Below are 144179 nucleotides of genomic sequence, written 5' to 3' on the forward strand. Positions count from 1 at the left end.
TAAAGAACAATGGTGTTAAGCATTACACATCTGCCCCATATCATCCAGCCACTAATGGATTGGCCGAGAGGTTTGTCCAAACATTCAAGAAGGCTATCAAGGCAATGTGTAATGAAGATATACCCCTACAACACAAGGTGGACAACTTCTTGTTTGCCTACCGGAATGCGACACATGCGGTTACCAACCAAACTCCAGCCATGATGTTCATCAATCGAAGACTACGATGCCGCTTGGATTTGGTTAAGCCAAACGTCCGAAGAGATGTGGAGAACAGGCAGTTTCAGAATATGAATGAAAGGCCGACCAGGAGTTTTAAGATAGGTCAACCAGTTTTGGCCCGGGACTACCGCACTGAGAAATGGCAGCCAGGAACGATTTGTACACGACAAGGACCTCTCATGTATACCGTGGACGTTGGGGAGAGCATTGTAAGACGCCATGCTGACCAGATTCTAGAGCCACTGGAAAGCGTCAACTCCACACCACGATCTGATAAACCTGGTAATGAAATCGACGTTCCAATTGCAGCTACCGCAGAACCGGTAATATTGGAAGCAGATGAACCAAACAACGACATTGATTCCGACTCAACATTGCCAGAAGAACCTGATACTCCAAAGAGGCGTTATCCAGACAGAATCAGGAAGCCTCCTCAAAGACTGAACTTATAATTGCTTAAACTTAACCAATGTATCTAGCAACAGTAATTGTGATTGTAATTCGTTATCATTAGTTGTTAAATGAATGTTATGTACTGTTTATCTAAAAGGGGAGGAATTGTTGTGTATGTACCTTTAAGAGAATAACTGGTCTCAGACTGCAGTACCGGCAGTGACCACCCCTATATAAAAGGCGCTAGAGAGCCTCTGTTGGTTAGTTTCGTTTATGCCTTTCACCAGTAAAGTTCTGTTTGTTTTCTCTCCTGCTAGTCTGTGTCTCAATCATTCACGGACTTAACACAGTGCCACTGTCATCAAGTGTCTCTGTAATCTATTCTGCATGTTTGGCATGCCGAACTACATACACAGCGATAGGGGGACGTCATTCATGAGTGATGAGCTGCGCCAGTTCTTGCTCTCGAAGGGGATAGCCACTAGCAGAACCACTAGCTACAACCCCCGGGGTAATGGGCAAGTGGAAAGGGAGAATGCTACTGTTTGGAAGGCTGTCACGTTAGCCTTAAAGTCAAAAGGCCTTCCGACCTTCCGCTGGCAGGAAGTCCTCCCAGACGTGCTCCACTCCATAAGGTCTCTGTTATGTACTGCCACTAACGCTACCCCTCACGAAAAGATGTTCGTTTTCCCCCGGAAATCCACCTCGGGCATATCTCTACCCGCGTGGCTGATGTCTCCGGGGACAGTACTATTGCGGAAGCACGTGAGAGGCCATAAAACGGACCCCCTTGTGGAAAAGGTACAGCTCCTCCATGCAAACCCTCAGTATGCCTATATCGAATACTCTGACGGGCGAGAGGACACTGTTTCCATAAAAGACCTCGCTCCCTCGGGGAGCGGAGAGAACAATGGGAGACTACCCGATGAAGACCTACACTACAAAGAGACAGGACGCCCAGAGGTATCAATACCCAACTTTAACCTGGAGGACACTGCAGATAACCTGGAAGACACTGCGGAGGCCCGGACAGTGGAGGAACCAGAATCCACTCCCCTAGAGGCACCCCAACCGGCTTTGCGCCGATCACTGAGAACTGCAAAACCTCCTGACAGACTCACTTATACCAACTTTTAAGAAACATCACCCCGATGGACTAAATCTATAGAAGAGGCGAATGTAATGAAATCTGTTTGTCTTGATCCTGTATTCGTTTTGCACTCATGTATATTACCCTCCCCCACTGTGTATAGTTTCACTTCCTCTTTCCCGACTAACCTGGGAGGTTCCAGGTCTTGGCTCTTGGCTCCGCCCCTGACTTCTCTTACATAAAGATCCCAGGATCTGTATGACTCATTCCTGTGAACCAGTCGGCGTGTTGAGATGTTAGCTCTGATCTTAGTGATTAAAAGCCAACTTGTTTAAGTCTATAACTTCTAGTTTTGTGGTTATTGAAGGTCCATCAGTGGTACAGCCCTGCATCTGGCTGTCTGCTGACCCAGGTCCTGCTTAGCCAATTCCTTAATGCCATTGCCAGGTTGGCGGGTACATCTGGATAGGAAGGCACTGGCAACTGGGTGCAGTCAGTCCAACATGATGGAAGGTATCATCGACAGTGCTATTGTGGCGGAGCCACTAAGGGACTCCAATCAATTGTATATAATTCCCTTTAATAATATGTTAGCTACAGCCTGAGTCTGTATCTTTGTTTTCACTGCTTATATGTACAGAGCGCGATCACTTTAATAGCGCGGGTAAACGCGATGACGTCACGCCGTTCATCACGTGATCCCCCACCGGCGGGAAAAACGTGATGACGTCATGACATCAGCTACGGGACCACCCAAGCAGTCCTCGTGGAGCCTCCGAACTGACTAGACCTATATTCGATGTTCTCCTGTAGTTATCCGTTAAACTCTGTTAGTTTTCATTAAACCTCGTTTATTTGATCGCCTGAGTGGACCTCAGTCTTTTGGATAGGAACTAGACATTCCTACACTATCAAGCGGCACTTACTCACCAATAACCTGCTCACTGATGCTCAGTTTGGGTTCCGCCAGGACCACTTGGCTCCAGACCTCATTACAGCCTTGGTCCAAACATGGACAAAAGAGCTGAATTCCAGAGGTGAGGTGAGAGTGACTGCCCTTGACATCAAGGCAGCGTTTGACCAGGAGTGGCATCAAGGAGCCCTAGTAAAATTGATGTCAATGGGAATCGGGGGGAAAACTCTCCACTGGCTGGAGTCTTACCTAGCACAAAGGAAGATGGTTGTGGTTGTTGGAGGTCAATCATCTCAGCCCCAGGACATCGCTGCAGGAGTTCCTCAGGGCAGTGTCCTACGCCCAACCATCTTCAGCCGCTTCATTAACGACCTTCCCTCGATCATAAGGTCAGAAGTGGGGATGTTTGCTAATGACTGCACAGTGTTCAGTGCCATTCGCAAATCCCCAGATAATGAAGCAGTCCATGCCCGAATGCAGCAGCACCTGGATGACATTCAGGCTTGGGCGGATAAGTTGCAAGTAACATTCGTGCCACAAAAGTGCCAGGCTTTGACTATCTTCAACAAGCAAGGGTCTAACCACCGCCCCTTGACATTCAGCGGCATTACCACCGTCGAATCCCCCACCATCAATATCCTGGAGGTCACTATTGACTAGAATCTTAACTGGAGCAGCCACAGAAATACTGTGGCTACAAGAGCAGGTCAGAGGCTGGGTATTCTGCGGTGAGTGTCTCACCCCCTGACTCCCCAAAGCCTTTCCACCATCTACAAGGCACAAGTAAGGAGTGTGATGGAATACTCTCCACTTGCCTGGATGAGTGCAACTCCAACAACACTCAAGAAGCTCGACACCATCCAGGACAAAGCAGCCCGCTTGATTGGCACCCCATCCACCACCTTAAACATTCACGCCCTCCACCTCTGTCGCATCGTGGCTGCAGTGTGTACCATCTACAAGATGCACTGCAGCAACTCGCCAAGGCTTCTTCGGCAGCACCTCCCAAACCCACAACCTCTTCCACCTAGAAGGACAAGGGCAGCAGGCACCTGGGAACACCACCACCTCCAAGTTCCCCTCCAAGTTACACACCATCCTAACTTGGAAACATATCGCCATTCCTTCATCGTCGCTGGGTCAGATTCCTGGAACTCCCTCCCTAACAGCACTGTGGGAGTACCTTCACCACACGGACTGCAGTGGTTCAAGAAGGTGGCTCACCACCACCTTCTTAAGGGCAATAAATGTTGGCCTTGTCAGCAACGACCACATCCCAGAAACGAATATTTAAAAAAAAGTCTGCCTCTAGAGCAGCCTGACCTATCTGGTATCCCCCCATTGCTTCTCTTGTTACAAAAAATGTACGTAAAGTGGAATTCTTACCGGGAAAGCCATTTTTCCAATATTGTGGATGTACCAAAAAATTCAGCTAAACCAAAACACTTGGCAAAATGTCTCCCTGATCAGCTAAGTAGAAACAGGAAAGAAACAAATATAAAAGCAAGAAGAAAACATTCAGAAGTACCCCAATTCTTTTCAAGAGAGGTTACATTCCCCTGGTAATCACAGAATCACAGAAACCCCACAGTGCAGATAGAGGCCATTTCGGCCCATCGAGCCTGCACCGACACATATCCCACCCGATCCCCGTAACCCCTACACCAACACATATTCCACCCTATCTCCGTAACCCCACATATTTTAATCCCCCTAACACTAAGGGTCAATTTATCATAGCCAACCAACTTAACCCGCACATCTTTGGACTGTGGGAGGAAACCGGAGCACCCGGAGGAAACCCACGCAAACACAGGGAGAATGTGCAAACTCCACACAGAGAGTCACCCGAGGCCGGATTCGAGCCCGGGTCCCTGGCGCTGTGAGGCAACAGTGCTAACCACTATGCCACCATGTTACTTAATTTATTGTCTGGTCTCACGTTTTTTTTTGTCAATGGTACAAAATGCACACTCTTTTTCCAACTACCATTTAGTTTTACATACACATACTGCCTGTAACTGAGAAGCAGGGTAGGCGGTCATCATTAATGTTGTCACAGCATGGGGAAGTTTCATACTAATGGGGAAAAATTCGGTATCGCTCATTTTGGGGCTCTAATATCGGCCGTGTTTAAATTTTAGTGCCTGGTGCAAATTACAGACGGCGGCCGCAAAATTCGTCTCCAGCGCCCCGGAGATGATTGGAGCACTAAATCAAGCGCTACACCCCTCTCTTAAGGTGGGGAATGGGGCGCTACTTCAGAGCGCTACTCAAGCTCAGGCGATGTCAATTACCTACTACTCAGACAGACTGGCGTCTTCCAGTTCTTAAAGGGGAGGGTCCATCATGCTGCACAGCCACACCCTGATCATTGCTGAGTTTGACCTCAGCCTGCAAGGAGGTGTAAATCTTGACCAAAGGTTATCATGGCCGTTCAGAGGCCCAGGGAGAGAACTCGCCGGTTTAGTGATCAGGCATTGGTGGCTCTGGTGGGCGCTGTGGAACGCCGACAGGCAGTGCTGTTCCCAGACACTGGCAGGAAGCCATTGCCCCGGGAGTTTACAAGGGTGTGGAGGGAGGCTGCCCAGTACATTTCGTCCAGGTGCCTGGTCCAAAGGACTCACACCCAGTGCCGCAAGAAGTTCAATGACCTCACTCGGGTGGTCAGGGTGAGTAGTGCATGAAAAACCACTACATCGCATCATCTCAACCTCACTCTGCGCACAGACGGTATAAAGTGCCAAATCCCCAACACTCACCCAACAACCATGTTCATCTAATAAAAGTCACATCCACATCCCACACCTTGCAGACATTAACGGCTATTCAACTATGGTAGGAAATTCTGCCAAACACATGGCTGCACACTCACTCACACCCTGTCCTTTTTCTTGCAGGCCAAGATTCCACATAACCTGAGGGAGCAACAACGCACGAGAGGAGGACAGGCGGAGCTGCACCCCCTCACACAGCTGGAGGAGCGAGTTCACAGACTCATCGCCAGTCATTTCGTGGGCACTGTGGCAGTTGGAGAGATCGACCCCCTTGGGGACAGCAACGGTATGTTCATCAGCTTTCTCTCCTCTCTTATACCGCTTCCCCCTCACAACACCAGCCTATTACACTTTCCATCTAACTATACTGTCTCCATTCCTTGCTCCTTCCTGTCCCCCTGCCCTCACGTTAAAGCCACTCTTGTACCTTCCTGCTTTCAGATGGTGAACCATCAGCTGACCAGCCTGTCCCTCAGCCTCCCAGTGGCAGCGGTGAGGGAGAGGAGGAATACGAAGCCCGCGCCTCAACGCCTGCGTCTCCCGAGGGCGAGACATCCGATACTGGGGCCACGCGTTCACTGGAGGGGAGATGGGGATTTGGCTCCGATGTGGGTGAAGCTCCCAGCGGGCTGCAGCAACACCATGGGGGAAGGGAAGCTTGGGGGCCATCTCCCCGGAGGGAGGGTGTGCGCACGAGTTCTGCTGCACAGGACGCAGATGAGGACCTCAATATAGCGGCGATGAATACTCAGGCTCTGAGCATGCATACGGAGCTCATGGGTGCAATGGCAAGGGTGCCCGACTGCATGGATGCACTGGCTAGGGGCGTGGAGGAGTCCGCCACCAGCACAGCTGTCATTTATGCACAAAGCCTCGAACCCATCCTTGCCTCGTTGCAGAGGATGGTTGAATTGCAGAGAGACCGTGGGTACCCAGACCCCATGCCAAGTGTAATGGGTGAGGTGGCAGAAACATAGAAACATAGAAGATAGGAGCAGGAGTAGGCCATTCGGCCCCTCAAGCCTGCTCCGTCATTCAATGCGATCATGGCTGATCATCCAAGTTCAGTACCAAGTACCTGCTTTCTCCCCATACCCCTTGATCCCTTTAGCCTTAAGAAATATATCCAACTCCTTCTTGAATATATTTAATGAATTGGCCTCTACTGCCTTCTGTGGTAGATAATTCCACAGGTTCACCACTCTCTGGGTGAAGAAATTCTCCTCATTTCTGTCCTAAAAGGCCTACCCCTTATCCTTAGACTGTGACCCCTGGTTCTGGATTCCCCGACCATCGGGAACATCCTCCCTGCTTCTAGTCTGTCCAGTCCTGTCAGAATTTTATAAGTTTCAATGAGATCCCCTCTCATTCTTCTAAACTCCAGCGAGTACAAGCCCAATCGATCCAATCTCTACTCATACGTCATTCCTGCCATCCCAGGTATCAGCCTGGTGAATCTTCGCTGAACTCCTTCCATGGCAAGAATATCCTTCCTCAGATAAGGCGACCAAAACTGCACACAATACTCAAGATGTGGTCTCACCAAGGCCCTGTACAACTGTAGCAAGACATCCTTGTTCCTGTACTCAAACCCTCTCACTATGAAGGCCAACATACCATTTGCCTTCTTAACCGCCTGCTGCACCTGCATGCTTACCTTCAGCGACTGGTGCACAAGGACACCCAGGTCTCGTTGCACTTCCCCTTCTCCCAATCTATTGCCATTCAGATAATAATCTGCCTTCCTGTTTTTGACACCAAAGTGGATAACCTCACATTTATCCACGATATATTGCATCTGCCATGCTTCTGCCCAATCACCCAACCTGTCCAAATCATCCTGTAGTTTCTTGGCATCCTCCTCACAGCACACACGTCCACCCAGCTTTATGTCATCTGCAAATTTGGAGATATTGGCCCAGTAATTCGGGTCCCAACGCGTGAGTACGGATGGGGTACTCACGCGTGGGCCCGTTGGAAGTGCCGGATTTCAGCATGCACAGCGCATGCGCAGAAAACCGGCATTTCCTCTCCTCTGAACCAAGGGGTTAAGAGGCGGTTCCTGTGCGACGTTTCAGGCAGCGCGTACGCGTTGAACTTCGTTTTTTTTGACAGGTTTGTCCGTGCGTGAAGGCCTCCACTTTTTACGAATGAAAAAAGCAGACGTAAGGACTTAGTTTTAAAAGGTAAGTGGTCTAATAATTAAAGTTAGAAATTTTTTTCCACAGGTTTATTATTTTTAAAGAATTTACAGTAAGGTAAGTGTATTTTTGGACCTGATTTCTTGAAAAAAAAATTTTGGCAGAAATTTGAATAATTGTTTAAAATAGTTTTTTACAGTTCTTAATAGTTCATTTAATTAGTGGGATTTTTTTAAAACTTTTATTTAAAGTTTAAGTAGTGTTTTGGGCGCCCGGACTTTTCATGAGTTTGACAGGTCTTATGTCTAACTCATGAATGGACTTTTGCAAACTCCCAATGGTTGCCCAGTGTTCACGTGATCCCAGCCGGCTCATCGCATTAAGTACGCCGCTGGATCATGCACGCACAGCGCGCCGGAAGCTGAACCGGGCCACAGACCGGAAATCCAAGCAGGCTCAGTCTTCAAATGTCAGCGCGATATGTAAGTGTAGGTGGGGGGTTTGCACCCGCGGGAAGCCCCCGACCCGAATTTCTGGGCCATTACATCTAGTTCCCTTGTCTAGATCATTAATATATATTGTGAATAGCTGGGGTCCAAGGACTGATCCCTGCGATATCCCACTAGTCACTGCCTGCCACTTAGAAAAAGACCCGTTTATTCCAACTCTTTGCTTTCTATCTGCAAACCAGTTCTCTATCCAAGTCAATACCTTGCCCCCAATCCCATGTGCCTTAACTTTACACGCTAACCTCTTATGTGGGACCTTATCGAAAGCCTTCTGAAAGTCCAAATACACCACATCCACTGGTTCTCCCTTATCTATTTTACTAGTTACATCCTCAAAAAATTCCAGTAGATTAGTCAAGCACGATTTACCTTTTGTAAATCCATGTTGACTTTGTCTGATCCGGTCACTGTTTTCCAAGTGATCTGCTATTACATCTTTTATAATGGACTCTAGCATTTTCCCCACTACTCAGGCTTACCGGTCTGTACTTCCCCGTTTTCTCTCTACCACCTTTTTTGAATAGTGGGGTAACATTAGCTACCCTCTAATCCATGGGTGCTGCTCCAGATTCCATTGAATGTTGGAAGATGATCAGCAATGCATCTATTATTTCTAGGGCCACTTCCTTAAGTACCCTAGGATGTAGATTATCAGGCCCTGGGGATTTATCGGCCTTCAATCCCGTCAATTTCCCTAACACCATTTCACTACAAATACTGATTTCTTTCAGTTCTGCCCTTTCATCAGACCCTATGTTCCTCGACATTTCTGGGAGGTTATTTGTGTCCTCCTTTGTGAAGACAGAACCAAAATATATATTTAATTGGTCTGCCATTTCTTTGTTCCCCATTATAAATTCCCCTGATTCTGAATGCACGGGACCTACGCTTGACTTCACCGATCTTTTTCTCTTCACATATCTATAAAAGCTTTTACAGTCAGTTTTTATGTTCCCTGAAAGCTTACTCTCATATTCTATTTTCCCTTTCTTAATTAATCCCTTTGTCCTCCTTTGTTGAATCCTAAACTGCAGCATCTATTGCAGCACAGGCTGAGGCAACACAATGGCTTAGTGCTGGAATTGAATCATTGGTTGATGCCATCCAATGTCAGACTGCTCTCATGCAGTCTCAGATTGATGTCACGCAAGCACTGACTGCTGCCATCGTGACTGGGTCACCCACTGTCCACCGGGGGTCTGACGGTGCCGCAGCAGGCCAGCAATCTGTGCTCGAGCAGATTGCTCTGGATGCTGAGGTACTGACGCGGGGGAATGGCAGTGTGTTGGTCGAGCAGGAAGGTGCTGTCCTCTCTTAGGATGACAGCATTCCTGCTGCCACCACTGCCGCTCCACCATTGCACTTACCACAGCTTGTAACCCAACCATCCCAGACTGCTGCCACCCATGCAGAGTTGGTGCAGTCTGCAGCCAGGCCCTCCAGGCCCAGAGCTGGTCGAGGGCATCCTTCAAGGCCATCTGCAGTCTCTGGATCCAACAGTCAGCAGCCTTCCGCCAGCCTTGCTGCAGTCACTGGGGCCACATTACGGAGGAGCAGTAGGGTGGGAAGGGGGTAAGTGCGCCGGGGAGGGAGATCATTTTCAAAGGTCGAATAACTAAAAATTCTCCAACAAATGGGGGGTGTAAGGCTCGCAAAGTTATACAGATTCCCCCAAAGTAAGAAAAGAAGAGATATTGGACTGTTTGAAATAATATTGGGCCAAAGGGGACCTAAAATCAAAACCCCAGGAAGATTTGGCTAGTTTAAAAGGCATGTTTAGGCCTGTGGAAAAGCTGCAACAAAAGGAATGGGTTGGACACTGTGGGACAGACAGTTTGAGTGTTGGAAAAGGGGCCAAATTGTCTGAGAATGTTCTGGGCCATCCCAGTCAATCTACATAAAGACAATAAGCCCACGGAAAAGACTTCCTGCCGAAACTTACAGGGCCACCAAGAACATGAATAAAACAATACATGCCACTAGTCAACAAAAGAGACCCTGGCCCCCAGCAGGAGAAAACAATCAAACAACAGTTTAAAACCACTCAGAAAGATTTCCAAAAACACTTTGCACATTTAAACTGATTTCGAAGCAATCCCGAAACCAGTTAAAGGCCAATTAAAAATAGATGGGACCAGCCCTGAAACTCGATGAGAATTTAAACCTATTAAAATTAACGAGCCCACCAAAATTAACAAAGGACCAGAGGAGATTTGGTGATCAGATAAGCCAGGCCTCAGAACAGTATAATTGAGGCCTGCTTGTTCAGACAGACAGTTGAAACAGACAGTTCGAGTTGAGAGAGTCAGTTGAGGACACAGCTCAAGAAGGTCCAAGTTCAGTACAGGAAAGAGAAAGTACGGTTCAGAAAAGGTATCATCATCACCGTACTTAGTCGGAGGATCGGAGACTTGAGGAAAGAAGAATGAAACAGAAGGAAAAGGAAATTGCGGCAACCAAAGGCCTCAAGAAACCAACAACTAACAATATTACCACCAATTAGGTAATATTGGGCCACCGCAACCAACAAGAAACCAACCAACAAGAAGTCGAAAATTCGCAAGTTTGTTTCCACTCTACAAGCTAGCCTGACTTACCTCTGGGTAAGATTTGACACAAAAGACTCTAAAACTATACCTAACCAAAGGAAATTGGGTACTTACCCGATAAATCCAACTACGTATCCAACCGCATCAGCGGACAGGCGAAGACTGAAAACCCAACGCAGGTGCAGTCTTCCACCACGTCCGGGGTACGGCAGGCCCCAACCACCACAACTAAAGAGAACCTCGAAATCGTGAACCTCTACAATCTGACAAGAAAGTCGTTTGGTGAGCATTTCCTGGTCCTCTGGAATTCGACCTAGTTAGGATAGTGGGATTGGGAGGGTAAGGTATTTTTGTCTATTGTCATTCTCCCTTGCAGATTCCGAAGTCTTCCCCCTTTTAGAGTATAAGTTTTATTGTATTGTATATTTTCCTGTCTCAAAATAAAAATCTCAATTCTTTTGACCAACTCAGGTGTCTGTTGCAATTTCATTACAACCCCCAAATAAGTCCAAAGTCTAGAACCAAGGGAGTGGGAACAATTCAAACCGCTCAGGGAGTCAGAGATGAAGCTGACCACACACACCACCCCTTACAGGGGAATGTTTGTCCCAAAGTTGGATGTTTATGTTAATATATTGTTCACTCTGTTAACGCTTATCTTGATATGGTAAGAACCAGTTTTGTTTGTTAATGAATTGTTGTGTTTGTTTGTTATTGGTTGTGCTGAATAAATTAGACACAGTTTGTCAGATAAATAACATTTTTTATTGAAACATGACAGCTTTGCTCATTTTACTCATTGGCGCTTTGCCCGGTAATAGGGGCTGTGGGATGGCTGCAATGACATGCTTGTTGATCCTAAAAGCCATCTTCTCTGTCATTAATCAGAAGCGGTGTCTTATAAGGCATTCACGAACAGCCCTTGCAGAGGCAACATTGAGCGCCTCCCTCCCACGTTGTTGCTGCTCATCTTCTTCTTCATCCTCCTCCTCCGCCTCCTCCTCTCCCTCTTCCTCCTCCTGAGGTGGTGCTCCAATCCCTGGTGGCAATGGCTGGGTCCTCAGAATTGCGAGATTGTGAAGCATGCAGCACACAACTATGAAAACCGATACTCGATCGGAGGAGTAGTGCAGGGCTCCTCCAGAGTGGTCAAGACATCGGAACTGTTGCTTCAACACGCCAATCTTCTGCTCAATGAGGTTCCTGGTGGCGCTATGGCTCTCATTGTGTGCAAGCTCAGCAGGAGTGTTGGGGTTACGGAGCAGTGTCATCAGCCAGGTGCAGAGTGGATAACCCTTGTCCCTGAGGAGCCAGCCACGAGTTTGATGCAATGGTTGGAACACGTCTGAAACACCAGTCTGGGGCAGGATAAATGCATCGTGGTTGCTGCCAGGATAGCGGGCATTGACGGCGAGGATGCGCTGTCTGTGGTTGCAAACCAACTGGACGTTGAGAGAGTGGAAGCCTTTGCGGTTGCGGAAAACCTCTGCATTTTCATGAGGTGCCCGCAATGCCACATGCATGCACTCAATGGCGCCCTGAACCATCAGGAAGCCCACTATCCTAGCGAAGCCACATGCGCGTTCACGCTGTTTGTCTCGGGTCATGGGGAATGAGATGTACTCCCTTCTCCTTTTGTAGAGAGCATTTGTGACCTCCCGGATGCAACAATGGACAGCGACCTGGGAGATGTTCGCAATAGCCCCAGTTGGAGCCTGGAAGGAGCCGCTGGTGTAGAAACTGAGAACCACCGTCACCTTCACTGCCACCAACAGAGACGTCCTGGTCCTGAGCTGAGGCTGGAGCTCTGGTTGCAGGAGGTGGCAGAGCTCAGTGACCACCTCCTTGCTGAAGTGGAGCCTTCTAAAAAACTTCTCCTCAGACAAATGAATGTAGGAGAATTGCTCCCTGAATACCCTGGGAGGGTAAGCGCTCCTGTGCAGAGGCCTGTTGGCCCTCCTCCCTCTCGCCACGGTTGCCATTCTCTCTCTGCTGCTTCCGCAGGTGAAGCTGGAGGACGACCCCCGTGATAGTACAACCCCCATTTCATCTTCTAAATATGGTAGTAATAAAGCTGACAAGAAATGGGAACCTGAAAAGTCTTGCTGAGGAACAAAACTCCTTGTATGACAGCGTTAAATGTCTCCAGACGCCTCTCTCCCTCTCTCAACCTGAGTATGCAGAATATTTTGCCGACAGGAAAAAGCAGGAAGCGCTGCCTTTAAATAGCGCTCCCCCAGCTCCCAGCTGACGGCAAAATGTCCCCCTCTACCTGTTGTTTCTAGTGGCAGGTGCTAAGGCAGGGAGCGAGAATCAATTTCCTGTCCGGGGCGCTATCGGGGCATTGCGCGCTTCGATGAAATCACGATCTCCGGGCGCAGGAGATCATGGCGGTAGTGTTTAGCGCCACCGCAAACTATCAGGTCAATTTTGTGGGCGCGCTAAAATCGCCGCACTCGTGTGGTAAATCGTTAGTGCCCCGTTAGCGCCCCCCCCCCCAGGTAGAATGGATGGCTGAGTAACAATAGTAAGTAAATATCTGCCTTTGTTTGCACTTAGCAACTGGGGATCAACTCACTGGAGGACAGACCCCTTAATTGACTATCCTCCAGGGTTTCTTCTCATAACTTATCTTATCCAGTAATACATTTCTGCTGGTGTGATTCTGGCTACTTGTGTGCTAGTCAGGTCAGGTATTGTCCAGATAGCTGGTTTTAGGAGTAGTAGCAAGCCAATCATTGCAGGCGCATGGAAACACCATCACCTCCAAGTTCCCCTCCACGTCACACACCAACCCGACTTGGACATATATCGCCATTCCTTCTTTGTCGCTGGTTCAAAATCCTGGAACTCCCAACCTAACAGCACTGTGGAAGTACCTTTGCCACACGGACAGCAGAGGTTCAAGAAGAAGGCTCGCCACCAATGTTCCCTATAATTTGTTTTTGGTGCACGGCCCCTCTAACGGGCTGCATGGCCCATTCAAAATTTCGCACATGCGCGGTTTCTCCCATGTAAAAGCCGGTGAGTGGCCTGTGCGGGACCTCCAGAATGTTGCGTTGGAACGTGGCCTTGCCAGCAACACCCATATCTTGAGAATTAATTTTAAAAACCTGATAAACTGCATCTGTGATTGATTGCACACCTGCGGTTACCAAGCCACATGCCATTAATAAGGAACCTTTTGGAAATTCATGTTTTGTCATAAAAATTCAAGTAGTGTTTCAGTCTGTGAGGAAAATGATCCTCCATCTCCACTAATTTATTGATAAGGACTATTTTTCCAGCTTAGCTTCCTGTGTTTCAATATTTCCCGCATCGTTACTGCTGGTGTCCCCAAGGATCTATCCTTGGCCCCCTCCTGTTTCTCATCTACATGTTGCCCCTCGGCGACATCATCTGAAAACACAGCGTCAGTTTCCACATGTACACTGACAACACCCAGTTCTACCTCACTACCACTTCTCTCGACCCCTCCACGGTCTCTAAATTGTCAGGCTGCTTGTCCGATATCCAGTACTGGATGAGCAGAACTTTCCTCCAACTAAATATTGAAGGATCGAAGCCATTGTTTTTGGGCCATGCCACAAACTCTGTTCCCTAGCCACTGACTCCATCCCTCTCCCTAGCATCTGTCTGAGGCTGAACCAGACTGTTCGCAACCTTGGTGTCATATCTGACCCTGAAATGAGCTTCCGACCACATATTTGCACCATGACTAAGACCGCTTACTTCCACCTCCGTAACATCGCCCATCTCCGCCCCTGCCTCAGCTCATCTGCTGCTGAAACCCTCATCCATGCCTTTATACCTCTAGACTTGACTATCCCAATGCACTCCTGGCTGGCCTCTCACATTCCACCCTACGTAAACTTGAGGTCATCCAAAACTCGGCTGCCCGTGTCCTAACTCACACCAAGTCCCGTTCACCCATCACCCCACTGCTCGCTGACCTACAGTGGTTCCCAGTTAAGCAACGCCTTGATTTTAAAATTCTCATCCTTGTTTTCAAATCCCTCCATGGCCTCGCCCCTCCCGATCTCTAATCTCCTCCAGCACCACAACCCACCGAGATAGCTGCGCTCCTCTAATTCTGGCCTCTTGAGCATCCCTGATTTTAATTACTCAACCATTGGTGGTCGTGCCTTCAGCTGCCAAGGCCCTCAGCTCTGGAATTCCCTGCCTAAATCTCTGCATCTCTCTACCCCTCTACCTCTCTTTCCTCCTTTAAGACGCTCCTTAAAACCTACCTCTTTGACCAAGCTTTTGGTCATCTGCCCTAATTTCTCCTTGTGGTTTAGTGTCAAAATTAGATTTCTAACACTCCTGTGAAGCATGTTTACTACGTTAAAGGTGCTATATAAAGAAGTTGTTGTTGTAGTACATTTACAAGGAGTACCTGCTTGTACATTATGTATGAAATAAGTTGTTAACAAAAAATCAATCACAAATGCTAAAATACTCAAGTAAGAAATAATAATAAAAATGAGTTACAAATTACACTTATAAAAAGGAGAAACGTAACAGAAACATTAAAATAAAATTTGCATTTAGTTTCTGTGGCTATGGCCGCAAATTTATTAATGGAGGCAGGTGGGTGCAGGTCAGCTGGTTTCTGGCTTCCAGTTCCGCCCCAGCTGCTTCCGCTCCACAGATGTCATTTTGCCTTGATTGACCTTGCTAAGCCCCCCTCTGCAGGCTTGCCGGCCAATTAACAGGAAGCGGGTCAGATGACGTCATTTGATGACGCATCATCTGCCGGTTTCCTTAAAGGGACCACGCACAACTTTATTTTGACAGTTGATTTCTCAGTGTTTGACAGCATTGAGGTGCTGAAAACACTGACAATCACTGCACAAAGGTGACCTCTTGCACCCAGGCTCTCCAATGACTCCCTCCATAGGCGGGAATAGATGGCAGCTGCAGGTGAGGTGACAGAACCCAATGAGGTGGCACTGGACATGGATTTAAAAACTTGTAAGCTAAAGAAATCTGTAACTGTAATAAAAATGCAGTACCCAACATTTTCTTTCCTCTGAGACTCACCATGTGCTACATTAGATCCTTCACACCACTTCTGCAGCTGTCATCAATCCAGAAACATTACAGCAGACTCACAACATGCCACACTTCCGGATGTCGGGAAACCTGAGCCAGAAGTGGCAAAATCCAAAAATAGGCTGACAACTATTTGCAAGTACCTGTTAATATACAGGTAATTGCCTTTAATCTGCTTCCCGCTGCTAGGTGTTGGGTCCATTCGCAAATCGGGGACCCAACACTTGGAAAGCTGTTTGGAGGCGGGTTGACGGCGGGATCAGAACCCGCCATCAATCAAAATAAATTTAACCTATGACCCACCTCCAAACCCACCCTCTGAGCGTCGGCAAAATTGTGGCCTATGGCGCCGGATACTTAGGCCAGAATTTTCCGGGGTGATAGCGGGCGTGCTCAGTGGCGGGTCGGGTGGGAAAGTAGTTATTTTTGACAACGGGTCAGGAAACCACTGTCATGTTGCTCCCACGCACCTTTCCCCCCAGGCGCGTCTGTCATCGCAGAGCCGACCCGACCGGCAGCGGCGGGAGACCCAATTGAAATGATTATCAGATAGTTTACAGGCACTTAAGAGCCTTTTTTCACTTATGTTTTAAATTTCTCTGCATGGCCACGGGATTCACGCAGCCCGGGAACCATGTCTGTCAACCTGAGGCGGGAGTTCCGTGGCCATTGCTCCAGCTGATTACTTGACAACATCAAATGTACAGTAAAAGTTCCCACCTGACAGATGATCACTTTCCTCAGGCAGAAGCTATTGCTCAGTCCATTTCCAGCACTGCAGGCTGCAAGTGTTTCCAGCAAAGTCTCCATTCAGTGTCACCTCATTGGAAGAACTCCCTGACCATTGACAGAATGCTTCTGTCATCTGTACTTCACCTGTCATCTATTCCATCAACATGGGTGCTGTTTATACTGTCTCACCTTGGTCCTCAGAATCCCACCACAATGAGCCCCAACACCAGCAGCACCAGGCAAACCAGCAGCACCAACAACACCAACCTTCTCCGTAATCAGCTGTGATGCTGCACAGGACACAGGGCATCAGCACCCAACCACATTGCTGCCTGGGAGGCCAGGGATGGCCTCATCATGGTCAGATTTAGTTAATTTTACACTGTACACCCATATGGCTGCTACATGATGTGCCAGGTTGCCACCACCCCACACCAAGACCATAAAGCATCCCTTCAATGCCTGAGCCATTCCTTTCACACTCCTCACCATTGCGGGGGGTACCGTTATGTCTCACCGTTCACTGCAACTCACTAAGCCACTTCCAAAGGTGCACACAAATCAGTCTAAGACCAGAAAGTGTTGAAAACGAAGATTTTTATGTTTAACACCACATTAACAGAAACTTTTACATAAACATTGGATAAAACACCCAAGTGGCTACCCCTGTGTGTTGTTAGTTGGTATGATTGCATTCGGATGAGGGTGAGTTTGAGGGGTGGCTAGTGAGATGGGGATGTGATAATATAGATAGAGAGAGAGGGATGGGTGGAGGTGCAAGGTAAGTTGGTGTGAGTAAGGGTGTGCAGGAGTAGGGTAGGGATGGCAGAGTGATGGGGATGCTATGAGAGGCACAGCAGGATGAAGTTGAGTGTGGCTTTGTACTAACGTTTCCTGTTCTAATGAGATAATTAAAACGTTTGTGGCACTGCACCCATGTCCTCCTGACCACATACCAGCTTGTGACCTCCTCTGCAATGTGCAACCAGGCTGTCGTGGTCTCCTGGGGAGATCTCGTCCGCCCATGGGAAGGGAAGAGGACCTCCCTGCGTGCTCTGACTCCCTCCATAAGCACATGGAGGGAGTCATTGAAGAACCTGGGTGCAGCTCTCTGCCTCTGTGCAGTCATTCAGTGTTTGCAGCACCTCAATGCTGTAGTACACTGACAGCACTATGTTAGATTAAACTTCAAATGTAATGTGGCCATGGTTCCTTTAAAGATCCCGGCTGAAGACGCATCATGAATGATGTCAACAGACCCGCTCCATCTCATTGGGCCGGGTGCTGCGCTGGGTGAGCTTAATTAAGGTAAGTTCATTTTCAACAGTGGGATGGAGCCAGCAGCAGGGTCATGACCCGCCACTGACACCGCCCGCACCGGCCTTGCCCAGGTAGGTAAAATTCCGGCCTTAGTTACAGTCTGGTTCTTTCTTCACACCGATGGAGCAACTTTTCCTGAGATCAGGGTTTAGGGAGTTCACTAGATTTTGTCCAGTAATACAAAGACCGTTGTCCAAGTTCCTGTTGATTTGAGGGATTCGGCAATGTTTCCTCCGTTGTGGAATTTAGTTGCATAAAAATGAGTATTAGAAATGTTCTTGAGTTTGAATGGAGACCAATCACTTCTAGTCATCAACATCCATCCATCGTGTTCTGCCCTAGAGGTGGTTCTAACTCAAGCCTCACACATGAGATTCTTGTGCTATTTACTAGGAAGGAGTGTCTGAGGTGGTTTCCCATTGCCTTCCTCACGGATTTTATCTTCGGAGTGCAGCCAAGGCTAAGGTGCTCCACCTTCTCTTTCAAGGGAGAGGGCCACCCGCAACCATCGGATGCAAGTATCCCCACTGGACGTCAGAGCTGGTACTCTGGCCTTCGCTTTCCTGGGCTGTCTGGAATGCAGCCCGTACCTAACCCTTCTGACTCACAGACGTTGTACTACCACTGAGCCAGCGGTCACTCCTTCCGGATGCGAGTACCCCGTTGGATGTCAACCCAGCATGTAGAGAACATGTTCTAGTCTCCACTCGCCAGTCTTGAACCCTTCACTTTCTGACTCGGAGGCAGGAATGCTACCACGTAGCCAGAGGCTCAGTCCTGTCATAAAAATAACCAGATGGATTTGGCATTTGTGCAGAATAAACCAAGAATTAATCTGATTCATAATAACCTAATTCTGGCTGACCCACTCTGTAAAATAATCAATTTGTTAATGTTGCTTTCTTTTTTACAAAAAGAACAGATAACGTCAACATGTTCAAATGCAGTGAGATGTAGGAGATAAAGATGTGAAGAGCAACTATGATGTTTAGGCACCGATTTACATTGAAATCTGAAAATATATACCTGTTAAAGAGGCACAGTCATCATTAAAAAGTATTTTGCAAATAATTTTTAAATTTATAAGTATGTGAATCAGTAATGGAAATCACATCAAACAGCATCAGCGCAGCAGTTACATGTGACCTTAAAAGTGGTGTAGGCAGGTGTACGTACTCCATGACAATAGTTGCAGGTTTAATTCCAGTGGCTGTTGAAGAGCGAGTGGGATGGTCTGCAATTTTCTGCTTAACATCTTGGTTCACCCGGTACTCCTGCTTGCGACTTCGTTCTTGCAGTGTTTGATGGTAGATCAAGTGATAGCTCAATGTAACAGGTTTGGAATGTAGTGTGAGTGACCATCACCCTCCGGTCTTTCCAAAGCCTGCGTAAATCTAGAAGTACGGGGCACAGATATTTAGAAATTGCAAGAGATTGAACATGAGCATGGGGGAAAAAAATGGAACTTCTGGGAGCAGAGCAAGCTCTGCAAAAAGACTCGAGAGATGAAACACTGAGAGTGAGAAGAAAGAAGATAGCTTCAGAGCATGGGGTGAGATTATGGAAATTTCTCTCTTAGTAACATTGAAGAGGTTGACCTCATGTCCCAAGGCAGGGTAGGGAATAGTCTTTCAGGAAGAACCTACGCCACATAGTGCTGTTACAGTAATCACTTATTGTTTCAATGATTCACTATGCTCTAAAATTGGCAATGTAGGATAAATTAAAGAGCCCATCCAAGCTTATAATGACACTTAAAAGATTGGGTTACCATTAAATTCTCCCACACTTTGCACATCAACATATAAAGAGTCATTTTCTGACTTCATGGGGGTAATTTTAACCTAAGTCCCATCGGGAAACTGTAGGGATTGGGTACAACGCTGCTTTAACACTCTGCCCAATTTTACTTTCTATTGAAGTCAGTGGAGAGCAATATTGGGCAGGGTTTAAAACCGGCGTTACACCTGATCCCGTGGGTTAGGTTAAAATTACCCCCTCTATTGCTGGGGACCCTTGCCCACCAGGAATACGTATCAGGAATTCGGGTGCACACTGCATATGATATTCCGACCATTCATTTAAAAATAATCACGCGCAGCGCATGCCCGACTTTCCAGTTTGTGCTACTGGTGGGAAAGATTTCCCTTTGGGAATGTGAAGTCGAAAATGTAATCCTATGGTGCAAAATCATTTAAGGCATAAGGAACATATTCTGATTCTGCAAGTAAGACTGTTCTGCTCTCTGATACACATGTCTATTCTCAGTCGCTGATCTTTGCATCCAAGTCTTAAAGATTAAATTAATATCCTATAGTGAAAATTACCCTGCAAAGAAAAATAAAGCCACTTTATGTGATGGTTGAAATTTGTTCAATGCTGGTTGGTCTAACAAGCAAATTGATTTTTATTGAATCATATTGTCTATGTTCAATTGCTTTTAAGTTTAAGTCTACTTGGCAACCAATGTGTAGGGGTTAAACAAGTGGGTGAACATAATTTGTACTATTTAAAAAATGTTGACGTTCACAGCAGAAGTCTCTGTGTGAGTTTGACTTACAAAAATGTGCAAATGATGGATTAGGGGTTGCGTTAGTTGACTACACAGCTTAGACATTTGATTTATCCTCTGCATAGACTTAACAGCTAACTGTTATTAAACTGAGAACTTGTAGGCTAAATGTTAAGATTTATTATGTGATTTTAAAAAATCAAGACAATATTTTTCTGTTGAACAAGACTTTGAAAGCAAATGTATGAAAGAATCTCATTTATTTACAGACTAGCGATGAGGTCAAAACAATATATACATTTTAGTAATAAGGTTATGCTCTTGACCCTCATTGACCTTAGCATTCGCTAGGGCTCCTTTTAGCCAGACTTGGTCGAATGCTGTTTTGATTTTAAGGGCAGCTACTTTCACCTCCCCTCTGGCATTCAGTTCGTGTCCATGTTTGTGATGTGGTTTGAAGCCGGGTGGATTGGATGGAACTTGCACTGAGCAGCGGTGAGTAAATGCCGCTTGATGCCTCTGTTGGTGACTATTGAGTATTGCCCTGAACTTTTGTAGCAAATAAATGAAAGAAAGAAAAGACAGAAAAGAAAGAAAGGACAGAAGGAAGGAAAGGGAAGAAAGTAAGTAATTAAGTAAGTAAGTAAGAAAAAAGAAAGAAAGAAAGAAAGAAGTGCCTGTTACTGATAAAAGGTAGTAATTCCACCCTTCCTTGCAGGCTGAACACTAGAGAGGCTGTGACTAGAGGGGCAAGTGCTTCACATATTCTGGTCCTGCCCCCTCAGTCAACCATACTGAGAAGTAATTTAGCTTTAAGGGAGAGCACGAGAGTCACAGAATCACAGAATCACAGAATCTACAGTGCAGGTAGAGGCCATTTCGGCCCATCGAGCCTGCACCGACACATATCCCACCCTATCCCTGTAACCCCATGTATTTAATCCCCTAACACTAAGGGTCAATTTATCATAGCCAAATCAACCTAACCTGCACATCTTTGGACTGTGGGAGGAAACCGGAGCACCCGGAGGAAACCCACGCAGACACGGGGAGAATGTGCAAACTCCTCAAAATCCTTTCAGATCTGAGCCTACGTATGCCAAACCAAGGGAGTAAATCACCTCCCTGCAATGTGCCATCTTGTGCAACTGTCACTGACAGCTATAAAATGGAGCATCCCCCACTTGTTAGCGCACAACCTCTCCCAAAATAGACAGGTGACTCTGTGGATCATATCCCAGTCAGAGCAAGTGATGTATGGATTCCACCTGAAACTTAGGAAATTCCATTCCGGGAAGCACTCATGGACCGAGATCCATCCTGGAGAAAATCAGAGGGAGCAACAAACTAACCCCTCTCTCAGTGCTCCACAAAAGAGAATGCCCACTTCCTACAAGGCCCATTGTCACATTTGTAAGACCCTTGATATTCTTGATCCTGCCAAATTTCAGGAATTTTCATCAAATTATTCTGATCCTCCTGTAGCAAACTGTACAGGGACTTTATAAAGATAGGTAGGTATTCTTTCTCAAGGAAAATGAAGAAAAAGTTACATTGAAAAAATGGTAATGAAACAGCTGCAGAAATGTGGAAAATGGAATTGCCTTCTATCCCTGAAATACCAACTGATTGTTCGAATGGAGGAGCATGGCATCATCTGCATTAATTATATTAATAGAAACAATGGTACACTTTTTACTGTCCTATGTCAATCTGACACAGCGGCTGTGATTTCCCTAGTATGCTTATGGAGGGGGGCACAGCACACAGGCAGGTTCTCTTCCCTTCCAGTGGGCAGAAGAAACCTCCCCAGGAGATCAACACAGCCTGGTTGCACATTGCACAGGAGGACACAAGCAGGTATGTGGTCAGGAGGACCAGGCTGCAGTGGCACAAACCTTTCAATGATCTCAGTAGATCACGAAACGTTACTGCCAAGCCACGCTCAACCTCATCCTGCTGTGCCTCTCATCACATCCCCATCACTCTGCCTTCCATACCCTACTCCTGCACATCCTTACTCACACCAGCTTACCTTGCACCTCCACCCATCCCTCTATCTACAATATCACTTCCCCCTCTCACTAGCCACCCCTCATGCTCAATTTCATCCTTGTCCAATCATACCAATGACAACACACAAGGGTAGGCACTTGGGTGGTTTAGCCAATGTTAATGTGAAGTTTCTGGTAATGTGCTGTCAAACATTGAAACCTTTATTTTTAACACTTTGCGTTCTTGGACAGATCTGTGTGCACCTTTGGAAGTGGCTTAGTGAGTTGCAGTGAATGGTGAGACATAATGGTACCCCCTGTAATGGTGATGAGTGTGAAAGGAATGGCTTGGGCATTGTAGGAATGCTTTATGGTGTTGGTATGGGATGGTACCAACCTGGCATATCATGTGGCAGCCAGGGTGTACAGCATCAAGTGAAGCCAATCTGGCCATGGTGAGGCCATCCCTGGCGTCCTAGGCAGCAATGTGTTCGGGTGCTGATGCCCTGTGTCCTGTGCAGCATCAGTTGATTGTGGAGAAAGTTGGTGCTTTGTTGGTGCTGCTGGTGTGCCTGGTGCTGCTGGTGTTGGGGCTGATTGTGGTGGGATTCTGAGGACCAAGGTGAGATAGTTTCAAGGGCACCGATGCTGATGTAATAGATGGCAGGTGAACTTGAGATGACAGAAGCAATCTGTCAATGGTGAGAGAGGTTGTTCCAATGAGGTGACATTGCCAGAGAGTTTACTCCAAACACTTGCAACCTGCATAAAGCTCAATCTGTCTTCCAAGTGCAGTAAGCAACAGCTTCTGAGCTTGGAAAGTGAACAGCTGTGAGATGGGAGCTTTCATAGCACTTTTGCAGCTATCAAATAAAGAGATGATTCTATGGCCATTCAACTCATGACCTCCTTACCCGATGTGATCCCCGAGCAGGGTAGACCCCGCGGGCCACCTGGTAAACTCTGAAGGTGAGCTCAAAATACTTCTTAATGGGCTGTTAACAAGGTCATAATGATCTGAATTGTCTCCCCCGCTGCTGCATGTCAGGTCTGTTCAGCACTGACAGACCCGATGTCTGGGAAAGGCACGTGGTGGTGGGTTGACAGCGGGATCCTTACCCGCTGTCAAAAAAAAATTTTCCCTGCCGGACCCGCAACCAAACACGCCTGTTGACCCCCCCCACTCTGAGAAACTCCCCCCGCATGATTGTTCAAACTATCCTATACTTTGTGACTAGGAGAGTCCTCCTTCCCTGAGGGTCTATGTCATCGGTTGAGCAGATCTTTTGCCAATTCTGCCAATAGCCTCTCTGGGACAGCCACAGGGAGGTGTGGACAAAGAGCGGATCCTCATATCTTGTGATCTTGAGAATTTACATTCCCTGTTTTAGAACCAAACCCTACAGTTATATTAATAACCTTATGTACTATACCACTGGCTCATGATCCTTGATATAAAAGTAAACTGTGAATACTGGAAATGTGAAATAATACCTGTAATTTTTCAGTTCTGATGCTGACAGAATTGCATTTTCATTATTTTCTCTTTTCAGTTCACCTTTCTAAGGTTATTTTGATGTTTGTGACACCCAGCAGTGCCCTAATATAAAAAGGCCTCTTTATTTGGGCTGAGTCAGGCTGCCCTGGGAAATAAATAACAAAATGGAGGTCCACATGGCAAAACTGGTGGTTCATTATTCAGAAATCCTCAACAGCAAACGGACAGGTTGCATTAATATAAGCTAATTGTCTGTCTTCAAATCCTGACAGAACAAACATTTGTGTTTTAAAACTAAAACCATGCCCGTAATTTGCGGTCAGTGGCAAAGCAAAGGCGTTCAGGGCCACTGGCTCCAAAGAAAGCTTGCCCACAAAGATCTCGCGATCTCTGTGGCGAGAAGTTTGGCTTTTTCAACGTTAAATGAGATCAGTGTAGTTTGGTGGGAATTCCGTAGTGCGAGCTGCTGTGAGCTCAACAAGCTGTCGAAGCAACCAATCACAAGGCACAATTCGCACAGAGAACTGAGAAGTGAAGAAGCTCCTTTTATTCTGACTTTTTAAAAATGTTATAGAGAGCAAAACAAAGATTGGGGCTCTCACCTGGGAAAAAGGTATACCTGAAATAAATCTGAACAAACTAAAAAAAATCTAATTAAACAAAAATGTTCCTTAAATATTGAAATTTTTATCATAATGGAGAAATTTGACATCCACAAAATTAAAATCAATTTTGCAGGGCCATAACGTTTTTTTTATCAGTCAATACACCGTCAAAACCCCAGTTACACCTAATCCAACAAGATCTAACTTTTAATGGGGTATTTAACAGCGATATTACTGTGGGAAAAGCCCAAGTTTTCGTCAGTTTCAGAGTTCCCCGATTACACTGATTTTCAGCTGGGGGTGGGGGGAGGTGGTGGAGGACGGACTGGGGGAGGTGTGGGGCTCAACACAGCCCGTGTCAGGGCAGTGAATGACTGACCACAACTTCGGGATTTCCGCGTTAGGATGCGCACACACTACATCCTGAAGTTGCGGTCAGTTTCAGAGGCGTGATAACAGCGGGCACTGTTCTTTCGCTGCTACGACCAACCACAAATCCCTGGCCCATGTTTCAGCACAAGCCCACAAATTTAAAGGTGAACATTGTCTGGTCAATACTCACCAGAGTGCCCCACAGTCCAAATCGTGCATGTTAACAATATACCATGAGTGAATAGAAGCCTCTCATATATTTCCAAATAATTAAAGGCCTCGTTTTCATAAATGTAATATGGCAATAGCTCATTTATCTACGTTTTCAGTTGTAGGATAAAACAGTTTTCCTGCTGGAATACAATGAGACACTGAGTTTATTCTACTTGTGAGACCTTCACAGCCCAATTCAATGCTTATGGTTTATGTTACTTGTGGAAAAAATTGCATAACCCTTTGCTCCTTTGTCCTGAAGTGGCTTTGCCATGTTGCTTCTCACTCGCTATTTGTGGGAATATTGTCCTCATGGACTGGCCAAGGTTTCTTGTAATATTTACAATGACAATTATGCACATTCGAATGATTTATTTTGAGATCAAATCAGCAGAGCAGCATCTGGTCATCGTCAATATCCAGGGAAATGCTCATGCTCTGACTATTGAGGGTTTCTACACTATACCGATACAGCCAGCCAGAAGCACATCAGATTGTAAAGGTGCTCTGTTACTCGGTGCTGTACAAAGACTTCTTACTTTTTTTTACAACAAACCAGCTGCAGGGAGCAGAAAAAAACATTTTGGATTCATTACTGTGCTCAGTACTGCACAGAACTATGCCACTATCCTGTATATATAAATTAACTAGGGTCAAAAGTAAAATGTCTCATATATGAATCATATAACTACATGACTTTTATTTCTATTTACTTGCTACTTATTAATTGTAATCACAGTAAATTGCTTCCTAGAGAATACACAAGATGCCAACTACATCTCAGACAATGGGAAATATCACACTGTTAAACCACTTTACAGAGGCTACACTACCATCCATATTAATTTACAATTAAACGATGCTGAGAACCTAAAACACATGCAGAATACTGTACAGCGCAATCAGCACTTTACACGACACACAAACTGGGTGGACTGTTTGGATTTCTTCCAGCTCCTCTCAGCTAACTCTTGGAAAGACACAAATGCCAAAATCTCACTTAAGGTACAGGTCGTCATTAAAGGTTTCTTTGGGGGGCTTTTCTCAGCTATGAATGAATGCACAGATGGAGTAGATCACCTGTCTTTGCCCTTGTTCCTTTTTTTAGATTTCACATTTGTTTAAAGTAATGCTAACCATTGCAGATATCAAAAAGAAAGAAAGACTTTCATTCCTGCTCTTGCCCTGAACTAGAAAATTTCATTCACAAAAACAGTATACATCAAGACTTGCATTTATATAGCACCTGTCACAACCACCGGACATCCCAAAGCGCTTTGCAGCCAATAAAGTACTTTTTGGAGTGTAGTCACTGTTGTAATGTAGGAAACGCAGCAACCAATTTGCACACAGCAAGGCCCCACAAACAGCAATGTGATAATGACCAGATAATCTGTTTTAGTGATGTTGATTGAGGGATAAATATTGCCCAGGATGCCAGGGATAACTCCCCTGCTCTTCTTCAAAATAGTGCCATGGGATCTTTTACATCCACCTGAGAGAGCAGACAGGACCTCGGTTTAAGGTCCTGTAATGTATGTACCTTTAAGGGGAGAACTACATTTTACAGCTCCTGTATACTGTAGTACTGGCAGTGACCACACCTGTATATAAACCCTGAGTAGTGATCTGTACAGTCAGTTGCAGTTTGAACCCTCATTCAGTAAACACCTGTTGATCGTTCCCTGCAGTCTTTTGTCTGATTATTGAAGGACACAACATTAAGATACCCGGATCTAACATTGGCGACGACAAAGATTCGAACCTACCTGCAACTCTGCATCACCTCCCAGGGATTCGCTCCTGGAGAACAGTGGAAGGAGGTCGAGTCCAGAAGCACGGGCATCGCAGGGGAGGCTGTCAAGAGCCAGGCTTGGCTTTCCAGTCATGGTGGTCCAGCGAAACGGGCTGGCAACAGGTATTGCGCAGACCCTTCCCGGACAGCGGTGGCTAGAGCCAACCGAGCGGCACAGAAAAAGGCCGAGCAGCGTCGACGGGGGAGAGAGAGAGGGCAGAGCGCACAGGGCGCAGCCGGTGTTCAAGGGCCGAGCAGCGTCAACGGGGGAGAGAGACGCGCAGGAAAACGCGAGGCGCTGCCATTGCCACGAGGACCGCAGAGAGCGGCATTGGCAGCAGCGCAGGAGCAGCGCACGAAACCCACAGGGCGTCGCCATTTGCCACGAGGACCGCCGAGAGCAGCGTTAGCAGCAGCGCGGGAGACTCCATTTTAAGCCGCAGCAGGGAAGAAAGGAAAGCGCGGGAGACGCCATTTTAAGCCGCAGCGGGGAAGAAAGGAAAGCGCGGGAGACGCCATTTTAAGCCAGTCTAACCACACCCAAAAATGCCGAAGAGTGGCAGTATCACAGCGTTCGACAATGAAGTCGAAGATTGGACGACATATGTCGAACGCATAGAAGTATACTGCAAGGCGAATGAAGTGCCAGATGACAAGAAAGCGCTGGTATTGTTGAATTCAATGGGTGCAAAAACGTACGGCTTACTACGAAATCTAGTAACCCCAGAGAAGCCAGTAGAAAAGGATTTTAAAAACATAGTGTCAATCCTACAGGACCACTTAAACCCCACACCACTGCTGATAGCAGAAAGATTTAAGTTTCACAAAAGGAACCAGCATAAAGATGAAAGTAATGCTGAGTATTTAATGGAACTGTGCAAGCTATCGAAACACTGCCAGTTTGGAACGGGACTAGCAGATACTTTAAGGGACAAGTTTGTGTGTGGGCTTCAAAGTGAAGGAACCCAGAAACGGCTTCTATCAGAAAAGGATCTTCTTACGCTGGATAAGGCTTTCAGCATTGCAGTATCACATGAAGCAGCCGCACGGGGCGCTGCAGAGATACAACGGAGACCGCAAGAATATGGCACAAATGAAATGTCATACGGAACAGTGAAGTGCTATCGCTGCGGCAGAACAACACACGACCATAATGATTGCTGGTTCAAGGACAAAGTGTGCAGACAGTGTGGAAAAGTAGGACACATAGCAAGAGTCTGCAGGTCGGGAAAGAAAACCAGCAGCAAGAAATCTCCACAGGAGAAGTACAAGAAGGTATATAAGGTGATGGAGAGTAGTTCAGATGAACAGAAGAGTGATACAGACTCCGGAAGCAAGGAGCTGGGTTGTCTGAAACTACATAAAGTGATCAAAATGGAGGATCACCAAACTATCTGGGTCACGCTCAAGATAGCAGGACTCCAAGTGAAAATGGAATTGGACACAGGATCAGCCCTAACAGTCATAAACCGAAGGGACTACAAGCGGCTATTCTCACATATAGCCTTGAGAGATACAAAGATTGTCTTGAAGACATACACGGGGCAAAAAGTCTACCCCAAAGGAAAAATAAGGGTGAACGTTATATATAACGGCAAGGAAACACCAAAAATGGACCTATATGTATTGCCAGATGGAGGACCACCACTACTAGGACGTGAATGGATCCGGAAGATACAGCTAGATTGGCATTCCATACAAGCACTGACTGTAGATGCCAAAAAGGATGATGACGTCACACCTAGACGACTGTCAAAAATGCTAACTGACGCACAAGAAGTGTTCCAGCAGGGACTCGGAACACTAAAAGGCATAACAGCGATGATCAAAATAAGGGAAAATGCAAGCCCAAAGTTTTTTAAGGCCAGACCGGTACCTTATGCGATCCACCCAGCCGTCGAAGCAGAGCTGGAAGGTTTGGAACGTTCAGAAGTACTGTCCAAAGTGGACTGGAGCGAGTGGGCTACACCCATCGTTCCTGTAATGAAGAGGTCGTTGAGTAATACGCCTGGGGAACCAAAGAAGGTTCGCATCTGTGGGGACTTTAAGGTGACAGTGAACCCAGTCCTTCACACTGTACAATATCCGCTTCCGTGGATTGAAGATATTTTCGCCTCGCTATCTGGAGGGAAACGCTTCACTAAGATTGATCTGGCCCAGGCGTACCTGCAAATGGAGGTAGAAGAAGCCTCGAAACAGTATCTCACGATAAACACTCATAAAGGTCTCTACCAATACAACCGACTGGTGTTCGGGGTAGCATCAGCTCCGGCTATTTGGCAAAGGGCAATGGAACAAGTCCTGCAAGGGATTCCAGGGACCCAGTGTTATTTGGACGACATCCTGGTCACGGGCGAAAATGACAGTGATCACCTCGCCAACCTGGGGCAGATGCTCACTAGATTGAAGGAATATGGGCTCCGAGCTAATCGTCACAAATGTGAGTTTTTCCAGAAGCAGATCTCGTATTGTGGCCACGTTATTGATAAAGAGGAGTTACATAAGTCCCCTGAAAAGATTGAGGCAGTAGTCAAGGCTCCAGCACCGGAAAATGTGTCACAACTGAGGTCGTTCCTCGGGCTGGTGAGCTAATACCATAAGTTCTTGCCGAATTTGTCGACCGTACTACACCCACTGAACACCCGACTGCAAACGGGGGTACCATGTAAGTGGAGTGACGAATGTAAACGAGCTTTCCAGAAGAGCAAAGCATTGATCACATCAAAAGAGGTGTTGGCTCATTTCAACCCAGCACTAACAATTCGCTTGGCGTGTGATGCATCACCCTATGGCATTGGAGTGGTGCTGTCGCACAAATTCCCGGACGGCTCGGAGAGGCCAGTAGCCTTTGCGTCTCGGTCACTAACCTCAGCCGAGCGTAACTACGCCCAGATTGACAGGGAGGCCCTCAGCCTAGTGTGGGGAGTGAAAAAGTTCAATCACTATCTGCACGGGCAGAAGTTCACCTTGCTGACTGACCACCAACCACTTGTCTCCATCTTTAATCCAAAGAAGGGCGTTCCGGTGATGACTGTGCAACGGCTACAAAGATGGTCCCTTTTTCTAGGGGCGCACCAATATGAAATCGAGTATAAGGGCACGAAACAGCATGGAAACGCTGATGGGCTATCACGCCTGCCACTGCCTACTGCGGAGGAAGCACCAGCAGTGGATCCTGTTGAAATATTTCATTTGACTATAATTGAATGCTTGCAGTAACTAACACTGGTATAGAGAAGGAGACCCGAAATGACCCGACACTGTCTCGGGTATATGATTTGACGGTGAAGGGATGGCCAGCACATGGTGACTCACTGTTGCCAGCATTCTCATCCAGAAGAGAACAGCTGTCAGTATGCCAGGGGACCTTGATGTGTGGGTCCCGAGTGGTAATTCCACCCAAGTTAAGGGAGAGAGTGCACAATGAGCTTCACGAAGGTCATCTGGGAGGGGTGAAAATGAAAAGCCTTGCTAGGGCTTATGTGTGGTGGCCGGGGATAGATCAGCAAATCGAGGACCTGACAAAGAGCTGCTCAGGATGCCAGAAGGTCCAAAATGCACCACCACATGCCCCTCTACACCCATGGGAGTGGCCCTCATCTCCATGGCAACGGGTGCATATTGATTTTGCTGGTCCATTCATGGACTCACTGTTTTTAATAGCCGTGGATGCGCACTCGAAATGGCCTGAGGTGATCAAAATGTCCTCCACCACCACGGAGAAAACTATTGCAGTCCGATGGACCATTTTTGCCAGGAACGGCTTGCCAGAGCAGATTTGCTCTGATAACGGACCACAGTTTGTTTCCGAAGAGTTTTGAAGATTTATGTAAAGGAATGGGGTAAGGCATTACACATCCGCCCCGTATCATCCAGCCACAAATGGATTGGCTGAGAGGTTCGTACAAACCTTTAAAAAAGCAGTAAAGGCCATGTGTGATGACGACATTCCACTGCAGCATAAGGCGGACAATTTCCTGTTAGCCTACAGAAATGCGGCACAGGCAGTCACCAACCAGGCCCCGGCCATGATGTTCTTTAACCGAAGGTTGAGATCTCATCTGGATTTGCTCAGACCAAATGTACGAAGAGATGTTGAGAGTAAGCAATTCCAGCACATCAATGAGAAGCCGACAAGGAGCTTCAATGTAGGGCAACCAGTCTTGGCCCGCGACTACCGAACAGAAAAATGGCAGCCAGGAACGATATGCACACGGCAGGGGCCACTAATATACACAGTGGATGTTGGGGAGAACATTGTGAGACGCCATGCTGACCAGATCCTAGAGTCACAGGAACGAGTCAACCCCATGTCTCGGCCATACATACCTGCTGAGGAACCCGACGTACAGGTCGCATCTGTAAAGTCTGTGTATTCTAGTTGTAATTAATAACACACAGACTACAAGATTAAAGTTCAACAGGTCTTTACTGGTTGGAGGTCAGGACTATACTAAATACAATCTTACTGCACAGTGCTTATATACCGGTGGTCACCACTGGCATTACGTATACAGCAGCCAGAGAAAGTAGTACATCTCTTAAGGTGGAACTGGCTTAAGTTCTCTTAAGGTGGAACAGGTTACATACACCACAATCCTCCCTTTTTAGCTTAATAGTCATATCCCCATTTAACATAACATCATAACATATATACATATATAACTTCAGGTATAAACAGTTCAAAGGTTCAGTCTCTCAGGAGGCCTCCTGATTCGGTCCGGATAACGCCTTTCAGTGGTCTCTGATTCTTGTTGCTGAGGTGACTCTTCTTGTTGGTTTCCTATGTATTGGACGTCATCATCAGGTACAGTCCCTGCCGAGATAGATGCTTCAGGTTCATTAACGTCTTCCACAGTTGTCTCTGTCGCAACCATGGGTTCGACCCTTGCTCTTGATTCTACCAGTTGATCCGCATGACGCCTTATCACATTGTTACCAATATCTACTGTGTACATCAGAGGTCCTTGTCTGGCCCGAATCGTTCCGGACTGCCATTTTTTGTTTCCATAGCCCCTTGCCAACACTGGTTGTCCTACTTCGAAACTTCGAGTGGATTTGTTATTAATATGCCGGAACTGTTTGTTTTCCACTTCCCTCCACACATTTGGTTTTAACAAGTCCAACCTGGACCGCAACCTCCTGTTATAAAACATCATGGCAGGACTTTGGTTAGTCACTGCATGAGCGGCGTTTCGATACGCCATTAGGAAATTGTCCACCTTGTGCTGTAGCGGAATCTGATCATCGTTCATGGCCTTTATTGCCTTTTTGAATGTTTGGACAAATCTCTCGGCCAACCCGTTTGTCGCCGGATGATATGGGGCAGAGGTATAATGTTTCACCCCATTCTTCTTTAAGAATTTTTGGAATTCTTCCGACACGAACTGTGGTCCGTTGTCCGAACAGATCTGTTCTGGCAATCCGTTCCTTGCGAATATTGTTCTTAACACCGCAATTGTCTTTTCTGAAGTAGTGGTATTCATCTTGATCACTTCTGGCCATTTGGAATGTGCGTCCACCGCAATTAGGAACATGGAGTCCATGAATGGACCAGCAAAGTCAATATGCACGCGTAGCCATGGGGCTGAAGGCCATTCCCATGGGTGTAGTGGTGCGATCGGAGGTGCATTTTGCACTTTTTGGCACCCAGCGCAGCTTTTCGTCAACTCCTCTATCTGTTGGTCAATACCCGGCCACCATACATAAGCCCTAGCAAGACTTTTCATCTTAACTCCCCCCAGATGACCTTCATGCAGTTCTTTTAGAACTCTTTCCCTTAACTTGGGAGGAATAATCACTCTCGTCCCGTACATCAAAGTACCATGGCAGACGGACAGCTGGTCTCGCCTTGCCGAGAATGCCGGTAACAGAGGATCACCACGTGTTGGCCATCCTTTCACTGTCACCTCGTAGACTCTGGACAGTGTCGGGTCGTTCCTGGTTTCTCTTTCAATACTTGCATTGGTGACTGGTAAACACTCGATGATGGTCGAATGAAATAACTCAACAGGGTCAACTTTCGTCGTTTCTTCTTCTTCAGGTAGTGGCAGGCGTGACAGCCCATCAGCATTGCCATGCTGCTTCGTACCTTTGAATTCTATTTGATATTGATGTGCCCCTAGGAAAAGGGACCATCTCTGGAGACGCTGTGCTGTCATCACTGAAACACCCTTCTTAGGGTTAAAAATGGATACCAACGGCTGATGGTCTGTCAGAAGTGTGAATTTTTGGCCCTGCAGGTAATGATTAAACTTCTTCACTCCCCATACAAGGCTGAGAGCCTCCCTATCGATCTGCGCATAGTTGCGCTCAGCGGAGGTCAATGATCTGGATGCAAACGCGACTGGCCTTTCCGTGCCATTTGGCAACTTGTGTGAGAGTACTGCCCCAATACCATATGGAGAAGCATCACAAGCCAACCGAATAGGCAGTGTCGGGTTGAAGTGAGCCAACACTTCCTCTGAGGTGATCAATTCTTTGCTTTTGCGAAATGCCTTCTTACAGTTTTCGCTCCATTCCCATGGTACCCCCTTCTGTAAAAGAGCGTTTAGTGGGTGCAGTACCGTGGATAGATTTGGTAGAAATTTATGGTAATAGTTAATCAATCCTAGAAACGACCTCAACTGAGAGACATTTTCCGGAGCGGGAGCCTTTACAACTGCCTCTATCTTGTCAGGAGACTTATGAAGCCCCTCCCGGTCAATGACATGACCACAGTACGAGATCCGCTTCTGGAAGAACTCACATTTCTGCCGATTAACTCTAAGTCCATACTCTTTCAGTCTGTTGAGCACCAGTTCCAAGTTTGTGAGGTGTTCTTCATCACCATCACCTGTAATCAGAATATCATCCAGGTAACATTGTGTGCCTGGAATTCCCTGTAATACCTGCTTCATGGCCCTCTGCCAAATTGCTGGAGCCGATGCCACTCCAAAAACCAACCTATTGTACCGGTACAAACCTCGATGCGTGTTGATCGTGAGGTATTGGCGTGACTCTTCTTCAACCTCCATCTGCAAGTACGCCTGCGCCAGGTCTATCTTGGTGAAGTGTTTCCCGCCAGACAACGAAGCAAAAATATCCTCAATCCGCGGAAGCGGATACTGCACCGTGTGAAGCACCGGATTAACGGTGATTTTGAAATCTCCACAGATGCGAACCTTTCCTGGTTCTCCTGGCTTGTTGCTCGAAGGACGTTTCATAACGGGAACAATGGGTGTAGCCCACTCACTCCAATCTACCTTAGACAGTACACCTGAACGTTCTAACGCTTCCAGTTCCGCTTCTACAGTAGGTCGTATTGCATAGGGTACCGGTCTGGCTTTAAAAAATTTTGGGTGTGCATGTTCATCAATCTTGATGTTTGCCGTAATTCCTCTCAGTGTTCCCAGTCCCTGCTGGAACACCTCTTTAGCATCATCCAATATTCTGGACAATCGTTTAGGTTTGACATCTGTTTCCCCGGAATCTACCGTTAGTGCCTTCAAGGAGTGCCAGTCCATATTCATTTTCCTAATCCACTCCCGTCCCAGTAGTGGTGGACCTCCTTCAGGTAGCACATATAAGTCCATTACTTGGCTTTCTTTGCCCTTGTGGACCACCTTTACCTCTATCTTTCCGATGGGGTACACTCTTTGCCCCGTGTATGTTTTCAATATAATCTCCGTATCCCGTAGGGGAATATGTTGGAATAACCTTTTGTAATCTTTCTTATTCATGACCGTCAATGCCGATCCAGTGTCCAATTCCATCTTTACTTGGACTCCTGCTATCTGAAGGGTGACCCAAATTGTCTGGAGATCTGCATCCTTACCAACGTTGTGTACTCTTAAGCTACCCAGTTCATTACTGCTAGCGTCTGAATCTGACTTCTGTTCGGTCGAACTGTTCTTTGTCACCTTGTGTACCTTTATGTATTTTCCTTGCGGTGACTTTTTGTTGCTGGTCTTCTTTCCTGACCGGCATACTTTAGCTATGTGGCCAAGCCTGCCACACGTTCTGCATTCTTGGTTTTTAAACCAACACTGGTTCTGATCGTGCGTTGTCTTTTCGCAACGATAACATTTTACAGTACTCAAACCCAATTTATTTGTACTGAGTTCCGGTGACCGTAGCTGCATTACTGCCGTGCCTCTCACTGCGGCTTCGTGTGCTGCTGCCATAGTGACCGCTTTCTCAAGCGTCAGCTCATTCTCCTCGAGCAATCGCTTTTGTGTATCTTCTTTTAATAAACCACACACAAATTTATCTCGTAGCGCCTCTGTCAATCTCGTTCCAAATTGACAGTACTTTGCTAGCTTACGCAATTCCATTAAATATTCAGCATTGCTTTCATCCTTCAGCTGCCTTCTGCTGTAAAATTTAAATCGTTCCGCTAGCATCAGCGGCATGGGGTTTAGGTGATTTTTCAGGACAGTAACAATCTCCTCGAACGTCTTATCCGTCGGTTCATCTGGTGATAAAAGGTGTTTCAATTGCCCGTATGTCTTCGCACCCATTAAGTTTAATAATGTTAGTGCTTTCTCTTCATCTGGGATTTTATTTGCTTTACAATAATTTTGTATGCGTTCTACATACATAGCCCAATCTTCGATGTCGCTATCAAAGGTATTAATGTTCCCATGTTTAGGCATCGTTGCAATTTAATTTATTTTTATTTTTATCCAAGATGGCAGCTTCCGCGCTCTTGTCTTCGTCCTCCGCCTACAAAATGGCGGTTTTCCCGCACTTGGCGGTCTTCACCCGTCCCCCGACGCTGTCTCTGCTTCACCGCGGCTCTCGCGCCTTCAGTTGCCCCCAGACGCTGCGCCTTTTTAGCCCGAATGCGGCCCGGCCCTTATCACCAGCCGCGATCGATGTCCCCGCGCTGCGCCTTTCGGCCCGAATGCGGCCCGGCCCTTATCTCCGGTCGCGATCGATCTCACCGCCCTTATTCCTCCGTCTTCCCTCCCCGTCTGTACAGCCAACGCGGCCGACTTTCTGGTCGCGTCGCTGCCCGGCTTACCCACTACCGAGGTAGAAAGAAGATAGCTGACAGCCGCTGATGAAGGCTTCGAGTTCAGGATGTCTTCTGCACTCTGGTTTCTCGATGTCTGCCGCGCGACGTGTCTTCCAGCAGGGTGATGAGGGTGGAAGCCTCTCTTCGACGTCCGTTCTGTGGACGAAGCCGCCGTGGATATAACTGCCGCAGGGTAAGAATCTGACTCGTCGCCACTGTAAAGTCTGTGTGTTCTAGTTGTAATTAATAACACACAGACTACAAGATTAAAGTTCAACAGGTCTTTACTGGTTGGAGGTCAGGACTATACTAAATACAATCTTACTACACAGTGCTTATATACCGGTGGTCACCACCGGCATTACGTATACAGCAGCCAGAGAAAGTAGTACATCTCTTAAGGTGGAACAGGCTTAAGTTCTCTTAAGGTGGAACAGGTTACATACACCACAGCATCTACCTCAGAAACAGTAGCATCGGAAGCTGATGAACCAACCGACGACAGGGGGCCAGAATCGCCTCCGCACCAAGAGCAAGACACTCGGGAAAGGCGCTATCCAGAAAGGATCAGGAAGCCTCCCCAAAGACTGAATTTATAAATAGACTATTTTCAGCTAATGTTGCATGTTAAAAGTGTTAATTGTAATTAGTTTGATATTTAATTGTTAAATGAGTGTTATGGTACTCTTAATCTAAAAGGGGAGGAATTGTAATGTATGTACCTTTAAGGGGAGAACTACTTTTTACAGCTCCTGTATACTGTAGTACCAGCAGTGACTACACCTGTATATAAACCCTGAGTAGTGATCTGTACAGTCAGTTGCAGTTTGAACCCTCATTCAGTAAACACCTGTTGATCGTTCCCTGCGGTCTTTTGTCTGATTATTGAAGGACACAACATTAAGATACCCGGATCAAACAGGTCCCATCCGAAAGACGACACCACCAACCGTGCAGCACTCCCTTAGCACGGCACTGGGAGTGTTAGCCTGGATTTTTGTGCTTAAGTCCCTGGAGTAGGACTTAAACCCACAACCTTCTGACTCAGATGTGAGTTGAGCCACAGCTGAGTCAGAATGGGAGTTAAACAACCTAAGCTCATTTCTGAAGATAGCTGTGCTCCAGAAGTAATAATGGAAGGAAGTAAAGGGTCCAAAGGGTGAGAGGAGCAAACTTAATTCAACTGGCTTGGCTGGAAATGGCAGAGGAAGTGAATGCTGCGTTCCGGGTCCGACACACCTAGAATGAAGTGGGGAGTCTTTTTGACTTCAAGAAAACAACCTAAGGTGGCAAAACAAAGGTACATTTTATGGCCCATTATAGAAGGTATGTCAAATTTATTAGCCATCTGGTTGTCAACACATAGAAGAATAGAAAGAATCATAATTTCCCATGTTTAAACTAGTTTGATTGCTACAGACCAGTAATGTTAGTATCCCTTAATGGACAGAAAATCATCGGGTTCCTGTGCCCAAATTCCCGATATGTGCTAAAGATGAGGCATTTATTTATATCAAGGCAAAACCCACTTGCAATGAAAAATATAAAATAAATGTGTATCTTATCCACTAGAATCAAAATAACATTTAGCCTATTTTTGTATACAAATCATTGCAGGTTTGCATTTTCCTTTAAGAGAAAAAGGAAAGAAAGACTTGCATTTATATAGCGCCTTTCACAACCTCAGGACGTTCCAAAGTGCTTTACAGCCAATGAAGTACTTTTGAAGTATAGTCACTGTTGTAAAGCAGATACTGTATTCAGACACGGAAATACAGCAACCCACAAATTGAGGTTGGCACAGCATCTTTAAGGAACTAAAGTGGGCACAATACTTCAATACTAACAGTCCTCTTATTTTGGGCTTGTCAATATAGTAGAGAATTTCTACTGGAATGACATCTAATGCTGTACTTTCAATTTATCGAAGAGATTACGAGAAGCTTCTGCGCAGGACATGCCTTGAGTATTTCCCATTCATCTATCAACATGTCAGATTCTTTTACAAGGAAACCCCATAGATTCTCAGTCCTCACTCTAAAACAAATGTATTAGTAATATGTTTATGACTGACTTCATTTCCCAGTAATGCTGTCACATTTTTGTCAACAGTCTGCTAATGAAGAAATACCTATGATAAACAGCCAGGCTGATTATATCAGAACAGGCATTTCTGAGCAATCAACAGAAAATTTGCTGAGATTAAGTCAATATGAAATGTTGCCAACCATGGTTAGCTTTTAGCCACAATTTATACCAGCTTTTGCGTCTTATGCTGAATTTGAAACCAGCTTCCTGTGTACTCAGTGAAAGCATCTGAACCAGTAAAATGAGTGATGTGTGAAAGAAATCAGATCAGAGAATTGTAGTGAGGTGTCAATAAACAAAACGGCTTTTATTTGCATCTGAGAAAAGCATATTTGCCTTTGGTGTTGGCTCCCAGATCCATGCCCATCTCTCCTGAAATTCCCTCTTTGTGTCTCTCCGTCAGGTTTCCATTCCTCCTACAGTGCGGAAATGGCCCTAACCAAAGTCACAAATTACATTGACTTTGATGCGCTATCCCTCCTCATCCTCCTGGCCCTCTCTGCAGCCTTCCACACAGTTGATTACACCATTCTCTTCCAATGTTCAGCCTGGTAAGACTGCCCATGCTTGGTTCCTCTTTCACTTGTTGTAGCCAGAGCACCTTTCCATCCTTAGAACCCTCTGCTTCTTCATCTACATACTTCCCCTTGGCGATATCATCTGCAAAGATGGGCATCAGCTTTAACATGTATGCTGATGAAACTCAGCTCTTACCGTCCTCCACCACCTCTCTCAAGCCCTCCACTGCCTCTGTGCTTATCCAACATCCAGTCTTGGATGAGCCGTCATTTCCTCTAGCTAAACACTGGGAGGACCCCGTCCATCTCTCCAGACCCTCCTTAAAACCATCTCTTTGACCAAGCTTTGGTCATCCCTCCTCATTTTCCTTCCGTGGCTAGGCATCTAGTTATCCTTACTCCTCTGTGTAGAACCTTGCGATGATTTTCTAAGTTAAAGGCGCTATATAAATGTGTGTTGTTGTTCTGCTTCTGTTGGGCCATAGGAAGAAAGAGCTCACCTATGGGTGTGGTCTGAGATGCTGAGCCTGAGCAAATTATCTAGAGTAAAAACTTAAAAACATAACACTGCTTTCTACTGATCTTGCTCTCTTGTTTGTTTGTGCACTTTTGTGTTAAATTCCCAGCACAAAATGATTCTACAGTAAGATGTTTCACACTGCACTTCCTATTTAAAAAAGCAACCAGCTACTCAATTCCAGCTTCAGTGTATTCATTTGCAGTTTTATACAAAATATAAGTTGGACTATTAACTAAGACATTTCTCTGTGTGTTTGAGCAATTGGCTCTGTCTGATTTTCTGTTCCTTGTGTCGATATAAACTTCATTATTTTTATTTTAACAATCCCAGAAGTGACTAAGGACTCTTGAAATCAATAGTAACATTTGATTTTACATTACCCACATTTTGCAATCTGATTATTTAGTTAATGTGCATGTTGTTTCCATCTATTACCGCACAATGATGCAGAGCAAGAAGCAGTCTAGTACTCGACGGTTTCCAGAATTTACTAACAGAAATCAGACAAGTTTTAATTAACTTGTGGAATTTTTTTGAAACAAACCAAATTATCATTTTCTGAACCACAACAAGATCTATTTATATTGGCTGTCACTATGAGCTGTTATGCTCTGAACTGATTCTTCTCCTACATCATTCTCGTCACTGGCTATAGAATCATAGATAGTTACAGCACAGAAGGAGGCCATTTTGGCCCATTGTATCCACGCCGGCCAACAAAAAGCTATCCAGCCTAATCCCACTTCCCAGCTCTTGGTCCGTAGCCCTGCAGGTTGGAGCATCCCAAATGCCCATCCAAGTACTTTTTAAATGTGCTTAGGGTTCCTGCCTCTACCACCCTTTCAGGCAGTGAATTACAGACCCCCACAACCCTCTGGGTGAAGAATTTCCCCTCAAATCCCCTCTAAACCTTCCCCCAATTAATTTAAATCTGTACCCTCTGTTTTTTGACCCCTCTGCTAAGGGAAATAGGTCCTTTCTATCCACTTTATCTATGCCCCTCATAATTTTATACACCTCAATAAGGTGTCCCCTCAGCCTCCTCTGTTCCAAGGAAAACAGACCCAGCCTATCCAGTCTTTCCTCATAGCTAAGATTCTCTACTCCCGGCAACATCCTTGTAAATCTCCTCTGTACCCTCTCTAGTGCAATCACATCTTTCCTGAAATGTGGTGACCAGAACTGCACGCAGTACTCTAGCTGAGGCCTAACTAGTGTTTTATACAGGTGAAGCATAACCCCCCTGCTCTTGTATTCTATGCCACGGCTAATAATGGAAAGCATTCCGTATGCCTTCTTAACCACCTTGTCTACTTGGCCTGCTACCTTCAGGGATCTATGGACATGCACTCCCAGGTCCTTTTGTTCCTCTACATTACTCAGTGCCCTACCATTGCTTTTGTTGAGTAAACAGGATGATGATCTCGAACACTGCACCCCCACATAAGACTCACAGGCTGCTCGAACAATATGACTAAAGGCACGGTTGTCACCTTGTAACATTAAATTGATCGCTATAAGTTATCTGACGATTATACAAAAAATTCTGTTCTAATATGATCAGCCGGGAAGCTTATTGCACGTATTTCTTCATTAACAGACCAGTAGCTGAGAAACAAACACCCAGGCTGGTGGGAAGTAGAGAGAAACAGTGATATCATTCTAACATTACCAACTTTGGTGCCTTCTAGTGGTGACGGTTTGCTTTTCTTCAGCAGTTGACTTTAGGGTCCAATGTCTATTTGTTCACAATCCTGAATCTGAAGACCTCAGCCTATTAACATAAATCACCCCTTAATCTCCAGAGCGTATGGAGTTATCTCGTGGTACTGTACAATGAACAAGAATGAACACTTGTCCCCTCAGTACGGACAAACATGAGGTGCTGTCGCCCCTCCCCCCACTGATCAGACCATCAGAAATAATAGGCACATATTCTGCTGCTTATACTGCTGTGGATTAATTAGCTCTCTCTGCTGAATCAAGTGGGGAAATGGATTCATTCTAAAGCAGAACAACCAGACTACTAGGAATTAAATGCAACTTTTCAGCACTGATATCCAACAGCTCATCAGGTATAAAAATTCACCACCCACCTGAAGTATATAAAATCAAAAATGCACTGTTGGCAGCTTCCAAATGACAAGAAAATGCCAGTGTAAGGGTCTGTATCGACATAATGTTCAGTAGGGCTTAATGATAGATAAATGTGGGAAATAGTTCTGGACTGCAATGTTATTGCTGTACAGTGGCCAATCCTGGGAGTTTAGAGTATGTGTGTGCATGTTTGTGACTAAGGCAGTGAGATGTGGATGGTCAAAATGGTGGGAAGTAAAGGAGAAAGCGGAAACAAGGCTTACATAATGAACCTTAGTGCCTTCGAGTGGTGACAGTTCATCAGGCATCATCTTTAGCAGCCTAACTTTTGATTAGTCACAGATCTGAAGATTGGATCCACAAAGGTGAAACTAATCATTTGATCCCAGTTAGTAAGGCATGAGTCATCTTAGACATCCCAGACTGTCAATATGGAAATATTCCCATGCTGAACTGTTAGAAAAAGCTGCTAGAGATATTTTATTCATTCAGGGGATGTGGACTTCACCAGCAAGGCCAGCATTTATTGCCCGTTCCTAATTGCTCTCGAGATGGTGGTGGTGAGCCACCTTCTTGAATACAACGGAATGGTTTGCTGGGACATTTCAGAGGGCAGTTAAGAGTCATTGCTGTGGGTCTGGAGTCACATATAGGCCAGACTGGATAAGGATGGCAGATTTCCTTCCCTAAGGGATATTAGTGAACCAGATGGGTTTTTACAACAACCTGGTAGTTTTATGGTTACCATTAGTGATACTAGCTTTTTATTCCAGATTTATTTAGTTAGCTGAATTTAAATTCCTCAGTAGCTGAGGTGGGAAATTGAACTCATGTCTCCAGATCATTAGTCCAGACCTCTGGATTACTAGCCCGGTAACATAAGCACTGTGCTATCATACCCCTAGACTACAAGCAAACAACCCAGACCAATCCCTCAACAGCACTACAACAGGTAAAGGTCACACTTCGTCTGCCAGAAACACGACAGGGCAGGTAGGACAGGCCAGGGCTAGGGCCAGGTGACACGGCTGGAAACCCGCAGCATTTTCCTGGAAGGGGCCTTATTTGGAATGCAGGGCAGATTTTCAGCAGTATCAGGGCCCTGAGTGGCTTTTCGCTGCCTGGTGGGATGAAATTTATATTTTTGCTGCAGCATTTAAAAAACACCAACTGCTAAAAGGGCCAGAGGCATTTGACATTAAGGAAGATAGAGAGAGTTCCAACAGAAGTCTGAAATGGCAAAAGATCTTATATTGTGATATCTTGAGGATGTGAAAAGATGCTACAAAGTGTTTCATTATCCAATTAATTACTTTTAAAGAGCTGTTGTTATGTAGTAGCCAATTGCTTAAGTAAGGGCTCCCACACACAAATGAAATAAAGACCAGGTATTCTGGATTTTTGAGATGAAAAACATGAGTGCTGCGGTCAGTTTTCTCTGGCGCACAGCAGTCAAACCAGTGTTTTTTTAAAGGGACCACTGGAGGCTGCCACTAAAAAGGTAGGCAAAAAGTCCTCCATATAGCCCCACATTAAAACTGTGGGCTGCTGCCGCCATCGCTGGCCCATTCTCCCAATCTCCTCCTCACCCGGACTCACAGTTTCTCCATTGCCAGCATCCTTGCTGGCCAATTTTCATCTTCTTTGAGGCCGGCGCACTGGTTCTTGGGGCGCGAGTAGCTGTTCGTATCCTGATGATGCAATAGGACCAATTTCACATGGTCATCTTCTCATCAGTTTCAGCACGGCGTTTCGAGTTTCCCATGGGCTCACACCCAATGTCTTTTCTAGGTCAAAGTGTCCTAACTTAGTCATATTTGTGTCAGCTGTGGCTCAGTGGGTAGCACACTCGCCTCTGGGTCTAGAAGGTTGTGGGTTCAAGTCCCACTCCAGGGACTTGAGCACATAAAACTAGGCTGACGCTGCAGTGCAGTACTGAGGGAGTGCTGAACTGTTTGAGGTGCCGTCTTTCGGATGAGATGTTAAACCGAGGCCCCATCTGCTTTCTCAGCTGGATATAAAAGATCCCATGGCACTATTTTGAAGAAGAGCAGGGGAGTTATCCCCGGTGTCCTGGTCAATATTTATCCCTCAATCAACATAACAAAAACAGATTATCTGGTCATTATCACATTGCTGTTTGTGGGAGCTTGCTGTGTGCAAATTGGCTGCTGCGTTTCCCACATTACAACAGTGACTCCACTTCAAAAGTACTTAATTGGCGGTAAAGCGCTTTGAGACGTCCGGTGGTTGTGAAAGGCGCTCTAGAAATGCAAGTCTTTCTTTTAGTCATTGAATTAATTTGAACTGGTCAATTCAGATAATTCGGTTTGGATGTTGATTTGGGTGTGTCACCATTTGTAGCATTGTTCATGTAAAGCCTTCAACTTTTCATATAATTTAAAATAAGAGTTATTACATTCAAATAAACCACAGTCACACAAACAGCGAAAGTTCTTCTCGTGGAAGAGTTGAGTACAATGCTGACTCCAGTTAAAAAAATGATTAACGACAAAACATTTTCTTGCTATATAGTGGACTTTGAAATTTCTATTATTCGGATAGAAAATGTGTTTAAGGGTGTAACTCATCTGACAGTTTGGATGATATTTATAAAGCCATCTGAGCCCCTAGCTTGTATTACATCCCCAGGCGACTGTTATTATCTGTTGTTTAAGGTTTGTTTTATTATTTCCTTATTTGTGTTCCTTTGGCTTTCCAAAGATGTGACAGTTATTTATCTCTCTTTGCTCTTTTCCAAGTATTTAGAAATTGCACTGTGTTTAATGGAATAAAATAGCAAGCAAGGCCACGATTTTCTTCCCACCCTTCCGTGCTGCCGGGGACAGGTCAGACAGACTGCAACCAAAATGCACTCCACTTGGCATGACCTGAACCCGCCAACATTTCTGGGTTACATAGTAAAAGCATAACATGAGAACATAAGAATCAGGAGCAGGAGTAGACCATATGGCCCAAACAAGCCTGCTCCGCCATTCAATAAGATCTTGGCTGACCTTCGACCTCAACTCCCCATATCTGTGGTGTATGTAACCGTTCCACCTTTAAGAGAACTATTTTAAGAGTTGCACTACTTTATCTTGGCTGCTGTATACTGTAATACCGGTGGTGACCACACCGGTATATAAGTGCTGTGTAATGACTTATTGGGCAGTTCAGCCCGGACCTTCGACTAGTAAAGACCTGTTAAAAGTTACTCTTGTGGTCTGTGTAGTAATTCTCATTATAACACACAGACTTAACAGTGGCGACGAGTACGATCTTACCCTGCGGCAGAGATACATCCAAGGCAGTTTAACGGGCGTCGAGAGGAGGCATCCGCCCTCATCATTCTGCTGAGAAAAGACTCGGGTCTGCAGAGCAAAGGAAGAATTCTGACACGAAGCCTTCCATCAGCAACAGGCAGTAATCATCCCTTCTATCACGGTGGTGGGTAAGCCGATCAGCGACGAGCAGCAAGTCGGCCACGTTGGCGTGAAGTAGGGGAGGGAAAAACGGAGGATATAAGGGCGGAGAACTCGACCACGGCCGGGGAAAAGAGCCGGACAGAAGTCGGGGCCAGAGGCGCTGAGACTGGGGCAGCGTAAGGCACGGGAGCCGCGGTGAATGCAAACGCAGCCGGTGTAAAAGACCGGGCTGCAAGCGGGCTGGGAGACGCAACAGCGTCGAGAAAGAGCTCGACCGCGACCGGTGAAAAAGGCCGGGCAGCTACCGAGGCCGCGAGGCGCAGCGACCGGGTCAGCGTAAGGCGCGGGAGAAATTTTTTTTTTAAAACCACGGAGAACTCAGCCGCAGCCGGGGGGAAAGGACCGGACTGCAAGAGGGGCTGGGAGGCACGATTTGAAAACCGCTGGGGAGGGCGAACGCAGCAATACGGCAATCGCCATTACAGCCAGCGGGGGAGAAAGGCAAACACGGGAAGCCGCCATTTTCGTAGGCGGGGGAAGAAGACAAGCGCGGGAAACCGCCATTTTGAAAAAAAAAATAAAAGAAAAATTTCTTTTTGTTTCTCAAGAAGATTGCGAGGATGCCTAAGCGTGGTAACATCAACGATTTCGATCCCGATGTTGAAGATTGGGCCACGTATGTAGAACGCATAGAGATATATTGTAAGGCAAATAAAATATCAGATGAAGATAAGGCACTAACCTTACTAAACTCAATGGGTGCGAAGACATACGGGCTATTGAAGCATCTTCTATCACCAGCTAAACCGGCGGATCAGACTTTCGCTAAAATTGTTGCTGTCCTGAAAAATCATTTGAACCCCACACCGCTGATGTTAGCGGAACGATTTAAATTTTATGCGAGAACGCAACTGAAAGAGGAAAGCAACGTGGAGTATTTAATTGAACTGCATAAGCTAGCGAAATACTGTCAGTTTGGGGAAAGTCTGACAGAGGCACTGAGAGACAAATTCGTGTGTGGATTGTCGAAAGAAGGAACACAAAAGCGGCTGCTTGAAGAGAATGATCTTACACTTGATAAGGCGGTCACTATTGCAGCATCGCACGAAGCCGCAGCGAGAGGCACTGCGGAAATGCAGCTGAAGGCAGCGGTACTCAGCGTAGATCAAATGGCTTTGGGTACAACGAAATGTTATCGTTGTGGAAAGACAACACACGATCAGAACCAATGCTGGTTTAAAAACCAGGAATGTAGAAAATGTGGCAAGCTTGGTCACATAACTAAAGTATGCCGGTCAGGAAAGAAGACCAGCAACAAAAAGTCACCGCAGGAAAAGTGCAGAAAGGTACATAAGGTGGCTGAGAAGAGTTCGGATGAACAGAATTCGGATTCAGACTCCAACAGCAAGGAACTGGGTAGTCTGAGAATTCACAATGTGAGTAAGGAAGCTGACCTACAAACTATCTGGGTCACACTGCAGATAGCAGGAGTCCAAGTGAAGATGGAATTGGACACCGGATCGGCGTTGACGGTCATGAATAAGCAAGATTACAAAAAGTTATTCAAACATATTCCCCTACGGATACGGAGATAGTATTGCAGACATACACGGGGCAAAGAGTATACCCCATCGGAAAGATAAAAGTCAAGGTGGTACACAAGGGCAAAGAACACCAAGGAATGGACTTATATGTACTACCTGAGGGAGGTCCACCACTTCTGGGACGGGAGTGGATCAGGAAAATAAATATGGACTGGCACTCCCTAAACGCAATAACGGTAGATTCCGGAAAAAAAGATGTCAAACCTGAACGATTGTCCAGAATATTGGATGAGGCTAAAGAGGTGTTCCAACAGGGACTGGGAACACTGAGAGGAATTAAGGCAAAAATCAAGATTGCAGAACATGCAAACCCAAAATTTTTCAAAGCCAGACCGGTACCTTATGCGATACGACCTGCTGTGGAAGCTGAGCTGGAAGGGCTAGAACGTTCAGGACTCCTGTCTAAGGTGGACTGGAGTGAGTGGGCCACGCCCATTCTTCCCGTCATGAAGCGTTCATCAAGTAACAAGCCAGGGGAACCGGGGAAGGTCCGCATCTGTGGAGACTTCAAGATCACAGTTAATCCAGTGCTTCACATGGTGCAATATCCGCTTCCGCGGATTGAGGATATCTTTGCTTCATTGTCTGGCGGGAAACGCTTCACCAAGATAGACCTGGCGCAAGCGTACTTACAGATGGAAGTTGAGGAAGAGTCGCGCCAGTATCTCACAATCAACACGCACAGAGGCTTGTATCGATATAATAGACTGGTTTTTGGAGTGGCTTCGGCTCCAGCAATTTGGCAGAGGGCCATGGAGCAGGTATTACAGGGAATTCCAAGCACTCAATGTTATTTGGACGATATCCTGATTACAGGAGATGACGATGAGGAACACCTTGCAAATTTGAAACTGGTGCTCACCAGGTTGAAGGAATATGGCCTTCGAGTTAATCGCCAGAAATGTGAGTTCTTTCAGAAACGGATCTCGTACTGTGGTCATGTCATTGACCAGGAGGGGCTGCACAAGTCACCTGACAAGATCGAAGCTGTTGTGAAGGCTCCCGCTCCGGAAAATGTATCCCAGTTGAAGTCGTTCCTAGGGTTGATTAACTATCACCATAAGTTTCTGCCAAATCTATCCACGGTGCTGCACCCGCTGAATGCTCTTTTGCAGAAAGAAGTACCATGGAAGTGGAGCGAGGACTGTAAGAAGGCCTTTCGCAAAAGCAAGGCATTGATCACCTCAGAGGAAGTGTTGGCTCACTTCAACCCAACGCTACCTATTCGTTTAGCTTGTGATGCTTCTCCTTATGATATTGGAGCAGTACTCTCACACAAGTTGCCAAATGGCTCGGAAAGGCCAGTCGCATTTGCATCCAGATCATTGACCTCCGCTGAGCGCAACTATGCTCAGATAGATAGGGAGGCTCTCAGCCTGGTGTGGGGAGTAAAGAAGTTTAATCATTACCTGCAGGGCCAGAAGTTTACACTGCTGACAGACCACCAGCCGTTGGTATCCATAGTCAACCCTAAAAAGGGCATTTCCATTATGACAGCGCAAAGGCTACAGAGGTGGTCCCTTTTCCTAGGGGCACACCAATATGACATAGAATACAAAGGATCAAAACAGCATGGGAATGCTGACGGTTTATCGCGCCTACCGTTGCCCACGGTAGAAGAGGCGCCTACAGTGGACCCAGTGGAGATGTTCCACTCAACCATAGTGGAATGTCTACCAGTAACAAATTCTACGATCGAAAAGGAAACAAGAAATGACCCGACTCTCTCACGAGTCTACGATTTAACGGTGAAGGGATGGCCAGCACATGGCGAACCACTGTTGCCAGCATTTTCACAAAGAAAAGAACAGCTGTCAGTGTGCCGAGGAACTTTGATGTGTGGATCCAGAGTGGTGATTCCACCCAAACTCCAGCATAAAGTGCTAAAGGAGCTTCACGAGGGGCATCTGGGTGGAGTGAAAATGAAGAACCTAGCCAGAGCGTTTGTGTGGTGGCCAGGTATCGATGGAGACATCGAAGAAATGACCAAGAGCTGTCTAGGATGCCAGAAGGTCCAAAACGCCCCACCACAAGCTCCTCTACATCCATGGGAGTGGCCCTCATCTCCATGGCAAAGGGTACATATCGACTTTGCTGGTCCATTTATGGACTCAATGTTCTTAATCGCGGTGGATGCACACTCCAAGTGGCCGGAGGTAATAAAGATGTCCTCCACCACCACGGAAAAAACCATCACAGTATTAAGGACCATATTTGCCAGGAATGGGCTGCCGGAACAGATCTGTTCTGATAATGGACCGCAATTTGTGTCCGAAGAATTCAGGAAGTTCTTAAAAAACAATGGGGTTAAGCACTACACGTCCGCCCCATACCATCCTGCCACCAATGGATTAGCTGAAAGGTTTGTCCAGACCTTCAAGAAGGCCATAAAGGCCATGGGTAAGGAAGACATAAATCTACAACATAAGGTAGATAACTTCTTGTTGGCGTACAGGAATGCAACACATGCGGTTACAAACCAAACTCCCGCCATGATGTTTTTCAATAGAAGACTAAGATGCCGGCTGGATTTGATCAAGCCAAACATCAGAAGGGACGTAGAGAACCGGCAATTTCAAGGCATGAATGAAAGGCCAACTAGAACCTTCCAGATAGGTCAACAAGTTTTGGCCCGGGACTACCATACCGAGAAATGGCAGCCTGGAACTATTTGCACACGACTAGGACCACTGATGTATACCGTGGACATTGGTGAAAGCATAATAAGGCGCTATGTTGACCAGATCATAGAGTCATCCGAAAAGGGACAACCTACTCCACAACTCTATACTCCTAATGATGAAGCAGAGATACCCATAGGATCTACCTCCGATCCGGTGATACTGGAATCAGATGAACCCGACACTGGCATTCAAGCCGAATCGATCTTGCCAAAAGAACCTACTACACCACCGAAAACTACTACACCACCGAGGCGTTATCCGGACCGAGTCAGGAAGCCTCCAGAGAGACTGAATCTGTGACCTGTTTTTGCATGAAGTTGTGTATATATGTTATGATGTTATGTTAATGGGGAATATATACTGTTAAGCTAAAAAGGGAGGATTGTGCTGTATGTAACCGTTCCACCTTTAAGAGAACTATTTTAAGAGTTGCACTACTTTATCTTGGCTGCTGTATACTGTAATACCGGTGGTGACCACACCGGTATATAAGTGCTGTGTAATGATTTATTGGGCAGTTCAGCCTGGACCTTCGACTAGTAAAGACCTGTTAAAAGTTACTCTTGTGGTCTGTGTAGTAATTCTCATTATAACACACAGACTTAACAATATCCCTTGATTCCCCTAGAGTCCAAAAATCTAACTACAGGAAACTCTTGATTTACCGGCACCTAAATAATTGGAAATCTCTGTTAACCGGCAAAATTCAGGAGTAGGTTTAGGTAAGTTTTACTTCATATTAGTGGCCTGTTCCTGGATTTGTGGCCGGGTTCCTGCACCTGTTGCTAAGCAACAGGGACGCTTGGATCTTGTGGTCGGAGTTCCTGCACCTGTTGCTAAACAACAGGGAAGCCTGGATTTGTTGCTGTGTACGGAGCTCTCGTACCTTTTACTATACCTCTCTGTATTCCGGACTTTTTGATAAACCGGCACCACGCCGGTCCAGTTGGTGCCGGATAAAAAAGAGTTTCCTGTATCTCAGCCTTGAATATATTCATCTACTGAGCATCCACAGCCCTTTGGGGTAGAAAATTCCAAAGATTCATAACCCATTGAGTGAATAAATTTCTCCTTGTCTCAGTCCTATGCTTCCTAACATTCAGTTTGCATTTTTAACAGCCTGGGAACATTGTGCTGATGGTTTTAGTGCTCGGTCCACTAAAATCCTAACTCTTTCTCCTGTTCTGGCACCTCAATTATGTTCCCATTTAGCACATAATCCACATCAAACTTCCCTCTGTCAAATCTCATAACCTCATCTCATACCCTGCATTAAATTAGATCTGCCATTTCTCTGCCGTCTGAGCAATTCTTTTAAATTATGCATTGATACTCATCATTTGCCATTGCTTCCACTTGGATATTGTCTTCAGATTTTGACATACTGGACACAATTCCTTCTGCTAAAAGAATGACTTGCATTTATACAGCGCCTTTCTTGACCTCAAGATGGCCCAAAGTGCTTTACAGCCAATTAATTCATTTTGAAGTGTAGTTACTATTGTATTGTAAGAAACGCAACAGCCAATTTTCACACAGCAAGTTCCCACAAACAGCAATGAGATAATGACAACAACAACATATTTATATAGTGCCTTTAACGCAGTAAAACTTCCCAAGGTGCTTCACAGGTGCCTTATAAAACAAAATTTGACACCAAGCCAAAAAAGGAGATATTAGGGCAGATGATCAAAAGCTCGATCAAAGAGGTAGGTTTTAAGGACCGTCTTAAACGAGGAAGGAGAGGTAGAGGGGTGGAGAGGTTTAGGGAGGGAATTCCAGAGCTTTGGGCCTTGGCAGCTGAAGGCACGGCCAGATAATCTGTTTTATTAATACTGGTTGAGGGATAAATATTGGCCAGGACACTAGAGAGAACTTCCCTGCTCTTCAAATAGTGCCATGGGCTCTTCGACATCCACCTGGGAGGGCAGATAGGGCTTTGGTATACTGTCTCGTCTGAGAGACGGCACCTCTGACAGTGCAGCATGCTCTCAGTACTGCACTGGAGTGTCAGCCTAGAGTTTGTGCTCAAGTCTCTGGAGTGGAACTTAAATCACAACCTTCTGACTCAACGGCGAGAACGCTGCTACTGAGCCATGGTCAACACCAAACTTTCCATGATTTATACAAATTATAAACAGCAGCAGTCCCAACACTGAAACTTGTGGCACTCCACTAATATCTTGCTGCCAAACAGATACAGGCCCATGCACTTCTACTCATTGTTGTCTACCAGTCAACTGTTTGTTGATCCATTTTAATATATTCCCATCTATCCTATGATCTTGGTTGGTCTTTATGTAGTAGCCTATTATGTGGGATAGTGTCAAATGCTCTCCTCAAATCTAGGTAGATAACATCTACTGTCCCTCTTTCCCCCGTCTGCTATGTCTACTGTCTACTCAAAGAAATGCAATAAATTAGTCAAGCATAATCTCCCACTCCTAAAACTATGCTGACTGTCTGGTATTAGTTCATGCCCCTCAAGGTGCTCTCTTATATATTCCTCATAATATTTTCACTTTCCCACAGTAGAAGTAAGCCTTACTGGTCTATAATTTGATGGTTCATCCCTCACTCCTTTTTCTGAATGGGAGTCGCATTTGTTTGAGCCAATTCCTTCATAACTCTGGGATGAAAGTTATAAGAGCCAAAAGCCTTATCTACCGTGAGCTTCAACAACCTTTTCAATATGTCTTCTCTTAGAATCATAGATCTTACAGCACAGGAGGCCATTTGTCCCGTCGTGCTTGTGCCGACGCTTTGAAAGAGCTGTGCAATTAGTCCCACACCCCAGCTCTTTCCCCATAACCCTGAAAATTAGTTCTTGTGATTTAAATTTTTTATATTCACCTTTAAACTGTACCCACAACTCCGGCATTGCATACCCCTAACCACATTTCTTTGTTGAAAAATAACAATTGTATTTTGGCAATTTCTCTATCTGTGGACACCGCTTCCCTAATCTCACATTTTGTAGGCCAACCCCCTTTGCATTCTTTGTTTACTCTTGACATACGTGAAGAATGCTTTAATATTCTGCTTCATGTTTCCAGCTATGTTTTCCTCATGATCCCTCTTTGCAGCCCTTATCAGTTTCTTGGTATTCCTTAGCCTAACTTTACAGATCTCCCAATCTTGTTACTTTCTTGAACATTAAAAAAAATTGTCAACTTTATTTTTTTCCCTAATGCCTTTCACAACTTTGTTAGTAAACCAAACTTAATCTTCTATTCTGTCCCTGACCTATTTCAGGGATAAATTCTTTTTGCATCTTAACTCCTCAGATAATGAAGCAGTCCATGTCCGCATGCAACAAGACTTGGACGACATTCATGCTTGGGCTGATAAGTGGCAAGTAAAATTCGCGCCACAGAAGTGCCGGGCAATGACTATCTCCAACAAGCAAGAATCTAACCACCGCCACTTGACATTCAATGGCATTACCTTCGCCGAATCCCCCACCATCAATGTCCTGGGGGTCACCATTGACCAGAAACTTAACTGGACCAGCCACATAAATACTGTGGCAACAAGAGCAGGTCAGAGGCTAGATATTCTATGGTGAGTGTCTCACCTCCTGACTCCCCAAAGCCTTTCCACCATCTACAAGGCTCAAGTCAGGAGTGTGATGGAATACTCTCCACTTGCCTGGATGAGTGCAGCTCCAACAACACTCAAGAAGCTCAACACCATCCAGGACAAAGCAGCCCACTTGATCGGCACCCTATCCACCACCTTAAACATTCACTCCCTCCACCACTGGCGTACCGTGGCTGCAGTGTGTACCATCTACAAGATGCACTGCAGCAACTCGCCAAGGCTTCTTCGGCAGCACCTCCTAAACCCGTGACCTCTTCCATCTAGAAGGACAAGGGCAGCAGATGCATGGGAACACCACCACCTCCAAGTTCCCCTCCAAGTCCCACACCATCCTAACTTAGAATTATATCGCCGATCCTTCATTGTCGCTGGGTCAAAATCCTGGAACTCCCTACCTAACAGCACTGTGGGAGTACCATCACCACACGGACTGCAGCGGTTCAAGAAGGCGGCTCACCACCACCTTCTCAAGGACAACTAGGGATGGGCAATAAATGTTGGCCTTGCCAGCGATGCCCACATCCCATAAAATCAATTACATTTTTTTTTAAGAACTGATCCACTTTCCTTCCACATCTTTTCCTTCCAGTATCTCTTCCCAGTTTACAATTCCCCATGCATTCTCTCATACGCCTGAAACCAGCTTGTCTAAAGCTTAGCTTTTTAATTGGGTTCCTTTTGCTTTCTACTTGATTCATGTCATTGGCATAGGCCTGATGTTTCACAGGCACAGGTCTGCCCCTTGGCGGGAGTCTGCTTCCCGGATCGAGGAGGGGAAGAAATCCAGTTGTTAATGGCCACAAGCTGTAGGGCCTTCTGGCTGCAGTCCTAAAACTGCAGCCAAAAGGCCTCCAGTCCTGAGAATCAATTGCAGACATGACAAAAAAAAGTTTCATTACCATTTGAGACCTTCCTGCCCTTGCTACCTGCCACTCTCAGATCCTCCAGTTTGATGGCAGCCATGCACAAGGGAATTTCTTCGGCTGCCCCTTCATTGTACCTGGAGGGAATTGAGGCAACACCCTTAAACCCTTTCCACGTCATGCCCATGGCAGTCCCAAGGTCGTGCCCATGCTGGGCACCAACACTCCACTCCTACCTTGATCCTGTGTCATGTAAAGGGGCCGTAGACCCAGCATTGCAGGACACCATTCCCTATTGCGTCTGAGAACTGAGCATTCCCTAGGCACATAGGAGAGGAATATTGGGCCTATAGCCTCCACTAAAACAACAGGTAAAGTTATTTCACATGAACGCCTCAAGCACTCAAGCATATCCCACAGTGTAAATTCTTGGCTGTTGTCTTTTGCTTCCTTCAACCTTGAGCCCTTCTTGGACCTGACCCATCGGGCAGAATCAAGTTTATCTTCCTGGTTTATAGAACTTATGCAGGACGCCAACAAAATTCCAGTGTGTGGAAGAAAAAAGAGTACAGGTACGAGATCCCACAAAGAGAAATAGCTTGAATGTATTTATTAGCATTTTTGTTGGCATGTATTGGCTGCTGTTGCTTATGACCAACGAAAAGCAGCTCTATTTTAAACGTTTTTTGCTGATACAGGATGTTCCAGCCAGACTGAAAACAAATAGCACCTAACTAGACAAATGGCAATAAGATGCCCTGAAGGCTGCTCCCAGTTTAAGGTAAAAATGAAAATAGTTGGCACCAATGTATGCCAGCAACAAAGTAAAGAACAGTGGGCCCATCTGCAATAAATTACAGGATGGTTCAATTCTGGAGCTAAATGTTTGGATTATCTCACCATGAATAGCAGGCCAGAGCACCTCTATGTATTGTTTTAGTTACACTGCTCCAAGATACAACATGCATTCAAAACAGCAGCAGCCTTGCAGCATTGAAATTCACACTTGTACATGAACAAAAGTAGCGAGGAACTTTTTCTCTTTGAAGGAGCAGATTGCTCTTATTTCTGGTGTCACTTTATGGGAATTAGCATTTTAGGTTGTCTTTTTCTGAGTGAATCATTCAGATTGTAAACCGTTTAGAAATTATTCACAAAATATTGCTACCTATTTTGAGACCAGGCAGCTCACTGTCCTCTTCTACCAGTCTTGTCTGCTGCAAGCAATTCCTATTGCAAGCATGTCCACCAGCTATTTAATTCCCTGCTTTAAATCATTCTGTTTCCTGCCACTTTTCCACTTCAGTGTGAAGAGGCTTCAATTAAACGAGAGAATCCAGGGCCAGGCTTCTCCAGCAGTTTCCTTACAGCTTTAGCTTATGTGACAGACATTTTAATTTATTTATTTTAATTATTTCTCCTCTTGCTCTGTCCCACTGTGCCTGCTGATCAATCGCTTATTGGATTCCCTTCAGACAAGGGACCATTTGCAGTGCATCTGTTTTTCTCCGGTGAAAACTGTTGTGTATGTAATATGTGTGCTACTTTAAACCTATGGACAGGACTGCACTACTTGTAGGGCGTAGTGATACGCAGTACCACTCCTGGCCATAGGGGTATAAATAGTACTGTGGGTACTGATCTCCCCTCAGTTCCCGCCTGTGGGCATGAAGTAAAGACCTACGTGTAGTCCCTACCTCCAACCAGTAAAGACCTGTTTGAGTTATACGTTTAAGTCTTTGTGTTAATTGTTCAATACAATACACATACTTAACACTGGCGACGAGTCAGGTTCTTACCCTGCGGCAGTTGAAGAGAGGTTTCAAACCTCACCACCCCACTAGAAGCGACAGGCTTTAGGACTCTGAAGCCTCCATCAGTGACTGAGCACTGGAGTGCAGCAGCCATCCTGACAGCTTCCAGCGACTGACAGAAGTCTTTCTGCAGTTTCCTTGTTCAACCTAGGTGGTGGGGTAAGCCGTGCAGCGTTGGCTGCAAAGACAGGGCTGGGGAAGTCGGAGGAGATAAGGGCCATCGATCGCGATCGGAGATAAGGCCGGGCCGCTTTCAAGTGCGAGGCGCAGCGCGGGCCAGCGATCGGGACCAAAGATAAGGGCCGCACTCGGGCAATCGCGGCGAAGATAAGGGCCGCACTCGGGGGCTGAAGGAAGACGGCGTCGGGGGACGGGTGAAGACCGCCAAGCGCGGGAAAACCGCCATTTTGTGGGCGGAGGACGACGGCAAGAACGGGAAGCCGCCATCTTTGATAACAAGTAAAGAAAATAAAATCTGAGAAATTGCAAATCTACAATGCCTAAACACGGGAATATTAGCACCTTTGATAGTGACCTCGAAGATTGGGCCATATATGTTGAAAGAGTAAAAAATTATTGTAAGGCCAATAAAATTCGTGACCAAGATAAAGCTCTAACATTATTAAATTTAATGGGTGCGAAGACATACGGGCAATTGAAACACCTGTTATCACCAGATGAACCGGCGGATAAGACGTTCGATGAGATTGTTACTGTCCTGAAAGATCATCTAAACCCCACGCCGCTGATGCTAGCGGAACGATTTAAATTTTATGACAGAAGGCAGCTACAGCATGAAAGCAATGCTGAATATTTGCTGGAATTGCGTAAATTAGCGAAATATTGCCAGTTTGGAACGGGACTGACAGATGCACTACGAGACAAATTTGTGTGTGGTTTATTTAAACAGGATACACAAAAGCGACTGCTCGAGGAGAATGAGCTGACGCTTGAGAAGGCGGTCACTATGGCAGCAGCACACGAAGCTGCAGCGAGAGGCACGGCAGTAATGCAGCTACGGTCACCGGAGCTCAGTGCACACAAATTGGGTGTGAGTTCTGGCAAATGTTATCGTTGTGGAAAGACAACGCATGATCAGAACCAGTGTTGGTTTAAAAACCAAGAATGTAGAACTTGTGGTAGGCTTGGACACATAGCTAGAGCATGCAGGTCAGGGAAGAAGACCAGCAACAAGAAGTCACCGCAAGGAAAATACACAAAAGTACACAAGGTGGCCGAACAGGAGTCCGATTCAGACGCTAGCAGTAATGAACTGGCTGGCTTAAGCAGTATTGAACTGGCTAGCTTAAGGGTACTCAACGTTGGTAAGGGTGCAGACCTCCAGACAATTTGGGTCACTCTTCAGATAGAAGGAGTCCAAGTAAAACTGGAATTGGACACTGGATCGGCATTGACGGTCATAAATAAGAAAGATTATGGAAGGTTATTCCAACATATTCCCCTACAGGATACGGAGCTCATATTGAAAACATACACGGGGCAAAGAGTGTACCCCATCGGGAAAATTGAGGTCACAGTGGTCCACAAGGCCGAAGAAAGTCAAATAATGGACTTATATGTGCTATCTGAAGGAGGTCCTCCACTACTAGGACGGGAGTGGATTAGGAAAATGAATATCGACTGGCATTTCCTACAAACAATAACGAGTGAGAACTCGGTGAACATAATCAACCCAGACTCTGGAACTGATGATGGTAAGACCAACCCGTGTGCAAAAGACAAAGTTTCAGCACAGAATTCCACTGAGATAGAGAATTCTGAGTCTGTCCAGTCTACTGACATGCATATTTCTGAGGGACACCGGGCTCGAACTCAACTCCATTTCAAACTGCAACAGCAATTAGAACAAATGATTCGCCGTTTTGAGCAAGAGATGAATGCGACGAAAGAGTTCTTTGATATAGAGTGGGAACATCTGGAAAGACAACAGAAGCAGCTGCTGGAGCAAATGGAGCAGGAGCACACAAAACGTCTGATGTCAGAGGAGTTAACGGTCAGCCAACTCCTGCATATGCTGAAGGACAGGACTCTGAAATGGGAAAAACTTGAACACGAACTTCAATATTCAAACGAAAGGGGTTCGGAGCTCTCAAAGGTTATTGGAAGAGCTGAGGTGGCAACACAGACTGAGATGACTGCAACAGAGCAGCCCTTGGATGCCAAAAGTACGCTGACTCACGTCAACGTAGAACAACAGACCGCTGAAACAGCTGCTCCGGTAGAGGGATTGAATAGTCCGATCAATCAATCTCCAAAAGAAGTTGAAGTAGTAAAATCTCAAATGAGGTCATTAGTAAACGACTTGCTGAAAGCCCAGAAAAAGCTGGATGAAGAGGTACGCATGAAGAAGTCTCTTCAGGAAAGATGTCTGGACTTGGAACAAAAGCTGGCTAATGCCCAGCTGGGTATGGAGGAAATAGAAGACCCTCTCGCTGGCCTTGATCAGGACGACACCGAATATTACCATGACCTATTGAGTGACACTGAATATTATAGTGACCTGGTCTGCCCAGCTTGTGATGAAAACTCCCAAAGTGCAGAAATCAGGATGAATCACTTAAAGTCTAAGGAACATAGGGAGATGGTGGCGCTACAGCTGGCAGCTGACAGGGGAGCCCAGAGAGTCTCTAATAAGCAGAAAAGGAAAAGACGAAGCAGAAGATGATAACCATCTGAACCATTATCACCCCTACCAGATCACACACGTGGTCCCTCCGAACGGAGCCAAATCAGTTCGGAAGTTCAAGCTGTTAAATCCATGGAAGGACTATTGAATGAGTCACTCCAGCAACGTGAACTATTTTCCGCAGAGATTGAATCTGTGAACTGTTTTCCGCAGAGACTGAATCTGTGATCTGTTTTGACATGAAGTTATCTATGTATCTATGTTATTCTGTTATGTAAACCTGAAGTTATATATGTATATATGTTATTACGTTATGTTAAATGGGGAGATGACTGTAAAGCTAAGAAGGGAGGAATGTTGTGTATGTAATATGTGTGCTACTTTAAACCTATGGACAGGACTGCACTACTTGTAGGGCGTAGTGATACGCAGTACCACTCCTGGCCATAGGGGTATAAATAGTACTGTGGGTACTGATCTCCCCTCAGTTCCCGCCTGTGGGCATGAAGTAAAGACCTACGTGTAGTCCCTACCTCCAACCAGTAAAGACCTGTTTGAGTTATACGTTTAAGTCTTTGTGTTAATTGTTCAATACAATACACATACTTAACAAAAACGAATGCAGGCTTCCTGTTGGACATTTGTTTCAATCATAAAGATTTTTCAGCAGTGAGTGGTCACTTGAGATGCCCACCCCTCCTGTCAGAAACAAACGCATGTCTCTTCCATGAGCCATGGAAATGGGACAAATGGATTTCATGTAATTTTCTTTCTTTTCCTGCCGCCTATCATCTTTTACTTATTTTCCATTCCTCTGTCCACAACTCACCTGGATTTTTAAGTGTTTTTTTTCTTGCTATTTACTGGAGATGACAGAAAGCAGGAGTCATCTATGGAGGCTGAGCTATCCCAGTATTCACAGCAGTAATGAAGGCTGCCTATATAATCTAAGATTTTCATAGGGCGTTTACACTATACTTTAAATGTTGGGACAGCCTTCCCTTTTGCTAGCAACTTCATTCATAGTGAATGTCATGAACCGCAGGTGGAAGGGCATGAGATCACAATATTCCACGTGAGACTCCTGTTGAATGCAAGATAGCTGGTTTTGGTAAGTCTGGTTACACAATGAAGCCTGTCTAAGTTAAAGCAGCCTGATGTCACCACATCATGGTGTTTGATTCCTTGCTGTACACACTCTACACTGACTGGGTCCTGAGAGTCAATGCATATTCAGTTGCTGCACCGAGTACTGAAAGCACAAATAATGAGCAGATGAGGAAAGGTGAGAATGGAGACTGTTACTATGGACTGGAGGGCCCTACACAATGGCAGACAGCAGAATATTGCTAATAATCTAGGAGTTCTAAACATTTTTTTAACTCTCTTGTTCCAATCATAAAATTGCTTTGACAGCCTCCAGCACACACAATATTACACCTCTGTCGTAATGAAAAGTTTCTTGTATGACATCTCATAAATAATAAAGCATAAATCAGTAATGAACTACTCTGAGGAAGTGGAAAACATCTTGGCCTAGAAATTCGGTGGGGTTAGCGCCCAATTAGAGGCGTTAGAGGGTCTTGCGCCGGAATTATAGCTGGTAACGAAATTGCGTTGGGCCCTACCATCGGCGTTAGCCGGTAGCGCTGCGCCGGCACCGATGACGTCATCGGTGTGCGCAGCGTCCCAGTTGCCGTGGTAACCCGGCCCCAAGCCCAAATTCAGTTGCGGCCGCCTCGCCCGTGGCAGCCGCAACCAACGATTGTTGAAAGGGATGTTACACACCTTTGCGCCGGCGCATAAAGGTGGAGCGGCGGCCGGCCGCTTTCCCGGCGGCCGCCTGCCCGCACCTCCCTCCCCGGACTCCTCCACCACCCCCCCCGCGGCACTGATGTGTGTGGCCCGCGAGCCCGGCTCTTCCCCGAGGTGCCGGGCTCATTTGTCGGGTGAATCGACTGGCCAGCGGTCGGCTGCAGGCAGCTCCTCCTTAACAGAATGAGGAGGCCTGCAGTACCCCAGCCTGCCGCACCGCCTTGGGTGCCGCAGCGGGGGATCAGCGCCTGAAAACTGCACTGAACGCCCATAGTGAGGCGCAAAAACCCTCCATTAGCGCCCGCCGCCGTCTGGGCCCGGGGCAACCGAATTTTCGTCGGGCGCAGCGGCATTAACGCCGGCGCAAAATTTCGGGCGCTAAAGCCCTGGCGGACCCACAACCGAATTTCTAGGCCCTACTCTCTACTCTAAAACATGTACAGACAAAATGATTTAAATGAATCCGTGCTGGAAGCTGGACACTGAAGAAGTTTCTAGTGTATTGAATATAAGCTGCTTGGAGCCTGGAATTTCCGTTCGAAGAACATTTATATTTGCTCTGCGCATTAACTGGATCCTGAGAGTTAGTGAATAATGAAATTGTTCAGCCAAGGCATACATGCAGACAGACAGACAGGCAGACAGACAGACAGGGAACAAATGAAGAAACATGAGCATGGAAACCATGAATCTACTGTGTAATGCTATATGGACTACAAAGCCAAAACTAAAGAGTGGACCTGATGGAGAGTCCCATTGTGAAATATGCAGTGTATTTCATAACCAAAGTAGGAATGCCTTTATGACGAGTCCAATACACTATGAATTTATGGTCCATAAAGATCAGCACAGATGAGGGAGGCTCTCCGGCACATCTAGCTATTCCTTCCATTACACCATTGTGAATATTGAATCTTATTTATCCATACTAACACTAAAACTTGAATATGTGGTTGGCAAATTAGCAGATGGTACTTGTACTTAAAGAAATGTTATCCAACTGCTTCAGTATATACAGCAACTACATGAATGCTACTACCACCATAAGGTGTTTGATTGGAGCAGAGATAGGACAACAGTCAGAAAAAGAAAGGTAATTCCAGATACATTCTTTTCATATCACACTGGAGTATGATCATTTCTTTTAATGTCATCATTTTTTGACAATCTAAATGCTGTGAAAAAGAAACATATTTCTTTAAAGCTTGACAGTACTTAACCAAGATTGCTATGGTTGTAAAAGTGGATGAGAAGATAATCATCAAATAAATGAGGGACTGACTTAAACCTTGTCCTTTCACCTCTGATAATCCATTTACACCAACTTTGCAGTTTTGTCCTGGATCCACTTGAAATGACCAGCAGGGAACAATTGCTATATGGGAGTATTCATTCTACTCCACAGGTGATTTATTGAGTTGACACCATTATTGTGAACTGGAACATAATAGAAAATAGAAGCATTTTGCTTTACAAGTCACAAGACCAAGACACAATATTATTGGGATCTGAATGCTGCACAGACCTTTGGAATGAGTCTTTGATTGTTGTATGGGTCTTCAGTTGAATGAGTTTGGACAATTCTAACTCAACAGAAGTCCACAATACAAAACTGCTCACATTTCAGCACTAAATGGCAAGTTGCTAAGCTCACTCAGACAACTGGAGATGAATATGATTGCGGTGTGAAATAGAAATGTCATACTGATGGTGGACGGGATGGTGTAGTGAGTTAGGGTATAGGCATCTTACCTGGGTTCAAATACACCCTGCGCTGAGGGGTTGAAAGTGTCCTCTCTCTGTTCACTGTAAGGGTTGTAAGTGAAATAAGTTTGAGCAATCACAATCCACTTCCTGGTGGCAGCTCTACAAAAATGTTTGCATTTGGTGGGAGTAGCTTATAAGAGATCATGAGCCTTCCACCTCAGGCCCGAGGTCACCCGTGTGCATTGGCTGTGCCAGTAACTTCTATTATTTCTCTTGCTTTTCATTACTGAGAGAAAACAAGAGATCACTCTGGAAGTGGGGTTACCTCAGTATAGTTTAATAGGGGGCATTAATTACTGCTATTAATGGAGTCCTATTTCCATAACTGCCTCTCACTCTCCAAGTAGAGGAAGCTTAAAAAATGTTTACAAATCCCCCAGCCAGTTGGGCTATTCCATGCATTCTGAATATTTTTTTGACAGCAGGTCAGGACCCCGCTGTCACCCGCTGCCACGCGACTTTCCCAGATGTCAGGTCTGTCAGGGCTGAACAGACCTGACACGCAGCGGCGGGGGAGGCAATTTAGGTCATTATGACCTTGTTAACAGCCCATTAAAAAGTATTTTGAGCTCACCATACCATTTTACGAGGTCGCCCACAGGGTCCACACTGTTTGGGGATCACATCAGGTAAGGAGGTCAGGAGTTGTATGACCATGGAATCATCTCTTTACTTGACAGCTGCAAATGTGCTATAAAAGCTCCCATCTCACAGCTGTTCACTTTCCAAGCTCAGAAACTGTTGCTTACTGCATTTGGAAGACAGATTGAGCTTTATGCAGGTTGCAAGTGTTTGGAGCAAACTCTCTATCCGGTGTCACCTCATTGGAACAACCTCTCTCACCAATGACAATCGCTTCTGTCATCTCAAGTTCATCTGCCGTCTATTATATCAGCATCGGTGCCCTTGAAACTATCTCAGCTTGGTCCTCAGAATTCCATCACGATCAGCCCCAACACCAGCAGCACCAGGCACACCAGCAGCACTAACAATAACATCAACCTTCTCCGCAATCAACTGATGCTGCACAGAACACAGGGCATCATCACCCGACCACATTGCTGCCTGGGACACCAGGGATGGCCTCACCATGGCCAGATTTACTGAAGGGATAATTACAAGTCCTAGCCCTGTTCGGGCTACCCCAGATCCGGCGTATTTTCCAGACGTTCACCTTCAACTAAAGTTAGAGATAGCAGAATTCTATAAGATGCTTAAATGGGTCTAAAGGTTCAGGCTATCTCTCCCTAAAGGAAAAGAATGACTGAAGATGTTACCGTCCTCCGGATAGCACTTTTAATAAGTGTAACCTTCCAGATATTATGAGGGTCCGGAATACCCCCCAGAATTCTGCAACTCCTTACAAAAGAGTGTACAGAAATTGGGTTCGCGAGTTTATGCAGAAATACTCTGTGAGACAATTCTAAAAATATATCGATTTATTTATGAGCCGACATTCCGTTAACAGCTGTTGAGTCAGTCGCAACATTAACAATTCAAAATACAAATAGCTTACATTTCTTATTTCTCAGAGATCCTTATTTTCAAATCTTTAATTCGTTACATTTCTACATTTCTTATTTATTTCTAAATCCAGAACATCCACCAAAATCAAATATCTTGATTACCCAAGACTCAAAGTTAAAAACTTACAGATGGTGCCTGTAAAGTTGAGAAATGCTTGGACCATTCAGTGACTTCTGACTTTCTGTTTGAAAAGGTCTATCTTTTATACCCTTTTTGCAGTGGTTTATTCTTTGAAGTTCTCTGCTGATGAAAACTAATTGTCTTATACATTCTCTCTGTTGAATGCTTTCTATTCTTACTGTCAATTCAACTGCTGCATGCATAATTATGTCTCTACTTTTAGGTGTTTCAAAAACCATCATAAAACCAATATGACAGCAATGGTTTCTGTTTGATGCTATTCTCATCGAAGATTTTCCATTCAAATTCTTAATATCACTTTTATCTGGTTTAACTGACTTCGAGTCTCCTAACTGATCCAAGTTCAATAGAAACATAGAAACATAGAAGATAGGAGCAGGAGTAGGCCATTCGGACCCTCAAGCCTGCTCCGCCATTCAATGCGATCATGGCTGATCATCCAAATTCAGTACCCGGTCCCTGCCTTCTCCCCATACCCCTTGATCCCTTTAGCCTTAAGAAATATATCCAACTCCTTCTTGAATATATTTAATGTATTGGCCTCTACTGCCTTCTGTGGTAGAGAATTCCACAGGTTCACCACTCTCTGGGTGAAGAAATTCCTCCTCATTTCTGTCCTAAATGGCCTACCCCTTATCCTTAGACTGTGACCACTGGTGCTGGACTCCCCGACCATCAGGAACATCCTTCCTGCATCTAGACTGTCCAGTCCTGTCAGAATTTTATTAGTTTCAATGAGATCCCCTCTCATTCTTCTAAACACCAGTGAGTACAAGCCCAATCGACCCAATCTCTCCTCATACGTAATTCCTGCCATCCCAGGTATCAGCCTGGTGAATCTTCGCTGAACTCCTTCCATGGCAAGAACATCCTTCCTCAGATAAGGCGACCAAAACTGCACACAATACTCCAGATGTGGTCTCACCAAGGCCCTGTATAACTGCAGCAAGACATCCTTGTTCCTGTACTCAAACCCTCTCGCTACGAAGGCCAACATGCCATTTGCCTTCTTAACCGCCTGCTGCACCTGCATGCTTACCTTCAGCGACTGGTGCACAAGGACACCCAGGTCTCATTGCACTTCCCCTTCTCCCAATCTATTGCCATTCAGATAATAATCTGCCTTCCTGTTTTTGCCACCAAAGTGGATAATCTCACATTTATCCACGTTATATTGCATCTGCCATGCTTCTGCCCAATCACCCAACCTGTCCAAATCATACTGGAGTTTCTCGGCATCCTCCTCACAGCACACATGCCCACCCAGCTTTGTGTCGTCTGCAAATTTGGATTTATTACATGTAGTTCCCTTGTCTAGATCATTAATATATATTGTAAATAGCTGGGATCCAAGGACCGATCCCTGCGGTACCCCACTAGTCACTGCCTGCCACTCGGAAAAAGACCCGTTTATTCCAACTCTTTGCTTTCTGTCTGCCAACCAGTTCTCTCTCCAAGTCAATAGAACATAAGAACATAAGAAATAGGAGCAGGAGTAGGCCAATCGGCCCCTCGAGCCTGCTCCGCCATTCAATAAGATCATGGCTGATCTGATCCTAACCGCCAATCCACTATCACAGAACCATCTCCTGAATCTAACAGAATTAGACACACAAAATAGGAGCAGGATCAGGCTACACGGCCCCTGGGCCCGCTCCGCTACCCACAGGGCCATGACCGATCCGAACCGAGACTCATGTCCAAATTCCTGCCCGCTCCCCGTAACCCTTAATTCCCTTTACTTCTAGGAAACTGTCTATTTCTGTTTTAAATTTATGTAATGATGTTGCTTCTACAGCTTTTGGGGCAGCATATTCCATGGACTTACCACCATCTGAGTGAAGTAGTTCCTCCTCATCTCAGTTTTGAAAGAGCAGCCCCTTATTCTAAGACTATGCCCCCTAGTTCTAGTTTCACCCATCATCGGGAACATCCTCCCCGCATCCACCCGATCCAACCCCTTCACAATCTTATATGTTTCAATAAGATCGCCTCTCATTCTTCTGAACTCCAATGAGTAGAGTCCCAATCTACTCAACCTCTCCTCATATGTCCATCCCCTCATCCCTGTGATTAACCGAGTGAACCTTCTTTGTACTGACTCGAGAGCAAGTATGTCCTTTCTTAAGTATGGACACCAAAACTGTACGCAGTATTCCAGGTGCGGTCTCACCAATACCTTGTACAACTGAAGCAATACCTCCCTATTTTTATATTCTATCCCCCTAGCAATGAAAGCCAACATTCCATTGGCCTCCTTAATCACTTGCTGCACCTGCATACTAACCTTTTGAGTTTCGTGCACCAGGACCCCCAGATCCCTTTGTACTTCAGTACTTTCCAGTTTCTTGCCATTAAAATAACAACTTGCTCTATGATTTTTCCTGCCAAAGTGCATAACCTCACACTTTCCAGTATTGTATTCCATCTGCCAAATCTCTGCCACTTACTTAGCCTGTCTATGTCCCCTTGCAGGTTTTTTATGTCCTCCTCACTCACTACTTTCCCTCCCATCTTAGTATCATCTGCAAACTTTGATATGTTACACTCGGTCCCCTCCTCCAAATCGTTAATATCGATTGTAAAGAGTTGGGGACCCAGCACTGACTCCTGCGGAGCACCACTAGTTACTGATTGCCAGTCTGAGAATGAACCATTTATCCCAAATCTCTGCCTTCTGTTAGATAGCCAATCCTCTATCCATGCCAGAATATTACCCCCAATCCCGTGATTTTTTATCTAAAGCAATAATCTTGTGTGTGGCACCTTGTCAAATGCCTTTTGGAAGTCTAAATACACTACGTCCACTGGTTCCCCTTTATCCACCCTATATGTTACTTCCTCAAAGAACTCCAGCAAATTTGTCAAACATGACTTCCCCTTCATAAAACCATGCTGACTTTGTCCTATTAAATTATGATTATCCAAATGTCCTGTTACTGTCTCCTTAATAATGGACTCCAAAATTTTACCTACCACAGATGTTAGGCTAACCGGTCTATAGTTTCCAGCCTTCTTTCTACTGCCCTTTTTAAATAAGGGTGTTACATTCGCAGTTTTCCAGTTAGCCGGGACCTTTGCCGGATCCAGGGAGTTTTGGAAAATGATTACCAATGCATCCACAATCCCTACCGCCACTTCCCTCAAGACCCTAGGATGTAAGCCATCAGGTCCAGGTGATTTATTCACCTTGAGTCCCATTATTTTACCGAGTACCACTTCCTTAGTGATTTTGATCGTGTTTAGCTCCTCCCCCCCTATAGCCCCCTGTTTGTCCAGTGTTGGGATATTCTTAGTGTCCTCTACTGTAAAGACTGATACAAAATATTCAGTGTTTTTGCCATCTCCATATTTCCCAGCATTAATTTCCCAGTCTCATCCTCTAAGGGACCAACATTTACTTTAGCCACCCTTTTTATTTTTATATAACTATAAAAACTCTTACTATCTATTTTTATATTTTTTGCTAATTTACTTTCATAATCTATCTTCACTTTCTTAATCAATCTTTTTGTTATTTTTTGCTGTCTTTTAAAGTTTTCCCAATCCTCTATCCTCCCACTAGATTTGGCTACCTTATATGCCCTTGTTTTTAGTTGAATACTATCCTTAATTTCTTTACTTAGCCACGGATGGCTGTCTTTTCTTTTACACCCTTTTCTTCTCTTTGGAAGTTGTAAAATAACTCCTTAAATGTACACCACTGATCATGTATCGTCTTACCCTTTAATCTATTTTCCCAATCCACTCTACTCAATTCTGCTCTCATACCTTCATAGTCTCCTTTATTCAAGCTTAGCACGCTTGTTTGAGATCCAACCTTCTCACCCTCTAATTGAATATGGAATTTAACCATGTTATGGTCACTCATTCCAAGGGGATCCTTTACTAGGACATTTTTAATTAATCCTGTCTCGTTACACAGGACCAGATCTAAGGTTGCTTGCCCCCTGGTTGATTCAGTTACATACTGCTCAAGAAACCCATCCCTAATACACTCAATGAACTCATCCTCAAGGCAGCCCTGCCCAATTTGATTTGTCCAATTAATATGATAGTTAAAATCCCCCATAATTATAGATGTTCCCTTATTACAAGCCTCAACTATTTCCTGATTGATACTCCGTCCAACAGAGTTGCCACTGTTCGGATGCCTATAGACTACGCCCACTAGTGTTTTTTTCCCCTTATTATTCCTTACCTCCACCCAAACTGTTTCATTATCCCGATCTTTTGACCCAATATCATTTCTCTGTATTACAGAGATTCCTTCCTTTATTAACATAGCCACCCCACCTCCCCTTCCTTCCTGCCTGTCCTTCCTGATCGTTAAATAACCTGGTATGTTTAATTCCCAGGCATTGTCACCCTGCAGCCATGTTTCTGTAATGGCCACAAGATCATACCCATATGTAGTTATTTGTGCCATTAACTCGTCTATTTTGTTACGAATGCTACGTGCATTCAGATAGAGAACTTTCAAAGATGTTTTGTGACACTTAGTTCCTGCTTTTGCCCTTTTTATTACTTTACCTTTTACTCCATACCTTCTGCCCCTTCCTGACACGCTCTGGTTTTTAATTTCCCCACTGCTACCTAAGTCTATGACCTTCTCTGTTGTCATTTTTATTATTTGCTCTCTAGGAACCTCCCCCCCACTAGTTAGTTTAAAGCCCTCTCTACAGCCCTAGTTATATGGTCCGCCAGGACTCTAGTCCCAGCACTGGCCAAGTGAAGCCCGTCCCAATGGAACAGCTCCCTCCTGCCCCAGTACTGGTGCCAGTGTCCCAGGAAGCAAAACCCATTTCTCCCACACCAGTCTTTGAGCCACGCATTTAACTCTCTAATTTTATTTGTCCTAGCCAAATTCGCTCGTGGCTCAGGTAATAATCCAGAGATTATTACCCTTGTGGTTCTGCTTTTTAATTTGGCCCCTAGCTGCTCAAACTCCCTCAGCAGAACCTCCTTCCTTGTCCTATCTATGTCATTGGTACCAACATGGACCACGACAACTGGATCCTCCTCCTCCCACTCCAAGTTTCTCTCCAGTCCAGAGGAGATGTCCTTAACCCTGGCACCGGGCAGGCAATACAGCCTTCGGGACTCTCGCTCTCGGCTGCAAAGAACTCTATCTATCCCCCTAACGATACTATCCCCTACTACTACAACATTTCTTTTAACTCCCCCCACTTGAATGGCCCCCTGCTCCACGGTGCTGTGGCCAGGTTGCTCATCCTCCCCGCAGTCCCTGTTCCCATCCTCACAGGGAGTAAGAGCCTCGAACCTGTTGGACAAGTGCAAGGGCTGCGGCTCCTCCAACACTACCTCCTGGATCCCCGTACCTGCCTCACTTCTAGTCACACCATCCTGACCCTGGCCACGGACTACATCTGAATTAATTAATCTAATTGGTGTGAATACCTCGTGATACACAGGGTCCAGGTAGCTCTGCCCCTCCCTGATGTGTCTCAGTGTTTGAAGCTCAGACTCCAGCTCTTCAACACGGAGCCAGAATTCCTCGAGCAGCCAACACTTACTGCAAATGTGATCACCGTGAGCATCAATGGTGTCCACCAGCTCCCACATATTGCAGCAGCAACACATCACCTGATCTCCCATTCTATGTAATTAATTAAATTTATTAATATTATTCTTAAATACCCTCTGCCCCGATTCTAGCTGGTGAATATCACACCTTAGAAACTATAAACCAAAGAGATTTAAGCTTAAAAAGGGAGAAATACTCACCAACCAATCACTTACCCGCTTCCTGGTGACGTCACACTTGGATTACTTTTTACCTCTCTCCTTCCCTCCGAGTTCCCAGACTGGAGATTGGTACACCTTACCTGGTCTCTGGGACTTTTATAGCCCCGCTCTGCCGCTCGAGATTCCCGCCGACGCACTGAGGCCTTACCTGGTCTCTGGGGCTTTTATAGCCCCGCTCTGCCGCTCGAGATTCCCGCCGACGCACTGAGGCCTTATCTGGTCTCTGGGGCTTTTATAGCCCCGCTCTGCCGCTCGAGATTCCCGCCGACGCACTGAGGCCTTACCTGGTCTCTGGGACTTTTATAGTCCCGCTCTGCCGCTGAAACACCCGCCGACGCACTGAGGCCTTACCTGGTCTCTGGGACTTTTATAGCCCCGCTCTGCCGCTGAAACACCCGCCGACGCACTGAGGCCTTATCTGGTCTCTGGGACTTTTATAGCCCCGCTCTGCTGCTGAAACACCTGCTGATGCACTGAGGCCTTACCTGGTCTCTGGGGACTTTTATAGCCCCGCTCTGCCGCTGAAACACCCGCCGACACACTGAGGCCTTACCTGGTCTCTGGGGACTTTTATAGCCCCGCTGCTGCCGTTGAAACACCCGCCGATGCACTGAGGCCTTACCTGGTCTCTGGGGACTTTTATAGCCCCGCTGCTGCCGCTGAAACACCCGCCGACGCACTGAGGCCTTACCTGGTCTCTGGGGTCTTTTTTAGCCCCGCTGCTGCCGCTGAAACACCCGCCGATGCACTGAGGCCTTACCTGGTCTCTGGGGCCTTTTATAGCCCCACTGCTGCCGCTGAAACACCCGCCGATGCACTGAGGCCTTACCTGGTCTCAATACCTTGCCCCCAATCCCATGTGCCTTAACTTTACACGCTAATCTCTTATGCGGGACCTTATCAAAAGCCTTCTGAAAGTCCAAATACACCACATCCACTGGTTCTCCCTTATCTATTTTACCAGTTACATCCTCAAAAAATACAGTAGATTAGTCAAGCACGATTTACCTTTTGTAAATCCATGTTGACTTTGTCCAATCCTGTCACTGTTTTCGAAGTGCTCTGCTATTACATCTTTTATAATGGACTCTAGCATTTTCCCCACTACCGATATCAGGCTTACCGGTCTGTAATTCCCCATTTTCTCTCTACCAATACAAACACAATGTAATTGCTTGGTGCATCTAGTAAAGTCATATCTTCAAAGTGTGCTGCAGGTATCATATTTACTATGTATAAATTAAAGACACTTTGGCTGAGTGTTTGCTTGTTTTCTGGCTATCTCAATTGGTTGCATATTTAATCTTGTTTCCTGTCTTCCAAGTTTAACATAAAAACTATTTGACCAGCAGGTGTTTCTTTTACTTGATGTCATCTTTTCAAAGGCACTTTGGGCTAGATTTTCAGTTGCTTGCGCCAGCAGTTAGCGCCTTAAGAGAAGTGATTTTCAGGCGCTATTCGTGTAGCGCCCGGGCGCAGCGCAGTTTGCGCCCCGCCCCAAATTAAGTTGCCTGTTAGCGCCGGCGCAAAGTTGAGCGGCCGCCCGGATGCGCGCGCAGAAAATGACGTCACAGCCTCGTGCAACGCCCTTTGGCCGCCCCGAATCCAAACTCCAGTCGGACCGCCCCATTGTGCGGCTGGCATCCAGAGCGTTTGTAAAATGGAACGCAACACACCCTGGGGAGCGCAAATTAAAGGGCACTCCTCCTGCACTATAAACGGCAGTCTGCATGTGTTGTGTGGAAGGATCCAGTGTGTTCTTGTGAACGGTTCCTCCTCCTCCTCCTCCTCCTCTTCCTCTTCCTCCTCCTCTTCCTCTTCCTCTTCCTCCTCCTCTTCCTCTTCCTCTTCCGGCTTAGCGCCTAAAGATAGTAGTGGAACGCCTCTTTTAGCGCTCCACCAACCTCTTAGGGCGAAGCCACTGAATTTCCGGCAACGGGGCGCTACTTTGGGGCGGGCGCTAACTTCGGGCGGGCGCTAAGGTTAGCGCCCCAAAACTGTCTATACTGAAAATCTAGCCCATGGTTTTTTAATATTCTGTTTCTGTTTCACGTGTTAGTTCTTTAACACTTTAAACTGGATATTTCATTGTATTCCCTCCAAACTCCAGACCTTTCGGAAGCGCCAAACTGCCATTTCAATAGGGTCATTGTTTTAATATATTTAACTAATTCCCATTGCAAATCTTGTATGTTTACAACTTTGTTAACAACTGATTTTTATCTCAGAAGCCTGTTTTCTGTTTGCAGCCTGTGTCTCGGAGGCTTTAGATTTTTAAACCCAGTATATCATATATTGGGCCAGTAATTCCGGTCCCAACGCGTGAGTACGGACGGTGTACTCACGCGTGGGCCTGTTGGAAGTGCCGGATTCCAGCATGCACAGTGCATGCGCGGGAAACCGGCATTTCCTCTCCATCGAATTAAGAGGTCCAATGCGTGCGCGCAGGACTCTGCGCGCACGCGTTGAACTTCCTTCGTTTAGACAGGTTTGCGCGTGTGCAAGGGACTGAACTTTTTGGAAATGAAAAAAGGAGGCGTAAGCAGTGGATTCTTGAAGGTAAGTGGTCTAATATTTAAAATTATTACATTTTTTCCACGGCTTCATTGTTTTTAAGGACTTTACAGTAAGGTAAGTTTATTTTTAGACCCGAATTCGTGAAAAAAAAAAATCAAAAATTTTATTAATTGTTTTAAATCGTTTTTTAAAGTTATTTATAGTTTATTTAATTATTGGGATTTTTTTTAAATTTTAATTAAAGTTAAAGTAGTCTTTTGGGCGCCCGTACTTTTCATGAGTTTGACAGTCTTTACTATCAAACTCATGAATGAGTTTCCCCTCCCCTGATTGGCTGCAGAGTGCTTACCTGATCCCAGCCAGCACATTGCACTAAGTACGCCGCTGGATCAGGTAAGCACATCGCGCCGACATCGGAACCGGGCCTGTGACAGGAAATGCAAGCAGGCCCGGGCTTCAGATGTCAGCGCGCAGGGTGAGTGCAGATCGGGGGCTTGCATGCGCGGCAAGCACCCGATCCTAATTTCTGGCCCATTAATAATGTCAGAAACCTTCATAGGATGGTGTATTTTTCTGAATTATGGCTTATTCCGTCACATTACTTCTCTTGATGCTGTAGACCCTAGCTGCCATATGATGCGCCAGGTTGGCACCACCCCACACCAACACCATAAAGCATCCCTACAATGCCCAAGCCATCCCTTTCATATTCATGACCATTATGGGGGGTACCGTTATGTCTCACCATTCACTGCAACTCACTAAGCCACTTCCAAAGGTGCACACAAATCTGTCCAAGAAAGCAAAAGGCTTCAATGTTTGACAGCACATTAACAGAAGCTTCACATGAACACTGGCTAAAACACCCAAGTGGCTACCCTTGTGTGTTGTTAGTTGGTATGATTGGACTAGGATGAGGGTGAGTGTGAGGGGTGGCTCGTGAGATGGGGAAGTGATAATGTAGATAGCGTGGGATGGGTGGAGGTGCAAGCTAAGTTGGTGTAAGTAAGGATGTGCATAAGTAGGGTAGGGAAGGCAGAGTGATGGGGATGTGATGAGTGGCACAGCAGGATGGGGTTCAGTGTGGCTTTGCAGTAACGTTTCATGATCTACTGAAATCATTGAAAGGTTAGCGCCACTACAGCCTGGTCCTCCTTATGACATCCTTGCTTGTGTCCTCAGGCAGCATTGGTCTCCTGGGGAGGTCTCTTCCACCCATTGGAAGGGAAGAGGATCTCCCTGCGTGCTGTTACTCCCTCCATAAGCATATGGAGGGTGCCATGGGAGAGCCTGGGTGTAGCCGTGCTTGTCAGTTTTTGCAGCACCCCAATGCTGTAGAACACTGACAGCACACCTGTCAAAATAAATTTGCGCATGGTCCCTTTAAGGAAACCGGCTGATGACGTGTCATCAAATGATGTCATCAGACCCGCTTCCTTCAATTGGCCGGCAAACGTGCTGGGCGGGCTTAACAAGCCCAATCAGTGTAAAATCATTCTACACAGCAGACTGGAGCCAGCAGCAGGGTCAGGAGCCGTCGAGGTAGGAGAAATCGCTGCCAGTGCCTCAGGAATACAATTTGCACACCCCAATATTAACAGTATTGACAGAAAACTGCCTCTAATTTGGAACTAGTTGTCAATCTCACTAAGAAAGACCACAGGGTGGCAAATGTGGAAAATAGAAAATATCAAACACACTCCTCTTTCCTCTCCTATAAGATCCTCCTTAAAAAACCTCCTCTTTGACCTATAGCTGAGCAAGTTTATTCAGTGAGTAACAGAGCCATACAGTTCATGAAGGTGCCAATTTCTATCTCTGCTCTGCCCTGGGTTGGCTGATTTCAACTAGGACATCAGTAGACATCAATTGGCCTGTCTTAGAATAGGGAAACTTAGCTGGGGTCTCTGCCTGATCACTATCCAGTAACTGATGTTGGAACCAGAGGCTGAACCAGACAGTCCACAATCTCATCATCCTGTTCGACTCGAGCTGAGATTATGACCCCATATCCTCTCCATCACAATGACTGCCCTTTTCTACCTCTGTAATACATGCACTTGTCACCTCCGAACTTCACTACTTCAATGCTATCTTAGTAGTCTCCCATTTTCCACCCTCTATAAATTTCAACTCATCAAAAACTCTCACTGCTTCTATCCTACCACACTCGCTCACACATTACATCTATCCTCGCTGACCAACATTAGCTGCCAGTCCCCCAAAGCCTCAAATTTAAAATTGTTGCTCTTGTCTTTAATTTCCTCCATGACCTCACCGCTCCCTATCTCTGTGACCTCCAGACCCACAACTACCCCTGAACTCTTTTTGTCTTGACTCCGGCCTCTTGTGCATCTCCCTTTCTTTGAACACAACCATTCGCTTCAGCTGCCTATATCCTGCTCTCTGGAATTCCCTCCCTAACCCCTATGCCTCGCCACCTTCCTCTCCTTCTTTAAGACACGCCTTAAAAGCTACCTCTTTGACCAAGCCATTGTTCGTTCCTCCCAAAATCTTCTTCTTTGGCTTGTCCATTTTACTCATGCCTCTGTGAAGTACCTTAGGACATTTTCTAAAATAAAGGTGCTATATAATGTGCATGTGTGGATGTAGGGTAAGGACAGAATCAAGCTTGACTTTGGTAGTTGCCATACTCATTGCCAAGGTTTAAAAACACCATAAAGGCTGGCTACTTGGACAAGGTACTAGAGAGTCATTGCCACAAATGGACCCAACAAGGAATCAATGGGGGTGAAATTCCCCGAGAGGGCCGTTTGGGGCACTAAGTAAAAAACGTTTGGAAAGTTAGCGCCAGGCGCTAACCTTTTCAAACATTAGTTAAATTACCATTTTTTCTTCCAAGAGGAAAATGGAACGCTAAATCGAGCACTCCACCTGCCTCTTGGAGTGCAAGAGGCGGGAAATGTCCTGATCCGGGGCGAAGTGCTCAGCAGCGCCACAAGTGACCAAGCGTGGAGCTGCAGCATTGCAGGGGCTCTTCCCTGCATTAAAGAGAAGGGCCCCACGCTGCAAGTTCGGCAGGTTTATTTTTAGATATGCGGGCCATCGGGGAGCGAGAGTGCCGCGCGATCAGCCTCATGCAGAGTGCCAGGATGAGCGATCGCGGCACCGACACCGCGATTGCTGGCCGAAAATAAACATTACTTTTAAATCGGCAGATTTTATTTGGCTGGCTGCCCACTGCGCCTTTAAGTTGCATCCTGCGAGCGGCCGGCCTCATTGTTCGCGACCCCTGCAGCAGTCGGTAACATCACCCGGAGCTGCTGCGGGGCGCGATTGCAAATTTTTCTTCCGAGGTGCTACCGGGGCGCTGCGCCTGGAGATGACGTCATGACCCAATAGCGCCGCCGCTAACCTCCCATGGAGGCACAAACGAGGGGAATTTCGGCCCCAATGTATTCAGCAATGGAGGGGAAAGGAGAAAATTAGAAAGAAACACAGAACAAGAAAAAAAACTGTGCAGAATGGACTGTAGCTCTGAAGTCAGGGCTAAGGTATGTTGTCGAAGCCTGCATCACACCTAATTCGGGAACATTTAGGCCTAGAAATTGGGTTGGGGCGCCAAAGTGGCGCAAAAGTCGCCTGAGCGCAGGATTTAGCGCAGCGATCGGAGTAATACCGATCGCCAGAAATTCAGTTTCAGTGCCCCTCGAGGGACACGGGGCGAGGCTCGAGGTGCTCCGCGTCCCTCTTTGGGCGCTGAAACTGATTATCGCAGCTCAACGTGCCGCAGCGCCACACGCTGCGGCACGGCACGCTGCGGTACTGCAGGCCTTCCTCCCACTGTTAAGGGGGAGGTGCCTGCAACAGCGCGATCCCCGCTCGCGAGTGCCGGCAAATGAGCCCGGCACCAAGGAGAAGTGCCGGGCTCTCGGGAAACAGCCGGCAATGCCGCGGGGGTGGGCGGGTTAGGAGGCTGGGGACGGAGGTGCTGGCAGGCGGCCGCCGAAAAAGCGGCTGCCCCGCACCTCCACCTTAACTTGCGCTGCTGCCGACACAGTAAGGCCCTGTGAACCAGGCACGGGTAGCAAACGGCGCAACTGCGGCGTTCGCTACCAAATATCGCGAACGGGGCACGAATGGGGCGCTGTGCACACCGATGATGTCATCGGTGGCGGCGCAGCGCAACAGGCTAACGCCACCATTAGCGCCCCTACTGAATATCACGGGAGGCGCAGCCAGTGGCGCTACAGCCACTGCCTGCCTCTTTAGGCGCTAACAGGTGGCGCTACTCACCCAATTTCTCCCCCTTAATGTTTACACTGGATACACAAAATAGCAATACACTTAACTTCCCAGCACTGACATCCCTCACCTTAATGGGTGTTAAATTTCAGCACATTTGTTTTTAAAAGCAAATAAAATGGCCAATAAAGGACTTGAAATGATTGGTTGATAAAGAATGCTTTTATAATTAAAGTGTGCTTGTCACAGTGAATTTCTTTGAACTGGGAACTGTCAGCTTAAACTGTACACACAGTGCAGTATAAAGATTATTTGACAGACCATAAAGCAGAGTTGTACAAAGATATCTTAGAACCGCAGTGCCTCCACTCTTGTTTCATTTCATTTTAAATCACTTACAAAGAATGACTTTGCCTTTAAAAAGCATAATTACAAAATTTATTGTCCACTAACACCGATTGAAAGTGCTTTATGACTGGATCTTTAAATTGCTTTCTACTGCTGCTTTACTTATGAGATTAAACCGTGTAATATTAATGCCCAGATTTCATTGTGAGCAGCAATTTCATTATGATTATTGGGACTGGATATTCATTCTTTTTGTTGCCTGTTTTCAGGTGGTGTTGGGATGCTAAAATCAGCGAAATGGGGTGGTATGGTCTATGACTACATTACCGCAGCAAATAAAGTTGCACCAAGATTCTCCTCCTTAAAATGTGCCAAACTGCTGTGCCACCCAGCTGGAGCTCACCCCATGGCAGATGAATGGGGGTAGGTAGGTGAAGCTAAGGTCCCCACCCAATTACTGCCCCAAATCTGACCTCTCAGAACACCACTACTAAGCAGATCCCACAAGGAGGAAGTCACTGAGCATTTCCTGACTGAAGCTTGTTGAAACTCTGCCTACGCAGCGATATTTGGATTGGGTTTTGCTCTGGAACTTCTTTGCAGACTTGGCTTGACAGTTTTTCCAAATACTTGAGAAAGTAAATTTGTAAACATGCACTCCCTCCACCACCGGCATACCCGTGGCTGCAGTGTGTACCATCAACAAGATGCACTGCAGCAACTCGCCAAGGCTTCTTCGGCAGCACCTCCCAAAACCCGCGACCTTTACCAACAAGAAGGACAAGGGCAGCAGGCGCATAGGAACACCACCACCTCCAAGTTCCCCTCCAAGTCACATACCATCCTGACTTAGAAGTATATCGCCGTTCCTTCATCGTCGCTGGGTCAAAATCCTGGAACTCCCTCCCTAACAGCACTGTGGGAGTACCTTCACCACACGGACTGCAGCGGTTCAAGAAGGTGGCTCACCACCACCTTCTCAAGGGCAATTAGTAATGGCAATAAATACTGGCCTTGCCAGCGATGCCCACATCCCATAAACGAATAAAAAAAATGTTGTAAGTGAATTCTCAATGAGAATGTCTATGCTCTGAAGCAGAGGAGGAGGATATGGAAGAAACTATATTGGTGCCTCTTATAGTGAGGCATCACGGAAGATGTTAATTTCCTTCATGTCAATACCCCCTCCACAGAATTTGCAGACTTACTTAGATTTCACTGTCAATGCTTTCACCTGGAGGCTATTGGAGAATGATGCCAACTGCTGGCCGAAGACCTGCAGCCCACTTCCACCAGGGAAATGGCATTATCTGCAGTAGTAAAAATGACCACTGCCTTGATACTCTTATGTCATTATCCAATTTGAAACATCCACAGAAATGAACTGTGTAGTCATTGCTCTAGCCCCTCTCCCAGGACCTAACTGAGGGCGTCTGCCAGCGAGGCAGGTGCCAGTGAGATTGATGTCGCCCCTCAGGCGAGCTGCCTGTGGGTGCGTGGCCAGTGTTGGCAGCTCGCTACGAGTATGTTGATCAGGTCTGAGGATTGATTTCCATCGATACTCGGGCTTCTTGGATCAGACACAGATGAATTTCTACCCCCAGTGCCAAATTAGAACGGACTTTGGATTGTCAATCAAGTCCGACTGAAGTCAGTTCAACGCCGTTTTTTCCCGCTTGCAATCGCTGGCTGCCCTCAGTAAATGGAAATATTCACTTTGGAAATTTGGGGAGGAATTTTCAATTTCTGCGTCGGCGTAAAACCGACTGCCATGGATCGGCCGCTCGTCACACATCCACCCAATTTACCGCTAAATCAGCCCAATTTACCTCTCCATCCGACCGATTTACCTCTCCATCCGACTGATTTACCTCTCCATCCGACCGATTTACCTCTCCATCGACCAATTTACCTCTCCATCCGACCGATTTACCTCTCCATCCGACCGATTTACCTCTCCATCCGACCGATTTACCTCTCCATCCGACCGATTTACCTCTCCATCCGACCGATTTACCTCTCCATCCGAACGATTTACCTCTCCATCGACCGATTTACCTCTCCATCCAATCGATTTACCTCTCCAGCCGACCGATTTACCTCTCCATCCGACCGATTTACCTCTCCATCCGACCGATTTACCTCTCCATCCGACCGATTTACCTCTCCATCCGACCGATTTACCTCTCCATCCGACCGATTTACCTCTCCATCCGACCGATTTACGTCTCCATCCAACCGATTTACCTCTCCATCTGACAGAATTACCTCTCCATCCGACCGATTCACCTCTCTATCCGACAGATTTACCTCTCCATCCGCCCGATTTACCTCTCCATCCGACCGATTCACCTCTCTATCTGACAGATTTACCTCTCCATCCGTCCGATTTACCTTTCCATACGTCCGATTTACCTCAACATCTGACAGATTTTACTCTCCATCCGTCCGATTTACCTCTCCATCCGACCGATTCACCTCTCTATCCGACAGATTTACCTCTCCATCCGTCCGATTTACCTTTCCATACGTCCGATTTACCTCACCATCCGACCGATTTACCTCTCCATCCGACAGATTTTACTCTCCATCCGTCCGATTTACCTCTCCATCCGACCGATTCACCTCTCTATCCGACAGATTTACCTCTCCATCCGACCGATTTACCTCTCCATCCGACAGATTTTACTCTCCATCCGTCCGATTTACCTCTCCATCCGTCTGATTTACCTCTCCATCCGTCCGATTTACCTCTCCATCCGACAGATTTTACTCTCCATCTGTCCGATTTACCTCTCCATCCGTCCGATTTACCTCTCCATCCGACAGATTTACCTCTCCATCCGACCGATTTACCTCTCCATCCGACCGATTTACCTCTCCATCCGTCCGATTTACCTCTCCATCTTTCCGATTTACCTCTCCATCCGACAGATTTACCTCTCCATCCGTCCGATTTACCTCTCCATCCGACCGATTTACCTCTCCATCCGTCCGATTTACCTCTCCATCCGACCGATTTACCTCTCCATCCGTCCAATTTACCTCTCCATCTTTCCGATTTACCTCTCCATCTTTCCGATTTACCTCTCCATCCGTCCGATTTACCTCTCCATCCATCCGATTTACCTCTCCGTCCGACAGATTTACCTCTCCATCCGTCTGATTTACCCCTCCATCCAACAGATTTAACTCTCCATCCGTCCGATTTACCTCTCCATCCGACAGATTTACCTCTCCATCCATCCGATTTACCTCTCCACCCGTCCGATTTACCTCTCCATCCATCCGATTTACCTCTCCATCCGACCGATTTACCTCTCCATCCGTCCGATTTACCTCTCCATCCGACAGATTTACCTCTCCATCCATCCGACCGATTTACCTCTCCATCCGACAGATTTACCTCTCCGTCCGTCCGATTTACCTCTCCATCCGTCCGATTTACCTCTCCATCCGTCCGATTTTACTCTCCATCTGACAGATTTGCCTCTCCATCCATCCGATTTACCTCTCCATCCGACAGATTTACCTCTCCATCCGTCCGATTTACCTCTCCATCCGTCCGATTTACCTCTCCATCCGACAGATTTACCTCTCCATCCGAACGATTTACCTCTCCATCTGACAGATTTACCTCTCCATCCGTCCGATTTACCTCTCCATCCGACAGATTTACCTCTCCATCCGACCGATTTACCTCTCCATCCGTCCGATTTACCTCTCCATCCGACCGATTTACCTCTCCATCCGTCCGATTTACCTCTCCATCCGTCCGATTTACCTCTCCATCCGTCCGATTTACCTCTCCATCCGTCCGATTTACCTCTCCATCCGACCGATTTACCTCTCCATCCGTCCGATTTACCTCTCCATCCGTCCGATTTACCTCTCCATCCGACCGATTTACCTCTCCATCCGTCCGATTTACCTCTCCATCCGACAGTTTTACCTCTCCCTCCGTCCGATTTACCTCTCCATCCGTCCGATTTACCTCTCCATCCGATTTACCTCTCCATCCGTCCGATTTACCTCTCCATCCGTCCGATTTACCTCTCCATCCGACCGATTTACCTCTCCATCCGTCCGATTTACCTCTCCATCCGACCGATTTACCTCTCCATCCATCCGATTTACCTCTCCATCCGACCGATTTACCTCTCCATCCATCCGATTTACCTCTCCATCCGACCGATTTACCTCTCCATCCGACCGATTTACCTCTCCATCCGACAGATTTATCTCTCCATCCGACAGATTTTCCTCTCCATCCGACCGATTTTCCTCTCCATCCATCCGATTTACCTCTCCATCCGACAGATTTACCTCTCCATCCGACCGATTTTCCTCTCCATCCATCCGATTTACCTCTCCATCCGACAGATTTACCTCTCCATCCGACCGATTTACCTCTCCATCCATCCGATTTACCTCTCAATCCGTCCGATTTACCTCTCCATCCGACCGATTTACCTCTCCATCCGTCCGATTTACCTCTCCATCCGACAGTTTTACCTCTCCCTCCGTCCGATTTACCTCTCCATCCGTCCGATTTACCTCTCCATCCGATTTACCTCTCCATCCGTCCGATTTACCTCTCCATCCGTCCGATTTACCTCTCCATCCGACCGATTTACCTCTCCATCCGTCCGATTTACCTCTCCATCCGACCGATTTACCTCTCCATCCGTCCGATTTACCTCTCCATCCGTCCGATTTACCTCTCCATCCGACCGATTTACCTCTCCATCCGTCCGATTTACCTCTCCATCCGACCGATTTACCTCTCCATCCGACCGATTTACCTCTCCATCCGACCGATTTACCTCTCCATCCATCCGATTTACCTCTCCATCCGACCGATTTACCTCTCCATCCATCCGATTTACCTCTCCATCCGACCGATTTACCTCTCCATCCGACCGATTTACCTCTCCATCCGACAGATTTATCTCTCCATCCGACAGATTTTCCTCTCCATCCGACCGATTTTCCTCTCCATCCATCCGATTTACCTCTCCATCCGACAGATTTACCTCTCCATCCGACCGATTTTCCTCTCCATCTGACCGATTTACCTCTCCATCCATCCGATTTACCTCTCAATCCGACCGATTTACCTCTCCATCCGACCGATTTACCTCTCCATCCGACCGATTTTATCTCCATCCGACAGTTTTTCCTCTCCATCTGACAGATTTACCTCTCCATCCGACAGATTTACCTCTCCATCCGTCCGATTTACCTCTCCATCCGTCCGATTTACCTCTCCATCCGTCCGATTTACCTCTCCATCCGTCCGATTTACCTCTCCATCCGTCCGATTTACCTCTCCATCCGACCGATTTACCTCTCCATGCATCCAATTTACCTCTCCATCCGACAGATTTACCTCTCCATCCGACCGATTTACCTCTCCATGCATCCAATTTACCTCTCCATCCGTCCGATTTACCTCTCCATCCGACAGATTTACCTCTCCATCCGACAGATTTACCTCTCCATCCGACCGATTTACCTCTCCATGCATCCAATTTACCTCTCCATCCGTCCGATTTACCTCTCCATCCGACAGATTTACCTCTCCATCCGACCGATTTACCTCTCCATGCATCCAATTTACCTCTCCATCCGTCCGATTTACCTCTCCATCCGTCCGATTTACCTCTCCATCCGTCCGATTTACCTCTCCATCCGTCCGATTTACCTCTCCAGCCGTCCGATTTACCTCTCCATCCGACCGATTAACCTCTCCATCCGACAGATTTACCTCTCCATCCGACAGATTCACCTCTCCATCCGACCGATTCACCTCTCCATCCGACCGATTTACCTCTCCATCCGACCGATTTACCTCTCCATCCGACAGATTTACCCCTCCATCCATCCGATTTACCTCTCCATCCGACAGATTTAACTCTCCATCCGACAGATTTACCTCTCCATCCATCCGATTTACCTCTCCATCCGACAGATTTAACTCTCCATCCGACAGATTTAACTCTCCATCCGTCCGATTTACCTCTCCATCCAACAGATTTAACTCTCCATCCGACCGATTTACCTCTCCATGCATCCAATTTACCTCTCCATCCGACAGATTTACCTCTCCATCCGTCCGATTTACCTCTCCATCCGTCCGATTTACCTCTCCATCCGACAGATTTACCTCTCCATCCGACCGATTTACCTCTCCATGCATCCAATTTACCTCTCCATCCGTCCGATTTACCTCTCCATCCGACAGATTTACCTCTCCATCCGTCCGATTTACCTCTCCAGCCGTCCGATTTACCTCTCCATCCGACCGATTAACCTCTCCATCCGACCGATTTACCTCTCCATCCGACAGATTCACCTCTCCATCCGACCGATTCACCTCTCCATCCGACCGATTTACCTCTCCATCCGACCGATTTACCTCTCCATCCGACAGATTTACCTCTCCATCCATCCGATTTACCTCTCCATCCGACAGATTTACCTCTCCATCTGACCGATTTACCTCTCCATCCGACAGATTTACCTCTCCATCCATCCGATTTACCTCTCCATCCGACCGATTTACCTCTCCATCTGACCGATTTACCTCTCCATCCGACCGATTTACCTCTCCATCCGTCCGATTTACCTCTCCATCCGTCCGATTTACCTCTCCATCTGACCGATTTACCTCTCCATCCATCCGATTTACCCCTCCATCCGTCCGATTTACCTCTCCATCCGTCTGATTTACCTCTCCATCCGACCGATTTACCTCTCCATCCGACCGATTTACCTCTCCATCCGACAGATTTACCTCTCCATCCGACCGATTTAACTCTCCATCCGACCGATTTACCTCTCCATCCGACCGATTTACCTCTCCATCCGACCGATTTACCTCTCCATCTGACCGATTTACCTCTCCATCTGACCGATTTACCTCTCCATCCGTCCGATTTACCTCTCCATCCGACAGATTTACCTCTCCATCCGTCCGATTTACCTCTCCATCCGACCGATTTACCTCTCCATCCGACCGATTTACCTCTCCATCCGACAGATTTACCTCTCCATCCGACAGATTTACCTCTCCATCCGACCGATTTACCTCTCCATCCGACAGATTTACCTCTCCATCCGACCGATTTACCTCTCCATCCGACCGATTTACCTCTCCATCCGACAGATTTACCTCTCCATCCGACAGATTTACCTCTCCATCCGACCGATTTACCTCTCCATCCGACCGATTTACCTCTCCATCCGACAGATTTACCTCTCCATCCGACCGATTTACCTCTCCATCCGTCCGATTTACCTCTCCATCCGACAGATTTACCTCTCCATCCGACCGATTTACCTCTCCATCCGACCGATTTACCTCTCCATCCGACAGATTTACCTCTCCATCCGACCGATTTACCTCTCCATCCGTCCGATTTACCCCTCCATCCGACAGATTTACCTCTCCATCCGTCCGATTTACCTCTCCATCCGACCGATTTACCTCTCCATCCGACCGATTTACCTCTCCATCCGACAGATTTACCTCTCCATCCGACAGATTTACCTCTCCATCCGACCGATTTACCTCTCCATCCGACCGATTTACCTCTCCATCCGACAGATTTACCTCTCCATCCGACCGATTTACCTCTCCATCCGTCCGATTTACCTCTCCATCCGACAGATTTACCTCTCCATCCGACCGATTTACCTCTCCATCCGACCGATTTACCTCTCCATCCGACAGATTTACCTCTCCATCCGACAGATTTACCTCTCCATCCGACAGATTTACCTCTCCATCCGACAGATTTACCTCTCCATCCGTCCGATTTACCTCTCCATCCGACAGATTTACCTCTCCATCCGACCGATTTACCTCTCCATCCGACAGATTTACCTCTCCATCCTTCCGATTTACCTCTCCATCCGACAGATTTACCTCTCCATCCTTCCGATTTACCTCTCCCTCTGACAGATTTACCTCTCCATCCATCCGATTTACATCTCCATCCGACCGATTTACCTCTCCATCTGACCGATTTACCTCTCCATCCATCCGATTTACCCCTCCATCCGACAGATTTACCTCTCCATCCGTCCGATTTACCTCTCCATCCGACAGATTTACCTCTCCATCCGACCGATTTACCTCTCCATCCGTCCGATTTACCCCTCCATCCGACAGATTTACCTCTCCATCCGACAGATTTACCTCTCCATCCATCCGATTTACCTCTCCATCCGTCCGATTTACCTCTCCATCCATCCGATTTACCTCTCCATCCGACAGATTTACCTCTCCATCGACCGATTTACCTCTCCATCCATCCGATTTACCTCTCCATCCGTCCGATTTACCCCTCCATCCGACAGATTTACCTCTCCATCCGACAGATTTACCTCTCCATCCATCCGATTTACCTCTCCATCCGTCCGATTTACCTCTCCATCCGACAGATTTACCTCTCCATCCGACAGATTTACCTCTCCATCGACCGATTTACCTCTCCATCCATCCGATTTACCTCTCCATCCATCCGATTTACCTCTCCATCCGACAGATTTACCTCTCCATCCGACAGATTTACCTCTCCATCCATCCGATTTACCCCTCCATCCGACAGATTTACCTCTCCATCCGTCCGATTTACCTCTCCATCCGACAGATTTACCTCTCCATCCGACCGATTTACCTCTCCATCCGACAGATTTACCTCTCCATCCGACAGATTTACCTCTCCATCCTTCCGATTTACCTCTCCATCCGACAGATTTACCTCTCCATCCTTCCGATTTACCTCTCCATCCGACAGATTTACCTCTCCATCCTTCCGATTTACCTCTCCCTCTGACAGATTTACCTCTCCATCCATCCGATTTACCTCTCCAATCTGACCGATTTACCTCTCCATCCATCCGATTTACCCCTCCATCCGACAGATTTACCTCTCCATCCGTCCGATTTACCTCTCCATCCGACAGATTTACCTCTCCATCCGACCGATTTACCTCTCCATCCGTCCGATTTACCCCTCCATCCGACAGATTTACCTCTCCATCCGACAGATTTACCTCTCCATCCATCCGATTTACCTCTCCATCCGTCCGATTTACCTCTCCATCCGACAGATTTACCTCTCCATCCGACAGATTTACCTCTCCATCGACCGATTTACCTCTCCATCCATCCGATTTACCTCTCCATCCGTCCGATTTACCTCTCCCTCCGACAGATTTACCTCTCCATCCGACAGATTTACCTCTCCATCCGACAGATTTACCTCTCCATCCGACAGATTTACCTCTCCATCCGACAGATTTACCTCTCCATCCGACAGATTTACCTCTCCATCCGACAGATTTACCTCTCCATCCGACAGATTTACCTCTCCATCCGACAGATTTACCTCTCCATCGTCCGATTTACCTCTCCATCCGTCCGATTTACCTCTCCATCCGACAGATTTACCTCTCCATCCGACAGATTTACCTCTCCATCCGACAGATTTACCTCTGCATCCGACAGATTTACCTCTCCATCCGACAGATTTACCTCTGCATCCGACAGATTTACCTCTCCATAATGCCTGTGCTTTCAGTGTGTAAGTGAAGTGATGAATTAGTACTCGGAATGCACTCGATTGCATTACTCAATGGGGGAAAGTCTAACCCACCTGAGAAGTCTTTGGTCATTAAGTATAAGCTGTTTACAAGTTGGAGTTTTATTGCCCTTTAAACATAAATAGAGACCACCAGTCCTCGTAAATAAATAGTTTGCACCAGCTGTTTTACAAATACTCTGGTTAAGTGGAATGTTTTTTTTAAATAACTGTAATTTATTTAACTGCTGAATTCATTTAACAGCAATTTACTCTTTTGGGAACTAGGTGGGAATTTTAACTCCCCCTTGCCTGGTGGAAACTGGGCGGGCAAGCAGTTAAAATGGATTTGGCAAAATCGATTCCCGCTCCATTCTAATTTTAACATGCTTGATTTTTCCAGGTGTGTGAGTTGCCCACCTAAGTCAGGTGGGAGTTTAATTTATCTATGCAAATCCGCGTCCTATTACGTCAATAGGAACCCAACGCCACCTTGACCAGGATGACAGCCGCCACCATGGCAAAAACCAGGGCCGGAATTTTCATGCTGCTGCGCGTGCAGGATTGGAGGTGGGGTGGGAGTAAAATTTGAAAAAAATGGCAGCGCGTCACAAACCCGCCGTCATCCTGCCTCCTTGTGCCTTTAACTCGAGTGCATTTGCCAGACCCAAACGGCAGAGGCAGACGACCTAATTTAGCTCACTAATACATTGTTGTCAGACCCTAAACCATGTTTTTAAGCAGACCTTTTGAAAATCACTGCACGACCACGGGAGTCACGCAGCAAGGGAACCATGTCTGTCAAGCTGAGGCGGAAGTTCAGTGGCCATTGATCGAGGTCATTACTGCAGAGCATGGAAATCCCAATAAATACTCCCACATGACACCTGCTTACTTGCCTAAGGGAAAGGCTCTTGCTGAGTTCATTTTGAGCACAGATTTAGGTGTCTACAGTTTGCAAGTCTTTTCTGCAAATTCGGAAGGCCCTCTCACCTCATTGCTACTGCCTATCACACATTGACAGGTTGCTTCTCTGATCTCTACTTGACCTGCCACTTATTACATCAGCATGGGTGCCATTTATACTGTCGCACCTTGGTCCTCAGTATCAGACCAGGATGAGCCCCAACACCAGCAGCAGCAGCAACAACCTTCTCCTCAATGGCCTGATGCTCCACAGGTTAAAGGGCATCAGCGCAGGGCTGCACCACACCGGAGGCGATCCCCCCAACTCAGGGTAAACAGGCAGAGGAAGAGCTTCCTCAACGTGACTGAGCAGCAGTGCCAAAGGAGGCTCAGGCTATTGTGCCAGGTCATTGCAGACATTTGCAGCTTGCTGGAGCAAGACCTGCAGCCCAGAGGACCTGGTGGACACGGCTTATCAGCAGCAGTCAAAGTCACCAGCGCCCTCAACTTCTTCGCCTCAGGCTCCTTCCAGGGATCTGCTAGCGACATTTGTGGCAGCTGGAAGTCGGCCGCCCACGGATGCATCACACAGGTCACCGATGCCGTGTTGAACAAGTCAGCCAATTATATCAACTTTGCCACTGATGAAGCCAGTGCTACTGAGCGGGCGTTCGGCTTTATGGCTCTGGCTGACTTCCCACAGGTGCAGGGTGTCATCGACTGCACACATGTGGCCATCAGGGCACCCCCACATCACCCAGGAGCGTTTGTGAACCACAAAGGCTTCCACTCCCTCAATGTGCAGCTGGTCTGCAACCATAGGAAGATCATCATGCATGTGTGTGCCAAATTCCCTGGCAGCTGCAATGACTTTTTTGTCCTGCGCCAGTCCACCCTCCCTCAGTTCTTCATACCTCCAAACAGACGTATTGGCTGGCTGCTTGGAGACAAGGGCTATCCAATGAAGATGTGGCTCATGACACCTTTGAGGAGGCCACGTACTGAGGCTGAGGAGAGATATAATGAAAGCCACAAGTCCACCAGATGTGTCATAGAGCAGACAATAGGCATGCTGAAAATGTGCTTCAGATGCCTTGACAGATCTGGAGGAGCACTTCAGTGCGTACCAGGCAGGGTCTCCAGGATCATGGTCGTCTGCTGCGTGGTCATCTGTTGTGAGGATTAGCGCTGCACGAGGAGCAAGGTGCAAAGCGCACAGCCTCTTCAGAGGAGGAGGAGTAGGAGGAGCATCAGCTGGAAGACGAGGAGGAGTAGGAGGAACCTCAGGTCCAGGTACCAGCAGCACCTGAACACATTGCTGCCCGGGAGGCCAGGGATGGCTGCATCATGGCCAGATTTATTTAACTTCCTGCATTACACCCATATGGCTGCCACATGCTGTGCCAGGCTCCCCTACCCCCAACAACACCATAAAGCATCCCTACAATGACCAAGCCATTCCTTTCACATTGATCCCCATTGCTGGATGTAACGTTATGTCTCACCATTCACTCCAACTCACTAAGCCACTTCCAAAGTAGCAGACAAAAATAGGCATGACTGGAAAGTGGTGAAAATAAATAGTTTTATCTGTGACACAACAGTAATGGAACCTTAACAAAAACACGTCTTTAAACACCCGTGTGCTTACCCTTGTGCATCTACTTTGTGTCATTTTTCGTTTACGTATGCTTGTACGAGGTGCAACCCCTGTGGCTTCAGCAGAAGTAGTAGCAGCCTGCTCACTTCCCTGCTGCGACTGTGTAGACACTTTTGATGGACATCCTCTTGATTTTAGAGCCTCTGATGGCCCCACCAATGTCTGCTCCTCCTGCGACTGTGCAGGGGCAGACTCGGCCATCATGATCCGAGGAGGCATCTGACACTCTGACTGAGGGGGAGGCAATGTGGGAGAAGTATGAGTGCTTTGAGAGGAGCTCCCACTTCCATGTCCCCTCTCACCGTCATCCCTCTCATGGGCCACCTGCACTTCCCTGCTAGCAAGGAGCTGGAGAGCACCTTGCTGCACAGCAGTGGGGCCATGAGGACTCTAGTCTACTTTGACATCCCTCCTAGAGGGGAGGTCTATGAGCGTCTGCCATCTATTCTCCATAGAGACCATGTGCTCCTGTGAGTGGTGCATTAGCTGCTCCATGCAGGTGGCCATCCTTTCCATGGAAGAGCCTATAGTCGCCATTGCCTGCGACACGGAGATGGACTCCTCCATTCTCTGCACATTTGCAGACATCGCGGTCACTAAACTTGTCAGAGCCTCCTGCACTTCTTCCTGCACCTCCAGTATCACGCTCTTTCTCGATGGCCCCTGAGGTTGAGTGTCTGCATGCAGCTGAGCAGAGCTTGGAGTGTCCTGTGCCCTCCAGCGAGGCGTCGCCACTGCTGTCCCTGTCAACACCATCTCCTCTTGCTCACTTGTGACTTGTGAGACACCAGGTGACAACACTACTCTATCTCGTCTAGGACCCACCGAGGTGTGCGTCTCTGCGCTGGCGCTGGGTGCACTCAGGTTTGGTGATTAAAGGTTGGAGGCTCCTTTGAGTCATCTTCTCTTCCACCTGGACAGTGAGGGGGCTCTTGATGGACCTGTGAGAGTGTAAAGAGATGATTTAGAAATGTTATATTAAGAATGGGTAATGATACCATTATGCACATGATGAACATTCGCAGGCTGCTGACATTCTTTTTTTCTTCATTCATTCTCAGGATGTGGGCATTGCTGGCAAGGCCAGCATTTATTGCCCCTCCCTAATTGCCATTAACTGAGTGTCTTGCTAGGCCATTTCAGAGGGCTGTTAAGAGTCAACCACATTGCTGTGGGCCTGGAGTCACATATAGACCAGACTGGGTAAGGACAACAGATTCCCTTCCCTAAAGGACATCAGTCCCCATATGAGTGACTGCTATATGCCATGTGGCTGTATGAGGTGTAATTCTGTCACCAGGTTGCTGAGAGGTCCCCCTCTCTCCATCTCCCACCGCCAGCTGCTCCACAACTCCTCACATCTCCAGGGCCACCTCCTCTGCTGCAGTCAAAGTGGCGAAGGATGGAGAGACACTTCCGGTTCTCTCCCTCTCCCTGTTTTTGTGGGCTCTCTTCTCCTGCAAGGAGGGAAAGAAGAGAATGTTGAGTGAAAGTGATGGCATGAGTGTAAGGAATGTGTGTGTCACATCTTTAGAGGGTGACTGTGAGGGAATGTGGTGCCAATGCCAAAGTGTCAATGCCAAATGGTCTCCTTGTGTGGTGTTAGTTGGTATGATTGCATTAGGATGAGGGTGAGTGTGCGGGTGGCTAGTCAAATGGGGATGTGGGTATGTAAATAGAGAAAGAGGGATGGGTGGATGTGCAAGTATGCTGGTGTGAGTCATGAAGTGCAGGAGCAAGCTTGGGAAGGCAGAGTGATGGGGATGTGTTGACAGGCACAGCAGGATGAAGGTGAGTGTGGCTTTGCACACACCTTTCCTGATCTCATGGGATCATTGAAGTGCTTCTGGCACTACACCCAGGTCTTCCTCACCACATCCCTGCTGTTGACCTTCTCTGCAATTTGCAGCCAGGCTCGTTTAGTCTCCTGGGGAGGTCTTTTCTGCCAATCAGCAGGGAAGAGGACCTCCCTGCGTGCTCTGACTTCCTCCACAAGAATATGTAGGGGGCCATCTGAGAACCTGGGTGCAGCCCTCTGTCCCTGTGAAGCCGTCTCTGCAAGGCTGAGCAATAACCAGATGGTGATATGTACTGCCTGCACACTTCTAGATGAACCTTCCAATGCAATGTGGCCAAGGCTGGAAATGAGTCATCGATGACGTCATGAGACCCGCACCATTTAATAGGACAGGGAAACACGCAGGCCTGCCTTAATAGGCGCCATTAACGGAAAGTCGCTCTAAGGAGCGGGATGAAAAGAACAATGAGTTTCCGAGCTGTCACGCCAACCACCCGCACCCGACCCGCCCGGGTAATGAAAATTCCAGCCCTGGTCTGAGAACTGAAGAGGCCTTTCCAGGTAAGTTTAAAGCTTTATTTGTGGGGCCAGGAGGAGAGGAGTGATCCTCCAGACCCCACAAGGAAAGTGTAGGCCTCCCCTGCCCTAGATTCTCCACCCTTCGCGAAACGCCTGACCCCGCACTTACCCTGGGCCCAGTGGGCGACCTATGGGCTGCCCGACTTTCTGCCACTTCACTCACGTCTTGAGCGGGAAGTCAGCCAGTGGCATGTTAATCAGGCCTGGGTGATAAAATCTGCTGGGCCTCCTAATGCCGCTTTCGATAGCGTTGCCAATGCTGTTTGGAGGCATTCCTGGAGGTTTGATCATGTGACGTTCTGACCATATGATATCTAACCATGTGATTTCTGATCATGTGACACCTGTCACGTGCCATCTGATCACATAACTTCTACAAACGTTATTGCATTTACCTTAAGTTTGGGTCGCCTGTAGTTGAGGATTTTTGCGCGTGGTTTCACGTCAGCAGCTGCTTTGCGAGAAGTTCTAAGAACCAGGAGGCCGCCCGTGATCAGGTGAAGAGTGGAAACCAAGGGCGAGGGCCTCATCCCTCTCCCTATCTCCTTGGACTCTGGTTCCATGTGAAGGTGGCAACTAGGGCTGACAGGGTAGATGCAGAAAGGCTGTTTCCACTGGCTGGAGTGTCTAGAACCAGGGATCATAGTCTCAGGATAAGGGGTTGGCCATTTAGGACTGAGATGAGGAGAAATTTCTTCACTCAGAGGGTTGTGAATCTTTGGAATTCTCTACCCCAGAGGGCTGTGGATGCTTAGTCGATGAGTATATTCAAGACTGAGATCGATAGATTTTTGGGCACTAAGGGAATCAATGGACATGGGAATAGGGTGGGAAAGTGAAGTTGATGTAGAAGTTTATCCACGAGCTTATTGAATGGCAGAGCAGGCTCGATGGGCCACGTGGCCTACTCCTGCTCCTATTTCTTATGTTCTTATGTTCTTTACCCTGAACTAGGAGTCTCAGTTAGAGCTGATCTGTACTTAGACTTCACACGCCAAAACCAGCCGGTACGGACCAACCTGAACCAAACTGAATGACTGCACAAGGGGCAGTGGGATCAGTGTTTGGAGCACTTCTCACAGGGCACATTGTCCTAAACTCAGCTCAACACCAACATTTCTGAACCACTCCCTGAGCTTGGGCTCAATAAAGGAGCGTTTTCATAGAATTATAGATATAATCAGCACAGGAGGAGGCCATTCAGCCCCCGGTGCTGATGATCTCTCCAGTAACCCCATTCTCTGCAGAATCTTTTATACTCCTCCCTTTCAAATATTTATCCCCTTCACTTTCAAATTAAGTTTTAGGGGGAAAATTCGTGTTCGCCAGCAAAGTTGTCGGTGACACCGGCAACTGCAGTTAACGGCTGCTGGAAATGGCTGCAATGCTAAGTGAGTGAAATTGGTCTGGGGGGCATGGAGATAGGTGGCACAGCGCTCACCTTCCGTGCAATACCGACCTGGTGGCATTGCTGGAGGGATCTGGGAAGAAGTTCCAGTCCAGGTCCGGCGCTGCAGCTTCCCACAGCCTCTGTGAGCGAAGCTGTGGAGCTCGCAAAGAATTGTGGGTAATGAAGAGCTCTGAGATTTAAAGGGACCATGCACACAGAAGCAATACAATACAAAATGCAGTGAATCAATATATTTTTCAGCCGTTTCTGCCTTTTAAGAAATAGTCAATATTTAAAAGAAGTTCCAAATGTGAATATTCAGCTGTTAAAGTTAAATCTTCCTAACCTCAACAAATGGGAAAACTGCCTCATCACTAACAGAAATGCGATTGCTTTCTCTTGGCTATCATCAATTACGTGGCTTATGACAGCTCCCATACCATAGCTGGAAGCATCATACACTAACTTCAGCTCACGCTCTGTGTCGGAGTGCACAAGTCGAGCATCGCTAGAGAGACTTCTCTTACAAGCATCGTAAGCTTCCTGTTGCCCTTTCGTCCACTCCCAGTGGATAACATAGAAACATAGAAGATAGGAGCAGGAGTAGGCCATTCGGCCTCTTGAGCCTGCTCCGCCATTCAATGAGATCATGGCTGATCATTCAAATTCAGTACCCTGTCCCTGCTTTCGCCCCATATCCCTTGATCCCTTTAGCCTTAAGAAATATATCTAACTCCTTCTTGAATATATTTAATGAATTGGCCTCAACTGCCTTCTGTGGTAGAGAATTCCACAGGTTCACCACTCTCTGGGTGAAGAAATTCCTCCTCATCTCAGTCCTAAATGGCTTACCCCTTATCTTTAGACAGTGACCCCTGGTTCTGGACTCCCCCGCCATCGGGAACATCCTTCCTGCATCTAGTCTGTCTAGTCCTGTTAGAATTTTATAAGTTTCAATGAGATCTCCTCTCATTCTTCTAAACTCAAGCGAATATAAGCCTAATCGACCCAATCTCTCTTCATACGTCATTCCTGCCATCCCAGGTATCAGTCTAGTGAATCTTCGCTGCACTCCCTCCATGGCAAGAACATCCTTCCTCAGATAAGGTGACCAAAACTGCACACAATACTCAAAGTGTGGTCTCACCAAGGCCCTGTACAACTGCAGCAAGACATCCTTGCTCCTGTACTCGAATCCTCTCGTTATGAAGGCCAACATACAATTTGCCTTCTTAACCGACTGCTGCACCTGCATGCTTACCTTCAGCGACTGGTGCACAAGGACACACAAGTCTCGTTGCACTACCCCTTTTCCCAATCTATTGCCATTCAGCTAATAATCTGTCTTCCTGTTTTTGCCACCAAAGTGGATAACCTCGCATTTATCCACATTATCCTGCATCTGCCATGCATCTACCCAATCACCCAACCTGTCCAAATTATACTGGAGTTTCTCTGCATCCTCCTCACAGCACACACGCCCACCCAGCTTTGTGCCATAGAAACATAAACATAGAAGATAGGAGCAGGATAGGAGATAGGAGCAGGAGTAGGCCATTTGGCCCCTCGAGCCATTCAATGCGATCATGGCTGATCATCCAAATTCAGTACCCGGTCTCTGCTTTCTCCCCATACCCCTTGATCCCTTTAGCCTTAAGAAATATATCCAACTCATTCTTGAATATATTTAATGTATTGGCCTCTACTGCCTTCTGTGGTAGAGAATTCCACAGGTTCACCACTCTCTGGGTGAAGAAATTCCTCCTCATTTCTGTCCTAAATGGCCTACCCCTTATCCTTAGACTGTGACCCCTGTTTCTGGACTCCCCGACCATCGGGAACATCCTTCCTGCATCTAGTCTGTCCAGTCATGTCAGAATTTTATAAGTTTCAATGAGATCGCCTCTCATTCTTCTAAACTCCAGCGAGTACAAGCCCAATTGACCCAATCGCTCCTCATACGTCATTCCTGCCATCCCAGGTATCATCCTGGTGAATCTTCACTTAACTCCTTCCATGGCAAGAACATCCTTCCTCAGATAAGGCGACCAAAACTGCACACAATACTCAAGACGTGGTCTCACCAAAGCCCTGTACAACTGCGGCAAGACATCCTTGTTCCTGTACTCAAATCCTCTCGCTACGAAGGCCAACATGCCATTTGCCTTCTTAACCGCCTGCTGCACCTGCATGCTTCCCTTCAGCGACTCGTGCACAAGGACACCCAGGTCTCGTTGCACTTCCACTTCTCCCAATCTATTGCCATTCAGATAATCTGCCTTCCTGTTTTTGCCACCAAAGTGGATAACCTCGCATTTATCCACATTATATTGCATCTGCCATGCTTTTGCCCAATCACCCAACCTGTCCAAATCATCCTGGAGTTTCTCGGCATCCTCCTCACAGCACACACGCCCACCCAGCTTTGTGTCATCTGCAAATTTGGAGATATTACATCTAGTTCCCTTGTCTAGATCATTAATATATATTGTGAATAGCTGGGGCCCAAGGACCGATCCCTGCGGTACTCCACTAGTCACTGCCTGCCACTCGGAAAAAGACCCGTTTATTCCAACTCTTTGCTTTCTGTCTGCTAACCAGTTCTCTATCCAAGTCAATACCTTGCCCCCAATCCCATGTGCCTTAACTTTACATGCTAATCTCTTATGCGGGACCTTATCAAAAGCCTTCTGAAAGTCCAAATACACCACATCCACTGGTTCTCCCTTATCTGTTTTACCAGTTACATCCTCAAAAAATTCCAGTAGATTAGTCAAGCACGATTTACCTTTTGTAAATCCATGTTGACTTTATCCGATCCTGTCACTGTTTTCCAAGTGCTCTGCTATAACATTTTTATAATGGACTCTAGCATTTTCCCCACTACCGATGTCAGGCTTACCGGTCTGTAATTCCCCATTTTCTCTCTATCACCTTTTTTGAATAGTGAGGTAACATTAGCTACCCTCCAATCCATGGGTACTGTTCCAGATTCCATCGAATGCTGGAAGATGATCAGCAAAGCATCAACTATTTCTAGGGCCACTTCCTTAAGTACCCTAGGATGTAGATTATCAGGCCCTGGGGATTTATCAGCCTTCAATCCCATCAATTTCCCTAACACCATTTCCCTACAAATAATGATTTCTTTCAGTTCCTCCCTTTCATCAGACCCCATGTTCCCCAACATCTCTGGGAGGTTATTTGTGTCCTCCTTTGTGAAGACAGAACCAAAATATGTATTTAATTGGTCAGCCATTTCTTTGTTCCCCATTATAAATTCCCCTGATTCTGACTGCAAGGGACCTACGCTTCACTTCACCAATCTTTTTCTCTTCACATATCTATAAAAGCTTTTACAGTCAGTTTTTATGTTCCCTGCAAGCTTACCCTCATATTCTATTTTCCCTTTCTTAATTAATCCCTTTGTCCTCCTTTGTTGAATCCTAAACTGCTCCCAATCCTCAGGTTTACTGCTTTTTCTGGCCAATTTATATGTCCTCTCCTTGGATCTTATGCTATCCCTAATTTTCCTCGTTAGCCACAGTTGAGTCACCTTTTTTGTTTTATTTTTATGCCAAACTGGGATGAACAAATTCTGTAGTTCATCCATGCGGTCTTTGAATGTTTGCCATTGCCTATCCACCGTCAACCCTTTGAGTGACATTCCCCAATGAATCCTACCCAACTCGCGCCACAGACCATCGTATTTTCCTTTATTTAAATTTAGGACCCTATTATCTGAGTCGACTACTTCATTCTCCATCTTAATGAAGAATTCAATCATATTATAATCGCTCCGACCCAAGGGGCCTCGTACAACAAGATTGCTAATCAATCCTTTCTCGTTACATAATACCCAGTCTAAGATGGCCTGATCTCTGTTTGGTTCCTCGACATATTGGTCCAGGAAACCATCCCTTAAACACTCCAGGAATTCCTCCTCCACAGTATTGTTACTAATTTGGTTAGCCCAATCTATATGTAGATTAAAGTCACCCATGATGACTGCTGTGCCCTTATTGCACGCTTCACTGATTTCCCTTTTAATGCCATCCCCAACCTCCGCATTACTGTTTGGAGGTCTATATACCACTCCCACTAATGTTTTCTGCCCCTTGGTATTTCTCAGTTCTACCCATACAGATTCCACATCATCAGAGCTAATATCCTTACAATTGTGTTAATCCATTCTTTAACCAGCAATGCTACCCCACCTCCCTTTCCTTTTTGCCTATCTTTCCTGAATATTGAATACCCCTGGATGTTGAGTTCCCAGCCTTGGCCACCCTGGAGCCATGTCTCTGTAATCCCAATCAAATAATATTCGTTTACCTCTATTTGCGCAGCTAATTCATCCACCTTATTACGAATGCTCCTCGCATTAAGACACAAAGCCTTCAGGCTTGTTTTTTTAACGCTCTTACACCTATTAGAATTATTATTTACTGTGGCCATGTTTGATTAAACCGTTGATTTCTCTGACTGCCTTTTTTGTTTTTCTCCTTCCTATCTTTTGCTTTTATTCTTGTTTTCCTTTCGTCTGTCCTCTTGCTCAGGTTCCCAACCCCCTGCCATTTTAGTTTAAACCCTCCCCCAGAGCACTAGCAAACACTCCCCCTAGGACATCGGTCCCGGCCCTGCTACAGGTGCAAAACGTCCGGTTTGAACTGGTCCCACCTCCCCCAGAACCGGTTCCAATGTCCCAGGAATTTGAATCCCTCCCCCTTGCACCATTCCTCTAGCCACGTATTCATCTGAAATATCCTTCTATTTCTACTCTGACTAGCACGTGGCACTGGTAGCAATCCTGAGATTACTACCTTTGAGGTCCTATTTTTTAATTTACCTCCTAACTCCCTATATTCCACTTTTAGGACGTCATGCCGCTTTTTACCTATATCGTTGGTACCTATATGTACCACGACAACTGGCTGTTCACCCTTCCCTTCCAAGATGTTCAGCAGCCACTCTGAGACATCCTTGACCCTTGCACCAGGGAGGCAACACACCATCCTGGAGTCTCGTTTGTGGCCGCAGAAAAGCCTAGCTATTCCCCTTACAATAGAATCACCTATTACTATAGCTCTCCCCCTCTTTTTCCTCCCGTCCTGTGCAGCAGAGCCACCCCTGGTGCCAGGAAGTTGGCTGCTGCTGCCTTCCTCTGGTAAGCCACCCCCCCCCAACTGTACTCAAAGTGGTGTATCTGTTTGAGAGGGGGATGTCCGCAGGGGACCCCTGCACTACCTGCCTGTGCCTAGTACTCTGTCTGTTGGTCACCCATTCCCTTTCTGCCTGTCCAACCTTTGCCTGCGGTGTGACCAACTGATCAAATGTGCTATTCACGACCTCCTCAGCCTCGCGAATGGTCCAGTATGAATCCAATTGCAGCTCCAGCACCGCAAACTGCAGCTCCATCTGCAAACTTGGAGATATTACATCTAGTTCCCTCATTTAGATCATTAATATATATTGTGAATAGCTGGGGTCCTAGCACCAATCCCTGCGGTACCCCACTAGCCTGCCACTTGGAAAAAGACCTGTTTATTCCAACTCTTTGCTTCCTGTCTGCCAACCAGTTCTCTATCCAAGTCAGTACCTTACCCCCAATCCCATGTGCTTTAACTTTGCACGCTAATCTCTTATGCAGGACCTTATCGAAAGCCTTCTGAAAGTCCAAATACACCACATCCACTGGTTCTCCCTTATCTATTCTACCAGTTACATCCTCAAAAAATTCCAGTAGATTAGTCAAGCATGATTTACCTTTTGTAAATCCATGTTGACTTTGTCCAATCCTGTCACTGTTTTCCAAATGCTCTGCTATTACATCTTTTATAATGGACTCTAGCATTTTCCCCACTACTGATGTCAGGCTTACCGGTCTTTAATTCCCCATTTTCTCTCTACCACCTTTTTTAAATAGTGGGGTTACATTAGATACCCTCCAATCCATGGGAACTGTTCCAGAGTCTATAGATTTTTGGAAGATGACCTGCAATGCATCCACTATTTCTAGGGACACTTCCTTAAGTACCCTAGGATGTAGATTATCAGGCCCTCGGGATTTATCGGCCTTCAATCCCATCAATTTCCCTAACACCATTTCCCTACAAATCCTGATTTCATTCAGTTCCTCCCTGTCATTAGACCCTATGTTCCCCAACATCTCTGGGAGGTTATTTGTGTCCTCCTTTGTGAAGACAGAACCAAAATATGTATTTAATTGGTCAGCCATTTCTTTGTTCCCCATTATAAATTCCCCTGATTCTGACTGCAAGGGACCTACGCTTGACTTCACCAATCTTTTTCTCTTCACATATCTATTGAAGCTTTTACAGTCAGTTTTTATGTTCCCTGCAAGCTTACTCTCATACTTTATTTCCCCTATCTTAATTAATTCTTTTGTCCTCCTTTGATGAATCCTAAACTGCTCCCAATCCTCAGGTTTGCTGCTTTTTCTGGCCAATTTATATGTCCTCTCATTGGATCTTATGCTATCCCTAATTTCCCTTGACAGCCACGGTTGAGCCACTTTTTTTGTTTTATTTTTATGCCTGACAGGGATGAACAAATTCTATAGTTGATCCATGTGATCTTTAAATCTTTCCCAGGCAGGAGTTAAAATTCCTACCGAATACACTCCAACTGCCCATGTTCGTTAACTGAATCCTGAAGGGGAAGCAAATTAACAAAAAGTGGTAAGTTATTCAAATTTAGAGTGCCATGTTTTATAACATATGTTTCATACATTTTAAAAATCTTATTTTCCTTATAATGTTGAAAGTTTGCTAAAAGTATTTTTGTAGATATTGGCCCTGATTATTCCCTTCAGTACATGCTCTTGAACTCATGTAAATTCATGTTTTATTCCTACAGCAGACACTGGCACAGTGTTGTCATCTGCAACCTACGAGATTTTCTCTCCCTTCTTTTGAGCAGTGGCCATCCATTTGTACAGCTTTGCGGTGCTATTTTACCCACCTACACCATGAATTAAACTCTTAAGAAAGTGAAAAGTGCAAATATCATCACAGACTGCCATTATGGAGATTCAAGATTCATTTTAATACTTGGTTTTTTGATCCACAGGAATTATTATATAAATAAGGCCCCTGGCTCCATCAGGTATTTAACATTCAAAATGAAGGGAATGAAGATGCACTTTTTGTCTGTTTGTTGTTCCCATTCCTCTGATGTGCTCTTCAAAAAAATGTCTGGTAACCAGTCTGCATAAAAAGAACGGACTTGCATTTATATAATGCATTTTTACGTCTTCAGGACATTCCAAAGTGCTTTGCAACCAATGAATTATTTTAAAATTCCAGTCACTGATGCCATGTGAACAAATGCAGCAGCCAATTTACACACAGCAAGGACCCATAAACAGCAAATGAACGAATGACCAGGCAATCTAGTTTTGGTGATGTTGGGTGAAGGAAAAAATATTGGCCAGGACACAGGTAGAGCTTCCTGCTCTTCTTCGAATGGGGCCACGGGATCTTTTACATCAACCTAAGCAGGCAGGTGGGGCCTCAGTTTAATATCTCATCCAAAGAACACCTCCAAAACGACAGCACTCGTCAGCACTGCAGTGAAGTATTAAGCTAGGTTAATTGCTCAAATCCATAGCGGTGCTTGAGCCCATTACCTCTCAACTCAAAGACAACAGTGAGCCAAACTAACATTATTAACCACACTGTCATGCTAACATCATGCTGTGCTTTCATACACAATTACTGGTCTTTGCATGGAGGTAGCTATGCACACTATGCTTGCAGGAACAACAAAACAGATGAATAATGTAGCCCTCTATGGCACTGAAAGCACAGACTTCAAGATCTGCCAATGCTAAGGCTGCGCTGGTTTTTTCAGTGCAATTTGCCTGAAATCGGCCAAAGATCGTGAAATTTCAAGCGCAAATTACATGCAGTGCAAATCGAGTTTCCGCGATCTTTTGTGCTTGGTTAGAAAACAGCGCGCAAGAAGCTGGCCCCGCCCACAAAACTGGCCACCCCCCCCCCCCCCCCCAGAACAAATTCATCACCATTGGGAGCTTCGGCTAGCCGTTTGCGAGCCTTCAATGAGGCTCTTAAAATTAAACTTTTTTTTTAGGCGCAAGGGCACTATTAGGCACATTTTAAAAGCTGTTAAATATGTTTTAATTTATTAAGAAACTGACTACTGTACACCAATGTAACTAGTTTTTTAAAGTCATTTTCAGTTCAATATATCAAGGAATATCTTTTAACGCAAAATCTTTAAAAAAAATCTGTTCTAAAATGTTGCCCAATTGCGCTGGTTGGTAGCAGATTTTACGTTTGGCGATATGCAAATGAGATTGTGCTGAAACTTGAGCAAAAAAAACACTTCTCAAAACCAGCGCAATTTTGAGCGCAATTTGCACCTGGATCGCCGATTGCATCCAAAGCAGAAACGTTTGCTTTGAACCAAGGCATTTGTTACAACATGCAAAGTGTACTTTTTGAAATTATTTTAATTTTTCTTTCCTCCGCATTTTTCGCACCCCCCACCCCCCATTCTGTCATGCAGCATATCCCAGTTCAAAGGCTAAGATGGTAGGCAGGCAGGTGAACTTTTCCCAGGCTTCTGCCATTGCTTTTCTGTAACCAACCACTGGGATTTGGACAACAGCAGCCTCCACTCCTCTTTCAATGGAAAAACATCTGGCCTTGGCTCTGGACTGCAGCTTGATGGCGGAGCATAGATCAAAAAACTCAGCACGTGAAGGATTGTAGGCACAGGCGGCTGTCCCGGTGCAACACATTTGAGTGCTAAAATACTGCATCATGGCATTGCAGCATGCTGCCTTTATTTATAAACAAGAGTCTGCGTTCTGAGTTAACTTTTTACTTTTGGAGTTTTGAACAGGTAGCAATAACATAGGAGGAAACAAAACAAAGAGCGAATTCAGCAGTGCACTGCGTACAACAGAACAGCAGTACTGCGACAAGGACAGATATAAAACAAACGTAATATAACAGTGAAACACTATAATTTGAACATCACTCTAAATGGTAGAATGTCCAATCAGCAAAATTCGCTAACCACTTAACATAAACTGATTATTGTCTGCATAGATATAATGCACACAGAAATGTAGTAGAAATGGATTAAGTGATCACGTGAACTTCTCTAATTGGAAGTTCTACCTTTATTGCCGCAATGTTCACCAGTTTTTGTAACTTTTCCCTTTCTTTGTATGTTGTAGCTATTGCTACCTAATTCAAAATTCCAAACACGCAAGTAAAAATTCCTGGCAGTCAGAAGGCAACATGAAGCCAATGGACAGGAATGTCAAACGGTTATATAAACTAAGAATAAAGGTAGTGCAGAGAGTGCTGAAATAAAAGAGAAACGTGAGATATTGGAAGGGGTGGTTGGGATCCGGGTAGCAAGTCATTAAAAAGTCTATCGACAGTCATAGGCATGATTTCAAGGGCTCCAAAGGATCAGCCCAGCAAAAGGGGAAGAAGTGTCGAAGGCTTGGAATACATGCATTTAAATAAGGCTTTATCGCATAGTCAAAACATCTGAAAGTGCTTCACACGTTAAAATCCTTTTTGATATGAGTGATGATTAAATGTTATTGGTGCTCTGTGCACTGGAATACCAGATAAAAAAATTAGTCTGTTGAGAGCAGAAATCTCCCCGTGTAACCTGTACATTCCTAACTTCAAGTGATGTAACATCAGGTAAACTTCCACCCCTCCCAGGAAATCTAATCAAAGTGGAAGTAAATAAGAGCATTTCCCAGCTCTGTCCAGAAAGGATTCCTTTATAGGTTCTGACAAAATTAGACTTTAATTTCCTACATTACAACAGTGACTATACTTCAAAAGTACTTGGTTGGCTGTAAAGCGCTTTGGGATGTCCTGAGGTCCTGAAAGGCACAATATAAGTGCAAGTCTTTCTTTTTTTCCTTTCACAGTTGTCAATATACATGCATAGGAGCCTGCAAGGTGAGAGTTGGAGAGGGTGCAGAGGAGATTTACCAGAATGATACCAGGGAAGGGATTGTTCTCATTAGAGCAGAGAAGGTTAAGGGGAGATTTAATTTGATCAGCCATGATCTTATTGAATGGCGGAGCAGGCTCGAGGGGCCGTATGGCCTACTCCTGCTCCTACTTCTACTGTTCTTATGTTCTTAATAGAGGTGTTCAAAATTATGAGGGGTTTTGAAAGAGCAAATAAGAAGAAACTGTTTCCACTGGCAGGAAAGTCGGTAACCACGGGACACAGATTTAAGATAATTGACAAAAAAAAACAAAGGGGAGTGAGGAAAAATGTCTTTACCCAGCAAATTGTTTTGATCTGGAATACATTATCTGAAAGGATAATGGAAGCAGATTCAATAATAACTTTCAAAAGGCAATTGGATATATTCTTGAAAAGGAAAAATTTGCAGGGCTATGGGGTAAGTGCGGGACTAATTGGACAGCTCTTTCAAAGAGTTGGCACAGGCATAGTGGGCCGAATGGACTCCTTCTGTGCTGTATGATTCTATGAATTCTATGAATTACGCCTACAGTATTTAACCTTTCTCAGGAAACTAATATTTGGCGTCCTACTTGAGGTATAATAATATTGATGTAATTGCATTCTCATTGAATAGGCATTCAGCCATATTTTGGTCCACTCAACTGCATAAATTATTTCCTCTGACCCCCCCTTCTCCATTTCCTATTTTACTGAACACCTTTCAAACTTTAGTTACAAACAGGGGTTTATTTACTAAGAAACCTTTCCAGTTCTTTAGAATCAGAAGGCTGTGTGCCTTTGCAAAGAAATCCTTCAGTGTTTCTGTAATTTGCAAAAAAAAATCGATTGCAAGGCAACTGAAACAACCCATCCCCCTGTCCACATACATCATTCAGAATGTTTATGCTGGCCTTTACCCGCTCCTCCAACCCAACAATTTCCTCGCCAGTACGGATGCTGAGTTTCTACAGAGCAGGACAGATCAACTTTCAGCCAGTGCTCAAATACTTTCAAGTATTAGCATGAGGAACATATCACCTTGTTCCAGGATCACCACTCAGGCAAGAGCGCAAAATAAGGATCTGTGTCATTTAATCTCCAGCTAAGGCCACAAAGCTAAAACTTGTGGGATGAATTATTGCTTCCCATGAAGGCACTAAATTTGCTAACTTTTTTTTAATATATCTTATTTGTTCCACATCTTTTATATTGATTTATGAACTCTACCTCCTGTTTGCAGTCTGTGCCTCAAGCTTCAATTCTTTAAGCAGTAGCCGTCTATTTCGCTAAATCTGTGTAAAGTTGCATGTGATGGAAAAAGAGACTCACATCAAAATCGCCCTGGCCACATTAGAATGCAGATTTTAACAGGCAATCAAATAATACAAATAACACAGGTCAACACATTTCAGGCCTCTGGCAAGATTTTCCTTAGGGGGAAAAAGGGTTTTAGTCATTCATCTATTTTTCCTTCAAGTAAATTATTACTGCATGGAGCATTATGAACAGTGTGGAATGCTATATTAACGTACAGATATTAAAATGTATAGTTTGGGTATTGGGAGTATGAACTCTTGCATATTAGAGAAAAATAAAGTAGGTAATTTCTAATGCTATTTTTGGCAGCCATGTGAAAAGCATGTTATGGTGAGTGCAATGCTTCACACGGCTTTTGTCTTTGTTTACTGAAGATAACCATTGACAATGGCTCTGATGTCATCTCCGTGTCGCAAGATTAACAGTTGTTGTACAGTTGCTAAGTGACTCCTCTCGCACCCACCAGACACTGACACAAATTAAGGATTAACCTCGACACATTGAGAGTAATTTTACCATAACTCACTCAGTATTGGGCGGGAAATTCACGGGATCGGGTGGAGCGCCGTGTTTTACACCCCGCCCAATATTACTCTCTGTTGACTTTAATGGCGAGTAAAATCAGGTGGGGTGTAAAACCAGGATTGCACCCGATCCCAGCGGTTTCTCAATGGGTGAGTTAGGTTAAAATTGATCCCATTACCTAAGGACTTTTTGGGTGAAATTCAACTTCAGTAATAGCACAAAAACAGCGTTAGCAAATCGGCAGCCCATTTTACACCAACCTGATTATCTTTTCCACTGAAGTCTATGAAAAAAAATGTCGGACGGGATATAAAATGGGTTGCCGATTCGCTACCGCCTGTTTTCCGCTACTGTTGAAGTCAAATTTCACCTCTTTTGTCTCATTTTATCTTCAAATCAGCTCCCCTTGCTCTCTCGTTTGAGTTCTCTGCTTTCCTTTTCTCGCAGGTCCATCTCTTTGATCTCACCATCTTCATTGGCCTTCCACTGCCATGGTCTCAACCACTGACAAAGCTATTTTCAACTGCTTCCGTGTAACAACCTACATCCCCTAACACCGTTCAACCACATTTCCTTCCACATCTGCCCGTGGAGGAGCACATGAATTTCTTTACCTCCAAGATAGAAACTTTCCATTCAGCCACCTCTGCTACTTCCCCCCTTCTTTTTGCCCAATAAGCTTAACCTCTTCCCCTAGTCCCATCGCACAATAACCCTGAAACCTTGTCACTTTCTAATCCGCGCCCCCCCCCCCCATCTCATCCCCTGCCCTCTCCATGCACATCTCATCCATGAGATCTACCTCTTGTCCCTCGATCCAAGCTTGGTCAAAGAGGTAGGTTTTAAGGAGTGTCTTAAAGGAGGAACGAGAGGTAGATAGGCGGAAAGGTTTAGGGAAGGAATTCCCGAGCTTAGGGCCTTGGCAGCTGCAGGCACGGCCACCAATGGTGGAGCAATTAAAATCGGGAATGCTCAAGAGGTCAGAATTAGAGGAGCGCAGATATCTCAGAGGGTTGTGGGGCTGGAGGAGATTACAGAGATAGAGAGGGATGAGGCCATGGAGGGATTTGAAAACAAGGATGAGAATTTTAAAAACGAGGCGTTGCTTAACCGGGAACCAGTGTAGGTCAGCGAGCACAGGGGTGATGGGTGAACAGGACTTGGTGCAAGTTAGGACACAGGCAGCAGAGTTTTGGATGACCTCAAGTTTACGGAGGGTAGAAAGCATGAGGCGGGCCAGGAGTGCGTTGGAATAGTCAAGTCTAGAGGTAACAAAGGCATGGATGAGGGTTTCAGCAGCAGATGAGCTGAGGCAGGGGCGGAGTCAGGCGATGTTCCGTAGGTGGATATAGGCGATCTTAATGATGGCGAGGTTATGTGGTCGGAAGCTCATTTCAGGATCAAATATGACACCAAGGTTGTGAACAGTGTGGTTCAGCCTCAGACAGTTGCCAAGGAGATGGATGGAGTCAGTGGCTAGGGAACAGAGTTTGTGGCGGCGACTGAAGACAATGGCTTCGGCCTTCCCAATATTTAGTTGGAGGAAATTTCTGTTCATCCAGTACTGGATGTTGAACAAGCAGTGTGACAATTTAGAGACCGTGGAGGGGTCGAGAGTGGTGGTGGTGAGGTAGAGCTGGGTGTCATCAGTGTACATGTGGAAACTGACGCTGTGTTTTCAGATGACTTCGCCGAGGGGCAGCATGTAAATGAGAAATAGGAGGGGGCCAAGGATAGGTCCTTGGGGACACCAGAGGTAACGGTGCAGGAGTAGGAAGAGAAGCCGTTGCAGGTGATTTTCTGGCTACGATCGGATTGATAAGAATGGAACCAGGCGAGTGCAGTCCCACCCAGCTGGACAACAGTGGAGAGGTGTTGGAGGAGGATGGAGTGGTCAACTGTGTCAAAGGCTGCAGACAGGTCGAGAAAGATGAGGAGGGATTGTTTACCTTGATCAGACTGTTTCTCCTACATCCAGTCTTGGATCAGCTGTAAGTTAAACATTGGGAAGACCAAAGCCCTCAACTTTGGCTCCTGCCACAACCTTTGTACTCATGCTACTGAGTCCATCCCTTCCCTGGCCACTTTCTCAGGCTGAGACAGACTGCTCGCAACCTCAGTGGCCTGTTCATTCCTGACTGGGCTTCGAACCTCATTTCCTCCATTACAAAGACTGCCTCTTTGCACCTCAGTAACATCACCTGTTTCCATCTTTCCCATAACTCATCCACCAATGTCACCTCCAGAATCACCTATTCCAATGTTCTCCTGGTCAGTCTCCCATTCTCCACCTTCTGTAAACTTCAGCTTTTCCAAAACTCTGCTGCCTATATCCAATCCTGCACTAAATCCCTCTCAAACATTATACCCATCCTCACTGACCTATATTAACTCCTATCTCCCAATTTCGCAAATATAAAATTCTCATCTTTGTATTTGCATCTCTCCAGCGTCTTGACCCACTCTCTGGGACCTCTTCTGTCCCTACACCTCTTATTGTCCAATCCTCCGACTCCAGCCTTTTGTGCAATCCCCCATTCCTTTCACTCCACCATTGATGGTCATGCCTTCAACTGTCCATTCCTTATCTTTGGAATCCCCTCCCGAAACGCCTCCACCTCCCTCTCTTCCTTTAATTGCTTCCTTAAAACCCATCTCTTATCCCAAACTTTAGATCACCCTTCTTAATCTCTCTCTCTTTTCCTTACACTTCTATGAAGTGGCTTGGGATGTTTTTCTACATGAAAAGCGCTATAAAGGCGCTATATCAATGCAAGTAGTTGTCTCATCTGCATTGCTGTAAAATTATGCAAAGAGACTCTGATCAAAATGAACATGGTCATTGCTTTGCACATCCAATTGCCTGTGTCTTTGTTTGCTCCTGTCCTTGGCTTAGGACAAAAGGCATATATTTTTCTTTTAAAATGGGCAACATCACTCTTACATCTGTATGCAATCACCCCCCCCCAACCCCCTGTCACCCCTCGCGAACTGTTAATCCTCCCCTCATCCCAAGAGCTTAAGAAAATAAATGCTCTGATCTCAGTTTAGCTGCTGTGGATAGATGTTGAGTGGAGGAAAAACAAACTAGACAACCACAAGATGAGGCCACTTGCAAGTATCTCTTAGTGACTAGCTATAAAAGTGCCGCAGACAGAGACCTGCTTCCACTGCAATGGAGGAAGTACATGGCAGGGGAGAGAGAAACAGAACAAAATAGAGTTGAACTTGCTGTTACTGATGCAATTTAAAAAACGCTTAACATGCTTGTATCAAGTTCCACTCTCCCAATCAGGGCAAAATCAGGACCAGGCATATTCAATCAGTGTTATATTAAGGGCAACTGTACACATTATGTGACTAGTTGGAGAAACACATCTCCTGGATTATGCTAATCATTACCCAAAATAACTGGGCACTGGATGTAAACATGATATGAAGAATGCATTGATTTGGTGCAAATTTGCTCACTCACACACTGGAATGTATTATGTGGATACGGGAATTAAAGCATCACTTTTTAAATGTTTATAAAGCTCTGGAATGTTTGCTTGGGCACCAAGTGCCATAGAAGAAACGTTTCTAGTCAAAAAAAACTATTCCTTTAGAAAGATCACGACAAGTGCTTTTTTTAAATCAAAAGGTGCATTTTTAAGTTACAGTGGGAGCTCTGTCCATTAGACTGAAAAGCTGACAGAAGTCTATTTATTAAGAATATTTTAAATCAAGTTATTCTGAATATTATAAGCATGACAGATTCATAGACCTGCGAGTTAACAAAAGTGTTTTTAAATAAAAGAACTAAAAACCGTTAATACAACTGTTTAAGTATCAGTGACAAAGATGAGTATCTTTAAATTGAATTTCGAAATGAAACATAATGAATCTGCATCGATCTAATTAAGGGTTTTTGAACTGTTTCCATCACACTTCAGGTGTCACTTGCAAACTTCTGGGTCACTGCTACAGAAAAAATAGAAACACAATCATTTCCCATCTACAGCCTTGAAATTCCACAAGGCGTTCTCCCGGCCTCCTGTAGTAACTCAGTCATGGCTCTTGAGCTGCTCGTGGTCTGCAGCCTCTAAGAGCTCAGGCCTGAGAGGGCCAGCCTGCCGACTGCAGCAACTCAACAGCTGCCGAGGAAGTCCGGCCCAGCTGGCTTTCTGTCACCAGGGAGGACATTTGTTCAGGGGATCACGAGAGCCCAGATGTAGAAGCAGGTGTTGCTTGGCAATCCCACTGATCTGCAGGAGAGCAGACTGTAGGACATCTATGATATGACTGAAGGCGCTATCCGTTCGGTATCCCAGTATGAGAGCTGCTACTACTGAGGCCGTGCACTCTTGCAAGGGTTGCCCAGCTGCAACCTCCATTCAGGTGACCTCACACTTTATGGTTGACTACAAAGTCTTGATGCAATTGCCCAGAACCTTACACAAGTTGGTGCTGGACTCCTCTAGACTCTCCAACACATTTTGGAAAATCCCTGGCAGGCAGTCCAATACATTCAGCAATTGCCGGTCCACAGAAATATTTCTTTTAAAGGCTAGGCCCCTGAAGTCTGCCTCTCAATCCTTTTCAGCAGAGCTAGGACGTGAGCTAGATCTCTGGTGAGCAGTTTCATTGGCCATCTTTTCTATCTTGTGCCTGTTCTTGTTCAGTGAATCACCCAGTGCAGACTCCTCTAATTCACTATGTATACCATGCAGGGAACTGGTGCTTGGAATGGTGAGTGTGAGTGAAGGTGCAGCTTCAGGAGGGTTCACCTCATCAGTCTTTGTGGCTGCAAGGCCCACGTCACCTAACTTAGAAAAGGGGTGGACAAAGGTTAACATGTAATAGCAAGGGTAAGCAGTAGCAGATGAGTGGCAGTGCAATGCATCACGAGGTTGTCATGGTGAACGTGTGAGTGAGAGAGATAAGTAGAAAGAGAAGGGGAAGGGAAGAGGCCCAAACACCCTGCTGTGGGTGGCCTTAAACCTGGTCATCTCTGATGCTGCATGTTCTCTCTCAGACAATGATGTTCATGGCTGCCTCCTCCACTGGTGTCAGAGTTTGCAGTTTAGTGGGACCTCCTTTTGATCTTGTACTCTACCTTCTGTTGTGTGTGCCAGTTTTTAAAAAATTTGTTCATGGGATCTGGAGTCGCTGGCAAAGCCAGCATTTATTGCCCATCCCTAATTGCCCTTGAGAAGGTGGTGGTGAGCCGTCTTCTTGAACTGCTGCAGCCCATGTGGTGAAGGTACTCCCACAGTGCTGTTAGGGATGGAGTTCCAGGATTTTGACCCAGCGACAATGAAGGAACGGCGATATACTTCCAAGCCAGGATGGTGTGTGACTTGGAGGTAAACTTGGAGGTGGTGGTGTTCCCATGCGCCTGCTACCCTTGTACTTCTAGGTGGTAGAGGTCGTGGGTTTGGGAGGTGCTGCCGAAGAAGCCTTGGCAAGTTGCTGCAGTGCATCTTGTAGATGGTACACACTGCAGCCACGGTGTGCCGGTGGTAGAGGGAGTGAATGTTTGAGGTGGTGGATGGGGTGCCAATCAAGTGGGCTGCTTTGTCCTGGATGGTGTCGAGCTTCTTGAGTGTTGTTGGAGCTGCACTCATCCAGGCAAATAGAGAGTATTCCATCACACTCCTGACTTGTGCCTTGTAGATGGTGGAAAGGCTTTGGGGAGTCAGGAGGTTAGACACTCGCCACAGAATACCTAGGCCTAGAAATTCAGTCGCGTTTGCGCCCACTTATGGGCTATAGAGTGGTTTGCGCCGGAAGTTTTTTCGCGCCCGAAATTCAGTTGGTCCGTAACATCGACGTTAGCCGGTAGCGCTGCGCCGGCACCGATGACGTCATCGGTGTGCGCAGTGCCCCGGTTCCAATGCAATTCTGGTCCGACCGCCAAATTCAGTTGCGGCCGCCTCTCCCGTGGCGGCCGCAAACAGCGTTTGCAAAACGGTGCCTTGCAGCTCCGAGAGGCCGGCGCATAAAGGTGGAGGGGCGGCCGGCCGCTTTCCCGGCGGCCGCCTGGCCGCACCTCCCTCCCCAGACTCCTGCACCACCCCCCCGCGGCATTGGTGTGTCACTCCCGCGAGCCCGGCACTTCTCTATGGTGCCGGGCTCATTTGCCGGGGGAATCCAGCGGCGATCTCACGGCTGCAGGCAGCTCCTCCTTAAGAGAAGGAGGAGGCCTGCAGTACCCCAGCCTGCCGCACCGCATCGGGTGCCGCAGCGGCAGCTGGACGCCTGAAACTGACATTTTTCGCCCCAAACGAGGCGGCCAAACCCTCCAATAGCGCCCGCCTCCGTGTTGGGGTGGCGCAACTGAATTTCAGGCGGGCGCTACGGGAATCCGGCCGAGCGCTAAATTTCGGGCGCTAAAGACCTGGCGGGGCTATACCTAATTTCTAGGCCCTAGTCTCTGACCTGTTCTTGTTGCCACAGTATTTATGTGGCTGATCCAGTTAAGCTTCTGGTCAATGGTGACCCCCAGGATGTTGATGGTGGAGGATTCAGTGATGGTAATGCTGTTGAATGTCAAGGGATTGTGGTTAGACTCTCTCTTGTTGGAGATAGTCATTGCCTGGCACTTGTGTGGCGTGAATGTTATCTGCCACTTATCAGCTCAAGCCTGAATGTCGTGCAGGTCTTGTTGCATGCAGGCATGGACTGCTTCAATATCTGAGGAGTTGCGAACACTGTGCAGTCATCAGCAAACTTCCCCATTTCTACCAGGAAGTTGGTTAGTGTTTCCCCTAATTTGATGATGTCTCAGGTAACTTAGCGTTCACGATGAGAGGGAGTGGTAAGTTTGGCCAAGAAGGAGAAGTAGCTGTGATGGCAGTAGTAGGTGTTGAGTCTCTGAGTGCAAGCAGAAAAAGGTGTAGTGAAGTTGGAGGAGAGGCATGGGAGAGAAGGATTGATAATGGTTGGGCTAGAATAGGGTGGTGCAGGGCTGTACAAAGAGTAAGAGAGGTGTGAAGGGGAGTTTCACCTTGTAAGTCTTGGTGAGATCATTAAATGTCTTCCTGCATTGCAGCCAGGTCCTCAGACAAATGCTGCATGGCATGGGCTTGCTCTACTACCTCTATCCATTGCTACTGCTTAATTTTTAGGCCACCTACCGCCTACTGGAAACAAGAGCATCCCCTTCCTGCTAATGGCATGCTCTATGGGTACCTCCACAGCTCCATCACAGAAGCTGGGGGCCTTGGATGAGGGCTTGCTGGCTGCTGGCTCACAGGAAGGTCTGAACATCCTCTATGGCCTCGAGCTAAAGTGGTACGCGAGAAACCCCATTCCACAGACTGTCTTAAATCTGTCTCAAATTCATATCTTCCGGCCCTCCTATTTAGCAAATTTAACCCCTTGCGAGCAAAGCTTTAGTTACAAGTAGCATTTTAGTATAAATCACAACAAGATGTTTCTGTGGCAAAATCCCAAAATGTGACTTGGTGTCGAGATAACTTTCCCTATTTTTTTGGTTATTCGATGTTCCCCATGTTCCTAGAGGTTTATCATTCTGAGTTAGCAGCTTCCTACTCTATGCCATTCTAATTTGTCCAACTAAATACCCAAACTTTCCACTGGCATTTTCATAAAAGGCTGGGTGAGGACTAAATAATTGACTGTCTTACATTTAATGGGGATCAGCGGAGTCAGTCAATGTAGGCATTACTTTTAGTTGGAAAGCAAATGACCTGTCCTTGTTACATTCATCTCCAGCTGCACTTTGTTGCTACATTACTGTCCAGAAAGCTTTGGGGGCTTTGAGAAGTATCTAGTTTAAAAAGTTGTCTTCCTAAGGGTGGGCAAGATTGGGGGAATTTTAACCTTCAAAGATAGGTGAGTTTGGGTCAGGTGGGATGTTAAAATTTTTAAAATTCAAACCCAAAACCAACCTGCCTCCAACCCACTTTAACAGAGGTGGGACGGAAGGCAGGAAACCAACCGACTCCCAGGAGGTGGGCTGCTCATTTAAATATTTTAATGAGGCTGCGTGCCTCAGACTTTATCTCTCTTCCAGCTTTAACCCTGGCCGGCGGGGTTTCCTGGGCCTCGAGAAACCCTACAGTGAAAGTGAGGCGAGGACTGCTGCGTAGAAGAGGTAAGTGCCTTTCCAACTGCTTGTGGGTCAGGAGGAGCAGGAGTGCTTCTCCCCGGCCCATCAAGCAAACCTGCTTCCCTCCTCGCGATCAGAACCGACTCACGATCAGCCCCTCCTGTGTGATCAGCGAACCCCCCAGTGATCGAAACCTCCCCCACCATGATTGGACCACCTCCCCATGATCACCATCCACCTCCATGTTATCACCGACTACCCCCCTGCGATCAATATCCCCCCGACCCACCATCTTTGCCCCACGCTGTAACCACCCCAAGTCCCCCTTCGCGATCTCTACCCCAGGAGCAGGATACCTACCTGCTCCTGGACTGCGGCCTCTTCTGAAGCATTCCCCGCCCGACAGGGAGCCAAGCCTGTCAATCAGCCTGGCTTCCTGGCGGAGATCCTGTTGAAAAAACTCACACACGCTGTGGAGTTCAAATCCACATTGTTTGCTCCTTCGCCCCCCCCCTCCACCCCCCCAACCCCCGCTTGGAAATCCCGCTCCACTGAAGATCAGGACCATTGTGACAATATATGACGTTAACAAACAGGAAGGCATTGGTTTGAAAGAAAGAACTTGCATTTATATAGCACCTTCCACTTCCTCAGGATGGCCCAAAGTGATTTACAGCCTGTTCACTAGCTTTAAAATGTAGTCACTGTTGTTTTGTAACCACTCGCAGTAGCCAATTTGCACATAGCAAGGACCCACAAACAACAATGAGAAAAAAGACCACTTTATACGTTTTCAGTCGTCTTGTTTCAGGCATAAAAACTAGGCAGAAGACAACTCTCGCCCCCCACACCCCACTCTTCATCAAATTGATTGCATTTATCTGAGCCGACAGAGCTTGGGCTTAACATCTGATCTGAATAGCAGCACCTCCAATGCAGTAAATCCTCAGCACCCGCCAAAGTGTCAGCCTGGATTATGTGCTCACGTCCTGAAGTGGAGCCTGCACCCATGAACTTCTGATTCAGAGACAAGAGGGCCACCCCTGAGCTAAAGCTGATACTTTAATACTTTCAAAACAGGGCTGAATGAATATTTAGTTAAGGGCAGGATAGGAGAAATGTAGATGAAAATGATTGAATACGCTTAAGGTGATAATTCCAGAGATTATCATCTGAACCCATGAAAATGTCATGCAAAGGAATGCAACCAATCAAGGATAAATAAGGTGAGGTGATGTAAGGAATCCTGACATTATATGCCGAGGAGCCCGACAAACCTTTAACACCCTCTTTTAACTCCTCACTAAGAAACGGTCTGGGTTTTAGCTCCCATCATTGGCCTAGGGATGAATGATGCTTAACTCAGCTCACCAAACTGTCTTACATTTAACCCAGTTTAAAATTAACTCTTGTCAAATCATCAAGGAAGATGCCAGACCACAAGTCATGCACTAAACACTATTGATTGGTCACAAATCACAACTTTAAAGTTGGGTACACGAATAGATATACATAAATGTAATCAGTTACCTAGCACTGGAGCAGCTAATTATTAATGGACAGAATTACTTAACAAAACAAGTAGCAAAGGCTACACTGGCAATTCAGTGTATCACAGTAAATTACCACTAATGTACCGCTAATGGACATTGAGCAGAGTCTGAGGCTATAAATTAGTGAGATTACTTTAAGATTAATTGTTTAGATTGCTGACAGCTTTAAATATCTACAAATAGCTCAAGTCTACATGCGTGATTAACAACATTCATAAGAACGTAAGAAATAGGAGCAGGAGTAGACTAATCAGCCCTTCAAATTCATTCAATAAGATCATGGCTGATCTACCTCAACTCCATCTTCCCACACTATCCCCATATCCCTTGGTTCCTTTCAGATTTTTTTTTTCAGAGCTTACACAACCTCATCCTCACGAGCAGCATGGTCGGGTCAAACTCCTTCTTTCGCTGGGATGCAGGTGTTAGATTCTGGAGTGTTGAGTCGATGAACCCCTTCATGGGCGGGTGGGGGTGGGAGGGGTTATTTGTTTCACTTGGATCTTCGGTTCTGACTGAGCCCACCTTACACATGAATGACGATATCTGAGCTGGCTTCCATCTCCCCTTTCCCAATCTCAGACTACTCACAATTAAGTGACACACTTTGCTCTGCCTGTAATGAGCTGATGTAGCCACAATTTAGCATCCAACCTCGGACACTGTCCTTAAAGGTGCCTCTGACACCTGCTGGGTCAAAGTTCTTACAGAAGAAGAATAGAGGAAATAAAAGTTTTCTTCTGGTTACGCAGAAAGACTAAGAAAGACTGATACTTCTAGCAAAGACAAAGACAAATTGTGCTTCAGAATAGCACGTGTGCTGGAAGGGTTTGCCCCTTTTTGTGTCAATTATCTCCAACAAGTCAGTACTGAAGCATGGATTTCCAGACAGTGCCTGCTCCACTTTTACAACCCCCTTACCTTGCAATTTTACTTTTAACAAAGGGCTCCACACAAACATGAAGGGTCGTGAATTGTTTATGACTCACTAAGTCTTTTTTCTTTGGACCTGGCCCCGGCAAGCCACTTGCAATTTGACGGGGCACGATTCCTACAATGTAAAGTTGGAAGGTATTCTGGAGGTTTTGCTCAATATGACTTTGGTGAGGCAGAGGTAGGAAATGAAGAGGAGACACACTGGGCAGGCATTCATGTTCATTCATTCACTCTGCTGCCGCTTGCCAGCAGGAAAGCTTGGCGGTAAATCTTGCTCCCTTTAGCACTTGCACGAAGTGTACCTCAGTGTACAATTATCAATCCTCCACCATTCAGCAGCAGATGGCTATAACACCCACTTTTGCATTCAGCTCTGCAATATTCTGTAAACATTGGGTTCTAACAGCAAAACAGTAAACATCACATCACATTATTTGTTTTTATACATGCAAAAGATGGCTAGCAGCATGGGAGAGTTGTAATTATCTTACTGTCCAGTTATGATACATTAAGGATCATATTTTCTCCTGTGTTAGTTTTTAAGAAAAAATAGAAATTAATATTTCTAATACCAATAGAAAGCATTAATGGGCCTTATTCTTTTTTAAAATAAATAATGGGGTAGAAATTAGTCTGGGCTCATTTTCGAGCAATGTGACCGAACCAAAAGGATGAAGGATCGACAGACATTGGCACTCGGGCATTATCTGCATACTCAGGGAGAGTTGTGGCACTGGTCACAACAGGCAGCTCTCCCGACAAGAAAAAAATATTCAGGGTCTGCTGCCTGTCCCGCTCATCAATAGCTAATTTTGTAAAGGAGTTGTTCAACAGTTGTTAGGCCCCTTCATTACCATCTTCAATGCTTGATTTGCGATGTCTAAGAAATGGGCCCCACAAATTAACATTGAGACCAACGTCAGTACATATTGGGCTCAGGCTGTCCCACTGCTAAATTGGTATGCTTTCAGTCTTCTGCCTGAAAAATAGTCTCAAAGGATACCAATATCCATCCCAGCGAGTCTTTGCCCCATGGTAAAATGGGTACAAGTCAAAATGTTTCCTAAGAACTTTTAAGGCCTTGTTAAAGGTCAGTCATGAGAAACTAATGCAGAATTGAAATAAAATGAAGTTATGAGCTGACATAACAGAACTGTGCATTAGTTATACATTGGAGGATTTCAAAGTATCAGCACAGCTAATAATTACTGTTTTAAAATAATTGAAATATTGTCCAATGACAGCACAGTACACAACAGATAATTTAGATGACTTTTGTAAAAATGTAATTATAGAATCTGAAGAATGTAATGGCAATATTTTATTAAGCTGGGCATGGTGTTTTAATGCGCCTAACACAGATTGAAAGAAATAGATTCGAATCCAGGCTGCCTTTTTTCTATGCTAAATTGGTCTTGATTCTCACAATAAAAAGAACTCAAAACCTTATCCACAAAGGTTAAATAAATATTGCATCCTTGATTTTGAGAATGTGAAATGTTATGGGATCAAATTTTAGTCCTCTGAGACCATGCTAAATAAAAGTTAGATCTAACTCCTGTATCGTTTAGCCAACAGGCAGATCCATGTTATTTTATGGGGTAATTTTGACTTTTTATGGGTTAAGGACTAACCCACAACCCAGCATGCAGTGTAATCACAGCTGCTGTAAATCTGTCTCGTCACTTAGCAACAACCACATTTGGAAATTCAGGGTCAGAAATAGCCCACAGGGACTTACTACAGCTGCGGAGCAAGCAATCTTGAGGAATTATGGTTGCAACACGGTGCAGGGAGCTCGGATTTAGCAGTGATTCCCCTGACTCTTGTAATGGATAGCGCCAGGGAGTAAAAAAGCCATTAACAGGTCCAAAGGACATCCGGCTATCAAACAGGGGCTCCTCCAGCCACGGGTCACAAGCATCGACAGCTGTGGCTGCATTGTGCACCTGCACAAGTAGGAAGACATTGGAAGAAGATGAAAAGATCTGGGAAGAATTCTACTAAAGTAAGTATGGAAGAAGATTGTGGATTATCTTACACAAGTGTATATAGATGGCAGTCATTTTAGATAGAAAAGTATGAGACTAATTTAAATGGTATGTCATGCCACTGTAAAGTTATTACACTGATGTAAATGGTAAAACAAAGAAATAGCAGACGTTAACCATTTTTTAAGCTGATTTTCACAACACCAACAATTTGCATTTATAAAGCGCTTTAACGTAGCAAAATGTCCCAAGGCGTTTCACAGGACCGTTATTAGACAAAATTTGACACTGAGCCATATAAAGAGGTATCAGGACAGGTGAACCAAAGCTTGGCCAAAGAGGTGGTTTTACCAAGCGAATTAAAGGAGGAGCGAGGTGGAGAGGTTTAGGGAGAGAATTAGGGCCTAGGCAGCTGAAGGCTCGGTGCCAATGGTGCAGCGATGGAAATTGGGGATGAGAAAGATGCCAGAATTGGATGTGCATAGAGATTTTGGAGTCATTAAACAGTAATGTTAAACTGACCTTATCAGTCACCAAAGGACTCACTGCAAAAATGAGATGATATTCTGGCTGTCTTCTTCAATATTCAAATATGATTGACAAGGACTAAAGTGATTTATAAAAATAGGTAACTAGCATATTGCATAAGGAAAAATACCCACTGAAAAATATTTCAGCAAATTAATTCACTATCTGCAGTAACAGAACTGCCTTGCGGTGTAATTTACTCTGCCTAGACACACAAACCATATTGTGCAACCTTCAGTTGTCTCCGTGGGTAGATATTTACCGTCAATGGTCCTGGTGCAGAGCTTTGTGCACCAAGAATGCTGATCAGGAATTCCATCAGCTGCCCGAATTCTTGATATAAGAACATAAGAAATAGGAGCAGGAGGCGGCCATTTGGCCCCTCGAGCCTGCTCCGCCATACAATAAGTTCATGGCTGATCTTCTACCACAAGTCCACTTTCCTGCACTATCCCCATATCTCTTGATTCCCTTACTATCCAAAAATCTATTGATTTCTGTCTTGAATATACTCAACGACTGAGCATCCACAGCCCACTGGGGTAGAGAATTCCAAAGATTCACCACCCTCTGAGTGAAGAAATTTCTCCTCATCTCAGTCCTAAATGGCTGACCCCTTACTCAGACACTGTGACCCCGTGTTCTAGATTCCCCAGCCAGGGTAACATCCTCCCAGCATCTACCCTGTCAAGCTCTGTAAGAATTTTATGGGGGAAAGATTCGGTTGCTTTGCGCCTCCCGTTAGTGCCCCGAGGGGGCGCTAATAGGGTGCAAAGCACCTAGCACCTGGGTGCAGCACTGTTAACGCCGCCCGCGAAATTCAGCAGGAGGTTAGCGGCGGCAGCAGCCAGTAGCGCCCCGTGGCGCTGCACCTCCGGTGATGACATCATCGCTGTGCGCAACGCCCAGCTCACGCCCCGGCCGCAAACATGACTCGCGCCCCCTGACCTACCGCTGGATGCTACATCCGACAGGGTCAGGGTGATGCTTTTGCTGCGGGGCGGCGATAATTAAAGGGCAGTTGCCAGGCAGCCATTTTTTTTGCACCGCCTGCCAGCAACTGCCCCCTCTGGCCTCCCCCTTCAGTGCCGGGCTCTTTTGCCGACACCCCACTCCCCGGTGGTCCAGCAGGGCCCCAGTGGGGGTTGCACTAGGCCCCTCCCCTTAAATCAAGGGAAGGAGGCCTGCAAGATCGCAGCGCTATGTGCTGACGCACGTGATGCTGCTGCACGTAGCGCCACAATATTCAATGGGAGCGCCCCAAGAGGGAGGGGGAGCTCTTCCAGTAGCACCCCTCCTCCTGCTTTGGGCGCTACCTTTCAATTTCGGGTGCGGGGGCGCTAACTCTTTCAGGGCATTTAAACTAGCGCCCCAGCGAAGTTAGCGCCCCAATGTGGGTGCGATCCAATTTTTCCCCCTGTATGTTTTAATGAGATCGCCTCTCATTCTTCTAAATTCTAGGAAATATAGGCTTAGTTTCCTCAATCTATCCTTATAGGACACTCCCTCCATCCCAGGAATCAGTCCAATGAACCTCTAAGGCAAGTACATCCTCCCTTAGGTAAAGAGACCAAAACTGTACACAGTACTCCAGGTGTGGTCCCACCAAGGCCCTATATAGTTATGGTAAGAATTCTTTACTCTTATACTCCAATCCTTTTGTAATCATAGAATCATAGAATGGTTACAGCACAGAAGGAGGCCATTTGGCCTGTTGAGCCCATGCCGGCTCCCTGCAAGAGCACTTCAGCTAGTCCTGCTCCCCCGCCCTTTCCCCGTAGCCCTGCAATTTTTTTTCTTTCAGGTACTTATCCAATTCCCTTTTGAAAGCCACGATTGAGTCTGCCTCCACCACCCTTTCAGGCAGTGCATTCCAGATCCTAACCACTTGCTGAGTAAGTTTTTCCTCATGTCGCCTTTGGTTCTTCTGCCAATCACCTTAAATCTGTGTCCTCTGGTTCTCGACCTTTCCGCCAAAGGGAACTGTTTCTCTCTATCTAGACCCCTCATGATTTTGAACACCTCTATCAAATCTCCTCTCAACCTTCTCTGCTCTAAAGAGAACAACTCCTGTTTCCCACATTACAACAGTGACTCCACTTCAAAAAGTACTTAATTGGCTGTAAAGTGCTTTGAGATATCCGGTGGTCATGAAAGGTGCTATATAACTTCACATTTTTCCACATTATATTCCATCTGCCATATTCTTGCCCACTCACTTAACCTGTCTCTATACCTTTACAGCCTCTTTGCATCCTCCTCACAACTTACTTTCCCATCAAGCTTTGTATCATCAGCAAACTTCGATCCATTACACTTGGTCCCCTCATCTAAATCATTGATGTATATCAGTGGTTCTCAAACATTTTTGTTTGAAGGACCCCTTTTCAAATGGATTAGTAATCACGGACCCCCCATCTAAATTATTATTGCCCCCTTGTATTGATACTGTACCAGGATCTTCTGACAATGAATTGTAATATAGCTATGGTTACATTTACAAACGGAAATCCCTCAAGTATGTATGTATAAAATGGTAGTGATTTTAAAGCATTGATTTTTTAAATTATAAATTCATTGGTTATTCAGTGTATTCAAGTGCTGCCCAGATTATTATGTCAGATTTGCTCCTTGGCCAGCCCTTGACCATGAACAGACAGATCTAATGTAATGCATGGCCGACTTACAAGGCCTGTTCTTTTTGGCCGTATCCCAGCGCTGGTGCAGCCGGCTGGTAGTTGGGACGCGATCTTTCTTTACAGATGGTTGGTTCCTTTCCGGACAGCTGGCCCTGCTCCAGATCCTTACCTTTTTATATATATTAAAAAAAGCTGCATCTTGTAAATTTGATCTTGGAGACAGCACTGCATATCTGTGGTAAAATTATCTGAAAGCAATGATCATTCAAAACTCCAAGGGCTTCTTTACATTTTAAATCCTTGTGGTACTTTCTCCAAGTGAGTCAAAACATTCACAAATGGTTGAATTTATGGGCAGACATACTGTAGGAGTCTACATACTCCTAGCAAAAAATACTGAACTCGGAGAGGTTCAACAGAAAAGGTTTAATTGTTGAGGCTGCATGCTGAACACAAAATGGAGTCAGAGACTACACAAAGTACTACGCTCTTTCATCAGTGCACAGCTTCGACTGCTCCTCCCCCGCTCTGGGCTTAACTATGTTGCAGATCGAGTTTCTTAAAGGTGTGATCCTTCTTAAAGGCATGACGCCTGATTTATAGTCTACGGACCGGAAAGCGGATTGTGTCCGTTCTGTGATTGGTACGCCACACAGCTCCCCCCAGAATCCGCTAGTAGGGAGTGTACGAACCGGTGTGGCGGCTTGATGGCACGGCTGGAACGGCTCTTGGCGGTTGGTGTCGGGAGCGGGGTGGTCGGACGCGTCGGGCTCTTTGGCGGTCTGCCCCGCGGTGGGGGTTGGCTCACTTGAACAGGTTCATCGGGCTCTAGGTGCGCCAGCTTGAGCCGGTCGACCGACACCTTGTCAGTTCTGCCGCCCACTTCGAGGAGGAAGAACTTGTTCCCCGTCTGGAGTACCTTGTAGGGTCCGTCGTATGGGGGCCGTAGAGGTCCTCGGTGGGCATCATGGCGCACGAAAACAAATTTGGCCATGTGCAGGCTAGGTGGTACGCGGGTTGCTGGTTCGCCGTGCCGGCCGGTGGGTACCGGAGCGAACTGTTGTGCTCGGTTGGCGAAAGCGCGGCGTTGCTGGTCAGCCGACCAGGGGGTCGTGGCGGTGGGCAGGAACTCTCCGGGTACGCGCAGCGGCTGGCCGTACACGAGTTCCGCCGCCGAGGCTTGCAGGTCTTCCTTGACCGCGGAGCGTAGGCCGAGTAGCACCCACGGCAGGCGGTCGATCCAAGCCTCGTCCTCGAGGCTGGCGCGGAGGGACGCCTTTATGGACCTGTGGAATCGCTCGCACAGTCCGTTGGCTTGGGGGTGGTAAGCCGTGGTGTGGTGAATGGCCACCCCGAGGTTTCGGGTGATGGCGGCCCACAGATCAGAGGTGAACTGCGGGCCTCTATCCGATGTCATGTCGGAGGGGACGCCGAACCGAGCGACCCAGGTACCGATGAACGCCCTCGCGATGTCGGCGGTGGTGGTGGACGTCAGTGGAATGGCCTCGGGCCAGCGGGTGGTACGGTCCACAATTGTCAGCAGGTGCATGTGACCTTGTGATGGCGGCAGGAGGTCGATGTGGACGTGGTCGAACCCTCTTTCTGGCACGGTGAACTCCCCGAGTGGGGCTTTGACGTGTTGGTGGATTTTGGCATGCTGGCAAGCTATGCAGGATCTGGCCCAGACGCGCACATCTTTGCACAGGCCGCACCAGACAAATCGGTTGGCCACCAGTCTAATGGACGCGCGGGTGCCGGGGTGTGAGAGGCCGTGGATGATGTCGAACACCCGTTTTCGCCAGGACGCCGGGACTACGGGGCGGGGTTGCGCTAAGGAGGTGTCGCATTTGACTGTGACGGCGGATGGGCCGCAGGCAACGTCGGTCAGTCGCAGCCCTGGGAGGGTTGTGGGCACGGAGAGCAGATCGGGGTCGGTGCATTGCTCCACTGCCAGTTGAGCATAGTCCACTGCCAGGTGGGTGCCGTGGACGGCGGGGCGGGATAGGCAGTCGGCCACCACGTTGTCTCGACCGGAGACATGCCGGATGTCCGTGGTGAATTCGGACACCGCGGCGAGCTGGCGTTGTTGCCTGGCTGACCACGGGTCCGCAGATTTCGCCATCGCGAATGTCAGGGGTTTGTGGTCGACAAACGCGGTGAAGGGGCGGCCCTCCAGAAGAAATCTAAAATGGCGGACTGCCAGGTACAGTGCGAGGAGCTCGTGGTCAAAGGTGCTGTATTTGGCCTCCGGGGGGCGCAGTTGGCGGCTGAAAAAGGCCAGCGGTTGCCAGGCCCCGTCGACCTACTGTTCGTACACGGCGCCGACCGCGTGGTCAGAGGCGTCCGTGGTGAGGGCCACCCTGGCGTTGGGCTGTGAGTGAGCGAGCATGGTGGCGTCGGCGAGCAGTCGAGTCAATAGCAGTCAACATGTCCGCCGACCACTCGATCGCCATTCTGTCTTTCTTACCCCGGAGGGCTTCATATAGGGGCCGCATGAGGGAGGCCACTCCGGGAATGAAGCAGTTGTAAAAGTTGATCATCCCCAAGAACTCCTGGAGGCCTTTGATGGTGGTAGGCCGGGGGAACTGCTGGACGGCTTGCACCTTGGCGGGCAGGGGAATGGCTCTGTCCTGCGTGATGTGGTGGCCGAGGAATTCGATCTTGCTGAGGCCGAACTGGCACTTGGCTGGGCTGATGATGAGCCCGTGCTCACTGAGCTGCTGGAACAGGGTGCGGAGGTGCTCGATGTGTTCCTGCTTGGAGGAACTAGCTACCAGGATGTCATCCAGGTAGACAAAGAGGAACTTCAGGTCCCGGAGGACCGAGTCCATGAGCCGCTGGAAGGCCTGTGCCGTGTTTTTGAGGCCGAAGGGCATTCGGAGGAACTCGAATAGACCAAAAGGGGTGATTATGGCCGTCTTGGGAACGTCCGTGGGGTGGACTGGCACCTGATGGTAACCGCGCACCAGGCCGACTTTGGAGAAGACTGAGCAGCCGGCCAGTCTAGCCAAGAAGTCTTGAATGTGCGGTATGGGGTACCGATCTGGCGTGGTGGCGTCGTTTAGGCGCCGGTAGTCCCCGCAGGGGCGCCAACCCCCGTCGGGTTTGGTGACGATGTGGAGTGGGGAGGCCCAGGGGCTGTTGGAGCGGCGGATGATGCCGAGCTGTTCCATTGTGGCGAACTCGGCCCGCACGATCTCCAGCTTGGCCGGGTCCAGCCTGCAGGCGTGGGCATACACCGGTGGGCCTGTGGTGGGGATGAAGTGTTCTACCCCGTGCTTAGCAACCTTCGCGGAGAAGGTCGGGTTGGTGAGGGCTGGGACCTCAGCCAGGAGTGCTGAGTAGTCGTTCGTTGAGCGGGCGCGGCACTGCCACGCCATTTCGGCGGGTTGGGGGTGGGCCATGGCGCCCGGGACAGGTGACATGGTGTTCATGTCCACGAGGCGGCGCCGAGGCATGTCGACCAACAGGCCGTGGGCGCACAGGAAATCCGCACCGAGGAGGGGGGAGAGCACCTTGGCAGTGATAAACTCCCAGTGGTAGCGGCGGCCTGCGAGGTCAATGGTGACGGTGCGGGTGCCGTACGTCCGGATGTCGGTGCCGTTGGCGGCAGCCAGCACAGGGCCGCGGCCGCCTCGCTGGATCTTGAGGGCGGATGCGGGGATGATGCTGCGCTGCGCGCCTGTGTCGCATAAGAAACGGCGTCCGGAGGCGCTGTCCGTAATGTACAGCAGCGCGCCTGCTTGCCCCACGGCCATCGTGTAGGCCAGTGTGGGGGCAGTTGGAAACATGCAGGGATAGCTGCAGCGGCGTGCCCGTGCACCGAACCGGGTATGGAAGTAGCAGTAGCCCTGGGTCGGAGGGCTTGGGGGACGTGGGGGCCTGGGGGGCCTCGTGGCCGAGCTGTGTGGCCGCGCAATAGAGGGTGGAGCGCGCGCCAACGCTGCAGAGGCCAGGTCGGGGGTGACGGCGTGGTTGGAGCTGGTGGACAGGAGCTTATCGGCTTTGTCGGCCAGGACCTCGAGGTCCGTGAGGCTGGACGCCACGATCGCCGGGCGGATGCTGGGAAGTAGTTGGCGGATAAAGAACGTGCGGAAGAGGGAGCTGGGTGGTTTCTCATCGGTCAGAGCAAGCATGTGTGAGAGCAAGTCTGACGGCGTGGAGTCACCGAGGCCCGGGAGGTCGAGGAGGTGGCAGTTGCGCATGAATTGGGAGGCTGTGAATTTTATAATGAGCACGGCCTTGAGATGTGCGTACTTGCCTTCCTCCGGAGGGTTTTGTAGTGTTGTCCAGACTTTCGTGATTGTGGAGCTGCCCAGGGAGGCGAGGAGGTAGTCATACATCGTTGCGTCGGTGGTGATGCCGTGGAGTCGGAATTGCGATTCGGCTTGAAGGAACCAGGCAGTGGCCAGGTTCTCCCAGAACTCCGGCAGCTTCACAGAAACTGCGTTTGTGTCAGCCATGGTTACGCTTGGGAGTTGTCCTGAGCGTCGGCGTCGCCAATGTAGGAGTCTATGTACTCCTAGCAAAAAATACTGAACTCGGAGAGATTCAACAGAAAAGGTTTAATTATTGAGGCTGCATGCTGAACACAAAATGGAGTCAGAGACTACACAAAGTACTACTCTCTTTCATCAGTGCACAGCTTCGACTGCTCCTCCCCCGCTCTGGGCTTAACTATGTTGCAGATCGAGTTTCTTAAAGGTGTGATCCTTCTTAAAGGCATGACGCCTGATTTATAGTCTACGGACCGGAAAGCGGATTGTGTCCGTTCTGTGATCGGTACGCCACAGTACAATGTTTATGGCTTGTAAGTGACGATTATAATGTGAGAGAGCAGTTGTAACATGATCAAGAAAGGTTTCGAAAGTGAGATAAACCAGTTATCAGAAAGTTGTGGGTTCAAGTCCCACCCCAGGGACTTGAGCACGTAAAGCTAGGCTGACACTCCAGTGCAGTGCTGAGGGAGTGCTGCACTGTCGGAGGTGCTGTCTTTCAGATGAGACGTTAAACCGAGGCCCTGTCTGCTCTCTCAGGTGGACGTAAAAGATCCCATGGCACTATTTCGAAGAAGAGCAGAAGAGTTATCCCCAGTGTCCTGGCCAATATTTATCCCTCAACCAACATAACAGAAACAGATTATCTGGTCATTATCACATTGCTGTTTGTGGGAGCTTGCTGTGCACAAATTGGCTCCCGCGTTTCCTACATTACAACAGTGACCCCACTTCAAAAGTGCTTCATTGGCTGTAAAGCACTTTCGGATGTCCGGTGGTCGTGAAAGACGCTATATAAATGCAAGTCTTTTTTTTTATATCAGTAAGTATATTCAGTCTAGCTGTGACAAAAGGTCCTTCGCTTTTCCGGCTCCGACTCCTGTTGCTGGTGGCAACATTCTGTCTGCGGCTGGCCCGCAGTCATTTTCCCTCCCTCCTTCTCCACTTCTTCCTGCAGTGCACAACGGCTGTGGACCCATTCAGCAGCGCCTGGCCGCTCCGCACCAGTTCACTCTCCACCAAGTGGGTTTTGTTCCCCCGACCCCCTGGAAAGTCTCTACGGACCCCCAGGTTCCATCGATCCCAGTTTGAGAACCACTGATATAGATTGTAAATAGCTGAGGCCCAAGCACTGATCCTTGTGGCACCCCACTAGTTATAGCCTGCCAACTTCAAAATTACCCATTTATTCCTACTCTCTGTTTTTAAGAACATAAGAAGATAAGAAATAGGAGCAGGAATAGGCCACTTGGCCCCTCGAGCCTGCTCCACCATTCAATAAGATCATGGCTGATCTAGGGCTCAAAGCCACTTCCCAGCCCGCTCCCCATAACCCTTCACTCCCTTATCTTGCAAAAATTTGTCTATCTCCACTTTAAATATATTTAATGACCCAGCCTCCACAGCTCTCTGGGGCAGAGAATTCCACAAATTTACGACCCTCTGAGAGAAGAAATTCCTCCTCATCTCAGTTCTTTATTCTGAGACTGTGCCCCCGAGTTCTAGATTTCCCCATGAGGGGAAACATCCTCTCTGCATCTACCTTGTCGAGCCCCCTCAGTACCTTATATGTTTCGGTAAGATCACCTCTCATTCTTCTAAATTCCAATGAGTATAGGCCCAGCCTGCTCAACCTTTCCTCCTAAGTCAAACCCCTCATCTCTGGAATTAACCTAATGAATCGTCTCTGAACTGCCTCCAATGCAAGTATATCCTTCCTTAAATAAGGAAACCAAAACTGTACGCAGTACTCAAGGTGTGGTCTCACCAATACCTCGTACAGTTGTAGCAGGACTTCCCTGCTTTTATACTCCAACCCCCTTGAAATAAAGGCCAACATTCCATTTGCCTTTTTGATTACTTGCTGTACCTGCATGCTAACTTTTTGTGTTTCATGTACAAGGACCCCCAGGTCCCTCTGAACTGTAGCATTTTGTAATCTCTCTTCATTTAAATAATAGTTTGCTTTTTTATTTTTCCTGTCAAAGTGGATAACCTCGCACTTTCCCACATTATACTCCATCTGCCAAATGTTTGCCCACTCACCTAGCCTGTCTATATCCCTTTGCAGATTCTTTGAGTCCTCTGCACAACTTGCTTTCCCACCCATCTTTGTATCATCCGCAAACTTGGCTACATTACACTTGATCCCTTCATCCAAGTCATTAATGTAGATTGTAAATAGTTGGGGCCCCAGCAACGATCCTTGTGGCACCCCACTAGTTACTGTTTGCCAACCAGAAAATGACCCATTTATCCCGACTCTCTGCTTTCTGTTAGTTAGCCAATTCTCTATCCATGCTAATATATTACTCCCAACTCCTTGAGCTCATATCTTATGCAGTTACCTTTTATGTGGCACCTTATCGAATGCCTTCTGAAAATTCAAATACACCACAAATCACTGGTTCACCCTTGTCCACCCTGCTTGTTTCATCCTCAAAGAACTCCAGCAAATTTGTTAAACATGATTTCCCTTTCCTAAAACCATGCTGACTCTGTTTGACTGCAGTATGTTTTGCTAAATGCCCTGCTACTGCTTCCTTAATGAAGGACTCCAGCATTTTCCCAACGACAGATGTTAGGCTAACTGATCTATAGTTTCCTGCTTTCTGTCTCCCTCCTTTCTTAAATAGGGGTGTTACATTAGCGGTTTTCCAATCCGCTGGGACCTCTCCAGAGTCCAGTGAATTTTGGTACATTGCAACCAATGCATCCACTACCTCTGCAGCCATTTCTTTTAAGACCCTGGGATGCAGGTCATCTGGTCCAGGGGACTTGTCGTCTTTTAGTCCCATTATTTTACCGAGTACTATTTCCTTAATGATAGTGATTGTCTTTAGTTCCCCACTCCCTGTGGCCCCTTGATTATGCATTATTGGGAAATTGTTAGTGTCTTCTACAGTGAAGACAGATGCAAAATATTTGTTCAGAGTCTCTGCTATTTCCCCGTTCCCCATTATTAATTCCCCAGTCTCATCCTCTGAGGGACCAATGTTTACTTTAGCTACCCTCTTCCTTTTTATATACCAGTAGAAGATCTTACTATCTGTTTTAATGTTTCTTGCCAGCTTACTCTCATAATTCATCTTCTCTCTATTATTTTTTAAATCCTTTGCTGGTTTTTAAAAATGTCCCACTCCTCTGGCCTCCCACCAATCTTGGCAACATTCTATGCCCTTGTTTTCAATTTGATACCATCCTTTATAAAGTCATAGAGTCATAGAGTTATACAGCACAGAAAGAGGCCCTTCGGCCCATCGCGTCCACGCCGGCCATCAAGCCCTATCTAATCTAATCCCATTTTCCAGCATTTGGTCCGTAGCCTTGTATGCTATGGCATTTCAAGTGCTCATCCAAATGCTTCTTGAATGTTGTGAGGGTTCCTGCCTCTACCACCCTTTCAGGCAGTGAGTTCCAGATTCCAACCACCCTCTGGGTGAAAACGTTTTTCCTCAACTCCCCTCTAAACCTCCTGCCCCTTACCTTGAATCTATGCCCCCTTGTTATTGACCCCTCTACTAAGGGGAAAAGTTCCTTTCTATCCACCCTATCTATGCCCCTCATAATTTTGTATACCTCAATCAGGTCCCCCCTCAGCCTTCTCTGCTCCAAGGAAAACAACCCCAGCCTGTCCAGTCTTTCTTCATAGCTGAAGCGCTGCAGCCCAGGTAACATCCTGGTAAATCTCCTCTGCACCCTCTCCAAAGCAATCACATCCTTCCTATAGTGTGGTGACCAGAACTGCACACAGTACTCCAGCTGTGGCCTTACCAGCGTTTTGTACAGCTCCATCATAACCTCCCTGCTTTTATATTCTATGCCTCGGCTAATGAAGGCAAGTATCCCATATGCCTTTTTAACCACCTTATCCACCTGTTCTGCTGCCTTCAGGGATCTATGTACATGCACACCAAGGTCCCTCTGATCCTCTGTCTTTCCTAGGGTCTTACCATTCATTGTGTATTCCCTTGCCTTGTTAGTCCGTCCAAAATGCATCACCTCACACTTTTCAGGGTTAAATTCCATTTGCCACTGTTCCGCCCATCTGACCAACCCATCTATATTGTCCTGTAGCCTGAGGCTTCCCGCCTCACTATTTACCACCCCACCAATTTTCGTGTCATCTGTGAACTTACTGATCATACCTTTTACATTCACATCCAATTCATTAATGTAGACCACAAACAGCAAGGGACCCAGCACCGATCCCTGTGGTACCCCACTGGACACAGGCTTCCAGTCACAAAAACAACCTTCCACCATCACCCTCTGCCTTTTGCCACTAAGCCAGTTTTGGATCCAATGTGCCAAGGCACCCTGGATCCCATGGGCTCTTACCTTCCTGACCAGTCTCCTATGCGGGACTTTATCAAAAGCCTTACTGAAATCCATGTAAACCACATCCACTGCACTACCCTCATCCATACACCTAGTCACCCCCTCAAAAAATTCAATCAAATTGGTCAGACATGATCTTCCCTTGACAAAGCCATGCTGGCTATCCCTAATTAATCCCTGCCTCTTCAAGTGGAGACCAATTCTGTCCCTCAGAATTCTTTACTTCCTTAGTTAGCCACAGATGGTGCTCCCTTCTCTTAAAATCTTTCTTTCTCACTGGAATATATTTTTGTTGAGAGTTATGAAATATCTCCTTAAATGTCTGCCACTGTATTTCAACTTTCTTACCTTTAATTTGTTTTTCCAGTCCACTTTAGCCAGTTCTGCCCTCATGTCATTATAATTGCCTTTGTTTAAGATCAGGACACTGGTTTGGGATACAACCTTCTCACCCTCCAACTGAATTTGAAATTTAACCATGCTATGATCATTCTTTCCTAGAAGATCCTTTACTATGAGATCATTTATTAATTCTGTCTCATTACACAGTACCAGATCCAAGATAGCCTGCTCCCTGGTTGGTTCCATTACATACTGTTCTAGGAAAACATCCTGAATGCACTCTATGAACTCCTCCTCCAGGCTACCTTGGCCAATTTGATTTGTCCAATCAATATGGAGATTAAAATCACCCATGATTTTTACATAGGATTAGATAGGATTACAGAGGATATACGGCATAGAAACCGGCCATTTGGCCCAACCAGTCCATACCGGCATTTATGCTCCACTCAAGCCTCCTCCTGTCTTTCCTCATCTAACTCTATCAGCATAACCCTCTATTCCTTTCTCCCTCATATGCTTATCTAGCCTCACCTTAAATGTATCTATACTATGTGCCTCAACTACTCCCTGTGGTAGCGAGTTCCACATTCTCACCACTCTCTGGGTAAAGACGTTTCTTTTTAATTCCCTATTGGATTTCTTGGTGACTGTCTTATATTGATGGCCTTTAGTTATGCTCTTCCCCACAAGTGGAAACATTATCTCTGTATCCACTGTATCAAAACCTTTCATAATTTTAAAGACCTCAATTAGGTCACCCTCAGCCTTCTTTTTTGAATGTGAGAAGTCACACAACACCAGGTTATAGTCCAACACCTTTATTTGAAATCACTAGTCCAACACCGGCATCTCCACATCAAATTCTTTTTTGAAGTGAAAAGAGACCCAGCCTGTTCATCCTATCTTTATAGGTATATCTTCACATTTCTGGTATCATCCTTGTAAATCTTCCCTGCACCCTCTCCAGTGCCTCTATATCCTTTTTATAATATGGCGACCAGAATTGTACGCAGTACTCCAAGTGTGATCTCACCAAGGTTCAATACAAGTTTAGCATAACTTCACTACTTTTCAATTCCATCCCTCTAGAAATAAACCCTAGTGTCTGGTTTGCTTTTTTTATGACCTTGTTAACCTGTGTCGCTACTTTTAGTGATTTGTGTATTTGTACTCCGAGATTCCTTTGCTCCTCTACCCCACCCAGACTCGCACCCTCCAAGTAATAAGTGACCTCCCTATTCTTCCTAGCAAAATGTAGTACTGTAGGAATGTTTAGTTCCTATCCAAAAGACTGAGGTCCACTCAGGCGATCAAATAAACGAGGTTTAATGAAAACTAACAGAGTTTAACGGATAACTACAGGAGAATATCGAATATAGGTCTAGTCAGTTCGGAGGCTCCACGAGGACTGCTTGGGCAGTCCCATGGCTGACGTCATGATATCGTCACATTTTTCCCGCCGGTGGGGGATCACGTGATGAACGGTGTGATGTCATTGCGTTTACCCGCGCTATTAAAGTGATCACGCTCTGTACATGTAAACAGTGAAAACAAAGATACAGACTCAGGCTGCAGCTAACATATTATTAAAGGGAATTATATACAATTGATCGGAGTCCCTTAGTGGCTCCGCCACATGCGCCCCCCCCAGAATTGTCTTTAATAGCAAAAGTAAAATGGCGAGGAGGCCTGACAAGCCTGTCAGATCGACTTCTGTAGCCTTGAAGTGGAAGCTGATGGACGGCGGGCGAGCTGGCGGGCAGTCGCGTTTGATCTGGCACGGCGACTGTGGGCGGTCGGCCACGTTTCGGCGGTTGTGCGATCTCAACTGGGCGGTCAAGGTCCAAGTGAGCCGTCTTCAACCGGTCAACTGAAATGTGGTCCGGTTTACCTCCGACATCAACCGAAACAGATTTGTCTCCCGGCTCTATCACGCGGAAAGGACCAGTGTAAGGGGGTTTGAGCGGGCCCCGATGAGCGTCGTGGCGGATAAACACATAGTCGGCGTTCTTCAGCTCAGCTGGGACGTGGGAGCTCTGCAAGCCGTGATGTGACGTAGGCACTGGAGCGAAACTTCTGGCCGCCTCCTGGTGTCTGATGAGCTGCTGGGATGCGGACCATGGCTCTGTTGGAGTCGGAAGGAAATCCCCTGGTACGCGTAGCAGCTGGCCATATACGAGCTCTGCCGTGGACGACTGAAGATCTTCTTTAGGCGCCGTACAAAGACCCAAAAGGACCCATGGAAGTGTCCACCCAGCCCGCGCCTTGAAGGCTGGCTCGCAGTGCGGCCTTGAGCGACCTGTGGAATCGTTCGCACAGGCCGTTCGCCTGTGGATGGTAGGCAGTGGTGCGATGTAGCTTGACACCGAGCCCCTGAGCCACAGCGTTCCAGAGCTCCGAAGAAAACTGCGGCCCACGATCAGACGAGATGTCCGCTGGTACCCCGAAACGGGCGACCCAAGAGGAGATGAATGCCCTGGCGATGTCTGCGGAAGTGGTGGATGACAAAGGAATCGCCTCCGGCCATCGAGTGGTGCGGTCCACCATTGTAAGAAGATGAGTAAACCCGTGCGAAGGCGGAAGTGGCCCCACCAGGTCCACATGCACATGATCAAACCTACGTTCCGGAACAGCGAAAGTGGCCAATGGAGCCTTGACGTGACGCTGCACCTTGGCCTTTTGGCAGACCACGCAGGTGTTGGCCCAGTTGCGAACATCCATGTGCATGCCCCGCCACACGAATTTGGATGACATCAGCCGTTGCGAGGCCTTCATGCCAGGGTGTGACAACCCGTGTATGGCATCAAAAACTTTTCGGCGCCAGGCGACCGGGACGATAGGGCAAGGCTCTCCTACGGAGACGTCGCAGAGTAGCGTAGTGCCCGCGGCATGGAATTTGACGTCGGCCGCTTGGAGGCTAGAGGGGTTGGTTCTGTAAGATTGGACTTCCGGATCCGAGGCTTGATCCGCAGCCATGCGGGCATAGTCGATGCCGAGCTGGACTGCATGAACGGTCGCGCGGGAGAGGCAATCCACCACCAGGTGGTCTTTACCGGACACATGCTGAATGTCAGTGGTGAATTCTGAGATAAACGTCAACTGCCGTTGTTGCCGAGCTGACCACAGTTTGGCGGTCTTGGCCATAGCAAATGTTAGTGGCTTATGGTCCACAAAAGCTGTGAACGGACGTCCCTCTAGCAAGAACCAGAAATGGCGGATGGCCAGACAAAAGGGCCAGCAACTCCCGGTCGAACGTGCTGTACTTCCGTTCGTTTCGCCGGAGTTGACGGCTGAAAAACGCCAGCGGTTGCCACGTCCCATGCACCCACTGTTCCTGCACTGCGCCGATGGCATAATCTGACGCGTCGGTGGTAAGGGTGATAATGGCACCTGGCAGCGGGTGTGCCAGCATGGTTGCGTTGGCTAAAGCGACTTTTGTGTCAACGAACGCCCGGTCCATGTCGACTGTCCAGCTAATCAGATCCTTGCCAGACTTGCCCTTGAGGGCCTCGTACAGGGGCTGCATGAGCAGAGCTGCATTAGGGACGAACCGGTGATAAAAATTTACAATCCCGAGGAACTCCTGCAGGGCCTTGACGGTTTGCGGGCGCGGGAACGAAGTAACTGCCTCCACCTTTGTTTGCAGGGGAATTGCGCCGTCCGATGTGATGCGATGGCCTAAGTAATCAATCTGCTGCAGGCCGAACTGGCACTTGGCCGGGTTGATGATCAAGCCGTGTTGACTGAGGTGTCTAAAGAGGGTGCGCAAATGGCAGATGTGCTCCTCTTTATTAGGGCTGGCGATGAGGATGTCGTCGAGGTAGATGAATAGAAACTTGAGGTCCAGAAGCACGTAGTCCATCAAGCACTGGAAAGCCTGTGCAGCGTTCTTCAATCCAAACGGCATCCGCAGAAATTGAAACAGGCCGAATGGGGTGATGACTGCAGTTTTCGGGACGTCTTGCCGGTGTACGGGGACCTGGTGGTAGCCACGGACTAGGTCGACTTTTGAAAAAATGGTATTTCCCGCCAAATGGGCAGAGAAATCCTGAATATGAGGGATCGGGTACCGATCAGGAGTAGTGGTGTCGTTCAGGCGTCGGTAGTCGCCGCAAGGCCGCCATCCGCCGCCAGGTTTCAGAACAATGCGGAGAGGCGAAGACAAGGGACTATTCGACCGGCGAATAATCCCTAGCTGCGCCATCGTGTCAAACTCTGCTTTCGCAGCCGCGAGCTTGCCAGGTTCGAGGCGCCGAGCCCGTGCGTAGACCGGGGAGCCAGTAGTGGTGATGTGACGTTTGACACCATGTTTCGTGGCCGTGGAAGAGAAAGTGGGTTTGGTCAAGTCTGGGAAATCTCCAAGGAGGCGAGTGAAGTCATCCGGAGGTGGGAACATGCAGGAGACAGTACGCGCCACGGTGTTACCGCGGTGGCACGGGATGGAGTGAAAAGTGGCCGCATTGATCAACCGGCGGTGCCGTACATCCACCAGGAGGCCGTTGGCGCACAAAAAATCCACCCCGAGGATGGCTTGAGAGACTTTGGCCGTGATGAAATCCCAGTAAAACCGCTGGCCGCCGAAGCACACCTGTACCCGCCGGCTTCTGAAGGTCCGAATGGCCCCGCCATTAGCCGCCTGGAGGGAGGGGCTGTGCCCCCCAGCTTGTAGATCAAGATTTGACGTGGGTAGGATGCTACACTGCGCCCCGGTGTCGCAGAGGAAACGTCGACCAGATAGGGAGTCGTTGATGAAGAGGAGTTTTGCCGAATTACCGATTGCCATCGCAGCTGCAGGGCGCTCGTTATAACCGTGCCTCTTTTGACAGGGTGGCTGCTGTTTTTTTTTTTGAGCAAAAAGCTGAGGCAGCATCTTGTTTTCGCGCCAAAACAGGCGTGGTAGAAGCACAACCCCGCAGGTTGAGGGGCTGGAGCAGCGTCTGTGGGGGATGGGCGCCTCGTGGCAGCGCAGTACTGCTGTGTCACCGTGAAGATCTTGTCCGCATCGGCAGCCAGCTCTGCGCAGTGTGTGACTTCCGACCTGGCTAGGGCAGCCTGAACTTGCTCCGGTAGCTGGCTGAGGAATAGCTCCCTGAAGAGGAAGCATTCTGGTTCGGAGCCCAGGTGTGTGAGCATTTGGCTCATGAGCTCGGACGGCTTGGAGTCCCCGAGGCCAGGCATATTGAGCAGCCGGCGGGCGCGCTCCGACTTTGTGAGCCCGAAGACCTGTAACAACCACGCCTTTATCGTTTCATACTTGCGATCTTCTGGTGGATTACCAAGCAGGCTGACGATCCGCGAGGCTGTGGCGCTGTCGAGGGCGGAGGCCACGTGATAGCAACGGGTCTGATCCGCAACGATGTTCCTGATTGTGAACTGGGCTTCAGCCTGGATGAACCACGCGGCTAGCTGTTGCTCCCAGAACTGTGGTAGCTTCAAAGCAACGGCGTTCGATTCCATGTTCAGTAACTTCGGCGGAAACCGTTCGCAAACGTCGGGGTCACCAATGTAGGAATGTCTGGTTCCTATCCAAAAGACTGAGGTCCACTCAGGCAATCAAATAAACGAGATTTAATGAAAACTAACAGAGTTTAACAGATAACTACAGGAGAACATCGAATATAGGTCTAGTCAGTTTGGAGGCTCCACGAGGACTGCTTGGGCGGTCCCGTGGCTGACGTCATGACATCATCATGTTTTTCCCACCGGTGGGGGATCATGTGATGAACGGCGTGACGTCATCGCGTTTACCCGCGCTATTAAAGTGATCGCGCTCTGTACATGTAAACAGTGAAAACAAAGATACAGACTCAGGCTGTAGCTAAAATATTATTTAAGGGAATTATATACAATTGATCGGAGTCCCTTAGTGGCTCCGCCACAATACCTCACATTTATCTGTGTTGAATTTCTTTTGCCAATTATATGCCCATTCTGCAAGTTTAGAAATATCTTCCTGTAATTTGTTGCATTTCGCCTCAGTATTAACTATCCCCCCCAATTTAGTGTCAACCGCAAATTTGGAAATTGTTTTTTTGATTCCAAATTCCAATTCATTAATATAAATTGAGAACAACTGTGTTCCTAGCACTGATCCTTGTGAAACACCACCTTCTGCCACTGTGAATAGTTACCCTTTACCCCTACTCTCTGCTTTCTGTCTTGAAGGAAGCTAACTTGTCCCCTGACTCTGCATTCTCTGACCTAACTCATTAGTCTATTATGTGGTACTTTATTGAAGGCCTTTTGAAAATCTAGATAAATTACATCTACTGCATTACCCTTGTCTATTCTCTCTGTTACCTCTTCAAAAAATTCAATGAGGTTGGCCAAGCAAGACTTTCCCTTTTGAAATGCATGCTGACTATTCATTATTATATTTTTGGCTTCTAGATGTTCTTATATTTTCTCCATTAGTAGGGATTCCATTATTTTTTCTACCACCAACTGGCCTATAGTTCACTGGACTTGTTCTACCTCCCTTCTTAAATATAGTTATTATATTAGCTATCCGCCAGTCCTTTGGCACTACACCTTTTTCTAATGAATTATTAAATATGGGTAGTAATGCCTCTGCTATCTCTTCCCTAAATTCTTTTAAAATGCATGGATGTAATCCATCCGGACCAGGGTTTTGTTCCTCTTTGAGTTTCATTAGTTTATATAATATATCTCCTCTTTATTTTAAATGCAGTAATTTCATTACTAATCTCATGATCCAATGTCATGTCCACCTGTTCTATCTCCCTGGTAAATACTGAGGCAAAGTAATTATTTAATATTTCTGCCATCTCTCAATCACTGCCTGTGGTATTATCCTGTCCATCCCTTAGTTGCCCTATTCCCATCCTGACCTTCCTTTTTTTATTGATGTGACTGTAAAATACTTTACTAGTTTGTTTAATGTTCCTTGATAATTTAATTTCATAGTTCCTCTATGCCTTCCTAATTTTTTTTTACTTCTCTCCTAATCTCTTCATATTTTCCCTTATCATGCTCTCCCCTGCTGTCCATGTAATTAATGTATGCCTCTTTCCTTACCCTCAATTTTTCCCTTATTCATCCATGGTGTCTCATTAGTGTTCAGCTTGTTCCTGTTTTTTAGTGGAATATATTTTTCCTGGACTCTGTTGAACACCGTTTTAAATGTTTCCCATTGCTCTTCTATGTCATTGTTTGCCAATATTGTTGTCTATTTTATTTTCCCAAGTTCTATTCTCAGTCCCTCAAAAGCAGCTTTTCTCCAATTTATTACCCTGGTCTTCGTCATGCTTATGTCCTTCTCAATTATTATTTTAAAGCATATTATATTATGGTCACTATTGCCTGGATGTTCCCCTACTTTTACATTTCTTATTTGCTCTGGTTCATTCCCCATTCCTAGATCCAATAGCAAATCCTCCCTTGTTGGGCTTTTTACATATTGGGTTAGAAAAGAATCCTGCAGGAACTCCGTTCCCTTAGTCCCTTTACCTACCTCTTCTGTCCAATTAATATTGGGTTGGTTAAAATCCCACATGATTATTATTCTGTTTTTTACTCATTTCCGAATTTGTTTGCATATTTCTTTCTCCACCTCCCTTCCAATATTAGGTGGCCTGTAGACTACCCCTATTAGTGTGATTGATCCTTTATTATCTTCTATCTCTATCCACATGGATTCTATTTCTGTTTTGCTGATAGCGGTGTCACGTTTTCTTCTGCTATTATGTTATCCCTAATAAGTACAGCTACTCCACCTCCCTCATTTCCCTCTCTATCTTTTCTAAATATGTTATACACTGCAATGTTTAATTGCCAGTCCTGATTTTTCTGTAGCCATGTCTCAGTAATCCCTATTATGTCTGGTTCCTCACAATGCATGATTGCTTCCAGTTCCCCTGTTTTATTACGGACACTGTCTGCATTGCTGTACAGACAGTTTAACTCATTTTTAAAAGCAGTTCCTTTCACTTTAATTTTTAACCATCTTTTTACACTCCTGTTCTATAACACAATTTATTCCCTGGCCATCAATGTCCTCCCTTACTTTACTCTTCCCTATGCTTTCCTTTCCTGTTTCCTTTATATTTAGGGTGGTTTCATTTCTTGTAGATCCCTCCCCCCATCTTACTAGTTTAAAGCCTTTGCCAGTTTCCTATTTACCATTTCCTCCAGGATACAGGCCCTGTCCTGGTTCAGGTGGAGCCTGTCCCATCATAGAAACATAGAAGATAGGAGCAGGAGTAGGCCATTCGGCCCCTCGAGCCTGCTCCGCCATTCAATGCGATCATGGCTGATCATCCAAATTCAGTACCCTGTCCCTGCTTTCTCCCCATATCCCTTGATCCCTTTAGCCTTAAGAAATATATCCAACTCCTTCTTGAATATATTTAATGAATTAACCTCTACTGCCTTCTGTGGTAGAGAATTCCACAGTTTCACCTCTCCCTGGGTGAAGAAATTCCTCCTCATTTCTGTCCTAAATGGCTTACCCCTTATCCTTAGACTGTGACCCCTGGTGCTGGACTCCCCAACCATCGGGAACATCCTTCCTGCATCTAGTCTGTCCAGTCCTGTCAGAATGTTATAAGTTTCAATGAGATCACCTCTCATTCTTCTAAACTCCAGTGAGTATCAGCCCAATTGACCCAATCTCTCCTCATACATCATTCCTGCCATCCCAAGTATCAGCCTGGTGAATCTTCGCTGAATTCCCTCCATGGCAAGAACGTCCTTCCTCAGATAATTACATAGAATGGGAGATCAGGTGATATGGTGCTGCTGCAATATGTGGAAGCTGGTGGACACCATTGATGCTCACGGTGATCACATTTGCAGTAAGTGTTGGCTGCTCGAGGAATTCCGGCTCCGTGTTGAAGAGCTGGAGTCCGAGCTTCAAACACTGAGACACATCAGTGAGGGGGAGAGTTACCTGGACTCTGTGTATCAGGAGGTAGTCACACCAATTAGATTAATTAATTCAGATGTAGTCCGTGGCCAGGGTCAGGATGGTGTGACTAGAAGTGAGGCAGGTACGGGGATGCCAAATTTGGCTAGGGTAAATAAAATTAGAGAGTTAAATGCGTGGCTCAAAGACTGGTGTGGGAGAAATGGATTTTGCTTCCTGGGACACTGGCATCAGTACTGGGATGGGAGAGAGCTGTTCCGTTGGGATGGGCTTCACTTGGCCAGTGCTGGGACTAGAGTCCTGGCGAATTGAATAACTAGGGCTGTAGAGAGGGCTTTAAACTAATTAGTGGGGGGGAGGTTTTAAGAGAGCGAAAAATAAAAATTACAGCGGAGAAGGCAATAGAGCAAGGTAGCAGTGGTGGAATTAAAAACCAGAGCATGTCAGGAAGGGACAGATTGTATAATGATAAAGGTAAAGTAGTAAAAGGGGTAAAAGCAGGAATAAATTGTCAGAAAACATATTTGAAAGTTCTTTATCTGAATGCACGCAGCATTCGTAACAAAATTGACGAGTTGACGGTGCAAATAACTACACATGGGTATGATCTGGTGGCCATTACGGAAACATGGCTGCAAGATAATCATGACTGGGAACTAAACATACAAGGGTATTTGACAATTAGGAAGGACAGACAGGAAGGAAAGGGAGGTGGGGTTGCTGTGTTAATCAAGGATGGAATCACTGCAATAGTCAGAAATGATATTGGGTCAAAGGATCAGGATAGTGAAATAGTTTGGGTGGAGATAAGGAATAATAAGGGGAAAAAGTCACTAGTGGGCATAGTCTATAGGCCTCCTAACAGTTGCAACTCTTTTGGTCGGAGTATAAATCAGGAAATAGTTGGGGCTTATAATAAGGGAACAGCTATAATCATGGGGGATTTTAACTTTCATATTGACTGGATTAATCAAATTGGGCATGGCAGCCTTGAGGAAGAGTTCATAGAGTGTATTAGGGACGGGTTCCTTGAGCAGTATGTAACTGAACCAACCAGGGGGCAGGCAATCTTAGATCTGGTCCTGTGTAATGAGACAGGATTAATAAAAAATGTCCTAGTAAAGGATCCCCTTGGAATGAGTGACCATAATATGGTTGAATTCCAAATTCAGTTTGAGGATGAGAGCGTTGGATCTCAAACCAGCGTACTGAGCTTAAATAAAGGAGACTATGAAGGTATGAGAGTAGAATTGACTAAAGTGGACTGGGAAAACAGATTAAAGTGTAAGACGGTACAAGAGCAGTGGTCTACATTCAAGGAGATATTTCACATCTTTCAACATAAATATATTCCACTGAGGAAAAAGGGGAATAAAAGAAAAGACAGCCATCCGTGGCTTAGTAAAGTAGTAAAGGATAGTATCCAACTGAAAACAAGGGCATATAAAGTAGCTCAATCTAGTGGGAGGATAGAAGATTGGGAAGCATTTAAAAGCCAGCAAACAATAACTAAAAGATTAATTAAGAGAGATTAAGATTATGAAAGTAAACTAGCAAAAAATATAAAAACAGATAGCAAGAGTTTCTACAGCTATATAAAAAGAAAAAGGGTGGCTAAAGTGAACGTTGGTCCCTTAGAGGATGGGACCGGGAAACTAGTGGTGGGGAACATGGAGATGGCAAAGACGCTGAACAAATATTTTGTATCAGTCTTTACAGTAGAGGACACTAAAAATATCCCAACACTGGACAAACAGGGGGCAATGGGGGGGGGGGGGAGCTAAACATGATTAAAATCACTAAGGAGATGGTACTCAGTATAATAATGGGACTTAAGGCAGATAAATCCCCCGGACCTGATGGCCTACATCCTAGGGTCTTGAGAGAAGTGGCAGTAGGGATTGTGGATGCATCGGTGATTATTTTCCAGAACTCCCTGGACTCAGGAAAGGTCCTGGCAGATTGGAAAACTGCTAATGTAACACCCTTATTTAAGAAGGGAAGTAGACAAAAAGCTGGAAACTATAGACCAGTTAGCCTAACATCTGTGGTTGGCAAAATGTTGGAGTCCACTATTAAGGAAACAGTAACAGAGCATTTAGATAAACATAATTTAATAGGACAGAGTCAGCATGGTTTTATGAAGGGGAAGTCATGTTTGACAAATTTGCTCGAATTCTTTGAGGATGTAACATACAGGGTGGATAAAGGGGAACCAGTGGATGTAGTGTATTTGGACTTCCAAAAGGCATTTGACAAGGTTCCACACAAAAGATTATTGCACAAGATAAGAAATCACGGGATGGGGGTAATATACTGGCATGGGTGGAAGATTGGCTATCTAACAGAAAACAAAGAGTTGGGATAAATGGTTCATTCTCGGGCTGGCAATCAGTAACTAGTGGTGTTCCGCAGGGGTCAGTGCTGGGACCCCAACTCTTTACAATCTATATTAACGATTTGGAGGAAGGGACCGAGTGCAACGTATCCAAGTTTGCCGATGATACAAAGATGGGAGGGAAAGCAGTGAGTGAGGAGGACATAAAAAACCTGCAAAAGGACATAGACAGGCTAAGTGAGTGGGCAGAGATTTGGCAGATGCAATATAATGTTGGAAAGTATGAGGTTATGCACTTTGGCAGAAAAAATCAAAGAGCAAGTTATTATCTAAATGGAGAGAAATTGCAAAGTGCTACAGTACAAAGGGATCTGGGGGTCCTGGTGCATGAAACACAAAAAGTTAGTATGCAGGTGCAGCAGGTGATCAGGAAGGCCAATGGAATCTTGGCTTTTATTGCGAGGGGGATGGAGTATAAAAACAGGGAAGTCTTGCTGCAGTTATACAGGGTATTGGTGAGGCCACACCTGGAATACTGCGTGCAGTTTTGGTTTCCATATTTAAGAGAAGATATATTTGCTCTCGAGGCGGTTCAGAGAAGGTTCACTCGGTTGATTCCGGAGATGAGGGGGTTGACGTATGAGGAAAGGTTGAGTAGGTTGGGACTCTACTCATTGGAGTTCAGAAGAATGAGAGGCGATCTTCTTGAAACATATAAGATTGTGAGGGGGCTTGATCGGGTGGATGCGGTGAGGATGTTTCCACTGATGGGTGAGACTAGAACTAGGGGGCATAATCTAAGAATAAGGGGCTGCCCTTTCAAAACTGAGATGAGGTGAAACTTCTTCACTCAGAGGGTAGTAAATCTATGAAATTTGCTACACCAGAGAGCTGCGGAAGCTGCAACATTAAATAAATTTAAAATGGAGATGGACAGTTTCCTAGCAGATAAGGGAATTAGGGGTTATGGGGAGAGGGCAGGGAAGTGGACGTGAGTCTAGATTTGGATCAACCATGATCCTATTGAATAGCGGAGCAGGCCCGAGGGGTCGTATGGCCTACTCCTGCTCCTACTTCTTATGTTCCTATGTTCTTATAAGGCGACCAAAACTGCACACAATACTCAAGATGTGGTCTCACCAAGGCCCTGTACAACTGCAGCAAGACATCCTTGTTCCTGTACTCAAACCCTCTCGCTACGAAGGCCAACATACCCTTTGCCTTCTTAACCGCCTGCTGCACCTGCATGCTTACCTTCAGCGACTGGTGCACAAGGACACCCAGGTCTCGTTGCACTTCCCCTTCTCCCAATCTATTGCCATTCAGATAATAATCTGCCTTCCTGTGTTTGACACCAAAGTGGATAACCTCGCATTTATCCATGTTATATTGCATCTGCCATGCTTCTGCCCAATCACCCAACCTGTCCAAATCATACTGGAGTTTCTCGGCATCCTCCTCACAGCAGACATGCCCACCCAGCTTTGTGTCATCTGCAAACTTGGAGATATTACATCAAGTTTCATTGTCTAGATCATTAATATTTATATTGTGAATAGCTGGGGTCCAAGGACCGATCCCTGCGGTACCCCACTAGTCACTGCCTGCCACTCGGAAAAAGACCCGTTTATTCCAACTCTTTGCTTTCTGTCTGCCAACCAGTTCTCTATCCGAGTCAATACCTTGCCCCCGTTCCCATGTGCCTTAACTTTACACGCTAAACCCTTATGCGGGACCTTATCGACAGCCTTTTGAAAGTCCAAATACACCACAACCACCTGTTCTCCCTTATCTATTTTACTAGTTACATCCTTTAAAAATTCCAGTAGATTAGTCAAGCATGATTTACCTTTTGTAAATCCATGTTGACTTTGTCCGATCCGGTCACTGTTTTCCAAGTGCTCTGCTATTACATCTTTTATAATGGACTCTAGCATTTTCCCCACTACCGATGTCAGGCTTACCGGACTGTAATTCCCCGTTTTCTCTCTACCACCTTTTTTGAATAGTGGGGTAACATTAGCTACCCTCCAATCCATGGGTACTGTTCCAGATTCCATCGAATGTTGGAAGATGATCAGCAATGCATCTACTATTTCTAGGGCCACTTCCTTAAGTACGCTAGGATGTAGATTATCAGGCCCTGGGGATTTATCAGCCTTCAATCCCATCAATTTCCTTAACACCATTTCCTTACAAATACTGATTTCTTTCAGTTCCTCCCTTTCATCAACCTCCCAGTGATGTCGGGGAACATAGGGTCGAATGAAAGGAAGTGGCCCTAGAAATAGTAGATGGATTACTGGTCATCTTCCAAAATTCAATAGACTCTGGAACAGTACCCATGGATTGGCGGGTAGCTAATGTTACCCCACTGTTCAAAAAAGGTGGTAGAGAGAAAACGGGGAATTACAGACCAGTAAGCCTGACATCGGTAGTGAGGAAAATGCTAGAGTCCATTATAAAAGATGTAATAGCAGAGCATTTGGAAAACAGTGACCGGATCGGACAAAGTCAACATGGATTTACAAAAGGTAAATCATGCTTGACTAATCTACTGGAATTTTTTGAGGATGTAACTGGGAAAATAGATAAGGGAGAACCAGTGGTTGTGGTGTATTTGGACTTTCAAAACGCTTTCGATAAGGTCCCGCATAAGAGATTAGCGTGTAAAGTTAAGGCACATGGGATTGGGGGCAAGGTATTGACTTGGATAGAGAACTGGTTGGCAGACAGAAAGCAAAGAGTTGGAATAAACGGGTCTTTTTCCGAGTGGCAGGCAGTGACTAGTGGGGTACCGCAGGGATCGGTCCTTGGACCCCAGCTATTCACAATATATATTAATGATCTGGACGAGGGAACTAGATGTAATATCTCCAAGTTTGCAGATGACACAAAGCTGGGTGGGCATGTGTGCTGTGAGGAGGATGCCGAGAAACTCCAGTATGATTTGTACAGGTTGGGTGATTGGGCAGAAGCATGGCAGATGCAATATAATGTGGATAAATGAAGGTTATCCACTTTGGTGTCAAATACAAGAAGGTAGATTATTATCTGAATGGCAATAGATTGGGAGGAGGGGAAGTGCAACTAGACCTGGGCATCCTTGTGCACCAGTCACTGAAGGTAAGCATGCAGGTGTAGCAGGCGGTTAAGAAGGCAAATGGTATGTTGGCCTTCGTAGCGAGAGGGTTTGAGTACAGGAACAAGGATGTCTTGCTGCAGTTGTACAGGGCCTTGGTGAGACCACATCTTGAGTATTGTGTGCAGTTTTGGTTGCCTTATCTGAGGAAGGATGTTCTTGCCATGGAGGGAGTGCAGCGAAGATTCACCAGGCTGATACCTGGGATGGCAGGAATGACTTATGAGGAGAGATTGGGTCGATTGGGCTTGTACTTGCTGGAGTTTAGAAGAATGAGAGGGGATCTCATTGAAACTTATAAAATTCTAACAGAACTAGACAGACTAGATGCAGGAAGGATGTTCCCGATGGTCGGGGAGTCCAGAACCAGGGGTCACAGTCTAAGGATAAGAGGTAAGCCATTTAGGACAGAGATGAGGAGGAATTTCTTCATGCAGAGAGTGGTGAACCTGTGGAATTCTCTACCACAGAATGCAGTAGAGGCCAATTCATTAAATATATTCAAGAAGGAGTTGGATATATTTCTTAAGGCTAAAGGGATCAAGGGATGTGGGGAGAATCAGGGACAGGGTACTGAATTTGGAAGATCAGGCATGATCACGTTGAATGGCGGAGCAGGCTCAAGGGGCCCAATGGCCTACTCCTGCTCCTATCCTCTATGTTTCTATGTTCCTATGTTCCCCGACATCTCTGGGAGGTTATTTGTGTCCTCCTTTGTGAAGACAGAACCAAAATATGTATTTAATTGGTCTGCCATTTATTTGTTCCCCATTATAAATTCCCCTGATTCTGACTGCAAGGGACCTACACTTGACTTCACCAATCTTTTTCTCTTCACATATCTATAAAAGCTTTTACAGTCAGTTTTTATGTTTCCTGCAAGCTTACTCTCATATTCTTTTTTCCCCTTCTTAATTAATCTCTTTGTCCTCCTCTGTTGAATCCTAGACTGCTTCCCATCCTCAGGTTTACTGCTTTTTCTGGACAATTTATATGTCCTCTCCTTGGGTCTTATGCTATCCCTAATTTCCCTTGTTAGCCACGGTTGAGTCAGCTTTTTTTTAATTTTTATGCCAAACTGTGATGAACAAATTCTGTAGTTCATCCATGCGGTCTTTGAATATTTGCCATTGCCTATCCACTGTCAATCCTTTGTGTGACATTCCCCAACCAATCCTACCCAACTCGCGCCTCATACCATCGTAGTTTCCTTTATTTAAATTCAGGACCCTAGTCTCTGAGTCAACTACTTCACTCTCCATCTTAATTACAGTTCCTTCCTGCCCCATGAAAAGGAACCATACCAGTGTCCCTTGAAAAGGAACCCCTCTTTCCCACACCCGCCCTTTAGCCACGTGTTAATTCTCCTGATCTGACTGCTTCTATGCCAATTTGCATGTGGCTTGGGCAATAATCCAGAGATTATTATCCTCAAAGTCCTGCTTTTTAATTTAGCTCCTAGCTGTTCATACTCCTTCAGCAGGACCTCCTCCCTGTTCCTACC

The sequence above is a fragment of the Somniosus microcephalus genome, chromosome 9 (genome assembly GCF_052327205.1).
Source record: "Somniosus microcephalus isolate GS21.2 chromosome 9, FLI_Smic_1.0, whole genome shotgun sequence".
Lineage (NCBI taxonomy): Eukaryota > Metazoa > Chordata > Chondrichthyes > Squaliformes > Somniosidae > Somniosus > Somniosus microcephalus.